Source organism: Orcinus orca, chromosome 1 (genome assembly GCF_937001465.1).
Source record: "Orcinus orca chromosome 1, mOrcOrc1.1, whole genome shotgun sequence".
Lineage (NCBI taxonomy): Eukaryota > Metazoa > Chordata > Mammalia > Artiodactyla > Delphinidae > Orcinus > Orcinus orca.
Window position 1 is genome coordinate 112,306,561 of NC_064559.1, and position 143,787 is coordinate 112,450,347.

The 143,787-nt window shown below is 48.5% G+C and overlaps 1 protein-coding gene across 5 annotated transcripts; it reads left to right on the plus strand.

The window, feature by feature from the left end:
- The first annotated feature begins 38,276 nt into the window (after window positions 1–38,276).
- On the plus strand, window positions 38,277–97,325 carry SYT6 (synaptotagmin 6). Of its 5 annotated transcripts, XR_007477631.1 has the most exons (8): window positions 38,277–38,553; window positions 49,223–49,488; window positions 51,285–51,840; window positions 84,421–84,541; window positions 89,014–89,185; window positions 90,395–90,545; window positions 94,092–94,159; window positions 95,789–97,325. XR_007477631.1 is itself a non-coding variant. In XM_033435935.2 (7 exons), the coding sequence occupies exons 1-7, from the start codon at window positions 38,391–38,393 to the stop codon at window positions 95,858–95,860; spliced, it is 1,584 nt and encodes a 527-aa protein (XP_033291826.1). In that variant the 5' UTR covers window positions 38,277–38,390; the 3' UTR covers window positions 95,861–97,325. The 5 variants fall into 5 exon arrangements, 4 of the variants coding, with proteins under 4 accessions (XP_033291826.1, XP_049566408.1, XP_049566412.1 ...); XM_033435935.2 differs by lacking the exon at window positions 94,092–94,159 and having other exon boundaries at window positions 49,140–49,488; XM_049710451.1 differs by lacking the exon at window positions 94,092–94,159.
- The last annotated feature ends 46,462 nt before the right edge of the window (window positions 97,326–143,787 follow it).

Sequence of the window (143,787 nt, forward strand, 5' to 3'; positions counted from 1 at the left end):
TGGCCTGTTTACCATCATAGGGTTCTATGCCTTCAAACTATTCTTTATCTCCATTCCATTTTCTTACGCTAGGTGTGGGAAAGCAATCTGATTAAACTCCAGAACGTTCACCACTGATTGGTGAGATTTTAATTAGTCATAAGCAATCTTTCCCTGCCAGCAGCATGAAGGGCTTTTGTGACAGCTGTGGTGACACTTTTATACTTTGTACAATGCCGGATATGACATTGCTGCATTATTTTGGAGTTTTTTTGGTGCATTGTTGAAAATAATCCTTTTTTTTTTGCGGCACACAGGCCTCTCACCGCTGTGGCCTCTCCCGTTGCGGAGCACAGGCTCCGGACGCGCAGGCTCAGCGGCCATGGCTCACGGGCCCAGCTGCTCCGCGGCATGTGGGATCCTCCCGGACTGGGGCACGAACTCGTGTCCCCTGCATCGGCAGGCGGACTCTCAACCACTGCGCCACCAGGGAAGCCCAAAAATAATCCTTTTTAAGACTACAACTGCAGCTTGCTTCTCACCACTCCTTCCCTTCCTCTCTCCTCTTCTTCCTATTTCTGAATGTTCCTTTTTTGAACTAAATTACTCCATGTAGATTTTTCTTTTGACCTTTATTCTGCCAGAGAAGTGATCACTGTCACTTTTGACTTCCAAAGGCTACTGGGATTTGATTCTGGGACCAATTACTGCCTCCCCACCCCTGCATTTTTTGCTTGTTTCAAATGACTGAACAGCTCAGCCCTAGTTTTCTCTTTCTTTTTAAAAAAACTTTAAAAAATTGTGTAGAAAATGCATAACATAAAATTTATCATCTCAACCCTTCAAAAATATACAGTTCAGTAGTGTCAACTATATTCACATTGTTGTGCAACAGCTCTCTAGAACCTTTTCATCTTGTAGCATTGAAACTCTGTATTCACTTAACTCCCCACCCTCCCCCTCCAGCCCCTGCAACTCTCATTCTACTTTCTGTTTGTTTGACCACTTTAAGATACCTCGTGTAAGTGGAATCATACAGTAATTGTCTTTCTGTGACAAAATACTAACACTTTCACTTTGTATAATGTCCTCAAGGACATTGAGAACATTACAGTGTAATGTGACATTACATGGACATTCCATCCATGTTGTAACATGTGTCAGAATTTCTTTCCTTTTTAAGGCTGAATAATATTCTGTTGTATATACACACAACATTTTCTTTATCCATTCATCTGTCATTGGACATTCGGGGTGTTTCTACCCCTTAGCTCTTGTGAATAATGCTGCAGTGAACAAGGGTGTGTGATCTGGTTCTCTCTTATACTATAAGTACATTAAAAACAGCCAGAAAGCAAAACAGAACTGAAAGGATAAAGCTCCACTTTGCCACAATGGCAAAAAGAAAAAAAAAAAATCTGCTGCCTACTTTGTCGCTCACTCTGGAAGCTGCTTGCTAGTGTGAACTTTATTTTGCATAAGATTATCTATTAACTCAAAGCTTTCACCTCTATTGAAAGCTCCACTTTAAAGTTTGATATTTTTTTTTTTTTAGCCCTTCAGAAGTTTTTATTACCTGAAAGTACTCAGAAATGTCTCCATTCTTCTGCGATCTCTAGAATACCTTATTCTAGTACAAGGGTATCCTATAATTCACTCTGATATGCCAGCAAATGTTAAGCAGTCTCCCTACCTAGCTTTAGCTTTTAAAACCAATATACCTTTACTTAGTAGAGTTGAAAGTAGGTATTGAGAAGGTATTTGTGGGCAGAAATCCTCCTTTAAATTGATAATTCCCAACCCTTTCTCCAGTAGGGCACACAAGCAAGAAAATCTCCCCGAACCAATGTCAGGGTGATGACGAGGTCATGCCTGCTTGCTTTAACATCACCTCTCTCCCGCTCAAGAAAGCATAAAATACAAGTGAATGCAATGGATGTTGTTATAGGGATAGCCTTGGATTTTCTCTGGTTTATTTTTTTAAGGGTAAATCATTTGCAAACTCCAGTATTTTAACTGTTAATAAAACAGATCATTTGCAAGGCACCTTATGAGTGAGTCACCACACCAGTGTGAACACGTTGTGGTTGAGAACTTTTGCCTTAAATGATGATGCCTGGCTTATTCTGCATACTACAGATTCAGCCTTGGAAGGGATAATGAGGCGTGTGCTTGTGGTTCCCTCGTTCTTTCCCTCCAACTGGGAAAAGGCAGAGGAATATGAACGGAGCAGAGCAAAAAGTTCCTTGAGGATCCAGGGGTCTTGAACTTACTGTCAGGCTGTCTGCAACATCAGTTATTTTGGGAGCCCTGAATGACAAGCCCCAAGTATTTGAGCTGAGATAATTTAGTTCCTGGGGATCCTGAAACAGTTTAGATAGTAGAGTTTAGTGGTTAAAACATCCATATTGGAGGCAGAAAAATGTGGCTTCAAGTCCAAGCTCCGCAACTTTCTAGTTTTGTGAACTTAGGTGAGTTATTTAACCAATCTGATCCTCAATTTTCTCATCTGCAAAATGGGTTTAAAAACAGTCTATTTGATATGTATTTATGTAATTAAATTAGGTACAATCGTATGTAGAGCCAAAAAAGAAATTACATTGCAATATCTATAGGATGTTAGTATTTATTTATGTGCAGCAAATTATATATTTCTAAGTTACATATATGTATTTAAAAAGCAAAGAAAACTGTAGGCGATACTAAGAAAATGATAACATTGATTTTATCTAGGATATTTTATTGAGATTTTTGCCCTAGACGTGTCTCTGAAGTTTAAACTGTTACTATAATTATGTATTCAGGTATAAGCTATATAATTAAAATAAATGTTTCTTTAAAATTACAACGTAAAAAAAAAAAAAACAGTGTATTTGAGGACATCTGATGTCTTCATCTGTCTAGAATCCCTTCTTTACCCACTTCTTTCCTGTAGGTAATCCATGCCCTGGGGTTCAAGTGGGGTTGGGCCTCACCCACTGCATCCTCCCAGTCACAGGGAAGGCATGTGACCCAGGTCTGTCCACTCAGAGAATTTCATCCCTCGGCCACAGAGTTTGATTCACAGAGTAGCATGTGACTTAAGCTGGTCAACCAGATTTTTCTGGTGGGGTTAGTGAGAAAGATAGATTTTTTTTTCTGCTGGAGCTGCTAACTGCGAAGGTGGAGTATGGGGTGTGGTCGGCAAACTATCCTACTATGTGGGAATATGCTGTCCAAAGAATGTAGCCAAGTAGAAAGAGCAGAGGTTAAAAAAGAGAGCCCTAATGAAATAGTTTAATTTCTGGTTCCAACTATTTCTGAAAGCAGCCCTCAGTTTCCTAGTTATCTGAGTCAGTAAATTCCCTTTTGTGTTTAAACTCGTCTGAGTTGGGTTTCTGACATCCATCACCAGAAGTCTTGACCAGTACACTACTTGAAGGGTGTTGTGGGAATAATGTCTGTAAAGGGATTTAAGGCTGGGTCATGGCATCCCATCTTCCTCGCCCAGAACAAGGCGAGGCAGCCTGGGCCTCAGTCATCAGCCCTCAGGCCTGTGGAAGCCAAAGGGTGTTCCTCCTTCTGTGTGTACACGGCAGGGCAGAGCCCACAGACTCTTTTCCCCTCTCGCTTTGCTTTGTGCATGTGACACCAGAAACAGCTGTTCTGGAGGGAAAAGTAACACTAAGTATAACTCTTTGAATGAACTTCTGAGCATTTGCTTCTGTAGCTCAGTAACAACTATGGCCTTCGCATACCTGTACTGGGTTGATTTGGTTGTAAGTTTTACTTGATTTTTACATTAAACTCCATTTATGGAACTATAGAATGTTAGAGCTGGGGGGTACCCTGCAGGAGGAAATGTCTGGACTGGATACCCCCTGTAAACAGAACAAGAAGCATTGGGTTGAAGCAGCCCCTTCCTCCAGCCAACTGGCCAAGGCAGGCCTACATCTAGTCTCCTGATCCCCAGTTCTCTGAAAGGATCCTGCCCTCAAAACTGAGCTGGGCCTCTTCTCAGCCACACATCCATCCCCGTCTTCCCTCTCACAGAGCGCCCATCTGGTGTTGCAACCCCCCGGGGTCTGCTTCACTCACAGGTAAGGTGGGGTGCGGCCCAGGCCCAGGGGTTCTGAGCAGGGCCGAGTCCCCACCTGCTCCTGCAGTGGACTCTCCTCCACCTCCCGGCTCCTCCAATCTCTCCCGCTCTGTCCTTTCTCCCCACAGTTCACTAGCTCAAGCCCTTGCCACCCGCCCTTGACTCCCATGCTCTCTCCCTCTCTCCTTTTTTTTCTCCCTCTCCCACTCTTCCCTCCTTCTCTCTACCAGCCCCCTCCTTCTTATCCTGTCTGGTTGGCCCATTATTCCTGGAAGGTTAAGTCCCAGATATGGACGCTACTGTTCTAAAGTCAGAATTTCCCAAAAAGCGATCCAATGACCAACAATTCCAACAACTGTTAATATGGACTTCATGTGTTCAAAAGATTTCTGTGGACAAATAGAGTTACCAAATTTAACGGTAAGAATTTAAATTCAAACTTGGCTGTGTAAGAACTGTTGTATGATCTCGTTTTTTTTTTTTTTTTTTGCGGTACGCGGGCCTCTCACTGCCGTGGCCTCTCCCGTTGCGGAGCACAGGCTCCGGACGCGCAGGCTCAGCGGCCATGGCTCACAGGCCCAGCCGCTCCGCGGCATGTGGGATCTTCCCAGAACAGGGCACGAACCCGTGTCCCCTGCATTGGCAGACGGACTGTCAACCACTGCGCCACCAGGGAAGCCCATGACCTCATTTTCTTAAAATCAGTTTGACACAACCTGAGCCTCTGACCCACCAGGCTAATGGAAAACTCGCCTCCTGATCCCACCCGCCCCCTCCAGGATTATGACAATGTCCTGGGGTTTGACACAGGGCAGGACCCTTGAGGCTCAGCGTGGCGTGGCATCATCAAAGGGCTCCTGGTGCAGGGCCCATGGCCACGTGATGGGGTGGCACCACTGCACCTGTGCCAGGCTTGGGCACAGAGAGCTTAGCTCAGGCTGGAGCCTCAGTGCCCGGAGTCCGGCTTCCCCACAGGCCCCCATCAGGTCCTGACAGCTCCCATCAGGCCTGGTGCCAGCTTCTCCCAGAAGCCCCCAACCTCTGCTTGCCTTTCATCTTAAAGAATTTCTAGCACCTCTCTCTGCTTTTGCCTCCCCACCCCATTCTCCACCAGGCAAAAGCACTTGCCTTTGAACTATTACATATAGAATGGGTAAACAAAAAATTCCTACTGTGTAGCACAGGGAACTATATTCAATACCCTGTGATAAACCATAATGGAAAAGAATATGAAAAAGAATATATATATATATATATATATATATATATATATATATATAAAAATTCGGTCACTTTGCTGTACAGCAGAAATTAACACAACATTGTAAATGAACTATACTTCAATAAAATAAAATTTTTAAAAAAGCACTTGCCTTTGTCTTCCCCTCTGGGAGGATCTAGGAAATTTCTCCCAAAGGCAGGAAAGGGTGTATCAGCAAGTGGCTACTGAGATCCTACAGAACGGATCTCCCCTCCATTGACAGGGAACAAAAGGCTGGTTACTTTCTCAGGGAGATGGGGTTGGTGGAGGAAAAATAGAGTGAGAACAAAATGAAAAATATTATCTCAATTAATTGCCCTGTCATGAAGAGAGACTGGTCACTTCCCAGAGAAACTCTCAGGAGGCAGATGGACAACCTCTCCTATGTGCATTTGACCTCTTCTCTGCCCAGAATCTCAAGGACTAGTCCATAGAACATGCCTCAGGAAATTCTGCATTAGGAGTTAGCTGTTCACGGTTCCTAACTCTGGCCTTTGCCTGCCAGCAGTTTATGACATTATCAGGTGGACACATGAAAGGACAGAGAGACACTGAAGTGCAGTGGCAATGCACTGGCTGAGGGTTCAAGTCCTGGCTCTGCCACTTTCACGCTCTCTCTGAAGCTCAGTTTTCCCATCTGTAAAATGGGATTAGTAATAATACCGACCTAGTGAGATGGGGTGAAGATCACATGACGTCATGTACATGAAGTATCCAGAATAGCTTCTGGAATGTAGCCGATAGTCAAAGTGTCCTTGTAAGCACTGTTGTCCGGCAGCCTGAATCTGAGAGGTCTGTGAGCAGCAGAGTGACCCATCCCAGTGGGCTTGGGAGAGGTCTACCTGGCAGAGCTGAGGAGTATGAAAGGGGGGCCAGAGCTGGAAGTCAGGAGAGCAGCTGGAGGAAGAATTAGGGAGAAGGGGGAGCAGTATCCCTTCCCAGCACAGCTCCTCAGTGTGGTGTCTTTTCCACAATTTGAAGAAGTATGTTAACAAGGCTGCTCTTAAGACTATGATAAAAACAACAACAACAGCAACAGAGACCTTGGAGTGCATGCAAGACTGAAACACTGGCCCATCAACTTAGAGCACAGGCCCCGGTCCCCACGTCTATCCTGCTGTTTAGAACATGGCTTCACCACTGTGAGAAGGCCATTGTGACCTCTAGGTGAGCATGTAAAAGGATCTGAATTCAGGCAGCATCAGGAGAAATGGGGGAGCAGGGAGAGCTGCCCCTGATCACACAGAATGAGCCTCCCCATCCACCACGGCGGGCGGGGTGTGCCACGGGCCTGGCCTCCTCCAGCTGGGCTTCGCGGGCAGGAACTGGACTGAGGTGTGGTTCAAGGCTGGTGTTCAGGGGGATGGGTGCCTGATTCATTTCGGTATCCCTTTCACTTAGCACAGGGCATGGCCCTTCTGTAGCTCCTTGGTGAGAGGGTACTAAAAGGAGAGAAGCACCCCCTTCTTCCTCATGGCTGCAGGGCTGGCAGGCAGGGCTCGGACAGGACAGGACAGGACGTGGGCACCTGCAAGACATGGCTCCCACTGTCCCCTTCACCCACTGCACAGCTGGCTAAGAAGCCCAGGCAGGGGCGAGGACACTGAGCAAGGTGCAGGGGCAGCTCCTGCCCTCCTCCCGCCCTCCCCTCTCTCCCCGCATTCTGTCTCTTCGATTTCTTTGCAGCCCAGATTAACAGTTGTCAGTATGAAGGGACTCTCGCTCCCAACACAAAGCCATTTTCACAGGCACAGCTGATGCTGTGCTTGGCCTCCTCCTAACGCTGCTTCAGGGGCAAAGTGATTTCTGCTGCGTGTTAGGGACAGGCTGTCGTGCAGTAACGGCACATTAATTTTGAGCGTGTGCAGAGGTACAAGTGGCACCTCTGAACGTAGATGTTTTATTCATATAGAATTAAGGCTGTGACAGCTTCCACCCACCATTAGTCTTCATTCACTTTGGTTTGTGGAGCACTGCAGGGTTGTCTTCAACAGCTTGGCTCCCGTGACAGGATCTATGAGATATAGGGCTCCGCATGGTGGGAAGGATGCCTCAGAATCGTCAGATCATAGACTGAGAAGGGGCCTTCGATATGGTCTAATCCCAGAGACTTGTTTTAGGGTGTGGCTGACCCTGAAGGCCAAAGAGGTAAAGGAGCTTGGGAAAGGACACAGGGTTTGTGCCAGAGCAAGGAGAGCCTAGGGCTTCTGTATCCCACCTGCACAGAATCCCTTCCGAGGACCTGGATGGTCTAGAACTCTTTGCCCTGAGCCATGTCTGCCGAGGGGACGGGATCCCAGTAAGTCAGCTCCACCTTGGGCTGGGCTGTCTTGAGTTTCCAGGAATCTGGGTCCAGGTAACTCAACTGCTCTGCAGCATCTTGGTACAGTCCTGTCCATAGGGCCCTACTCACTGGAGGGCAGGAGTACGTCTGTCCATTAACCCTGCTCTTTCTTCACCAGCCCCCTTCCATCTTCTCTACCTTTAAGAAAGCACACAGGGCTTCCCTGGTGGTGCAGTGGTTGGGAGTCCGCCTGCCGATGCAGGGGACACGGGTTCGTGCCCCGGTCCGGGAAGATCCCACATGCCGTGGAGCGGCTGGGCCCGTGAGCCATGGCCGCTGAGCCTGCGCGTCCGGAGCCTGTGCTCCACAACGGGAGAGGCCACAACAGTGAGAGGCCCGCGTACCGCAAAAAAAAAAAAAAAAAAAGAAAAGAAAGCACACAGCACTATGGAGAGCAGCGTGGAGGTTCCTCAAAAAACTAAAATTAGAACTACCATACGACCCAGCAATCCCACTCCTGGACATATATCCAGAAAAGACAAAAACTCTGATTCGAAAAGATACACACACCCCAATGTTCACAGCAGCACTGTTTACAATAGCGAAAACATGGAAGCAACCTAAATGGCCATCGATAGATGAATGGATAAAGAAGATGTGGTACATAAATATATACAATGGATTTTTACTCAGCCATAAAAAAGAATGAAATAATGCCATTTGCAGCAACATGGATGGCCCTAGAGATTGTCATACTGAGTGAAGTAAGTCAGAGAAAGACAAATATCATATGATATCACTTATATGTGAAATCTAAAAAAATGATACAAATGAACTTATTTACAAAACAGAAATAGACTCACAGAGTTAGAAAACAAACTTATGGTTACCAAAGTGGAAAGAGATGGGGGAGGGATAAATTAGGAGTTTGGGATTAATAGATACACACCATTATATATAAAATAGATAAACAGCAAGGACCTACTGTATAGCACAGGGAACTATACTCAATATCTTGTAATAACCTATAATGGAAAAGAATCTGAAAAAGATTATATATATATATATATATAACTGAATTATTTTGCTGTACACCTGAAACATTGTAAATCAACTATATTTCAATTAAAATAAAAGAAAAGAAAAAGAAAGCACACAGTTCTACCCCCAGTGGGCTGGACTGGGGCCCTGCCTCAGAGGCTCTCCCACTTAGAACTGGAGGGACCCTCAGAGCTCACCCAGTTCAGTGTCCCAGGAAGAAATTGGGGCCAGAGAGACCAGACTAAGGCCATACCTCTGAGGAGAAGCTGGCTGAGGTCAGAACCTAGGACTGTTTTTTTTTTTTTTTTTTTTTTTTTGCGGTACGCAGGCCTCTCACTGTTGTGGCCTCTCCCGTTGCGGAGCACAGGCTCCGGACGCGCAGGCTCAGCGGCCATGGCTCACGGGTCCATGTGGGATCTTCCCGGACCGGGGCACGAACCCGCGTCCCCTGCATTGGCAGGTGGACTCTCAACCACTGCGCCACCAGGGAAGCCCAAAACCTAGGACTCTTGACCCCAGTCTTAGTGCCCTTCCCTCCCAACCCGCGACTCGGGAGTGAAGACCCAGTATACTCTAAGTGGGGTTCCTCCAAGTGGAGCGTAAAGACCAATTGGCTTCAGAATCATCCCGGAAGCTTGCTTAAAATGCAGCTTTCTGAAGCTACCCCAGACCGACTAGATCAGAATCAGTGGGGCGGGGACCAGGAATCTCCTTTTGATGCACCGCATTCTTTGAGAGCCACTGAAGGCGGATGTTACCATCGGTTTTGAAGGGTGTTGCAAATAACTGGTTACTAATAATACTTAAAGCACTCAATTTGGCGGCGTTATTTCCTTTTTGAACAGAACAGATACAATAGCATGGCTCTCACACACTTGCATAATGATTAGCTTCCTTGACCAGCAGAGAAAGTTATGGAGCTCCAGATACCGCACGGGGGAGGCACGTGCCTTAGAGGCTGCGTTTTTCCACACCACGTGACCAGACCCTTTATTTGTGTTTGGGCCTCCCCTAAAAGGATATCTGGGGGGACAGACGAGTGCACCAGCTTTGGAGAGAGGCAGAGCTAGGTTCGAATCCAAGCTCTACCGTTCACCCGTTGTCCATCAGACCCCCTGACTTCTGTCAGTTTCCTCCTATGCAAATTGGGAATAGTAGTTCCTACCCCCAAGCGTTGCTGTGAAGATTAAACTAAAACATCCTAATGTATGTGTATTGGAACAAAATGCAGGCATGGGATGCACAGCTCCCCGCAGCCTGTAGCAGGGTCTCTGGGCATTGTCCCGCTACACCTGGCTTGTTCCCCTTACCCATTCAGAGGAGAAAGACCCTTGTGCTGGGATTCTTGAAGAACTGTACTCTGCAGGGGCTGTGCTCGTGTTGAGTAAGGCTCAACAAACGGGAGAGGCAGTGTAACCCCAGCCATGGCTATCTTTCCCCCTCTCGCCTTCCCTCTGTGGCTTTCTGTGACCATGGTTGAAGCTGGGGTCCTTGCCCTTCTCCTCTTCCATCCCGGAAGTTTTTGCCTAGCCCTGAATCCACTTTGGTGAGAACAGGGGTGGGCAGGGCATCTGGTGGGAGGCTGGCCTTGGAAGCATTAAAAGACACACCCCTGGCTCTTGAGACGCTTCCAGCAAAGGAGAGAAGGGATGCTAAGCCTAATCATTTCTTGCATCTTTGCTTTAATGCAATTCCACTTCACTCTCTGGTTCATTGCTCACTCCTGTCTGACAAGGAGACAGCAAAGGAGCGGCATGCTTGAGGATTCTGGTGAGCTGGCAAGTCTGACTCCCACACAAACTCTCCCCCATCCCTGCCTCTGCCCACACCTTACTCCAGAGTGTGCTCACCTCCTGATCTAAGCCGCTTAATGGGCTTCTCTGTTGCAGTTTAAATGTATCGACAGGCGAGCGTCCCCCAATAACGACATGCGGTATGAAACTAATTTTCTTATTCCTTGCACATTGGCTTCATTAAGGCCGCTAGTACATTTGACATCTCGAGAGGAAACAACCTTTTTCTCAGCGTGTCACCTTCTCATAAATAATGGGTGGAGGCCCCCTGGGGGCCACCGTTCCTACTAATATACTCCCCAGTTTCACTCACTGCCCAAGGAAGAAACATTCTAAGCAAGTGGAGAAATGGAATTAACGAGAGATCTCCATACTGGATTGATACTCCTCAGAGCAATTGAGAAGAGAGAGGTGACCGTGGCTCTGCGTGGACCAAGAGCTTCGGGAGTGGCCTGGTCAGATGAGAGCCCCGGCTTTGATTTCTGATGGCAGACCCCAGAGAGGAGTTTTATAAACAGTGGCTGCTCCCCCAACCTTGCAGACAGCACGTCCGAGGCCCTCTCTCCACCTGTCGGCAAAGAAGCTGATTAGCGCTTGGGAGGCTCACATCAAATGTGGCTCTCGTTCAAATTTGTAGGAATCAGGTTGCTTTAATTAGCCATGCCTTGGGGGCAGGGTCCTTAGGGCATGGACAATTTTTAAAACTGCGGTTTATCTGGACAGGACAGGATGGCTGTGGAAGGCCTGTGAGTTGATTAAAACAATTTGGGTGGTGGGAGCAATGTTGGGATAGTGTTAAAGAAGAGCTGGGTTTCTAAGCTGTCTTAGTTCGTTCATTATTTAATCCCTTAGATGCACATAGACTCAGAGGTAGAGGCAACCCAGAGCTACACTTGGTAACCTCAGGGGGCTGGACCTGGATGAAAATCTTACAAGTGATCTGTGCATCAGCGGGAGAGAGGCCCATCCTTCTTCCATGGTTGCACGAAGTCTTCACAGGGACTTAGACTGGACTGTGCCTTTTCTGTCGGCATTTCCCTTTCCCCAAACCCACTGTGCCTGAGTTGGCCCAGCCACGCCCCGCATATTCCAGGGGAGCCGAAGCTCCCCCCTCATCACCCCCACCTCCTCTAGGACATCTCACAGATGCCCCCTGGAAAACTCTGTGTTTTTGTCCTCTGCAGCCTCCATCAAGTCCCAGCTGCCCGACTCTAGGAAGTGGCCCTGACTGTGCCTCAAGCTTCTAAGTCAGTGTTAGCTACCTCTCCTCTGTGTTTCCTTGACACCCTGGGCTCACTTTTAGTGGCTATATTTTACAAACACTTACATAGCACTTGCTAGGCACTTTTAGGAATATTTACTCATTGAATCTTCGTAACAACCGAGAAGGTGTTTACTAATATGATGCCTCTTTTATAGATCAGAAAACAAAAGACACAGAAAGACAGCAATTTGCTCAAGGTCACCCAGCACGTAAGCGGCAGGGCTAGAATTCAAATGCAATCTGGTCGCAGAATTTGGGCTCTTAACCACTCTGTGAAACTACGTGCCACCAGATGCCTTGTAGAACAGTCCGTTTACAAGTCCTTTCTCCCTCACCCACCTGTGAATTCTGTGAGAGCTGGAATTCACTGCCAGGTACACAGTAGATGTTCCAAAAGCTTTGGGGAATAATATGCCCTGTGTACATACAGTCCTGCCTTGAGTCAAGCGGGAGCATATATCAGCCGGTAGTTTCTCCTGGCGCCAAGAAGGGGGCTCCAAAAACAGAGATAACGCTCCCTGCCCGTAAAGGACATGTGCTGGTTTTAACTGCTCATTCCCATCAGCACGTTGATTTCTTTTGGGGAAATTACCTGTTTCCTGCTGGGTATAGGATTGACAGGATTGTAAATGGAGGTGACCTGTCCTCCCCCAGCCAGGGAAGGCAAGGACCCCAAGTTAGGCCAGCTGGACTCTATTTTCCTGGACTTTGAATTTGGAGTAGAGTGGCACGTGAACGGAAACACCAGTGGATGGCAGGGTTGCCTGTTCCCTCTTGCCTTGTCTGAGCCCCATCTGGATGTTTGCACTCCGCGTCTGCCTTCCTCTCCCTGCCCGGTCATCACCTCTGCCCCTTGACCTTAGCTTACTTTGCACTGAGTCTATTTGGCCTGGCTAGACCTGACACCTTGGATTCCAATGAACTTGCACTGCTTTTTTCTATACAACTATCCTATCTGTACACTTGCTGTGGGTCATGCTGCTGCCACCTGGCCTGTTCTTGCTCTGGACCTTCTGTACCCAGCATCCTGTTCAGGCCCTCCCTGTGCTCTCCTCCAGCTAAAGTTTCCTGCTGTGTTCTCTGAGCTTCAGGGTACCACCCTAGGGGTGGGGTGGGGAGCAGAGGCCCAGCGAGAGGCTGAGTGGGAAATCTATTGGTGCCACTTTTATCTGTCTTATATATTCAAGTTCTACTTAAGACTGCAGTAAAAAAAAAAAAAAAACCTCCTCTACTTCAAAAAAAAAAGTTTGAAAACCATTATCTTAGATCTTTCTGAAGCTATCATTTTATTTCTGTATATCGCTCTAGCGTTTAAGCTTTCAGTTTGCTCAGAACTCAGTTAGCCATTCATTTGATATCTACTTAGTTCATACTCTGTGCCAGGCACTGTGCTGGGTGCTTGGGAAGCCAGGTGAGGAAACACAGCCTCTGTCCTCAAAACACTCATGAGCTAAAGTAATGCCCCTCAAATTTGATGTTCACACAAGTCACCTGGGGTCTTTCAAAATGCAGATTTTGATTCTGTAGATCTGAGTTAGGGTCTGAAATTCTGCCTTTCTAACAAGCTCTCCGATGATGGAATCAGGAGCCCAGTGCTCCGGCATGCCTTCTGGGATGCCTTTAAAACTCCTAATGTGTAGGCCATGATGAAATCAGCATCTGTAATTTTTAAATATTCTTAGTGATTCTAATATGTAGCTAAGTGGTTCGTAAACCACTGATCTGTAGGGAAAGACAGACTATTAATTTCCTATATCTGCTGTAACAAACTTCCACAAACGTAGTTATTTAAAGCAACACAAATTTCTTTTCTTACAGTTCTGGAGGTCAGGAATTTAAAATGGGTCTCACTAAATCAATCTCACTAAAATCAAGGTGTTGGTAGGTATTCCTTTCTGGAGACTCTAAGGGAGAACTTGTTTTCTTGTCTTTTCCAGCTTCTTCAGGCTGCCGCATTCCTTGGCACGTGGCTCCTCCCATCAGCTCTGATGTAGTCTTTCTCGCCTTGTATCACTCAGACTCTCCTGCCTTTCTCTCTGATTTATAAGGACCCTTGTGATTATATTCAATCCATGCAGATAATCCAGAATAAAATCGTCCCAGCTCAAGGCCAACTGTCAGTAATACAGCATAATTTATGAACAAATTCTGGGGACTAGGAAACGGACATCTTTGGGGGAGACGTTATTCTGCCTACTGCGCAGACACTGAATAAGGTGAAGTAGTGCAGTGTGGTTCCACCTTGAGGGAGATGTGCACAGGTGGGGTGGTCCTTACTCAACCTTGGAAAAGGGAGAGGAGAAGGAGGCAAGAAGGACTTTCTGGAGGAAAGTACTACAGTTGACTCAGACCGGCTCTTGAGAGCTGACTGTCAAATTTCCAGGAATGTTACCCAAAGCAACCATTGGTAGCTTGAAATCAGCCATGGGAGGAATATTTACACCATAGAAACTGGAAAATGCTACACATCAGGTGTCTTTTTTTCCCTCTTTTCCAGAGAGCCAGTTGTTAAACATTTACCAGCACACTACTGAGGAGGTACCCAGAGTCTTAAAAGAATAGACATCAGCCAGCCAGGTGCATAAGACACTTGCCTTTGAAGTATATCTGCTCTCATCAAATATAGTACAAGCTCCCACTGGACAGGTCCCAAATTTCAATGCCTCTAGAGCAGGGCTTCTCCAACCTTAATACGGCCACAAATTACCTGGGGATCTTGTTAGATCTAATTTAGGAGGTCTGGGGTGGGGCCTGAGATTCTGCTTTTCTAACAAACTCCCAGGAGATGTCCATAATGCTGGTCCCAAAACACACTTTGAGTAGCAGGACTCCAGAGTAGTGCTCTCCAAAAGTGATCACAAAACAATCCATTCAGGTCCAAAGAAGATGATCCTGGGATTTCTATTTCTCATATTTTATTTACCAAAGATGTCAGTGATTACCATTATTTTGTGTACTTTGGGGAAAAAAATTTTAATTTATTTTTAAAAGTCAAAGTATAGTTGATGTACAATGTTGTGTTAGTGAAAAATTTTTTTAAAGCTACCAATTAAACTATGACATGCTATCAGTTGTATGATGCATCCTAATTTCGGAGGTATTAAAATGTGAAAAAAATGTGTCTTTGAATCAATAAAATGCAGTGTTTGTATTTTATATTTTAAAAAAATAAGATATCACACTTAGCGTTATTTAATACTTTAATGACACCGGAGCCCTTACTTGGCCTACATGTTGAATGGTTCTGAACTGTGAATGGTCCAGAGACTCAGAAGCAAAAGTGGGGGCCAGAGGGGTTAATGTGGTGTTGTTTGTCAATGCACTTTTTTTTTTGTTTTTCCATAACCTTTAGTTTTTATGGAGTTAGAGATTATGTCACCTAATTTTAGCTAAAAGAGCTCTCATAAAATAGACAAATGGTTTAAAAGAATTCCTGTGGTTAGAAGTTAACACCGATAATAGAAGCCTGAATGAGCAATAAGAAAGAGGCAGAACTGACATTTCTGCTCCCAAAATGCATTCTGCATCTGCCACATTCCACAGTAAAACAATGATGATCTAATCAGATCTGACAAGGCATTGGCAAAAAAAAAAAAAAAAAAAAGGAAAGAAAGAAAGAAATGATCAGAAACACTTTTGAAATGTGGATTCACATTCATTTTTATTAGGGATGAATGTCACCCTTGGGACCTTGAGGTGTGTGTTAGTTATGGTGGTGCATGTGTATAATTCACACATACTAGGAAGAGCAGGTCTGCTCATTGCAGGAACCCAGGGACCCTTGCTGATGGAGCTGCCACCAGCTCAAGCTCTCCAGAGGCTTTCACACCAGCAGTTAAGTGCTCTGGTATGAAAGTGTCACATGTTTCTTTGGTTTCCAACTCACTGACCCAAACCAACCATGTGAGCCCAAACACAAGGAGAGCCGGAAGCACCATCCTGGCAAACAAGACTAATGACTGCCCTGACTCCTGATTTGTTTTTCTTCACCTGTTGTGCTATCTCCTGCCCATCTGGGGTCATGATCTTTTCAAAAAACAGATAAATCTGGACGCTCTATGCCAGAGAAAGCTGCCCAGATAAGTCTGTTTCGCTCAGAAAAAGTCCTGCCTGGGCTTTGAAAGGCATTTGAGTATGAAGATGTCTAATGTTTGGAGAAATTGCAAAGCTTCTGAACAGATGATACAGTCAAGCCATAAAGAAAAACCTACAAGACCTTGAAAACTTGCCTCTCTCCCAAGTCAGCCCTGTTCTGTGCTGGAAAATGACTGCATTCCCGCTTAGTTTTATGCCAGGAACTGAGCTAAGGAGATCTTTTCTTACCCTTCCCTTCCTGGCTTCAGTGGCATGAAGAGTAAATGAAGTTGGTCAATACGGCATTGAAGAATGAATTTAATCAGTGGAGAGGATCATGCCAAGGAGAATCTGGAAGCAAGAAAAAAAATCCCAGTGCAGATCATCTGTTCAAAGAGAATCCAGTTACAAGGAAATGTTTTCCACCTACAAGGATTATATATATATATATATTCTGATCTTTAAGAGCACCAGGTGGTAAAATAAGCATCACTGGAGAAATAACTTCTTGGCGACTCCATAGGAACGTGTCAGAGCTGAATCTTACAGGAAGCAAACTTCATTCACATTTAGTACTAAATAGATGAGTGGGAAACAAAAGGCAGTGTTTAATTAGGATGTAATTATTCATCCATAGTGGGATCCCAGCACCACTGTGTTCATTAGAGGAACATCATGTCTTCATTAGCAATTGGAGTTGTGTCCCAATTTTACCTGCCTGGGGGCCAGCGATGTTTGGAGGAAGCAGCAGCTGCTCCTTAGGGAGGAGATAGCACGATGGCTAAGGAAAAGTGCCTCTTGTAGCATTTACTGTGAGCCTGGGGTCTGGCAGCCTTGCGAGCAGATGAACAAGGGAGGCTCTGCTGTGAGGAGTTGTGTTGTGCCAAGAGTATGGCCAGTTTGGCCTATCGAATTAGTACCGAACCTGGGATTCAAAGACATCTATCTAAATATAAAACTTCTGAAGGACCTAGCAGTTTCTTCTGAAAACTCCTCATAATACCCATGACATACCCATGACATCACAGAACTAGAACAAATAATCCTAAAATTTATTTGGACCCAGAATTGCCAAAAGACCCAGAATTGCCAAAGCAATCAAGTGGGAAAAGAATAAAATGGGAGGCATAACCCTCCCAGACTTCAGACTATACTACAAAGCTACAGGAATCAAAACACTGTGGTATTGGCACAAAAACAGACATACAGATCAATGGAACAGAATAGAGAGCCCAGAAATAAAGCCACATACCTATGGACAATTAATCTTTGACAAAGGAGGCAAGGATATACAATGGGAAAAAAACAGTCTCTTCAGCAAGTGATGTTAGGAAATTTGGACAGCCACATGTAAATCAATGAAGCTAGAACACACCCTAATACCATACACAAAAATAAATTCAAAATGGCTTAAAGATTTAAATATAATACAAGACACCATAAAACTTCTAGAAGAGAACACAGGCAAAACATTCTCTTACATAAATTGTACAAATGTTTTCTTAGGTCAGTCTCCTAAGGCAATAGAAATAAAAGTAAAAATAAACAAATGGGACCTATTCAAACTTATAAGCTTTTGCACAGCAAAGGAAACCATAAGCAAAATGAAAAGACAACCTGAGGAATAGGAGAAAATATTTGCAAGTGATGCAATCAACAAGGTCTTAATTTCCAAAATATGCAAACAGCTCCCACAATTCAATAACAACAACAGCAAAAACAAACAACCCAATTGAAAAATGGGCAGCAGACTTAAATAGACATTTCTCCAAAGAAGACATACAGATGGCCAGTAGGCACATGAAAAGATGCTCATTATTATGACTTATTAGAGAAATGCAAATCAAAAGAACAATGAGGTACCACCGCACACCATTCAGAATGGCCATCCTTAAAATGTCTAAAAATAATAAATGCTGGAGAGGGTGTGGAAAAAAAGGAACCCTCTTACATTGTTGGTGGGAATGTAAATCAGTGCAGCCGTTATGGAAAACAGTATGGAGGTTCCTCAAAAAACTAAAAATAGAGCTGCCATAAGATCCATCAATCCTACTCCTAGGCGTATACCCAGACAAAACTATCATTGGAAAAGATAGCCCTATGTTCATAGCAGCAACTATTTACAATAGCCAAGACATGGAAACAACCTAAACGTCCATCAATAGATTATTGTATAAGAAGATGTAGTATATATATATATATATATATATATATATATATATACACACACATATATATATAATGGAATATTACTCAGCTATTAAAAATAATAAAATAATGCCATTTGCAGCAACATGGATGAACCTAGAGATGATCATACTAAGCAAAGTAGGTCAGAAAGAGAAGGACAAATACCATATGATATCACTTACATGTGGAATCTAAAACATGACACAAATGAACATATCTATGAAACAAAAGCAGACTCACAGGCATAGAGAACAGACTTGTGGTTGTGGAGGGGGCTGGGGGGCTGAGTGAGGGATAGATTGGGAGATGCAAATTATTACATAGAGGATGGTTAAACAGCAAGGTCCTGCTGTATAGCACAGGGAACTATATTCAATATCCTGTGATAAACCATAATGGAAAAGAATATGAAAAGAATATATGTATGTATAACTGAGTCATTTTGCTGTAGAGCAGTAAGTAATACAACATTGTAAATCAACTATACTTCAGTAAAATTTTTTTTTAAACATTTTTATTGGGGTATAATTGCTTTACAATGGTGTGTTAGTTTCTGCTTTATAACAAAGTGAATCAGTTATACATATACATATGTTCCCATATCTCTTCCCTCTTGCGTCTCCCTCCCTCCCACCCTCCCTATCCCACCCCTCCAGGCTGTCACAAAGCACCGAGCCAATATCCCTGTGCCATGCGGCTGCTTCCCACTAGCTATCTACCTTACTACATTTGTTAGTGTGTATATGCCCATGACTCTCTCTCGCCCTGTCACAGCTCACCCTTCCCCCTCCCCATATCCTCAAGTCCGTTCTCCAGTAGGTCTGCATCTTTATTCCTGTCTTACCCCTAGGTTCTTCATGACATTTTTTTCCCTTAAATTCCATATATATGTGTTAGCATATGGTATTTGTCTTTTTCTTTCTACTTCAGTAAAATTTGAAAAAATCAAAGTCTTCCTGGAAACACCCCAGACCAGGTTACGTGCCTTGCTGCTGTGCCTGCCACGTCCTTGTACCTATTATAGTGCTGCTGTTATAATAGCATAATTGTGTAAGCATGATTGCTTACTTGTTCTCTGCCTACTGGACTATGAACTCTCTGAGAATGGAGACTGCATCCTATTCAGTGCCATCCCCTGGGATGTGACACACGACACATACTTGATATATTTGATGGAAAGGATGGGTGGATGGGGTGACTCATTTCAAGTCCTCAACTGAAAACCCTTTTGAAATGCTGTGGAGGGCTGGGCTGTGTATGCTTTATTTAGAGCAGGAATCCTTAATCCGGAGTCTTTGTACCCCATGGGAGGGCGTGCGGTTCATGCATGGGAGGGGTGGGTAAGTTTGAAAAAATTGAATACAATATTTATGTGCATGTTCATTTTTCTGGAGAAGGTGCCCAGAGCTTTTTATCAGTTTTTCAAAGTGATACATGACCACAAAAAAGCATGAGAAATTCATGTGCTTATGTAATCTTTGGCCTTGACCCTCATGGAGGAGGAGGGATGGGAGCGAGTTCTGGCTTTGTAGGGCAACACCAGACATCTGCTGGAGATACTGAGTGGTAGACAGTCACTGGCAGGCCCTGAGCCTCTGCAGATCATGTGTCACTCTGCCCAGTGTTTCCTTAACACAGTGAGATAAACACATGTCTGAATTTGAGTTGCAATCTTAGAGTTTTACCATTTTGGATTTTAGAAGGCCACGGGCAGCAGAAGAGACCTTAGAAAATGGCAATCCCAAAGAGAAGTGATCAGAGATGTTGGACCCAAAGGAGATGGAAAGGTTGCCTTTTGATACATGAAGAATTGCTGTGTGTGGGAGGCTCTGGAAAATAGAATTGGGATCAACAGGTGAATGTGGCAGAAAGTCCATTTCTGCCCTTACAGAGGAAGAAACTTCTCCCAATTAATATTGCTTAAAAATGGAACAGTCTGTCTTCACAGGTAGTGAGTTCCTTATCACTAGAGAATTCAAGCAAAGGCTGAAGGAACAAATACCAGGGATATAATGGGAGGGGGTATTGCTTCTAAGGTTCTGAGTTTTCTTTTCATTCTCTGCTTCTCAAGTAATTCCATTCATTTTGAAAGACATTTCACTTTTCTTAATTTGATTCCTTAAGAGATTCTCTTTCACCAGCCTCACCCACAGTTTCTAAGCTTTTGTCTTCAAGTTGAAGTCAAGAGCTTGTGTCGGCAAGCTAACTCTAAATAAACTGATGAGATTCTGAGCAAATTCTCTCTGGAAAATGTACTGAAATATATTCTTCTAAACAATGAAACAGATAAGCAAAATAGCTTTTATTCTGACATACTGTTTTCTTGAACATCCTAGAAGCAACCACTCTTGAAGATGGAGCTGTTGGAGCCAAAGGCTCTGAAATTAATAGAATGCAATTTCCTGCTATTTCTGATAAATTTCTGGCCTTTCTATGCATATGAAAGTCATAGGGATGAGCAGAAGCAAAACTAGTAGCCAGGAGGTTATTTTGACAAGCTTCTTCCAGCCATCCCTCTATTGTCTTTTCATGATCACAGCTTTTTGTTTTGCACTGAATAACAATAAAATAAAAAATGAGAAAAAGTGAGAGAGAAGACCAACGACGCAATGTTCAGCCAACAATGCAAACAGAATAATAATGTTCTTCGATTTTAGGCAAAGATAGAAGAATTTGGTTAAGGGCAAAAAAAAAAAAGTGAAACTTTATAAAAAACGGGTATTGGGAATACTATAACTTTTCTGAGCCACACAGAGATTCATCAGGAATGTTCTTTTCAGTTCTAATACATCCTGAGGCATTGCGGACAAACAACTCCAGTTCAGGTCTTATTTCTTGGGGGCTCTGTTTGGCTAAGTTCCTCTCCCAGACTTGGAGCCCAACCCCCTAAGTCTGGAGGATCCTGACCTTTTCTGATCTTGTTTCAAGCATCATGCTTTTGAACTTGTCTTTACACTTGCTTTTCACTATTCCTGGGAATCTGATCCCCACAGGCAACTCACTGAGACCACCCTAACTGGAAAGCAGCTCTACCCCACTCCCAATGGCCAGACACCATCAGTAACATCACCATTTTCATTTCCATCATAACACTTCTCATTTTCTGACATTATCTTGTATATTTATTTATGCACTTGTATATTATCTGTCTTCCTCATTTGAAATATAATCTTCATAAAATCCATACCTGTCCGGTTCGCAGCATATTCCCAGCACCAGGAATCCAATATCACATACACCTCCCTGGACCCAGACCTAGGGTCGGTGCCCTCACTCCTCTTTGCCACTTTCAGATGATTTTCTCTCTTTCCTTCCTAGAACTCCTCAGCTGCTTAGGAGCACAGGTTGTCATGTCATACCACCCAGTATCTTCCCTTTTTGTAATTATCTACTGTCCCTCCTAAAGAATCCCCCATTCACTGACTACTTTATCACCTGCTTTACTTGCTCTCTCTACCTGTCATGATTCCTGGTGACTTCCACAGCCATATCAAAGTCCCTGGCCTTTCAGTTTCTTGGCTTGCTCACTGCCCCAGCCCTGCTCTCCTCCTTAGCCACTTGCTCCCATTCATCTTTACCTACAATGTCACTCTGACTTGATCACCCCTCACTCTCCATTCCCCAGCTCATGCCTGCCTTCCTCCTTATGTAGTTTAGATTCCCACATCCATCTGTGGAATCACCACCTGGCATCATTGTAATAAACTCTCTTGCCCCTGTCTCATTCTTGGTATTTGCCTGGCAAAATCCCAACCCTGATTAAATCCAACTCTGCCTACCCCTCACCTGCAATCATGGCTGAAAAAAAAACCCCCACACACCCATATTGATTTGTCTCATTTTAAATTCATGACCGCAAACCTCAAGTGGGCCCTCAGTGCTGCTAGGCAGTGCTCCTACATTTCGTCTAGTTGATTCACGCTCATATGCTCCAAGGGGACTTTTTCATACTTTCTCCATCTCCTCAAACCCCCTATACCCATGATGCCATCCTCACTCTCAGCTGATGACCTAGCATCACTGAAAGAATAGAAATTCCCACAGCTGTATCCATCTACCCACCTGCACGGTGAATGCATGAAGTCCACCTCCCTCCTGTTACCAGGAATGCAGTGTACATGCTGCCATCAAAGGCTAAGCCCTCTCTCTCAGTACTGGACCTCTCCCCTCCCACTCAAGGTCATCGCTTCTGCACAGACTCCTCTTTTTGCTGCATCATCACTTTCCCCTCCCTCCTTGGTCATACTTATCAGCATACAAATGTGCTGTAATATCTCTCATCTTAAAAATAAAGGTGTCCCTTGACACCACAATCTCCTTCAGCAGCTGCCTCCTTTCTCTGTGCCCCTTTATAGCAAAACTCCTTGAAAAACTTGACCATTCTTGTAATTTCCACAACTTCACCAACTGCTCTCTCTTGCATGCTCCCCAATCATGTTTTTCTCCCAACCACTCCACCCATAGAGTGATTGTCAAGGTCCCCACTAGTCTTAGCTTTAAAGGTTGCTACTTTAAAAATGCCATGGACTGCATGACTTAAAAGAAAACATTCATTTCTCAAAGTTCTAGAGGCTAGGAAGTCCAAGATTGAGGTGCTGGATGATTCAGTTCCTGGTGAAGGCTCTCTTCCTGGCTTGTAGACTGTGGCTTTCTTGCTGTATCCTCATATGGTGGAGAGAGAGAAAGAGAGAGAGAGTGAGCACATGCTCTGGTCTTTTTTTTTTATAAGGGCACTGATCTCATCTCAGGGGCCCCACCCCCATGACCTCATCTTAACCTAAGCGCTTACTTCTGGAAGTCCACGGGAGATGACTTAGCATTGGCAAAAAATACTTGTATAATGTGGAAGATCCTGTGGGAAATGCTGGGACCTCCACTGCAATCATTGAGTGCAGTGTGTGTGGGCAGGTCTGCAAAGTTTGACAAGGAGAGCAAAAAGTGATGCAAGAGAAGCTTTCCTGAAGAAGAGTGTGTGAGGGGCACGATATGACTGAAAGGATTTAGGCAGGGTCCCTAAGCCAGGAGAACACCTTGAGCAAGAACACTGAGGCCACAGACTAGACTGGAAGCCTTTCTCTCTCTTTATGTGTGAGACCTCACTGAACTAATGATCCACAGCTTCTCCTGGCCCATGCTAAGACAAACTTCTCAAAGTCAAACTCCAAGGTCCACTCTAATGAAGCTCTGACCTGTTTACAAAGCATTTTACAAACTGCCTGGTATTTCTTTAATGTTGCCTTCTGTTCTCTGCAGCCTGAATGCTTCCCTGTTGCATTTAACTTAAAATCACTCAGGACGAGGAACAGGTAGCCCCTTTGGGCCTTGGATCTAAGCTGTTTTCTCCAATTCAGCTTTACCTCTGATAAAGTAGATATTTGATCTCTTTCTGATTTCCATGTCTGCTTCTGATTTAAAATCTGCAGATTTGACTTATTGGCCCCTCAGAAACCACAGAAGCAGTTCAAAATGTGACCCCTTCTGGAAGTCTTCCCTGACTCCCAGTGGACTCAGTGGCTCCCTCTGGCTTCTGCTGCTCTTTGCACACACTTGCCAAGGGGCTTAAGACATTGTCTTGTGGCAAGCGCTTGTAGCACCCAGACTATGTCTTCTCCTTGTCTGTTCCCCCAGCTCTCAGCTCAGAACAGATGCCCATAACCATCCCTTAAATCCATGAGTGGAAGAGACAGCATAACTTCTGAGACAGGAGCAGCACAAAGGCTCTGGCAAAGCCCTTAGCCCAGTTTGTAGTGATCACATGAGACCTATCCCAGAGGATGGCTATTGTACTATGCCAAAGGGGTATCTCTGTTCCCAAGGCTCCGAGGCACACTCCCCAAATGCCCAAGCTTAAAACAATTTTCTGGGGCTCAGGCCTTGTCTTTGGAAAATGTAGATTGTTTTTCCCCATGTCCCCATCCCCACCCTACATTAATGACTACGAGATTTTTCTCTAGGTCATTCCATCGGGTCACCAACTTTGACTAAAAAGCCATTAAAAACCAACCACTTTATGTGTCACATATATACAATGGAATATTGCTCAGCCATAAAAAGAAACGAAATTGAGCTATTTGTAATGAGGTGGATAGACCTAGAGTCTGTCATACAGAGTGAAGTAAGTCAGAAAGAAAAAGACAAATACCGTATGCTAACACATATATACGGAATTTAAGAAGAAAAAAAAATGTCATGAAGAACCTAGGGGTAAGACAGGAATAAAGACACAGACCTACTGGAGAACGGACCTGAGGATATGGGGAGGGGGAAGGGTGAGCTGTGACAGCGCGAGAGAGAGTCATGGACATATACACACTAACAAACGTAAGGTAGATAGCTAGTGGGAAGCAGCCGCATGGCACAGGGATATTGGCTCGGTGCTTTGTGACCGCCTGGAGGGGTGGGATAGGGAGGGTGAGAGGGAGGGAGACACAAGAGGGAAGAGATATGGGAACATATGTATATGTATAGCTGATTCACTTTGTTATAAAGCAGAAACTAACACACCATTGTAAAGCAATAATACCCCAATAAAGATGTTAAAAAAAAACCAAAAACCAACCACTTTGAGGACTTCCCTAGTGGTGCAGTGGTTAAGAATCTGCCTGCCAGTGCAGGGGACATGGGTTCGATCCCTGGTCCGAGAAGATCCCACATACCGTGGAGCAACTTAGCCCATGTGCCCCAACTACTGAGCCTGCGCTCTAGAGCCCGTGAGCCACAACTACTGAGCCCGTGAACCACAACTACTGAAGCCCACGTGCCCTAGAGCCCACACGCTGCAACTATTATTGAAACCTGCACGCACGCTCTAGGCCTCGCGTGCCACAACTATTAAGCTTGCGTGCTGCAACTACAGAAGCTCGCTCACCTAGAGCCCGTGCTCCTCAACAAGAGAAGCCACCTCAGTGAGAAGTCCACGCACCTCAACAAAGAGTAGCCCCTGCTCGCCGCAACTAGAGAAAGCCCGAACACAGTCAAAAAAAAAAAACCAAAAAACCAACCACTTTGGATCCTAATTGAAACAAGGCAACTATAAAAAGACATTTTTTCAGACCACAGGGTAATTTGAATATGGACTGGGTAATATTATAGAATTATTATTTTGTTAGTTTTATTAAGTATGTATAATATATATGGTTTTTATTAGTTAGAAGCATATGCAGAAGAATTGGTTGACGAGTGAAATGATATAAAATCTGTAATTTGCTTTAAAATACTTTAGGAAAGTAAAGGGATGGGGGAAGAGATGAAACAAGATTGGGAGGATGTTGATAACTTTTCAAGCTAGGGGATAGGTATGTAGAATTTCATATTACTCTCTTACATATGTTTGAACTTTTCTATTAAAAAAAAAAAAAAGGTCAACATCTTGGTTCTTGCCTCTCAAGGCTGCAAACTAACAGAATCCCCCTCAGGTTCCAGAGGGTCATGGAGTGCCCTGAGCATTTTTTGTCTGAATGCATTTGTTTCTGTGTATCAGTTCAAGAACACATAGATCTATTAGTATCTCAGCTTCATTAATAACCCTCAGGTTCAACTTAAAAAAATAAAAAAAGAGCTGGCAATGATATCAAGCTTAAAAGAATGATAAGTTAATTCTGCAAAGGTCAAGGGATTAGAAAAGCCCAAAGGGGGACAGCCCCTGACCTAGGGTGTGACATTCATCACAGTGAGAGAATTTTCCTCCCACCAAAATAGCTACACGAACTAGAGTGGATGAAAGCAGAAGCTCGAGGCCATGGGCTTGCTGACTGTGAGAAGAACTTGCACCCTGGGGGCCTAGCACCAGAGCCTGGACCACCCAGCAGCAGGAGTAATTAAGCTAGGAAAGGTCACCCATTCATAATTTATGTCAAATGGCTCGATTTAACCAGCAGCCCCCTCCTCCACTAGTGCCCACCTCAGTGTTGAGGCAGAGGGGCCATCTGAAGATTTCCAGGCCCGCAAAGACCCTGCCTGTCTTATCTGGGGGCAGAGCACTCCTGCTGGACCTGAGGACAAACTGGGGCCGGGGCAGGGGCGGGGCATGACTGTCCCCATGTGGTTAAGGTGTTCAGTTGGGGGCCTAGGATAGGGGACTTTACCAAGGCCATCCCCTTGTACTTGAGGTCACTCAGTAATCACTTACCAAGTCCGAATCATCATTATTATTAATAAGTGTTTACTGTATGCTAAGTGTTTTTCAGGTATTACCACATTCGATCCTCCGGACAACTCAACAGGTGGTCATATTAGCCCCTTTTACAGATGACAAAAAGGAGGTTAAGTTGGGGGGGTGGTGTTTTATATACATTAAATGAATAGGATCCCCAGTATATATAATGATCTCTGCCTAACTCCAAGGCCCATGCTCTTAGCCTCTGCTGGGTCTTGCCCAATGACAGTTGTCTTGGGCTGAAAATGAAGGTCATCCAACTCTCTTGGTGACAGTTTACTGTGGTCCTATTTCATGTTTTGATCAGAGAGGTCAGTGTAGCGTGACCAGCTCATCTGAAGATTGGCAGTTGCTGGAAGGAAAGGAAGCTTTCTGATCAGCCCCAAACTCTCTCATCTTGCTCAATCCACACAGCCCTACTCACACCACAACCACTCCGTAAAGGCAAGTTGCGAACATTCACAAGTGTTTGTGACACTTGCCCTGGGGCCCAGCCTGCTTTGTGTTGACCCCATCCCTGCTGGCCTCTGACATTCTGGGTCTGCAGCAGGGATCTCAGCTCCTGCCCCTGGTTCTGGTAGCCTTTCGCTTTGGCCTCTATGCTATTGCACAAGCAACCAATGAGCTGCTGCTGCAGAGCTTACAGTGAATGTCAGGACTCCCTCGTTCCAACCATTTAGTTGGTGAGCCCTGAGAACCTAGCCCTACTGGCTCAACCTCACCAGGCCAGGACCCCAGTGAGGCACTGGTGACATGCACCTGCTCTTTCTGGCTTGAGTGTGGTGACTCTGATCATAGGCTCTGCTTTGGGAATCTAACTACCCAAAACTTTTTATATGATCTAAAATTCCTTCCTTAGTTGTTCTTGAGGTTCTTTTACAAACTGCCAACCTGTCATTGCACCCTGAGAAGACCCAAGGAAGAGAATTCTGTCTTCACTTGGGTGGGACCACTAAGGGATGGAGCAGCTCCTCCCGGAAGCAGAAGGTGGCAGCAGAAATCTGCAACAGCTCTCAGGTGAAACTGAGCAGAAGCAATGAGGCTCCTGGTCCAAGAAGAGGATTTCCAGGGTGTGGAGCCAGTCAGGCAGCACCTGCCCTGAGCTACATCTCTAGAGGCACCTAGCATTGGATCCTGGGAGATCAGAGAAGGAAGGGAAAGGTCTCCTCTGATGGTTGCCCCTGGCTCTGGTCCAGTTGACTGAGGTTCTGAGAAGGTCTCAAAGCTTTACCTGGCAGATCTTCAAAGCAGTTATTCTCACTGTGCAGCCGATTTTAGGAATTTCAGGTTGAGGACACGCCCCTCTCCCATCCTGTGGTCCACAAACCTATCCTTTGCCTTCAAACACTTCATGGCTATTCCCTTCTTGGCAAGAAAGAATTAATCAAATTAAAAACAACTCCCCTCATCACTACCACCAATGTTGAAACTCTTATCTCAGTTAATCCATCTGATTAAAATTGATTGAGCACCTACTAGGCAACAGACCCTAAGCGAGGACTGAGAAAACCAAAGTGAACAAAACAGATGCAGAACTTGCCCTCACCCGGCTGATGGTCTGGTCCTTATCTGGTCTAGGAGACAGATAATTAGGTAAGTCGTTCCCATGAAGTCTGAGGGCAGTTAAGGCAGCAGATATATAGGGTCTATAAAGGGTTCTCGGGGTCTAACCCAGATAGGAAGATGGGACCGTCCCCTCCTCCCAAAGCAGATCCTCAAAATGAGGAAAGGCTCAACGTTTGTGTCTCTGGGCCGTGTGGGGGAATGCGGAGGCAGTCAGAGCTGAGGGAGGTGCATGGGAATTGCTTTCTCGGCCAGGGAACTGTCTGAGCAGGGTTTGAGGGTAGCCAGAGGGAACTGAGGAAAGCAGAGCCCAAATTCCGCTCACAAACCCCACGGCAGCCTCCAGGCCAATCAAGACGGCTTTCAGGGAGAGCAACTGACTTCCTTTTGTTATACTGTTTGGCTCTAACAATTTAACGCAATGAATAGTGGAAAGCCCCCCGCCACCCTCCCTGCCACCTTCCACCCCAGGTGAGCACAGCTGTGAGGAAAGCGATTGGTTTTTGGCAGTTTTCACGTGCAAGAATCATGAGCGATTGGATATGAGACAAGCCAGGCTGTTGGCGCCTCCTGTAGGGGCTAGAGGCACTTACCTCACTCTCTGTGGCTTCCCCGAGCTATGGCGCTGTGGCCTGTCTGCCACCCCAATGCCTGCTGTATCTGGAAGTCTCCTCTGCATCCAGATCCCACTTCAGCCACCTCCTGTCCCTGATTCCTCCTCCTTAAGCCCTAGGCTTAACCGTTTCCTCCTCCTGCCTTGTTTCTTCCTCTCTGCCCACTGCCCCACCTCCCCGCTGCCCCCACGGTGCTAGGCTTGGGCTCCATCAGCCACTGTTGGTTTCCGCTGGCTGGGGCAGTTGGGGGCTCTCCAGCCCTCCCCCCACCCACTGTGAAGAAGCCCACTCAGGAACCGAGGCCTCAGTGGGCTCTGGGCCTCCCCTCCATGATTTTCTCAGCACTTTCAAAACTTGTCCCACTCCATCCTACAAAGACTGCTGAGATTTCCTAAAAGCTCAGTAGCCTCCCAGAGGGAGAGTAAGTCAGAGAAGCTGTCAGGTGCTTTCAGGAGCAGGGCTGAAAAACCCCCCTGGCGGCGTGTGTCTGACTGTGGCCCGTGTGTGTATGTCCCTGTGGCACGGGAGGTGCGTGTGCGCAGGGGAAAGAATTGGTCAGAATGAAGCAAAGCATGTTCCCGTCAGCATGTTCCCATGTTAGCTGCTGTCCTTACCAGCAGCCTGGACCACCCAGGTGAACAAAAATGCATCACCTGGGGCTTCCCTGGTGGTGCAGTGGTTGAGAGTCCGCCTGCCAATGCAGGGTACATGGGTTCGTGCCCCGGTCTGGGAAGATCCCACATGCCGCGGAGCGGCTGGGCCCGTGAGCCATGGCCGCTGAGCCTGCGCGTCCAGAGCCTGTGCTCCGCAACGGGAGAGGCCACAACAGTGAGAGGCCCGCGTACAGCAAAAAAAAAAAAAAAAAAGCATCACCTGGCTTCAGCACTGGGCCATCTCCACACTGCTGGGGCAAATCCCCCAATTTCCAAGGCGCTGGACAGGGTCCTGGGGGGCAAATAGCTGTCAGGTTGCTCCCCCAGGCTACAGGGCTCCTCCCTTTTTAACTTTACAGATGTTCTCATCCGAGGCCAGCCTCCACCTCCCCTTCATCCAATGCCCTTTGTTCTCTGCTCCCCTCCCAGCTCCAAGGGCACTTTGCTAATTTGGAAGGCCTGAGAGTCCCACCCTGGGCCCTCTCTTCTCCCACAGCCAGCTCAGCAGTTAGAGGGAGAGATGGGAGGAGAACGTGTGTGCAGGGGTAAGAAAGAGCAGAGATGGTAGAAAGGGAGGGAGGTGAGTGGGAGGTGGGGTGTGTACTCCGAATTCCCCTTAGCAGCGCTCATTGCACAGTAATGACTTGGTGTTATCATCAGAAACGTTTGCACGAAAACAGTGAGCTGTGCCAGCAGACACACACTTGCTTCCCAGAAATGGCTTGATACCTGGAAAAATGAGCAATTTCTTCTCATGAAGAAACTTTTCAGGACCCAGACTCTGGTGTGGTCACAGAGGACTTTGGAGCTGGTTCCCCCCCCAGCTTCCTGTAGCTTCATCATAAGCTCTCTGAGGGCAGGGTTTGGGTCTTCCTCAGCTGGCCTCCTGACTGGCTGGAACAAACTGGGCTCTTTGTAAAAATCCAGCCAAGTGAGATTGAGCTTCCTAGAGGTGAATCTGGGAATGCGTGAAGGCTGGTGGTTCTCTCTCCCACCTGTCCCTCACCTATGCTCCAGTCAAGAAAAGCTGCTCACTTCCCCTTCACATGGAGGGCTTATTTTTGCCTGAAAGCCTTACCCCAGGCTGTTCCTGCAGCCTGGAAGGAAGGTGTTCCCCCATTCCTTCCAGTCTCGCCTGCCTAAAAAACTCAAAACTCTACTCCCGCAGGAAGCCTTCCCTGATTTGGCCCATTTAATTGTATTCTGGGATTCTTCTGGCACTCACATCCTTGCTTTGCACTATATTACATTCACATATGTACCTGTCTTCAGAGCAGTAGTCACTCACTGAATGTGGATTAGGTGTGAGGCACTGAGGAGATGAAGATGAATGAGATCCAGACCCCAGCTCAAGGAGCTCATAGCCTAGTTAACCAAGTTAATGGTATGCTGTTGCAAAACTCTGTGAAAAAAAAGTGAGCATTGGGCTGACGAGAAAGGGGACATCTTGAGACAGCTTTGGAAGTCAGGGAAGGGGCTGTTCTGAGTGCTTCATGTATGTCAACTCATTTAAACCTCTTGGTAAACTGACGAGAGAGGTACTGCTATTATCGTCTCCATTTTATGAAGAGGAAAACTGAAGCACAGATAGGTTTAGCAACTTGCCCAAGGTCACACAGCTACTACACGGCAGATCTAAGATTTGAACCCAGACAGCCTGGCTCCAAAGCCCACAGTCCTTACCTCTGTACCCCTCTATGTCCTATAGGAACCAGCTGGGTGACGAGGAAAAGAGGAAAGGTGTTCAAGGCAGAGGGACAAGCAATTGCAAAGTTCCAGAATCTAGAGGGGCCATGGGTAAAGGAGAGAGGATGTGCGGGAACAGTCAGCAAAAGCAGGAGGTTGGGTGGGGTGGAAGGATGAGAGACAGGGATTATCACTCTGTGACCGCAGCACAGGCAGCCTCCAGGGATACCCGGAGTGTCTGGAGGGGAGGCTACATAAGTGGACGGAGGCCATGTCTGGAAGGGACTTGTATGCGATGCTAGAGAGTGTCAACCTCATCCTGAAGGCCCCGGAAAGTCTGTGAAGGGTTTCAAGTGAGAGGATGACATAATTACAGTATCCCGTTTCCATGATCCAGAAGAGGAAGTTTGAGTGTCTAAGCTGGGACAGTGACAGTGGTGCGGAGAACAGGGGCTAGATCATTTTAAATATAAAAACAAGAGGATTTGGTGACAGGCCGAATATGGGTAGAAAAGGAAGAGGCAAGAATCAAGGTTTTGGGTTTAGTTTGGTTTGCTTACGTCCTCCTTTAAGGAGGTACGGCAGGTTTGTGAAGGAAAATATGAATTCTACCTTGAACATATTAGATTCAGGAGGTCTGGGGTGAAAGTGTTCAGAAGAGGAATTTAGAAATGCATGTGTAGGACCAAGGAGAGACTGATGAGTCAGAGCAGAATTGGGAGTCCTTAGGAGCTAGGTTCTGGAGTGAGACTGCCTGGGTTCAAGTGCTGGTTCCATCACTCGATACCTATAAACTGCAGATAATAACAGGGTTGTTGTAGGAATTAAATGATGTAATCCATGTTAAGCAAGCAACATAGACCCTGAAACACAATAAGTCTTAATAAGTGTTTAGTACTATTACTATTCGTATTATTTAGTATTTAAAGCCCTAGGAGTAGATGAGATCAGTGGAAAGAATGTGCAGAGACAGAAGAAGGGATGAGAGTTGAACCCTGGAGAAAATGGAAGGGCTGGGAGGAGTCAGAGGAGAGAGTGAGAGAATCAGGAGAAAAGAGCGATCCAGAGAGAGTCATGTCACAGGAGCGAATTTCACAGTCGATGTGGGCATGGGCAACTCTGCAGCAAAGAGGTCGGAGAACTCATCTTAAACCAATTTCATGTGTGGTCTCTCTCTGCAACCGATTATGCGCACTCCCCCAGGACAAAGGCCGTATGCTTAGGACTCTGCACACTGTGTGTGATGGAGGACTAGTGCTTATGGGAAACAACACAGGTCTGTTCTTATGTGCCTGGTCCAGAACTGGGACTTAGTAGGACCTCAATAAATGCTGAATGAATGAATGACGTAAAAAGACAGGCTCAGGTTCTGGCTCTGTCACTTGCTAGCTGTGATCCCAAGTCAGTTATTTTTAGCCTCTCTTGAGACCTCACCAGTAAAAGGAGGATAATAATATTCACTTCCTAGGGCTGTTGCAAGTATGAAATGAGACAACATACGTGAGACCGTTGTATAAACGGTCTGTTTAAAGCTGTTCCACTTTACAAATGTACAGGAGTAGTAATGAAGGTGGGGGCTGAGCCAATAAAACCACTCACTGTACCTCTAGCAAACAGCAGACACAGAGATGATGCTTGGGGGCTGGGATGGAAAAGGATTTTTATCCTACTGAATGGATGGAGGCTAAAATTTAGGGAACAGATTTGTTCTTTCCAGGGGTTCCAGCCCTTCATTGCACAGGGGGCAGTAGGCCCCTGACCCAATGCACACTCTGTTGATTCTTCCTGCTTGGGTTCTGTTGAAATCCAGTATTAAGACTTCCTAGTTTTGACAGGGCCTTTTTTGGATTTGTCACTTTAATTAGTTTTGGTTTTTTTTTTTTTTTTTGCGGGTTTTTTTTTTTTTGCAGTATGCGGGCCTCTCACTGTTGTGGCCTCTCCCGTTGGGGAGCACAGGCTCCAGACGTGCAGGCTCAGTGGCCACGGCCCATGGGCCCAGCCGCTCTGCAGCATGCGGGACCCTCCCAGACTGGGGCACGAACCTGCGTCCCCTGCATCGGCAGGCGGACTCCCAACCACTGCGCCACCAGGGAAGCCTAGTTTTGGCATTTTATCCGGTTTCTTTTCATTAGTGGAACAGCCAGAGTCCTGAGACTAGAAACTCTCTCCAGGCTCCTTGGGGATAATTCCAGTCCTTGGGGTCCTGGTCGTACAAGAATCTTGGCTTGGACCTTTCCTGGAAGCTGTGCTATGACCACAGGACACAACCCAGCTGTAGCAGAGACTCCCTAAGCTGTCCTCTGAGGAGTCCTATCTCTGTCGAGTGAAGCAGCCAAGCATGTCCTGAGCCATGAAGCTGTCTGGTCCCAGCCCTGTGTTTCATCAATGACACTGTCTTTTCTCAAGACCAGCAACTGGGTCCAAGGGGTAATTGGATGGCTAAGGTCAGAGGGCCAAGACCTTTGCAAAGAGACACAGGAGTGAATCTTTCAGTACTCTGTAATTTCTTTCCAAATACTTTTTATTTATTATGAAGTCAATTTGAAAATACTATAACCTTTTTTTGTAAAAGAAAAAAGTTATTCATACCCTCACCATCCTCCCCAGTAGAAGGAAGAGACACTCACAGAAGGCTTAGATTCCAGTTATCTGCTACATCCTAGCTTGTATGACCAGGGACCAGTCACTTAACTTCCTCATTTACCAAATGGACTACTAGCACCCACCCATTCTGCCTCTTAGGGTTGTTATAAAATTAAATGAGGCAGATTTGCTCTTGGCAATCTTCAGGGTATGGTTAACCTTTAGACGATGCTCCTGCTGGCTTTCCCTCTATGATCTGAGAGAAGGAAGAAAGGGATAGGAACTGTCATTTGTTTGAACACCTGCCATGAATCAGCCATAATATAGTAAGCATTTAACTCCAGGTATTTAATCCTTGTACACTATAAAGCAGGCCTTATATGTCCCAATTTACAGATGAAAAGTTGAGGTTCAGAGAGCTAAGTGCCTCAAGCGATACAGCTACTAAGTGACAGAGCCAGGATTTGAACACAGGTCTGTCTGACTCCAAAACCGATGCTCTTTCTTCTATCCAAGATCAGTGTGAAGAAGAGTACAAATGGCTTCCTTCCCAGCCCTTCCCCTCCAATATCCTTCTCACTTCTCAAGTAATGCAGAGAAAGCCCTGGACCCAACATTGTTAGGTCCATGTCTAAAACTGTTTTAGGGAGGATGTTGCCTTCTGACCTTGAACCTGTATCTGCTTTTCTGGTCCCCAGCCTGCTTTAGCCCACAAAGCCAGGCTGGAAGCAGCAAACTCTGTCCAGTCTTCCCAAGTCTGATCTGGAACTCTGTATGCTTGAGCAGAAAGCACAACAGAAATGGGGCCTCTGAAATGGGGAAGAAATGAGACAGGGGCAAATATACCCTCGGCTCAGGAGGTTTGAATTGTCAAGGACCTTTCCTAGAATAAAAGCAAGACTGGACTCTCAAAAATACCTGGGCATCGACTCAGGGCTCTGCAATGTCTTCTGCATCTTTCAGGCAAGGAGGAATTCCTGAAAACTCTTATAATGGCTTGGAAGGGCATGGTTTGCAGAAGTCACCCAGCTTTGGCTAGAGTTGCTATGTTGGTGTGAGGTTGGGGGCATAGGGTGACATCTGCTGGAAACACCAATAAAGCTGTTTTGGCAGAAACCCCATGGGGATTCCATAGAAGAGCGTGTTCCAAAAAATGGGATAAAGTTACTCCCACTCCCCAATTCACGACGTCAACTGAATTCTCCACCAGCAGTAGAACAGGTTCAGCTGATGTCTGTTTTCTTTAAGTTAAAAACCTTCGCAGAAAGTGGCCAGATGCCTCAGTAAGCAGGAAATGGGAGAGGTGGAGACAGGCGGTCAGTGGTCCTCAAGGTTGGGTCACAGTCCCCTTGGCTCCAATCTGCTCGGCAAAGCAGTGGGTCTGCTTGTGTCTATTTCTCTGTATCTCTCCCTGAGCGTCAGACAATCCACCTATGAATACCAGACTGATTCCTTCACATCTCTGCTGGGGGTTTGGAGGGGAGGAGGGAATGGGGAAAGGGTTCCCTATTTAGAAATTGCATTGAGATGGAAAGACAATATGACACATCGGCTCATGTCAAAAGAGCTCATTCTTCCCACCTACAGCATTAGCAATTTCCTACTGAGGTTTAATTTCTTTTTTGAAATTATTATTTTGTTTTAATTTATTTTATTTTTCGTATAACTCAACAGGACATTGCTGCTCAGAACAGGTTGGGAAGCTTCCAAGGGCAGTCAGGCCACTGCCTAAGAGACTTGGGGTGGGGGGCGAAGGGGAAGTGTACTTTGGCTATTTCTGATCAGAGGACAGACAGCAAAGCAGTGAGAGGCTGCTGGTTTTTGCCTCAGGCCTCTTCTCGTTCTTCCTCTCGCCTCACCCCCAACCCCCTCTCCTGCTTCTGAGCAGTCTGGCCTCGGGGGCTCCAGGCTCAGGATGCTCCAGCCATGACTGTACAGGAGATGAGGGTAATGAGGGAGGAGAAGCCCAAAGTGGGTCTGAACATCTGTGACACACTCTTTTCTTGAGAGCCAGAAAAACCTGCTCCTCACTCCCTCCTTCCTTTCCCTGCTCAGCTTCCTCCTTTCCCCTCCTGTAAAATCCTAGAGTGTGGTTGCTGGACGGAGACTCAAAGAGCTCCTTATCCCACTTCATTGTCTTGCCAGTAAGGAAACCTAGGCCCTGGCAGGGGAGGTGACTGCCCCGGGGCTGGTTTGGTGCACCAGTCGTGGAACCCAGCCTCCTGTGCCTTTGTTTGCCTGTGCCATGCTGGCTGTCTCCACCCCTCCTTCGCTTCCCCACCCCTAAATAAAACTCAGAATGGTCTTCCTGTGAGAGGTAGCATTGAGGGGCAACAATTTCACTTCTTCCCTCTCCTTCCCTCCCCAGGTCTGAGTAGGACGGACTCTGGGAGCCTGAATTTGGTCTCTTCACATGGGAAGAAGCATAGATGTGTTTTGGGAGTGGGCTTGTAAGGGAAAGGGGTTCTAGAGAGGAAAGGGTCCCATCTTTACATGAGGATATTTTTTCTGCTTTGTGTCTGGTTATGTGACCACAAGTATCAGCAATTAACTGTGGGGGAGAGGGCAGGAAAATGACTACTAAGGCAAAGCTTTGTTCTTAATGTAAGAAAAACCACCTTTCTCTTTTATCTTTCTTTCTGAATGAGTGTCCCTTTATACATCCCTTTACATGCATGCCAGTTCTGTCTCTCTCTGCTCTCTGAATCTATCTCTTCTATTTGTCTCTTTGTATGTCTCTCTCCTTCTCTGCCTCTCCAGGTGTCTCTGTCTCTTATCTCTATCTCGGTCTCTGTCTCTCTTGTTTCTCTCTCTCATTCACAGGCACACAGTCACTTGCACAATCCAGATTCAATGGTTATTGACTGGGGAGCCCCAGCCCCTTTCCGCAGCCCTGTCAGAGCAGAACCTTTTTCTCCCCGTTAGGATGAGAAATGCCAGGTCCGGAGCTGCTGCCGGGGCACCAGAGACGCTGCAGAACCGCCTGCCGAGTGTGGAGGCAGAATCCTGGAACAATGAGAAATTATCTGTTAATTCTCAGTTCCTACCACCTGCTCTGCTCCGAACAGGCTCCTTTGCCTTCAGTTTAGATGCAAATTCCCCCACTCGTTGTAAAGCAAAATATTGATTTCCCTGCATCAGGGGCCTGGGCCCTTGGAACAGACCTGTGTTTTTTCATTTTCTGCAAAGGCAACACAAGGCGCTTTGTTCTGCAAATTTCCCCGGGAATTTGAGAGGGGGAGGGAGAAATCGCCGCGGAGTGAGAGTTGCCATAAACATGGGCAGAGAGCGGTTCTTCTCCATTTGTTGTTTTACATAAACACAAACCAACCCCCTCGGAAACTGCTAATGAGCGTGTGACAAGGGGCCTCTGAGCTCCAGTCTCTCCCAGCTACTGAGCTCTGCATCGGGTGGTGGAGGGAAAAGTGATGGGGCCTCTGGGCCCCTCAGGTGAGTTCTAAGAGCACTGGGAGGAGAATGGGGACTCCACAGCCTCACCTGTTCTTGGAACAGCAGCTGAGCACCTCCCACAGGAAGGCAGCCTGGATTGCATTGTGTGGCTGGGATCATGCCTGCTCAGTCCCTCCTGCCTGAGTTCCTAGCCCTCCCCTGTCGCAAGTTCCTGAAGTCAGGGTGGAAGCTTCGAACCCACCGCAATTGCCCGCCCCACCCCCCCTCCCTAACGGGGTGCCCACGCGACGGTCGCACCAACTGGGCCTTCAGCACCATGGACAGAGCTAGGAAGCACATGGGGGAGAGGAAAAACCGCCCAGTTAGGCCACGGTCCTCTTAGGCCTTGGCTTGACCCTCTGTACCCAGGGCATGCCCAGGGCAGTCAAGTGTCGGCTAGTGCGGCTGGTGCAGATGGAGCACGATGGACACCGCCAGGAGCTGGGGCTCCGAATCTCCTGCCTCCGGAACGCGAGTCACCTCCCGAGCCACTTCCAATTAGCGTGTTAATTAGGAGGAAAGACCCTCCTCCTCCATCCGCCACCCAGGTACACACCAGCCCCGTGGCTTCCAGAGGCTCCAGCTAAAGTTTCCTTCCCAGCTCCGGGAAGGCAAAGGGACCTGAGCCTGGGGTTTCAGGTGAACCGCACAGAGGAAGAGGCCCACCCGCCGACCAGCTGATGACGCAAGACTTTTGTGACAGGGCCCCCTCAGGGCCGCGACCCGGTGGCTCTCCACAGACATCCAGGCTGAGTGAGGCGCCTAGGAGCCCCTCAGTCAATCTGCTCCTGGACCTCACGCCACGATTCCTGGAGGGAATTGTTCTGCCCTATCTAGCCTCAATCCTCCCGTTTAGTTTTCGGTCTTCCTGGACCTTGTTACGCTTAATAGCAAGCGTAACATCAGTGGTGTTGCACGGATGCGGAGAGATGGGTCTGGCGGGAACTGAGAGCCCTCTTGAAACACCCCCCATTCCGATTCGCCAGAAACTTTCCCTTCCCGTTGCCATGGAGAGAGACGGCCGCTGCCTCCCGTCGCCATAGCAACGTGCGGGTACCGCGGACCTCAGGATTGCGGGGCTCAGAAAGTCTTTTTGCAGTTCGCATCGCCCCGCAGTCTTACGGTTTTCTGTCTTCGAAGCTGCGACTTGGGCCAAGTCTGACTAATTTCTCCCATCAGGAACCTTGGCCAAGGTCCTCCCACCCCCAGCGGGGTCATCCTTCTTTCTGTAATAGGTTTGTCTATTTCGTTTCCGCTTGTGTGGCATGTGGCAATTTACCAAGTGTTTTCACAAACACTATCTTTATATCCCCAGGCAACCCGTGAAACACTCGTAATTATTATACCCCTTATAGAGAGAGGAAAAATTGAGGCTCAGAGAGGCCCAAGGTCACACCAGGCCGTGAATGTGGAGCTAGATCCCAGGCTCTTTTCCGAGTGTTGCACCCTCCAGGATGCAGAACAACCTGGCTCCCCCGCCTTGAACCGCCCGGACTCAGACTGGTCGCTGAGTGTAGAGGGGGCGGCCGTGAGGCGCCAGACTTGCCAGCTGCTGCGGGATGCCACGTGAGGGGCGGAGACCCTGCGGGGAAGTGATTAAAAGCCGAACGGAGCCCGAGGGGGCCGCTGCGGGGAGGGTCTTTTTGGGGACGGCTTGCCCCGCCCCAGTCCGGCCGCGGCGCGGTTTCGGGCGGCTGCTTGGAGGGCTGGGGTATCCAGGGCATGAGCGGGGTGTGGGAAACCGGGGAGCCTCGGTGCCAGGCGGCGCTCGCGGTCCTGGCCTCGCTGTGCCGGGCTCGGCCGCCCCCTCTCGGGCTGGACGTGGAGACTTGTCGGAGCTTCGAGCTAGAGCCCCCAGAGCGGAGTCCGAGCGCTGCCGACGCAGGTAACAGAAAAGCCGAGGCCCCCTCCCTTCCTGGATTCTCGCCCTGGCTGTCCCCGCTCCCCAAAGCCCCAACCCCGGGAACCCCGGAACCTAGATGGAGAACTCCGGCGCAGGATTCTGGATTCGGATCCAGCCTCGGCCAGTGCCCTGGCCCGTCGCCTGCAGGGCAAGCAGAGAGACGTGAAGGGGACCCGGGAGGGAGAGAATCCCACTGCCCCCTCCTGTGTGACTCTGCGGGGCCCCCGCGGAAAGCCGGGCTCCCGGGACGCGGCGCCCCAAGGGGCCTCAGTTTCCCTCCTGTCTCTCTGCTCGCTCTGCGGGCGATCTGCCAGTGGAGGGGTCTATAGAGCGAGCAGGAGACCAGGGACATCCCGGCTGAGGAAGTAACTCGTCTCTTCGGGGGTGTCGACGTCCCTGGGTGCGTCTGTCGGTCTGTCCGTTAGTTTATCTGTTCTCTCGGGGAACGCGGTTCGAGCCCCCTGGGTCTCTCAGGGAGAAACTTGGATCTGCGGCTGGCACGAGGTCTTTGTGTCCGGGTGTCTCCGGCTGCGAGTGGCTTTCTGCGTCTCCGCTGGGGGGCGGGGGGCGGGGTGGGGGAGGGTGTCTCAGCACCCTACCCCCCTACCCCCCGCCCCTATAACTTGCTCCCTTGGTCTCTCTCTGACTCACTCGGACTCGGGGCCGGTGCGCGACTGAGCCGGTGCCTCTTTCCGACTTTGCCAAGCGGGCGCCTCCTGCCCGAACGGCGCGGACCCGGCGCCGGACGCAGTCCAGGCGGTCGCCGAGCCCAGGCGGGAGCCCGCGCCGGTCGAGCTCGCCGGAGCCGGTGAGTCTGGAGCCCGAGCCCCGCGGGGCCCGGGCCCGGCGCACAGCTGCGGCGTCTCCCGGGAGTCGCGACAGCGGGAATGGCGTGTCGCGCCCTGGCGGCCGGAGCCGCGGGTGGGTGGGCAGCTCGGCCGGCCGGTGGCGGGTATTTACCTGCCTCACCGGCGCCGCGCGGCCGCGCTCTCCCGCTACAGCCGGGCTTCTTTGTCCGGATCCCGACGTCTGGAGGGTCCTGGGCGGAAGGGAGTACCGGGTCGCGTTCCCTCTGCGCGGGGAGAGGCTGGGAGCAGTGCGAAGCCTCGAGAGAATGCGGAGTGGGGGTGGGGAGATCCTGCAGGGACCAAGGCGCCGGGGTTCCTTTGGCTCCGCAGACTGCACCCCTCCTTGTACCCCGGCCCTGACCCCAGTGGCACTGGGCCTAGAGATACGCTGGGGTCGCCCCGCGGCTGCGCACCACCCGCGCGGGAAAGCGAGGAGGGGGCCTCGAGAGGCGGGAATTTCGTCTCCACACGCTTCTCCTGGGACCGGAAGCCGCGGTTCTTGGAGGGAGGTACAGGTGGGGTAAGCTCCCCAGAGGCCGCAGGTTCCAGGGCCCTGTTTTCACTTGAGGTTAGAGATCGGAGATACAGATAGGTCCTAGGTTAGGAACAGTGCCGCTGGGGGATGGGGGAGAGAGAAGAGGGTGGTGGGCCAGGGGAGGCTTGTGTGCGTGAGGTGGAGCTGTGTCCAGTCTCGGGGCGCGTGGAGCCCACCTCGGCCCTGTGTGGGTTGTAGGGGGGCGCTGCTCCCTCTCTCTCTCTCTCCCCGGCCCTGGCAATGTTTAATCAATGGGTCGATTACTGCAGCAGAAGGGACTGAGGTTAGACATGCAGAAGAACTTTTAGAGGGTGGTACAGTGATGGAGGTTGAAGAGGTTGATTCTTCTTGAAGAATCTCTGAGCAAATTAGGCCCAGCTAGTATTATCAGACTTTGGTTCTCCGTGCCCTCACCATCTACACCACCCAGCTCCCTATATCCAACAGACACACAATTTTCCCCAAGTCAGGGTGTCTCTTCCTTCCTGGTTCCCCAGCTCCTTCCATCCTTTCCTCCAGTGATCCATCTCCAGTGGGGCCCTTAATGCTGGTTCTGACCCCTCTGATCCTAAAGGGGCTAATTCAAGGTGAGAACTCACCTGTCGAGTTCAGTCGGGTATGGAGACTGTTTCTCCTGTCTGTTTAGGGCAGAAATTCTAAGAGCGGAGGGGGGGGGGGGCGGCTGGCATATGTGTGTAGCACATCCTGATACAGGGAGGCACTGGTGTTCTGACTCCAGAGGGACACCCCATAGTCTGGAATGATAGGTACCTGGGTGGCCAGGCTGCGGGTGAGAGAAGGCTGAGGGGTGAGAGCCAGCAGGCCCAGATGAATCAGTATGCCTTTCCTGCAGGCTGCTTCAGAAAGCGAGGTTGAGTTGTCAGCCTTGGGGAACTTTAACTTTGGCTGCTGAACCACAAGTCTCAGTAAGCCCTGGGGCCAAGCTGGGGCGGGGGAGGGCTGAAAGGGATGGGGAAGGCCGAAGGACACCCTTGATCATAGCAGAAGAAAGAAAATGATTGAGCATGGCTTTGGGATCTTGGGGGTTTAGGGGAGCGTGGCGTCTGGGGAGATGCTGTGGTATTCGGGACCAGGGCCCACAGGTATCACATCTCCCAGCCTACTCCCTGCATCCCAGAGCCACTGTCTGGGTCCAGATTCTCCAGTCAGAGAAATGCTGCATCTTTTCCTTTGCAGTTTTATGAAAAATGCAAGTGACAAGAGCATGCCCAGTTCCCTTTATCATTGTATGTTTTCACCTGCCTTCACTCCTTCTCTAAGTCTCTAGCTCATGGGATTTCTAGTAACACCCTGAGATTCAACAACAGAGATTCAGACTCTGTTATCATTTACTGGGACACTCCTATATGCCAAGGTCTGTGCTAGGAACTGCACAGGAAATCTCAATCAGACCCTGACTGGGAAACATCTCTACACAAACTGTCCAAGCTGAAAGCAAGTCCCATCTTTTTTTTATAAAAAAAAAACTCTAAAGGTAAAGGGTCTGCTCTCCTTCTTAATGTCCACCCCCACAACCCCACCCCAGGGGAAATTGGCAGGCAGTTTGTCACCTTTCTTTATGTCATTTGCCTTATGGAGGTGAATAAACTTTTTCCATGAGCCAAGTTGCAGAGAGTTAAGTGTGGGTAGCATGGGTCCTGCGTTGTATGGTTCTCAAGGTAGTGAGCAGAAGTACAGAGTTGTTCCGGAAAATGCAGGAATCTGTTGAGAGAGCCTGAGCTGCCCTGCCCCTCCCAGACTGGTAGGCAGGAATGGTTATTCTCCGGCTTACCTATGGCCATGAGATGTATGTGATGTTTGTTCACTTTTCTAATGACTATGGAGATGTTCTGTAATTCAGCCACCTGGCTTTAAAGTTGGCCTTTTGCAGCACAGGTATTTTTCCTGCTTGTGATGCCAAATTAAATGCACAGCATTTCATCAGAATACAAAAGTCCTGTTTCTATAACTGAGTGAGTCACTCCCTCACTCCTTGATGGAAGGAAGGAATTCTGCAGATTTCGCCTTCTTTGGGGAAAGGTGCAGTGCACAATCCTTTAGAACCCATGGTGATGCTATTCGGACACTATGGTGTGTCTTGGGCTTTACAATTCTAGAACCAGGGTCCAGTATCTAGGGGTTGTAGAGCCCTTGGATGTACAGGTCTAGAAGTTCTCTTCTCTCTGTGTGGAAACTTCAAGAGTGGGGATGGTAGATCCAGAATGCTGCATCCCTCCAAGCTCTGTACAAAAGATGTGTTCTCTTCTAACTGTCCTAATGTTACTCTGTCCTCCCTGTCCACAGAGTTGGGATATGATGTATGACTGAAAATAAGGAGGAGTAAGACTGAGGCATGTGGATCAGGCCAGGTTTCCTTGGTCTCTGTAGGGCTGTCTGGAGCGGGGCACAGCAGGCTAAGAGAAAGTCCTGACCCAGCTAAGTGGCACCCCTGCTGGTCCAGCTTAGGAAAAGAAGCCTCTAAAAATGGAAGGACTCAGCCACACTTGAACTGAAGGCAGAGGGGCTGAAAGTAGATGTGAGCAGGGCATCCAGCCCTGAATGCTCCAGGTGTCTGACACTACCTCATCCCTCCCTTCTCTCTGTGCGGGGCGCTGAACTGTTTTTCTCGCTCCACGAGGACCCAGGCAGACCTCTCTTCTCACTAGTTGCAGGTATAAACAGGGAGAGGGGAGTAGAGGGAAAAGAATGAAGCTTTCTGTCTGCCTCTCCCCACATCACCCCAGGCTTGATTGCCCCATTCAGAGGGGCTACATGCCCTGACCAATCAGGCAGAAAGGCACAGTTATACCATCTGCCAAAATACTAATAATTGCTAAATTAACGCCAATGCTCTGTTAGCTCTAACACTCCACATTAGTCTCTGATTTATCCCTGAATCCCCTAATGATGGTGGAAACAGGCTCCCGGTCATAAAGCTTGGTGCGGCCGTAATTAACCCAGCATTGTCTCTCCTCATCACAGCTTTTCCAAGAGCATTAATTCCTTCTCTGTCTGGACTCTGCTAATTATCCCCATTGGTAGTTCGGCCTGGATCTCGGAGAGGAAGCCAAGGCTTTCTGCTCCCCCCCCTCAACCCTACATTTTAATTATACTACGTTCTCCTAATACATTTACAAGCCACAGCAGAGCTTATTATTAATGGAGAACGTCTGTGAGCCTCAGAACAGAATAGCCGCTGTTGCCCCAACACATACACACACGCTCAGGTATTTCTCAGGTACATCTCTGAATGGGACTTTTCCAGGGGCCATTGGTTATTTGCCTGGTGGCTGTAGTGTCTGCATCTTCCAGGGAAGGAGAAAGAAATGGAGGATGGGGAGGCTGGTCATAATCCTAGTCCCCGGGGCTCTGCCCCGGTTCAGAGGGTCAGGCCAAAAAGTAGATTATGCAACCCACCCTCTCCTGATTATAGTGAAGAAATACCTCTTTAGCTTCTCTGCCCAGGCTTCTCCTCTGTAGTTCTTCAGCTCAGCCTTCAGACCCCTCAAGGGCCTGGCTCAGGAACCTGGGCTTTGGCATCAGAAAGTCCGGGTTCAAATACCAGCTCTTCCACTTAACTGAGGTACACTTGAACAAGTTATTTTGTTAACATCTCTAAATGTAGTTAATTTATCTTTGAGAAGTGAATTTCTTAGGGAGGATGTGAAGGTTAAATGAGATCACTGAGGGCCACAGTGCTTACCATGTAGAAATGAATAACAAATACTATTACTAGTATTCGTAGTAATGTTTCTGCCCAGAGTCTTTTCCCTTCCCAGACTACCCGCCGCTCCTTCCAGGCTTTAGGGCCTCTGAGTTTCTTGCTGGTTGGTCTCTGGGTTGTGCTGGTCTATCTCTCCATCTGTGTCTGAATGGCAGCTCCTTGGCCAAGGCAGCTCCTGCTCTGCAGAGCCTGGCATTGCCCGTTTCCGAGGGTCCATCAGCAGCCCCAGACCCTGAAGCCAGCCTTCTCCAGCTTTGAGGGGAGCAGGGAAAATGGTCCTTTCTTTTCACTTCCTCTCCCCAGTTTATCTTTTCAATTACAATCTGTTAGCGAGAATGCCTGTTACTATTACAAAATGGATCTTCCTGACATGGAGGTCTATTAGAAAAATGGAAACAATAGCAAGCGATGAGGACTGCTGATAAATCCTAACACTGGGTGGAGAGAAGAGGAGGGGGCACCGGGGCACCAGGGCTCTGTCTCTGGAGAAAGAAGTGTCATTGGGGTGATAAGAAAGCCCTGGGTTGCTAATTAATAGCTTGCCATTTTCCAGAAAGAGAGGGAGGCCATGAGCCATCACCCCTGTCAGACAATCTCACTTAAGGTGACCAGCAGGTCCTGCCTTGATGGCATTCAGGGGACCTTAGCTTCCCAGGAAAGAAGGAGCCTGAGGTCTCTCAGGTGCTCTGCCCTCTGGTCCTGGGTCCCCTTCCCTGCCTCGATGGCCAAGCTTTGGGTCCCTCCTGTACCCAGTAAACTATTATCCTCCACCAGACAAACAAACAACAGACAAACACAAACAAAACAAAACAGGAAGAAGTAATAGCAGCTTACTTTTTGGGAGCATTCACCATGTATTGGGCACTGTGCTCAAAGCCTTAGTTTATTTAATATTCACAGTGATTCTGTGAAGTAGGGATAATTAGAATCCCCATTAAATAAAAGAGGAGACCAATGTTTGGAGAAGTTAAGTAACTTGCTCAAGGTCACGCAATTAGAAATGTGGGCGGGTGTGCTCTGTGGTCATTCTGGCACTGGTGCTCAGCTGAGATGTCTGCCTGGTGTCTGAGCACCCAGTGATGCCCACTTCCCCAGCCCAGGCCAGAAGCCACGTGCCCTGCACAGCGCCAGGTCACTGGGTGTGTTTCTGAAGCCGAATTCCACAGCTATTTGCTCTCCCAGAGGCTGCTGGGTGACTGGCCAATAGGGTTTCCCAAACCAGAGACCCATGGAATACTGGTCTCCTCTGATACCTCCATGAAGATGTTTTGCACCTGATACTGAGTAATGGACTTCTTTCCCCCAGTTTCCAAGAAGACTTTGCAAAAGCGTAGCATGTTCTCGGTTGAACATTTTTCTTCCATGAATTTCTTCTCATCGCTTTGGAGCTTGCTCCTGTTCACCAGCTGGCTGGTGACAGTAATGACAAAACAACTGAACAAGTAGCAAGCAAATGAGTGTTGACAGAAAAACTTGGAGATGTGAGATCTTTGATATATTATGTATTATGCCTTGAGATACAGAGACACCTAGCTATATATGAAATAGTTATATTATTTCTACTAGTAAGGCGGTTCCTAGTTTGTAATGATAAAGTTCAAGCTATCTCTGTTTATTAGTGTTCATGGTTTGCACGTGTTCTGCCCACTAAACGAATTTCAGAACTAGGAGATGTCCAAAATCATATTGGGCAGAGCTAGATAATTCTAATAAAAATAGCAAATATTTATGATATGGCTTACTACATTCTAGGCACTGTCCTGAGCAATTTTGATGCACTTGATCTCGTTTAAATCTCACAATGACCCTATGAGGTAGATACTACTACTGTACCCATTTTACAGATGAGGAAACAGAGGCTGGGAGAGATTAAAACCAGTAGAGATGGACATTGAATGAGCCCAGTCTGACTTTAGAGCAGTGCTTCTTTCTCTCCAGCCTGAAGGGGAAATAAAGAAGGAAAAAGGCAGGGAGGAAGAATACAAATAAATATGAAGAGCACTGGGTCAGGACTCAAAAGGTGGCTGAATTGCCCGTCAAAATTCTATCTGCCTCATAAGGTTGAGGTTCAAACAAGACATGAGTGGGAAGAAGGCTTTGAAGGCTGCTATGCACCTGTGATTTCCTAGAGGGCAACACATCCTGGTGGGTTGGTCCCAGCAGGCCTAGGGTAGGAAGGCACATATCTTAGGTCATCTGGGCCTTTGCACAGCCCTTGGGCCATTATGTACCTTCAGCCAGGCTACACGGGCTGGCTGAGTTCAAGGCCACATGTAGTGATGTTAAAGGGGCTAAATCCTATACAATCATACCCATCCTGGCCTAATTCTGGTCTTACCAGCCTTGCTCACCACCTTGTTCCCCTGTGTGGGTGAACCCACTCAGCATCAGGACCTAATTCTCCTTGCATTGCCTGCCTGCGAGATATCCCGGAAGAAGATTCTCCAGGCAGAGGAAGGGCCTCCTGGTCTTACATAACCAGTATTGAGCGCGGGGTGCCAATTTCCAATAATCCATACCTCTGCCTTCCCTAATCACATCTCCGAGGGAATAACAGCCAGGGCGGGGGTCACGTGGAGACGCATTCAAAATAGCAACCACACGGAGGAAAAATTGATTCCTCCACCTCTCTTTTCATTTATGAATTCAGTTTTTTTGTCAGGCTGAACATTTAAATGCACTCTACGCTCTCTGGATTTCCCCCATTCTCCCCCTTTCTCATTAAAATTCTAATTATTACCAGAGCAAGCAAGATGTATGATCAAAGGAAAGCAAAACCCTAGAAATACCTTTTGTTTTAAGGTGACCCATATTGCAGAGACTGCACCCGGAACAGCTGTAACAGAGAACAGATGTGGAGGGCCCAGAGATGGCCAGATGCTTAGAATAAGGGCACCCATACCTGTGGTAGCGTTCCTGGTGAACCCCAAGGGGATCCAGGCCTAAAACACAGTCCTCAAACCATTTAGATCATGAACTCATAACAGCAAAAATTATTTTGATTTAATACCTCCAATATGTGTTTTTTGTTCCCACGTTCTATACACACGTACAGAGGGGGTATTGTAGAGCTGAACTGTCTGGGTTGTATCTCAGTCCAAACACTTACCAGCTGTGTGACCCTGGGCAATCTATTCAACCCTCTGTGCCTCAGTTTTCTCATCTGCAAAGTGAGGATAATAACCTTTACCTATTTCACTGGAGAGTATTAAATGAGTGAATACATAAAAAGCGCTCTGTACCTTGGACATAGTAATGTTCAATAACTTGACTAAATCCAACAATAAAATGGTATCATTCCTATTACTGTTAACCTGTATATTACAATTTTGCTTTCTTATTTTTAAGATAATAAATAAATATTATAATAATAAATAAATATTTATTTATTTATTATAATAAATAAATATTAAGCAATCTGATATTTTTTCTCTTGTGCTCCCAGGATGCATGCACACCATAATTGCAGATCTTCAGTCTAGAAGTTAAATAGGAATCAGTTTTTCTGGTCCCTGGCGGTCTCTGGTGGACTAACCTCAGTTCCTGTATTGGGGAAAGACTCCGCTGTCTCCATGCAGGGACCTGGGGGCTGGAGTAGGTTGCTAAGGACTTGAGGATCCTGTGCTCTCATCCCTTATTCCTGAAGGTGGTAGCTGGTCAAGGCCAGTACCCTCCAACCAGGGAGCTGGGAGGCAGTGCTAACTCCCCAGAGAGGGTGGCTGATGTTCTGGCCTCCTTCTCAGGTGCCTTTGGATGGGGGACAGCTTTCACGGGGGCCCATGTGCCGTGAGAGTACTCTTGATCCCCCAAGGAGGGACTGGGCATCTCTATACTCCCAGTCTAGCTTAGCACCTGGAACATGGCAAGTGCTCAGTAAATGTTGGCTGAGAGATAATGACAGCTGTTTTATTTGCCATTGATTGACTCATTCATTCTCATGTGTCAGTTTCTATGCTGAGCCCTGAGTCAGACAAATATAAAAAACACAGGGCTATAGTAGCCTATAGTTTAATCAGGGACAAAGAGTCTGGGACAGTGGAATGAGCCCCAGGCTGGGCAGTGGACATCTGGACCCTGGTCCAGGCTCTGTGTCTGACCTGTGACCCCAGGCAAGTCCCTTCTCTGGACCACTGCTCCCATCTGCAAAAGCACAGCCTCACTTGTAGGGTCATTTCTCATCTTAAATCCCAAGATTCTTAAGGCATGGGGACAGGATAATCCAGAGACTACAAGATCACAGGCCTGCAGGGGCCAGGCAGGTAACAGGGAGAGCAGCTGGTGAGCACGCAGCCTTCCGAAGGGCATCGCCAGTTCCCACCATGCGGGAGCATAGGTCTAGTTAGCAAGTCCTCAGGCCTTTTCCAGAGAAGCCAGAAATCTGGTGTGATGATGATGATAGTGATGATGGAATTGCTCAATGTTTCAATCATCATGTAAGCCAGGCGAGCCTCCTCTGCTGGCCTGTCTACAAGTGACCTTTGTGCAAACCCATCATTGGTTCAAGGCCTCTGACATCTCAGAGTAAGAAGAGGCCTTGGGCTCAAAGGTTCATTCCTAAAGGTGGGGTGGGAAGCCTGCTTACTAATTTCTCCCAGAGGGAGGCATCCTTCACAGCTCTCCCGGGGTATTGGGCATCCTACTGGGGGCAGAGGTGGGCTGGGTGTGGGACCGTGAATGCCTGCCTCTGAACGAATCATGACATTCAGTTTTACAGCAAAGCTCTCACATAGCCACAGGAATGGGGGGAAAGGACAGCTATCGGAATCATCTGTATTTAGCTTTGAAGTCAACTGTGTGGATCAGATTCCGACTTAATACAAGTATTTACTGAGCCTACTATGTGCAGAGTTCCGGGAGTACGGCAGAAGCATTAGACCTAATCCCCCTCCTCGAGGAGATTATGCCCAATCTCATTCACTTCAAGTCAACCTACTAACTATACATCAGCTCCTGCTGTGGGCTTGGCAGGCGCCGGGTAAGGGAAGGGAATGAGGGTCCCCGAGGCCCCACAGCCTGTGGAGGAAGAGAGCTGTCTGCAAAACCAACCCTGCTGTAAATCTGGCCATAGTAACAGCTCTAATAGAAATTCAAACAGCATCCAAATGTGAATGCTTCACGAATTTGCACATTTGCTTAGGCTGCTATTTAAATTACGTTCCCTTCCCCATACACGTGCCCATGGGGAGGGGAGGCAACCCAGGTGCTCCCCAAGCTGGCGGTGGGGGGAGGGGCAAAGCTGGAGAAATCAGACCGAGGTGAACCCGAGGCTGCAGATATTTCACAAGGTGGATACGGAGCATCAACCCTACAACCATCCCTCCTCTACCTGGGCAGCCTTCTCATGACCACTCTTCTCTCTTCTTCCGTCTCTGTCCCTTCTGTGTGGCCCCTCTTTGAACACCCTTCCCTGCTTCTCCCCTCCTATGTCTGTCCCTGTCGCTCCCCGCCTGGCTGAGGGCAGGCACCTCTGTCAGCCTCCTCACAGTGGTAGTTATTGTGTGTGGCGTGGCCCTGGTGGCAGTTTTTCTCTTTCTCTTTTGGAAGCTGTGCTGGATGCCCTGGAGGAACAAGGAGGCCTCCAGCCCCTCCTCTGCTAACCCCTCCCCGGAGGCCCTCCAGAGCCCCAGCTCCAGAGGCAACATGGCGGACAAGCTGAAAGACCCCAACACCCTGGGCTTCCTAGAGGCAGCCGTGAAGATCAGCCACACGTCCCCAGATATCCCTGCCGAGGTGCAGAGGTCGGTCAAAGAGCACATCATGCGTCACACACGGCTGCAGCGACAGACCACAGAGCCAGCGTCATCCACCAGGTGAGGGGTGGACCCCTCCCTTCCCTACCTCCACATTCCTGGATCCAATACATTAATGAGATTCCGGCCTGTGAGGATCAGAGACCAGAAATAATCATGTGCATATTCTGGTTGGAGAATATGTCCGATGATGTGCTCCTTGGTGGGTGGTCAACTCGGAGGTGGGCGCGAGGAGAGGGGAACCTTTGAGGTGGGGTGCTGTGCAGGTGGTAAGCCCTGGGATGTGTGTGGGTGCAAGGTGTTGGCTTATCCGGAGGGAAGGAAAGACTTCAGGCTGAGGGAAGAGAATATGCAAAGGCGCAGAGGCAGAGAAGTTCATGACGTGTCTACGTCAATGCAGCCTCCTAGATGGAGGCTGCAGTGCATGGGAGATAAAGCAAGAGATTCCTAACACTTTGAGAATGAGGATAGCTTTTGACAGCGTTCCCCGTATGACAGCAATTGTATACATGGCATTCTTTAACTGAAAAAACAAAATGACAACAAAAAACAACCACCACATAATGACGAAAACCTACTCCAAATTCAGAAACACTTTTCAATGATGTGGTACGTGCAGGTATAAGGCACTGTATTTGTTAAAAACTTGGGGCAACGCAAGAGGGAAGAGATATGGGAACATATGTATATGTATAGCTGATTCACTTTGTTATAAAGCAGAAACCAACACACCGTTGTAAAGCAATTATACCCCAATAAAGATGTTAAAAAAAAAAACAAAAAAAACCTTGGGGCTCTTGTGGATTCCTGGGTCCAGGCCCCCAGGGGACCAGCCAAAGGGAAGCAGTCCTGGTCTTCAGATTGAAAGCCAGAAATGATGAAAGTGCTGGGTCACGTTTATAGAGTTTGTTGTTTGACTTCAGGCAAGTTGCTCACCTTTCCTGAGCCTCACTTTTCCCAACTGTAAAATAGGGCTAATGACTCTCATAAGGGTATCCATGAGGAGCCAGTGAAAGAATCCATGTGATAATAAGAGCTTAGTATAGGGCTTCCCTGGTGGCACGGTGGTTGAGAGTCCACCTGCCGATGCAGGGGACACGGGTTCGTGCCCCGGTCCGGGAAGACCCCACATGCCGCGGAGCGGCTGGACCCGTGAGCCATGGCCGCTGAGCCTGCGCGTCCGGTGCCTGTGCTCCGCAACGGGAGAGGCCACAACAGTGAGAGGCCCGCGTACCGGTGCGGGAAGCTTAGTATATACCTGGCCCTGTTCTAAGCACTTCATTGTATTTATTCATTTCACCCCCACAGCAATCCTATGCAATTGCTACTTTTATTATTCTCATTTTATTAACACAGAGAGGTTAAATAACTTGCCCCAGGTCATACAGCTAGAACGTGGCAGAGCCGAAATGAACCTATGCAGTCTGACTCCAAAGCACAATAAATGTTAACTATGGTGGTGGGGATGGTAGTGGTGGGGATGAAGGAATGCCACGTGGAGGGTGGGAAAGGATGGTCCTTCTCAGTCAGGGAGCTTATGGTTTAATGGGGGAACCAGAGTCATGCCTACCAGGAAAGAAACCTAGAAAGCAGGTAGCAGAAAAGCAGGAAAAATGATAATGATCACGATGGCTAACACTTACTGAAGCTTGTTATGTACCAGGCTCCATTCCAACTACTTTTCATATACTAAGTCATGCACACCGAGTGTGTGCAGAGAGAAAGGGGGTCAACGGGCAGGAGGAAAAGGGGGCCTCACAAGGGGTAGGATGAGCCAGGGCCCCGAGCCATGCCTGCCGGCATTCCCCCACTCCTTCCCCCACCTCACTCTCTCACCCCCTCCTGCCCTCCGCCAGGCACACGTCCTTCAAGCGCCACCTGCCACGGCAGATGCATGTCTCCAGCGTGGACTACGGCAATGAGCTGCCCCCTGCGGCAGAGCAGCCCACCAGCATTGGCCGCATCAAGCCCGAGCTCTACAAGCAGAAGTCAGTGGAGGGGGACGATGCCAAAACAGAGGCCAAGACCTGTGGGAAGATCAACTTCAGCCTGCGCTACGACTACGAGAACGAGACCTTGATCGTGCGCATCCTGAAGGCCTTCGACCTCCCCGCCAAGGACTTCTGTGGCAGCTCTGACCCTTACGTCAAGATCTACCTCTTGCCTGATCGCAAATGCAAGCTGCAGACACGGGTGCACCGCAAGACCCTGAACCCCACCTTCGATGAGAACTTTCACTTCCCCGTGCCCTACGAGGAGCTGGCTGACCGCAAGCTGCATCTCAGTGTCTTCGACTTTGACCGCTTCTCCCGCCATGACATGATCGGGGAGGTCATCCTGGACAACCTCTTTGAGGCCTCTGACCTGTCCCAGGAAACCTCCATCTGGAAGGACATCCAGTACGCAACCAGTGTGAGTACCGCCCTGCTCCCTGGGCTTCTTGAGGAGTTGCAGTCCTGGATTTGACTGGGATGTGTCCCGCATCCTCCTCACCCCTAGAGACGAATGGGCCTCTGCCCTTCAGGGTACGAAGGGGACTCTGACTAATAGCCCAGCCCACTCTGGGGAAGTCCTTGCCCTGGGGCCCACGTTGCGGGGGGCGGGGAGCAGAGCTCCCATGTGGGTGGGAAGGGAAGGGAACATATCTATGGCTTCTGATCGCATGTTCTGAAGTGGTTCTCTCTACCTGCCAGGCCTCAGGTCTACCACCTATAAAATAATATATGTCTTTTATCATGGGTAAGGATCGGGCCAGGCCCGTAGCCTGACTCAGACAGCAGTGTGAGCCAAGGGCCTCGGTGTGTGCTGGAAGCCCGGCACGAGCAATCAGGAACAGGCTGTGTTAATTGGGATAAACCAGGTTATGCCGTAGCCACAAACCATCCTAGGATTTGGTAGCTTAAAGTAGCCAAAGTTTGGTTCTCATTCATGTTACATGTGCTTTGCAGCTTGGCCATTCTTCCTTGTTACTTAGGGATCCAAGCCAACAGAGGCTCCGTTTTGACCTGTGCCCCTATAGTTACCACCTGAGGAGGAAGAAGATGTGGCAAATCATGTGCTCGTTCTTAAGGCCTCCATGCAGAAGTGGCACATGTCACTTTCACTCAACATTTCATTAGCCAAAGCAAGACACATGCAACTCCTACTATCAAGGGGGCCGGGCAAAGCAATCCTACCACGGTCCAGAAGGGGGACTGGAAGTACTTAACGACCAGCACTAGTGACTACCATGCAGCAGAGCCCCTGCTCTTAGGCCCTGCCTGCCTGGGCCAGTCCGGGAGTTGGAGTGGGGCGGGGGGGGCTTGAAGGGAGACCTGGTTAATCCACACATGCGGGAAGGGGATGCTTGGCTGTTCATGATCAACTGGAATTAACCATGACGGTGTCAAGGAGCTGGGGCTCAAGTTGGCTTTTAAGAGGGAGGACAGGTTTGGCACAGAGAGTTAAGAGGGCATCTCCAGAGCCCTTTGGTCCAGTGTAGACAGTGTTCTCCAGTCCCTTGGGTGGCTGTTGAGGAAGCTGGGTAATTGCATCCCACAGATGTAGGTGGCATGCCTCTCTCTAAGCCCAGCCAGACAGCTGAGAGCCCTGCAGGGGTGTTGCCACCAAACACCAATGGCCTTGTGTCTGGTGTCTTGAACTCTAACTGATTGAGTGTCTCCTGGGATATTTCTTGCACTATTTCCCTGAGTGCAGACCCTCCCTCTGGACAATCAATACTCAATATCTATGGGCTGAACTTGTAAGGAGAGAGGCTGGGAGAATCAGCCCCACTCTGGTGGGAAAAGGATAAGAATCGATTTGTTCAAAGAGAGAAAGCTTGGTGGGCTCCGTTTCTGCTCGAGAGAAGGTCTCTGGGACAGCCCATTCTCCTAGCTGCTGCTGACTTTGACCAGCCCTGTCCGATGTCTCAGTGCCTCCCCTACTTTTGCTCTCCCGAAATGTCATCCGCAAGAACAGCACAAGCAGCGGGGCTGGCAGACAGGGCGGGCAGACGGGGCGGGCTGGAACAGCAGCTGTGTGCCCGCCTGAAGCCCAAGAGCTCCGCTTTATAAATCACTCTGAAGTTTACATCTGGTGCAGCTCTTCCCTTGTGGTCTCGTAAGGCAGCAGCTTCATTATCGTGACTATACGGGTAGAGAAAAGCGGCTCAGTCCCCCCCATACTGAGGCTGAGGCCCAAGTGCTCAGAGAGAGGTAGGTGTGAGGGCCAGGGGCTGTGGGAAGCAGGGCTCAACTCAGCCCCCTGAAGAGCCTCCCTTCTCCTCTCCAGAGGCCTCCCTTTCCTGTAACTTGAGCTCCAGGCACGATGAAAGCCCTAGTCCTGGAGCATGCGGTCCATGCCCAAGGGTGCCCCTCACCTGAATGCTAACTTCCTACATCCTAGAATTCCGTGGCTGTCCCTGCACTCATCCCACACCCCTTCCTCAGCCCAGCTTCAGAAAAAGGCAGGTCGTCCAAAAGGAGCTGGACAAATCATTGCCACCCTCATCATCCTCAGTCAGTACCACTCTAACCCTCCTCCATCTCTTTCTAAGCAGGACTGTGCCAGGAACTCAGGAGCAAGGGGGGCTGGGACAGAAGACAGCCTCTTTGAGCCACGGAACTTTAATGCAGTAGCTAGTGATGCAAAGTAGCAAATACTGCGAGGCTGTAAGATCTGAGAGTTAGGACAGCCAGGGAAGGTTTCCTGGGTGGGGAAGGAGAATTCAGGTGGGTAGGGAGGGACTGGTATATATAACTTGATAGTCAAAAGCAGGAGGAGTCTGGGCCCAGGAGTTTCTGGAGCAGAAGATCGGGTCATTTGCTCACACTCTCTGTCTTGCTCGCAGTTTGTCTGCACTGAATGTTCTGCGTGGTGAGGCCCCTGGGGCCCTCCCATCCACAGCCTCTCCAGCAGGCCAGCTCTCAGGGGTGGGCTCTTTATGCTGAGGGGTGAGGAATCAGACAAAGGAAAGGAAAAGGTAATAAAAGGCTGGTGCTTTTACCTGGGCTTACTCTAAAATTGGCATTATTTTGAGGCCAGAGAGGCCCAAGCCCTAGTAACGGGCAATGATTGAGCACTCAGTGTACGTGAAATCCTGCAGCCAGCATCGTGGGGCGCGGTGCACATGAGCACAGCCGGCTCCCATCTTTTCTGCATGCCAGATTCCTGCCAGATTTCATTCCTAGAGCTGCATTTTGGCCCCCAGCTCCTCCGGCCTGCAGGCTTGTCGCTGAACACGTCCAGCATTTCTGCCTCTTGCCTTTGCTCCCAAGGTTTTCTTTGGCAGACAGGCTTTCCCCCCACCTCTCTGCGTGGCCCAAACCAATCCACCTTTCAAAGCTTCCCTGAAGTCCTTCCACTCTCACAGCAATCACTCCTCTGCATTTATTTTCTGGGTCCCTCATTTATACACTGAGTCATCTTATGCCTTGCAGAGTCCCCAGTGGCTCAGGAATGGCTTGTGTCCCACATTTGACTGTCTCTTGTATTTTCCCTCAGGGCTGAGTGTGTCATTTTATGCAAACGTAAGAACTCAGCACGTTCTTGTTGAATGACAGATGGCTTAGTTAATTCAAACAAAACTACGTATTGGTGCACAAGGAAAGGATTATTAAAGAAGAAATGGAATTTGGGTGCAGTTAACCTGGGAAGGCTTCCTGGAGGAGAAAGTCAAGTAGTATTTTGAAAGTGAGTAGAGCCAGGCGTGGTGGGGAGAGACCTGGGCTGTGCATTCCTACAGAGAGATGGTTTGGGTAGATGGTTTATGTCTGGAGTAGCAAAGAGATTAACCAGCCTGGACTGAAGTGGAGGGTCAGGGACCCACAGTCTGGACTGAAGTGGAAGGTCAGTGACCAAGAGTCTGGGTAGAAGGAGAGGCCCTGTGAGAAGTGGGTTCGGGAGGCTGCTCTGCTGTCACAGGAGTCCATGAATGCTGCCGCCCTGGTACTCCTCACACTTGTATGGGAGAATCAGGTGCAGCCCTGGCAGGTGGAACCAGGCAGGTTCCTTGTTTTGGCCCCCGCCCCAGTGCCCAAGGTGGTCTGAAGTAGCAAAGCCTGGAGCATTTGTGCTGTTTTCTTACAACCACTGAACATGGAGCTTCAAGGCTCGTGAAGGGGAGGTGTTCATCTGGGGAGGCTAGCCCTTTGTTAATTGCAAATCTTCAGCCCCAAGGGCCGCTCCCCCCTGCATCCCCAGGTTGTTCTGGATGGAAGCCTAGGCTGTCATGGAGCTAACATACACCCCACCAGAGGGTGAGCAACAGGCAAACAAGATGTGCTAGGACAGTCAGAGGTCTCTGCTGCTCCCTGGAATCCAGAAGCTCAGGCATGGGCAGGTCTGCCACTGAGGCTTCCACCTCTCGCCTGGCTTGACTAAGGTCCTCTGCTGGTCTCCTGGGCATTCCCGTGGTTTGTCATTTTCTCTCCACACAGAACTTCGATTGGCTGAAATCGTTCTCTTCTTCCCTTCCCCCCTCTCCAGCCCCCAGTCTCATTATTTCTATATGAAGCTGTAGATTTATCATTAAAATAGAGCCGCCATCACCAGGGCTTGGTAACATCTCTGTATTCTTGTAGTTATTGTTACAGAGGCCTCAGACCCCAGTGCACACAGGTATTCCTGTTGCCATTCCGGCTCCTTCATGGAGGCTGTCACTGGGGCCATAAACATGTGTTGTGCTTGGTGGCATTAATGGACTCGGCCAACTTCCTGCCTTACCAGGTCCCCGCCAGGTCAGAATGAGTGTGTGTGTGTTTGTGTGTGTGTGTGTGTACAGGTATGTGTGTGTTTTGGGGGTGATGGAGTGCTCTGTATAATTCCAGGGAGCCTGGACTCGGAGTCTGCAGGGAGGAGGGGGGGGCCTTATATGGTAGAACAGTCTCTTTTCTAGCCTGGGAACGAGCAGAGTTGTGTACAAAGAGCTCAGGCTTTGATACCAGACCAACCTGTGTTGCATTCTAGCTTCTGTACTTTCTAGCTTTGAGACCTTGGGGATATTGTCTAAACCATGCCTCAGTTTCTACATCAGTAAAATGGGGATAATGATGGTACATACCTCACAGCGGTATTCTATGTAGTAAATGAAATAAAATGCACAAGATGCCTAGGGCAGCACTGTCACAGCGCAGCCTCCTGAGCCCCATTCTTGCAGTGCCTTTCCTTCTAACTCGGCCTGTGGGTCACTATTTGTACCACTCCCAGGCCTGATCCCCCACTTTTTTCCAGATCACCTATTCCGACAGGTTGTTGGTTGTTATTATTCCTGTTTTATTTATTTCTCTCTTTTACTTCTTGTCCTATCATGTGTTCTCTGTGTGACCTTGGAAAAGTGATTTGCCCTCTCTGAGCTGTGGTTTCCTCAAAACTAGTTTCCAAATTGTGAGATTCTGAGATTCTCAGCTTCCCCTATAGAGAAGTGGTTGGCTCTCTTGCTTTCAGAGCAGGGATACCCAGTCCCTGGAAGTGTGGTCTCCCTAGTAGAGGCCTAAACCCCAGGCTGACAGGCCACAGGGCAGGACTTCCAGACACACCCTCCTCCTTTCAATGTCAGTGAGAATCAGTCCTCTCTTTAAGCCCCTTGGAAATGTCCTCCGGGGGGTTCCTGCCACAAGCAAGTCCCCACCAGCAAGCTTCCTTCCTCCTTTTCCCATGAGGCACAGTCCTGCAAACAGGCTCAGCGCCCTCCCCACCTTTCAGGCCCCCCATTTACTGGTTATTAATACGCAGGTTATTATTTGAGCTCCTACTGGGAGCCAAGAGCACAACCAACTTTATCCCATTTCATCCTCACCATAAGCCTTATTATTGTGCCCTGTATGTAAGTAAAGAAACGAAGGTTCCAGGTTCAGTGACATCCAGTGTCACCCAGACAGAAGGTGCTAGAGAGCCAAGACTCAAGTCCAGGTCTTCAACAGAGCCCACATCCTTGCATGGCTAGAGGGGAGTGAGTGTGATTACATTGCTCCTTGGACAGAAGATAGACCCTGAAACTGTGCACCTCGTCAGGGGATCCAGAAGAGTGACTGGTTTGATTTTCTCTTTGTGGCCTGGATCCTTCCTCTCGTTTCAGGGGGCAGCTTTTGTGCTGACACTTGGATTCCGTTACCATCTCCCCAGTGTTCTTCCTGCGGCACTGAGTTTGACATTCATTCCTCTTTCATTCAACAAACATTATTGAGTGTCAGCTATGTGCTCTCAGTTTGATCACTGAGCATGTGTTGGATACAGAAGCTGGGCTGGGCTGTGGAAAGGATGGCAAAGAAAAAGCCCCACCTCTGACCAAGCTACTGGGAAGTGTGGAGCATGCCCAGTGACCCCCAAACCCCTCAACCCCCTTGCACACAGGGCACATACTTGGGGACAGAGCAATTCAGGAAGCTCACAACCAAATCATGCAAGCCGCGGCACTGCAAGCCATGTGCAGAAGTGTTGAGGCGAGATGGAGAAAAGAAATCAGAGCCAGATGAGACTGGTCTGGGAAAGCTTCTAGAAAAGGAAAGTTTTAGGCCAGGCTTTGATGGCAGTGAAGGAAGAGAGTGTTGAAAGAGGGAAGGGAGTGTGTTTCTCTATTTTCTTTGGATTGGGGGAAGGATCTAGAAAGAACTTCTCTCGAATACAATGGGTTTCTTTGCTTTGTGCAGTAACTACTTGTGGTGTAATTACCGTGTACCAGGCACCAGGCTAGCACAGGGGATACCATAACTTCAACTCAGTCCAGTCCTCAAAGCCTCACAGTCCTATGGGGAGTCAGGAAAGCACCTCCACCATCCCAGGGGACACACAGGTCCCAGCATGCTGATGGAAGTCTGGCCTCCTGGAATGAAATTGCCTTCCTTGCCAGAAAAGAGTTAGTTGCATTCTTTTCTCACACCCACATACTCAAGTCTAGTGTGATCCAAGGGTAGCTTACAAGAGGCCTTTTCGAGTAGAACCAAAGAATCGGCACAATTGATTCGCTGTGACTCAGTCAGTCACCTGGGATGAAGCCTCCCAGACGCTCACTGACCAGCAGCTTGATGCAATGCCGTCAAAGTACCCACCTTGGATCTTAGGATCCCAGTTCTATCCTGGCTAGGAGCCGGGCAGGAGAAGGAGGGAAGCATCATGAACCTTCATCCACTCAACATGTCTTCAGTGATCTCTTAAAGAACTTATTCGGGTCCAAGAACACTGGGTATTGAAGGACAAATATAGTCCTTGCTTTTAAGGAGCTTACAGTTGGCTGGAGCTTTCGGAGCAAGTAAAAATGTAATCCAAAGGACACGATTATTTAAGTTGCACGAAATGGGAGAAGGGGAAAATAGAGGTGATTGCTGAAGCTGGGAGAGTAAGGGAGTGGAATGGGAGATGCAGATGGAAGAAGGAGAATTTGAGAACAAGAACTGAGTTTGGGGAACACCCAGAGTCAAGAAGAAGGAGGACAGGGGCCAGAAAAGGGTACCAAGCAGGGGGAGATCCAAGAGAAAAGAAGAGAACTGAGGAAGGCAAAGGAGGAATAGTTCGGGAACTAGGCAACCAGAAGTGATGTGTTCCAGCATCTGTGGGGTACCAAGCACCGTCTTAGACACTGCGGATGCAGTGGTAAATGAAGCTTACAGTCGTGTGGGGGAGACCATGAGGATGTGAGATAAATAGTGTGGCTGAGGGTGGTAAGTGGCCTGGAGAAAGTAAAGCCGGGAAGCAGCGGGGTGGGAGGGGGGTGGCATTGGGGTCGGGAGGGTGGCTGGAGGAGAGGATCGCAGGGTAAAACAGGGTAGGCAGGGAGACATCCCCAAGAGGAGGCCATCTGAGTAGGCCTGAAAGGCAAGAGGGAGAGAACCATGCATATATGTGGAAGAAGAGAGGTCCAGGTGAGAGAATGGTAAATGGAAAGACACTGAGGTGGGAGGATGCCTGGCTTGTTCAAAGAACCGTAAGGGTCCAGTGTGGCTGAAGCAGAAATGGGACTGGGGAGGAGAGAGAATAAAAGATGAAGTGGGAGAGGTAAAGGGGCAGGAAAGGTTCATGGAGTTCCACAGTCAAAAGTTTAAAAGCACCACTAGAGTTGATGGGTTGGGAACAGACTCTACAACAAGGGCAAAGACAGGGAAGTCCGTTGGGAGGCTATTGCCATGAAAAAGAGACAATGGTGGCTTGGACAAGGATGGGGGGTAGAAATGTAAGATGTGCTTCATTCTGGATGCATTTTGAAAGTAGAACTAGCAGTATTTGTTGACAGATTGGGTGCACGGTCTAGGGTGTAGGGAAAGAAAAAATCAAGGTTGTCAGCCTGAGTAACTCAGGAGGGAGTCGCCATTGACTGAGTTGGGGAATGCTGGAGGAAGAACCCATATGGAGAGGAAAGTCAGGAGCTCGGGTTTGAACATGTTGTAGTTGAGATACCGTTGGGACATCCAACTGGAGATGTTGGATAGAAACTTGGATACAGAGTGTGGAATCCAGGGATTTCCCTGGTGGTCCAGTGGTTAAGAATCTGCACTTCCACTGCAGAGGGCACGGGTTTGATCATCCCTGGTCGGGGAACTAAGATCCCGTATGCTGCGTGGCCAGAAAAAGAGTGTAGAGTCCAAAAGAGAAGCCTCGGCTAACCAACTGAATTGAGGGGATGTCAGCATATAGATGGTGTTAAAAGCCATGAGACTAGTTGAGATCCCACATTTAGAGAAAAGACCTAAGACTGAGCTTTGGGACACTCTAAGGTTTAGATGTGGGGACCATGAGGAAGTAAAAGAGACTGATAACCCCCAGCCAGTGAAATAGGAGGAAAACCAGGAAAGTACAGTGTCCTAGGAAACAAGGACAGTGTGTCCAGGACGAGAGAGGGAAGGATCAAGTGTATCAGACGCTACAGCGGATCAAGTAAGGTGCAGACCGAGACGTGACCACTTCGTTCAGCATCTGTCTTGCCAAGAGCTGTTTGGTGGAGCCCATTGGAGATGAGGTCATTTGCGGAATATTGGGACATGGGTTGTGTCATTTGGGGGAACTCTTTTTTATCATTTATGTATCATTTAGGGAGACAAGATTTCAAGGCCTAGGAAGGCTGGCTTTGCAGTGTGCCAGCAGGCTAGCTCCATGTATGGGCCATACTTGGGGAAAAGGTGGGGTGGGGATGGGGGAAAGTGGGTGAGCAGCCCCAGTTCACGCAGAGGAGATCAGGCCAAGAGAGCATGTTGCATCAGGAATTTGCAGCAAGTCTAGGTATCCCTAGAATTCTGCCTTGAATTCCCGAGTGTCTGGACTCTTGCAAGCAGAACCAAGCCAGGATAGAAGCAGCGAGAGAGAACCTTCTAAAAGAGATCAGATCAGAGTCACATGGAAGCTCCAGGAGGTGCAAAAGAAGCAAGGCTGGGCCCGGGCTGCCCGCCAAACCCATGAAGACTGTTCCCCAAGCCCTCCAGCCGGAGCTGCTCTGAATCACGTATGAAGCCGGCCAGCCCCGCCCACTCTCTGAGCGGCCTGGCCCCCCGCGAGCCCTGGCTGTGCCCTCCCGGCAGCCTGACCCCACTGCCCGGGTCAGAAGCCCTGGGTCACTCCAGGGCTGCAGGCCTCGCTTGTTTACTTTCTGCTCAGCTGGAGCTCCTTGTCTCTGCTAATGTTCATTTACCCACACACTCCCTGGGGCCTGGCCTCCTTATACTCATCATTCTCTGGAATGCTGAGCTCTCCTCCTGCACCCACACCCTCAGGCTGGGGGAAGGTCAACAATGTCCAGTCCCTGCCCCCACGCAGTTTATTCCTTCAGCCCCTGCCAGTGCAGAGGGCAGCTGGCTGGGCTCTTTCCTCTGCTCTCCTCCCTGAAGAGGGGAGGAGGGGAAGGGCCTGGTTGGTTGCCTCCTGCAAGGATGCCATGTGACGTTAGGGATGTCGAAGCCAGGAGCAGCTTTTCCTGCTCCAGAATAAGACCTGCAGCCCCGCCCTCCAAGCTCATGTCCTATAATGACCAGGAGGAAGTTGGAAGGGGATGCGCCAGGGGTCCCTCCATGCTTCAAGCTCAGGTACTGAGAACGTGACTCCACCCGCTAGGCCCCGGGTTCTGCAGCCAATGTGACCTTGACTTTTCTGGGAAATACTCAAAGGGCCAAGGCTCCTCTAGCAAAGGGTTGCTGAAAATCTATCAAGAACCCAGAAAGGGGGAGAGGCGGGGTGTAGGGTCCGAGCTCCGTTCCACAGGCAGTGTGTCTGTTCAGGAGAGAGAGGGGATAGAATCCCAGAATGACAACACAGTCCCTGCACCACAGGGGAAAGCTCCAGGCCTGCAGGTTGTCCCTTCAGCAGAGGTGACGGATGTGCACCTTCCACACCCTCTCACTTGGGCCAAGTGTGGCCAGTAGCCGTTCTTGGGTACATGGGGTTAAAGGTTTCCCATGCAGGGCTGGAAAACATAGTTCATCGTTCCACGCAGGGCTCTGACCCGGCTGTAAATAACGGCTCCACTGGCTTCTTTTAAGTTGTTTCTAAAATCAGCCTTTCACAATAGGTCCTTCCCTGCAGCTTCGGAAGAAGTGGGCTTAAGAGACTGCCAGAGGCTCAGAACAGTGGAGACAGTTCCCTTCTCACCCTTGATAAATTCCTAGCTTCCGGACAGTCCCACCGCCCACTCTGGCCAGCTGCCTGCAGAACCCAGCTCCCACTGACAACCAGACCGCAGCCCTGTTCTGCCTCCCTCCTCTGCCAGCAGCTTGCCATAGCTCCGTGCTGGCTGGGCCAGCCAGCACTGCCCTGCCCCGGCCCCACGTGCCCTTCATTAGTATGCTGTGCATCTCAATGGTATAAATATCCAATCTTTCCCTTATAAGAGAATGAACGGGAAATCAGTAGGCAACAAGCTCACGCATCAACAAAAATCTGTTCCTCAACACTGGTGCATTTCATGCTCCCCCCACCTTGCCGTGCAGAGCACGCACTTGTCTTACGGCTTCTACCACCTGATGACTCACAGGGACATTTTTCTCCTGGAGAGAGATTATTTGGTCACAAGGGAAGCAACAGCCAGACATCCCTTCTGGACACTAACAAGGACATTCAAACTGCAGGATTCATTTGGGAGGAAGGGATTGCAATGGGTTCCCTACATCAGCAGCAATCCAGAGAGACTGGGGCCACTGGGTATAACTACGACCAGAATGGCAACTGACTTGGAAGAACTGGGGCAGTCCCTGAGGGGTTTCTAATTTCTGCGGATCCCGGTGTCATAACTCTGCTTTCTCGTGGACTCAGGGAAGGTCAGAGCTGGAAAGGGCCTCGGAGATGATCTGGCCCAACGTCCTCCTGCCACAGATGAGCAAGTTAAGACCAGAGAAATTGCACAACTTGTCTGGGGTGGCTCAGTGAGTCTGTGTGAATCTGGACCCCAACCCCGGTCTCATGAGACCCAGCCCCGTGCTCTTCCGACTGACTTCCTTACCTCTAGGCTTTTATAGGGAATTCTCTTGCCCTGGTTATTTTATTCCCTCCTTCCTCCCTTCCCTTCCCAGGCCTCTGCCCACTCCCTGTGTTCATTCTGTGCCTGTGAACCTCTCTATCCTGTAGGGAAGAGGGCCAAGACTTGGAGTCCAAGGCATGAGGTGTCAAAGGGCACAGAGCAAAGACGACATTCTCTCTGTTGCAATTAGTCTCTTCCACGCAAGAGACGTCTAGTCTCTACTGGGAGTGGAAATAGGCAAACCAACAGGCAACGCCAGCAAGGAAACCAAGGAGGGAAGAGAAACTACATATCAAAGTGCCTCGGACCCTAAGCCAACTAGCCCCCACCTCCAAGCCTCCCACTGAGCACACATATTTACTCCTTGGAGGAAGAAGGAGACAAAGCTAGCTGTGGAGTCTGGGTCAGCCTTGTCCAAGTGCTAGCATATCTTTATGATGTTTCCGTGTCAGCAACAATGAAGAAAGATGTGGCCTCTTCAGCAGGCAGCTCCCATCCCCACCGCACTCCCTTGCCAACCCCGTGCCCAACCGGTCCTCATTCATCCTCATCAGTCGTCCCCTGTAGCCACGTTTTCTTTGCAGGTCTGAAATGACACCTACTCATTCTCCATGAATGTTTAATGCCTTCCTCTCTGGACAAAGTCTCTGAGACCTTGAGGGTTTCTCTAGGGCTGCAGTGAAACTTGGGATGGAGGGTTTTCCATGGAATCCACTTGGCCTTGGGAATTAGAGTGGGGGAGACAGCCCCCCCTAGGATGGGAGGGGCTGAGGCAGGATGTTTAAACCCTCACCCCTCTCTGGCTAGTGCAGGCTGACATTGCCCTCGGTCTTGATGGCCGAGAAGTACCAATGATTGCTTCAGAAGACTGCCTGTCTTCCTGCTAATAGTCTGGACTTGGCACGGCTTGGAGTTCAGGGAGGGCGCCAACATCCTTGACATTGGGACCAGTTTCTCCAGGAGCTGTTTTCTATTGTGATAAGAAATCGTGTGTCTGAGCACGTACGTGGTGGGAAGCAGTTGAGGTGAGATGGGAACCGATCAGAGAACAAGATTGAGATCGCCGTCTGTGCACACAATTCCGACTGCAGGCATGAGGGGGGCATCAGCTGGGGCCTCTCTCCCTCCACGTGCCAGGCTCTGTGCGCTTACCTTTAACCCTCACTACCACCCTGCAGAGCGGGTACTGTTGTGATCCACTGCTCACAAAGCCAGTGGGAAGCAGAGCCCGGAGTCACACCAGGTGCGTGGGCTCCACTGTATGTGCCCCTAACTCTCTCTGCTGCCTCAAAAGCTGGCTCGGGGGGCTGTCCCCGAGAGCCGCCTCTTCCTAGGATGGATGGGGACAGCAGATGTTCTCCGGGTCCCTCTCTGGTGCTAATTGTCTGTCTCTTCTGAAGGGTCCCCTTCTCAGCCTTTTCTTTCACTGACCCAGTCACGGAATGCAAGCCCAGCTCCACCCCACCCCAAGCAACACAAAGTGAGTAGCAGAGCTCGATTGGAGGTTTGTTCTCGTGGGAATCGGGTATCTCTGCCCCTCTGCCCAGTGAACAGCCTCGAGCGGCAGGGGAGGCTGCGGGAGGCACCTGCTCCCAGAGGTTCTTGCTGCCCTGCCTCCCCTAGAATGCCTGCTCCCCTCAGCCTAATGGCTCCTCTCCACCTTCTCCAGGCTCTCTGCCTGAATCACAAACAAACTATGCCCCTCTTTAAATTGCCCTGGGAAATTTTGTTCTTGCCAGCCCTTAAGCCCGGGCTCAGTTCCAGCCCCATCTGCAAACATTCAGAACCCAAGAAAGTATTCAACTGAATGACGGGCCCTCTTGCCCAGGAGCGGTGGAACCCTGAGACTCTTATATTGCCTTTGCTGGCTTCACCCTCCATAGAAGGCAATTGTGGTTTCACATAGCATTTGTTTTCTCTTTTTACCCAAGAACTGCTGTGGCCACTGGCGTTCCTTGAGCCCACAAAGGGGCATGTAGGGCCGCCCCTGTATAGGCAGGAGAGGCCCCTCTTTAGGGGGACAGGTGAAATTGCTGCCTGAGATAGGAAGGGGGACCCACTTTCCAACTCAGCTCTCCCAGTTCTGCCAGGAGGCTGAGAATGAAACAGCCCCGCCCACCAAAATGAGGCCTAAGTGGGAGGCCCCAGGTGGTAGGATTGGATGAGGTTTCAGCCAGGAAGGATACAGGCTGTTAGGAGACCACAGATGAATGTCCGGAAAAGAGAGGGTGCCACTCCCCAGAAATGGGCAGAGAGCTTCCGGGGAGGGGCCTGTGAAGCTGTCCCAGCCCTTTGGGCCTGGAGCCCAGTGGTGAAAGGCTTCGAAGGCGCCCTGTCTGTGTGCCATTGTGTTTTCTGTGGTTACTTCTTTGGTTCACCCTCAGCATTTGGAGTTCTTTTTCACATTGCAGGGCTATTTCAGGGATGCCGTGGGAACCAGGAGTAGACCAGGTATGGGTGTCCACTTGGGTTGGAGCTTTAAACAGAGTGCAGAAGGTGCTAGGGCAGATAGAACTGAAGAGAAGACCCCAAAGGGAAGATGGGGCAGCTCAGGGTCGGGGGAGAAGGGAGGTACCGCTTCAGCCCTTCCCCCCAAGGCTAGCCTTCTCCAGAGCCCTTGTGGGGAGGGATGGCGGGCGGGGTTCTCCCAGCCCAGCCCTAGAACAGCACTGGCATGGGACTCCTTCCCCGCGGGGCTGATTCCACTTCTGGAGAGCCTTCAGTTGACTCACAACCCTGTAGTGACACATTGGACCATGTGCTCGGAACAGTCCAGCTTCCAGAGAGAAAAACAGCTCTGGTGGTGTGTCATGAAAACACAATAAGCACGTCCCTTCTTAAGGAGTTGGGGACAGGCTGGCTTTGTGACTGGCGGCACCTGCTTGAAAATGCTTTAAGGGGGAAAACATGGGACCAAACTTCTTGCTTCTGGGCTGTTTTGGTAGGCCTGGGGAGAAAAAGGGGCCAGGGAAAAAAGGCAGGCAGCGAGGGCCTTTGTAATTCCAATTCCTGCTGACAGGGGTTTTTTTTGTTTTGGTTTGGTTTGGTTTGGTTTGGTTTTAGTAAATCCTATCCAAGGCTGGGCAGACGCCCAGCTCACTTTCGGGAGTGACTGCACCCTAAGGAAAACTATTCCCCCAGCCCAATTTGGGCAATGTTTACCAGAGAAACTCTGGTTGAGCAACTATTCCTCTTGCGTGAGAAAGGAAGGGAGGACTCAGCAGGGTCCCCTGACCACCTTGGGTCTGGCCAGCTGGAGGCAGCCTGGGCCTCCCTGGGCCAGACCTCGGGCAGCCCTGTACGCACGCGCGTGTACACACACACCTGCACGCACGCTCCGTCCATCAGACACTGGGGACCCAGCAAGAGGCTTCTTCCCATTCAATCTTGCTTAATTGGCTCTCTGGGACTCCAGTCCCCCAGAGAGAGACACCTTTTGGTTGCCCCGAGAAACTGCATTTGGAAAAGAAGAATTTCAGGAAGACCTTGCGTCCTGAAGATTATGCAGCTTGTGACATACCCATATGGGTGACGATAGTAAGCCCACAACTGCTTCCACAGGCTGTCCCCCACATGTTGAGAAGGGAGGATAAGGATTATCTCTTCACTCTTGGGGAAGCTGAGGCACGGATAAGGGAGCAGGACTGTTCAAGGCCACACGGCCAGCTCTGGTCTGTCAGTCAGGATCCAAGAGGCCTCCGCAAGGCATTAGGCAAACACAGTGCCATCCCCCAAGAACCTGCAGGTCAGCAGGACTGGGAGTCAGGAGACCAGAGCGAGAATCCTGCCTCTGCTGTGTGGCCTTAGACAAATCACATCACCTCTCTGTTTCCTCATTAGAAAAATGTGGGAAATAACCTGTATTTCACAAGTTTGAGGTGAAATGCCAATGAGAAAGGGCCTCCAGAGGTTCTTGCCGCAGTTGATTGTTCCCGGGACTAACAACAATAACACCTAACGTGTTTATAAAGCATGTTCCAAGTACATTATCTCATTTAACACTCTCAGCACAGTAAGAAATCAGCATTTCAATTTTGTAGATGAGGCAAACTGAGGAGATTCTCTGGAGTCAAGTTTTAAAGCAATAGAACAGAGAACCAAAAGTGAGATCATTTTCTTTAAAAGCTGTAAGACTGTAATATATTTTACCCTTCCTTGCCTCAAGGCAAAGCATTATATTCTTGTTGTAGATATTCTGGAAAATACAGAAAGCCACAAAAAAAGAAATGCAACGCACCATAAGCCCATTATCCCGAGATAACCTCCATTAACATTTTGATGAAATCCAGAATCTTCCTCTTAGAAAAATCACCTGAAGGTAGTGAGGGGCAGGAATGCACTGGAGACCGAGAGAGGGTTGAAGCATTGTCTAGGTTAGGCCTGGAAGTTCCTGGGATTAAGCGATTCTGGAAGAATGCTAGCATGAAGGGAAGGATGCGGTGTGGAGAACAGGAGGGGGAGACTGTTAGGCGAGCAGGGCCGAGGCTCAGAGGTGGGGTTGTGAAGACCAGGCTCAGGAACCTGGGCCCCCCAGGCCTGCCTTCTCACCATGGACCATGGCCATTGCTCATCTTTATCAGTGAACCCCTGAGTTCCTAGGGATGTGAGGAGTGGTCTCCTCTTCCCAGCTGAATGAGGTTGGGACATCCTGGAAGACCCTCTGGGGAGCCCTACAGCCTCACAGTGAATGCTTGACCTTCTTCTGGGGCCCGGGGGTGGCCCTGGGGATATTACCTCTCCCTCTTCAGCCAGCTGGCTTCCTAGTGGGCAGAGCCCCAGGGACAGCCTCCAGGTATGGGCAGTGTGGTGTGGTACAGCTCTAACCCCACCACGGCAGCATTTGGGCCACTCTGAGAAACCCATCAGCAACTCTGGGTATCTTCCCAACATGCAGGACTGGGTCGCAGCCGACCAGGCCCTCCTCACCAATCCCTGGGTCCAGACCGCTCATGGGGCACGTGCCCCAAGGGCCCGGACCCCATCTTGCTATTAGTAACAATATTACAAGTCCACCTGGCCCTTACATAGCACTATTGAATTTACAGGACCCTTTTACACACATTGCCTCATTCGGTCCTCAGCAAGTCTTCGCAGGGACATTATTCTAATTCTGCAGATAGAGAAAATTAAGCTGAGGCAAGACAGAGTGAATTGTCTGAAGGTTGCACAGCAAGTACTAAAAACTTTCATTTATTTGGGTCTGTCACTTTGTGTTGCTCTAAAAAGGATTTAGCTAGCTCACAAGACCTATAATATGATGACAAATAAACTTAAGACAACATACAAATGTGGCAAAAGAATAAATGAAAGAAAGTCAAATGGAGTCCAGAGAGGCCACCACCCAGTACATGTGCCCCACCATCCGAACGCTGTCCAGAGCAGACTCACACTTGCCTGGAAGCATTCTAGCAGCTATGTGAGAGGGAAGCCTAGTCACAGGGTTCTGTGTCCATGAAATAAGTATAAACCAGATGCTTGGGGAAAACAAAGCTACCCCCTGCTCCTGGGACCAGAGGGAATAATGAACAACATCACGGGGCCAGTTCAGAGCCTGGTCTTTGAACTCCAAAACGTTATGAACACCTCTAAGCTTCAGTTTCTTCAAAGGGGGTGGAGGTAATCATAAGACCTAGTTCATGAATTTGCTATGACATGTAAATGAGGTTCTTAAAGGCACAGACCTACTAGAGAATGGACTTGAGGATATGGGGAGGGGGAAAGGTAAGCTGGGACGAAGTGAGAGCGTGGCATGGACGTATATACACTACTAAACGTAGAATAGATAGCTAGTGGGAAGCAGCCGCATAGCACAGGGAGATCAGCTCCGTGCTTTGTGACCACCTAGAGGGGTGGGATAGTGAGAGTGGGAGGGAGGGAGACGCAAGAGGGAAGAGATATGGGGATATATGTATATGTGTAGCTGATTCACTTTGTTATAAAGCAGAAACTAACACACCATTGTAAAGCAATTATGCTCCAATAAAGATGTTAAAAAAAAAGATTTATAAGAACAAGTAACTGAGATAACAGACGTAAAGCACTGACACACACTGCTTCACCAGGGCTCCAGAAGCATTAGAGGAAACCAGAACACTGGCTAGTGAGGGTAGCGGATATGACCCCCAAGGACAACCTTTCAGAAAACCAAGCTGGTTTGGCACGGTGGTTGAGCGGGTGGCCCTGTGGTCCGGCTGCGTGGGTTTGAGCCACATCTCCCTCCTCTTTAGCAAAGTGGGCTGGTTAATATCTTTGTGAATATCTCTGTGCTTGCGTCCTCATCTGTAAAATATGGCCAAGAGTAACCCCTAATCTATAAACACAGAGCTCTTAGCCACGTGCCCAGCACACCGCGAGTGCTTGATGAGTGTGAGCTACGAGTGGGACCTTGAAGGCTCTTCCCTTGTGATCATCCTCACCGTGGTGGAGGTTAGCAGTCTCTAGAGTTCAGGGCTCTCGACTTTCCACTGCTGCCCCTCGGGGTCTTGTTTATTTGCATGTCCCCTGTAGCCCTTAACCCTGGCCTTCACCTGTAGGTGCTCAATTCATACATGTGGAATGAAACTGGAAAGTGAAAGAAGGGGATTCCAAAGTGGTTTAGGGGTTAAAAAACTCCATCTAGCATCAACTGGGCCGCCCAGGCTTTCAAAGCCTCTGTTTTCTGATCTGTAAAACGAGAAGGGATCTTTGTAATATCCAAAGACCCTTGAGCTATTATACTGATTATCACAGAGAGGTCTTTACTCTCAAACTGCTAATTGCGGTAGTTGCAGAAGGTGCTTGGCTGGGAATTCTATAAAGAGACCCACTTCCCACCCTAGTCTCTAAGAAGGGCGTGGGCCAAAACAGAGTGGCGGGTGCTCTGCAGAGCCGTGGGGTGCATGGTTGGCGGTGAACGCAGGTCCCGGAATCTGTGATTTCGCATTGCCTGGCCTGGCAGGAAGGGGCCCGGATCAGCCTGAGAAAGGCCTACCTCCTTGAGGACAGGTGGCCTCACTGCTGCAGACAGGAGATGGTGCTGTCTGGCGTGAGAGCAGAGGCAGGTGGAGGTGGGGTGAGAGGAGGAGCTGAGAGAGGACGGCAAGGAAAGCCGGGCTGCAACTTGCGTAAGGAGCCTGAGAGGTGGGCCTGAGAGATGGGGGTGTCCGGGGAGCAGCAGGCCCCCGGTCAGCAGCAGTCGCCACAACAGGAGTAGCGGGAACCCTGGGGATGCCCAGCATGAGGGGCTGAGGCTGGGCCGGGCCAGGAGTACGGCTGTGGGGCATGGCCTTGCCTTAATGCCAGGCTGGCCTCTTCCTGAACCTGGGGGCTGTCCAGGCTCATTCAGTGCCAAGAGGCAGTCCCTCCGGAAGAGGGAAGGAAGGATTTGAAAGAACGTCCGCTCTGGAGCTCAGGCAGCACTAGCCGTGGCTCTGGTACCGGACAGTCAGGAACACTGCACGAAACCTCTCTTCCCCACCCCCGGGGCTGCCTCCCAGCCCGAGCCTCACTCTTTGTTTCTGCCACTCTGCACTTGGTGCCTGGAAGAGAGGAAATAACCATTAGTGTCACCTGCTCCCCAGTGGGAGACATTAGCTGGCTCTGGCAGAGGACGTGGCCTATAATTTTTGGAGGAGTTACAATAACGGAGCTAATTTGGTGTTTCATCATCATGCTTCTGGGTGAGCAGAGGGGGAAGGGAGGCCCTGGGCCTGGTGCAGAACAATCTCCCGGCACAGAGATCTGTACTTCCTCGGGCAGCTTTAGGGGTCCTGGAGCCACGCTCCCTCCTCCCTTGCCCTCCTCTTCCACCAGCAGCTTCTCCTTCCAGAGGTGGATTGTCAGAACGCAGCTTGGAGACTCCTGAGGCCAAGCCCAGCCCGAGGCAGCGCCACAGCAGGACAGAGCAGCAAGGGGCCTGGGCGTTTGAGGAAGTGTGTGAAGAGCCTGCTCTGCACTAGACCCCCCGTGCGAGCGGTTTAAGTGCACACATTCGTTCATCTTCACGGTTAAGCCCATTTTACAGATGAGAAGGTGAGGCCATCTGGTACAACGCTTTCATTTTACAGCTGAGGAAACCGCAGCTCAGGGAAGCCCAATGACGCACCCTAGATCCCTCGGCCAACCGTCAGCAGAGCTGGGATTTGAACCTAGGCCTCCTGGCTCTAAGTTCAGTGTTACCCCTAAGTTTATCCTGTTGCTGGGGACACCTGAGCTGGTGCCTGGAGCCCAAGAAGACCCACAGGTGTCCTTCCCTAACCCCACTTATTGAAGATGCTTCTGGGTGGGGAAGCCCAGGGCTGGGAGGAAAGAATGAGGCAGGCTGCTAGCCAGCACAGCTTCCCATGGGCCTTGAAGTCAGGAGCTGTGGCCTCTGAAACCCAGGCCAGAAGATGTCCTCGTTCCCACCCTCTACCCAGGGACGTGCCCAGGGCAGCTGCCCCTCTTCCTCTTCCTGACTCAGATGTCCACAGAGCACACCTGGCCCCTCAGCCCACCAGGTGGGCTTCGGATAGCACATCCATTGGGTGCAGGGCCACCGCCTGCCCCAATGTGGCAGGAGAATGATTGTATGCTCGCTGCACATAAATTTTGATTTTTCTACTAGCAGCTGGCAGTCCTCCCTGTGGTTTCCTCCTATGCCTCCAAATCAGGGGCTTAGAGCAGCTGCCCAGTAGGGAACCACCTTGAGGCTGGCTGATGCTCCTTGTCAGAGAGGGTTAGACAAGTTCAATGGTGTTCACGGTTATGCAGCTGGAATGGAGTAGAGTAGGGATTTGAACCCTGGGTTCTGCCCCAAACCCCATGCATCCCCCACTGGGGCTGTTTTGTAGCAGAACTGTGATGCCCTCCCCTCTGGTTGGATGAAGAGCCGAGACCTCAGCTTCCCACCAACCCCCCAGCTGAGAGTTCTTTGTTGATGACTATTGTGGGTCTGGATGAGGGCCACTGAAATGCCTGGAAACTTGAGAAGGCCAAGGACACTGGACTTCCCAGCTTTGGAGAAGGGAAGGCAGTCAAAACGGATACTGTCTTCAAGACTGTGAAGGCATAATGTCTGCGTTATGATGAAACAGCAGGTGGGAACTAGGAGGGAAGGGTGTAAGTAACCTGGGAGGCACTGGGTTGCACGTCAAGGAGAACTTCCTGAGTTCCAGGTTGATGGAACACTGCGAAAGGTGTGAGTGAGATGTCTTTTAAAAAGGCCTCATTTGTTGAGTTTAATGTGGTCCTGCTTGGAAGCTAGGATTGGATGAGTCGACCAGTCACTCGTGGTCTCTTGCTGCCTAGTGGCATGTAGAGCTGTCTTGCTCTGATCCACAAAGATCCCACCCCAGGGGAGTAAATCCCAAGATATGATGCTTGCAACTCTCCCAGGACGCCCACAGGGACTGCAGACCATCCCCTCGCCCCACCTTAAGACCTGAGGAAGCCGGAAAACAAAAGTGAGGAAAGTAACTCCAACTCTGCGGGACACAGAGGGAAACACTTTACCTGCCCAAAATTTCTTCATGAAGGGTTTCCTCCTCCCAGACCTGGTGTCTGCACCCCAGAGAAGTTCAGGTGGGAAGATCCGTGTAGAGAGAGCACAGGGTCCTTCCACTGCTGGCCTGGCTTCCTCCTCTCCCAATCTTCTTGCGTAAGGCAGTGTCCACTGGAGCAACTGAGCACTGGGTGAGATGATGACATATAGGTGCATTTCATGAGGAACGGCTGACTGAGGATGCCGGCACTGGCTGGTTGAAGTGAGCAGGAGATGGGTCCCCTCACATCACACACTGGTCCCCTTTCAAGAGGAAGCAGACTGGGGCAGCCAGAGAGAAGCAATGACTCTGAGTCTCAGAGCCTTCCTCTTTAGGGCTTCTTGCTTCCAGAATACTGAAAAATTTTGCTTTCAAAACCCAGAGGGACTTCCCTGGTGGTGCAGTGGTTAAGAATCCCCCTGCCAATGCAGGGCACACGGGTTCAAGCCCTGGTCCGGGAAGATCTCACATGCCACGGAGCAGCTGGGCCCATGCACCACAACTACAGGGCCTGCGCTCTAGAGCCTGTGAGCCACAACTACGGAGGCCACATGCCACAACTACTGAAGCCCGTGCGCCTAGAGCCCGTGCTCCTCAACAAGAGAAGCCACCGAGATGAGAAGTCCGCGCACCGCAACACAGTAGCCCCTGCTCGCCGCAACTAGAGAAAGCCTGCACGCAGCAACAACGACCCAACGCAGCCAAAAATAAACAAATAAATTTATTAAAGAAAAAAAAAACCCGCACGTGTCCTTAGCCCACCTGATCCTCAATAACCAGGAGCAGAAGGTAGGTGGAGTGGAGCACAGTTCCAGAGGAGGCTGGGTGGCATGAAGGAGGAGAACAAGGCCTCAGAGTCAGCAGACGGGAGTCCAGATCCAGACCTGGTCGATCACTCTGAGACCCTAGGTGATTACTTAACTTCTGTGATCCTCAATATGGCAATAATTGTGGGTTCCTGCCAGGAATGTTGTATGAACGAAATGAATTAAGTACAGTATGATAAGTACCCAGCATGGTCTCTACAAACAAGCAGATGCTTCATATCTGTCAGTCCCCTTGTCTCTTGACTTTGGCTTTGATCACGAAAATAAGGAGACAAAGTGGAAGCAACGTCAAAATCCCGGCCAGAGTGTGCGTGGTCAATTGGTTCTTCTAACTCCGCAAGGCAATGGTTCTCAGCCCCTAAGACTTCCCTACAGGGCTTGTTAATATATGGAGTGCCAGGTCCCACCCCCTGTGAGGGTGGGCCCAATAATTTGCATTTCTGGCAAGTTCCAAGTTCTGCTGCTGTGTCAGACCTTTCTAGAGCGCCATCCAGTTTTCTTAAACCACCTAGATTTGGGTGAGGCCCCTTCTTGCTAAAACTCAGCTCTGCGGCGTGCCTGAGGCGCGTAGGGAAGAAGTGGAGGGTGACGGTGAGCAAGCGCTCCAGGTGGGTCAGCGTGGCTTTGATCCATCGGAACTTTGCACCTAAAAAAGGAGAAGAGGCCCTTCTATGATCCTAACTTTTGCTTGGCAACACTGATATTGAAGGACTTTCGTCATACTCCACGTCACAGAGGCTCTAATAGGGTCTTGTCCAGGGCAGCCTCGGAATCTCCTCGTTGGCCTTACGTTACAAACCGAGCATATAGAAGAATCACCTGGGAAGCTTGTCAATCACTCGCACACGTAGGTCCCACCCTCAGAGATCCTGACTCTGTAGACCTGGGGCGCAGCTCAAGAGTCAAGTCCCCACCTCCCCAAGTGAGTCCAACTCAGGAGACCTCCAGACCACACCCTGAGCAACAACTTAGGAGGCTCCACCCCGAGCTGTCACCCACATGGACACTGCCGGCCAGACCCAAGGCCGAGGTTATGCAAGGGCCCACACCTGTCCTTTTCACCGCCTTCTAACCAGGTGCACCTCACGAAGCTGAGTTGCTCATTAATTCAACAAATATCGGTGAGCCTGTGTTATTTATTTACCAGGCACTGTGCTCAGTCCCGGGAATATCGTGGTGAGTAAGATACGGGACAGGGACCAGGGTACGGTAAGCAAGGCACCGAGAGGGCAGAATGTATGGAAGCATTCGCTCTTGGAGGCATGCGTGAGTGAAGCTAAGAGTGAGGGCCTCCACCGCCTTTGCTTTTGCACCCTGGGCACTTTGGTTTACTCTGCCCTAGTCCTGGACCTGCTAAAACAGATCCAGTCCCTGTCCTTTGGGAACACACAGTCTAGAGCAGGGGCTGTGGCTTTGGAGGAAGCGGCCTGAAGGATGAGAGGACACCGGCCATGTGAAGAGTTGTGAAAAGAATGATCAAGCAGAGGGAGATGAATGTGCAAAGTCCCGGGGGCACAGTTGAGGAGCTGAAAGAGCCTGAGGGGCTAATGCGTAGTGAGGAGGGCTGAGGCAGGGGGAGGGGGAAGTGTTGGGCCCTGATCATGTAGGGCCCTGTAGGTCTTGGGAAGGGTTTTTGGCTTTTATTCTACCACAGGGGGAAGCCACTGGAGGGTTTCAAACAGAGGAGTGACGTGGTCCATCTTACAGTTTTGGAAGTGCTTTCTGGCTGCTGTACGGAAAGTGGGGCAGGAGAACAAAGGGAAGCAGGGGGCCTGTTAGGAGGCTGTGGCATGTGAGCAAATGAGAGGGGATTTTGCCCTCTGTGTGGCACTGGAGGTGGAGAGAGGTGGGTAGACTCAAGATTGAATTGAGTGTTGAACTAAATGCAAAGGAGCAAGGCGGGCAGGCATCAATGACGAGGTCTTGTTTCTGCCTGGAGAAACTGGATGGATGGAGGTCCCATTTCCTGAGTTGGAGAAAACGAGAGGAAAATGTAAACAGAAGCAGCTCAGAGTTCACCCTGAGCATCTGAGAAGTTTGAATTTCTGTGAGATGTCCAGGATGGGATGTCATGTTGGACATACGAGGCTGGAGTCTAGAGGAGAGGTCGGTGAAGGCGCCATAAATTCGGGGGTCACGAGCATGGAGATGGGTGTTAACGTTGTGGGTGAGTGAGGAGAGAATGAGCGTTTAGAACCCACTGCTTAGCGGTAGGGACGGGAGGAGGATCCAGCAGGGACTGGAAGGTAGCTGCAGAGGTGGGAGTAGAACTGAACGAAGAGAATGCTTTAAGAGCAGCGTGGGCAACTCCATGAAAGGCTACAAAGAGGGTCTTCGGAGAACTGCCTCATCACAGCAAGACCCAGAGGTCTGGAGCATCTGGAGACAGGTGGAAACCTAAACCTTCAGGTCAGCAAAGATATGAAGAAGCTAAAGCCCCCATCACTGGTGGTTCAAGCACGTGCCCTCGTCTGGCACCAAAGCCCTGCCTGTTGGCATCCCCGGGGCCCCTGTTTGCAGAAATGTTCCTCCGCTGTCCCAGGAGACTTGCCCCACTGGGACCAGGGCAGCTTCCCTCCTGCTGAGAGCCCTGTGGCCACAGCCCTGCTCGGGCAGAGAGCAGATCACTCGTCGCTGAGCTGCCCGCCCTTTCCGGAGGAAACTGACACAGTTGTTTGACAGCCACGCAGCAGGACGACTTGAGGCAAGAAATGAAGACAGATTCTCATCATTAAGTTCATTAACGTGCCATTAACTCCTCTCTGTCATTAGTGAAGATGCCCGTGGATGGACCAGAGAGGAGACGAAGTCCTCAACCCTGGCCTCTCACAGACAAGCACCCATGGTGCAGACTTTTCCACTTGACCAGGCATTGCCTCCATCTCTTCTAGAACTTCCCCAAACTCTGCTCTCCTCAGACTCCTTCCAGCCCCTCATAGCTCCTCTCCCTCTCTACCCACTTTTTTTTTAAAGTCATTAGGAAGAGATCTGCACCTCCCAGTGTGTGATTCTGACTCATGGATATTTGCCCAAAAGTAATGGTGCGTGTGAAATGCTAAACCTCTTTTCAAGGGCAGGTTCACAAAGGAGAGGCTGTGAAAAAGTTTCCTAAATAAAACCATCTGTTTCCCTGAAGATGTTCAGAGAGAGAAACATTTGTCTCCCACTGATGTGCTGTAGTGTCTCAAGGGGTCCCCCGGGACCAAACCCCACCGCGAGGGTCTCCCTCACCTCCCCGCTCCCTGTGAGCCGGAGGGCCTCCTTCTCCATGGGCCGGGCCGGGTCCCAGACTTTCAGTGTCCACAACACAGGCTGCAGCCGGAGTGTATGGAGTTCGTTTAAGGCGCCTCCATTCCGCTAGATCATTTATTGATAACGCTGCAATGCCCTTGGGGCAGAAAACACTTGAGAGAAAAAGCAGGCATGGAAGTCAGAAGAAATAGAAGCTGCCCCAGCTCCCAGCAGGGAGCCCAGGCAGCACAGCAAACACAGCCCACCCTTCTACCCCGGCCACCCCCAGCACTGGGCATTCTCCCCAGCCCTGCAAGCCCAGGCCCGAGGGGGAGCAGGGAACAGTCCGGGGCTCACAGCCGGAGCCCTCTTCTGGCACCCGGGGAGAAGCACCCCCCCCTCCGCTCCCCTCCCCCAGCAGAGAGTTGATTCAGCCATGCGGGCACGGGGCAGCCGGGGTGCCAGTCTCTGCCCTCCTCCACTGCATCCCCTTCGGCCAGTGGGTCACCAGATCCTGCTGATTTCTTCCCAGATGTGCCTTGCCGGGCTTCAAGGCGTTTGTAACTCCTGTCCCCTAGGCCATTAGACCCAGGGGCCATGGGAGACACCCCAAGTCTGACCAGAGGAGTGAGAGGAGGTGACCCAAGAGGAGGGAACAGGACAGCTGGGCTGGAAAGAGTTGTGTTGTCCAGGACAGTCAGAGGGAGGGAGAGGTTATTTCAGGCAGTGGAAAGAACAGGGTGAAGACACGAAGGTACAAAAGAACCTGGAGGGTTTGGGAGGGGCAGTTATAGAGAGGCAAGATGCTGTAGTGCCTGAAACTGGGGGCTCTCGAGCCTGGCTGCCTGGGGTCACATCCCAGCTCTGCCATGGAGTAGCTGTGGGCTGGGCCAGAGGCACAGCCTCACTGCACATCAGGGTCCCCGTGGAGAAAATGCAGATAACCATAGGCTTTTGTGAAATTTATATGGCTCGGTACGTACGAGCACTTAGGACAGGACAGCCCATCATAGGGCACCTGGACCAGAATGGTTGGCAAGAAAGGCAAGGGCCAAATCATGAAGAAACCTGAGTGCCACGTGATGCCGTGGGTAAGGGGTTTTCAAGCTGACTCCTGGAAGCTCCAGGGAGGGGTTGAAGGTAGGAGCTCTGGGTGCTTTGTCTCTAAGCCACTTTTCATCCGTTGTATATATTTGGACTTCTAACAATGTTTCATCTGAAGAAGGGTTTTCCAGTTACAAAACAGGTATGGAATGGGGAGCCACTGAAGGATTCTGAGCAGGAGAATGACCCCCTGTTTATAGCAAGGAGGATAGATCAGAGGGGTCGGGGGGAGGGAGTCAGAAAGCTGGGAGGTCCAGGCAAGAGTTGGTGCAGGTCAGAGCTGAGGCAGTGCAGGCGGGAGGGGAAGAGAGGGCCACGGAGTCTGCGGACCCTTAGGTGGCAGAACAGCATGGCGGAGTAACTGACTGGGTGTGGAGGCTGCAGGAGGGCAAGGAAGCTGGGATCCTTCTGGCATCCACTCTTCCCCCGGCCATTCATTTTCTGCAAGCCTGCTGAAGTCCTGCTTTTCAGAGGGGAGAAAATGCAAACATCTTTCAGGGCCTCTGAAACCTGGGCCTGTCTCCCTAACCCGGGGCTCCCCAGCACAGTGCCTGTCAGCCACTCCCGTGGTGGTCCTCACTGTTCCCTCCTGGCAGGCCACCTCCCCACCCCCTCAGGTCAGACCGGCTTCCCGACCCCTCTGTCTAAACTGCCCCACCCCCACCCCGCCATTCGCTACCCTCTGTCCCAGCCCTGGTTCACCCAGCGCCTTTGGATACTCTCTTGCTTACTTTATTTTTGTCTCCCTCCTCCAGAATATAAGATCCTGGAGGGCTGGGACTCCGTCTGTCTCACCACTACTGTCTCCCCATATTTGGGAACCTTTAGCAAGCGGGTGACGAATGAATGCCACACGTGAAGATGGTCTCTGGTGTGGTGGTCTGGGTGGAGTGTGGTGTGGCGGGCTGAGAGGGAAATGGGGCAGAAGATACCTGCAGGGTCAAGGGCAAGCTGCTAGGTGTGGGCCCTGAGGCAGACACGGTGGGCCCTGCCCCGTTCACAGCCTTGTCTGGGCTCCTGTTGCCCACCCTGCGTCCACGTTGCCCTCTAGCCACGTGGGACCTCCGCGCCTGCCCCCTGTGTGTTTATGCACCCGCTGACCCCCTGCCTGGAATGTGCTTGCTTGTTTCTGCTGCCGTCAGCTCCTTTCACTCACCTCTCCGCATCCTACCAAGCATCACCCCCTCTGGGAAGCCTACCCTGAAATCCCCCTTAGAGTTTACTCTTCCCTCCTCTACCTCCTACATCTGTCCACACTTCTCTTACAGTGCTCACTGATCAAGCCAGATACCACTGCTTACCCACGTGCCTTTCTCTCCCCTGCCCCTGCACCAAGACTGTGAACTCTTGATAACAATAGTCATTATAGTTATAATAATTATAATAGCAGCTAATGCTTCCTGAGTGCTTACTCTGTGCCAGGCGCTATGCTAAGCGCTTTACACAAATTACCTCATTTAATCTTAACAGTCCTAAGAGGTAGATACTGTTATTAGCCCCATTTCACAGATTAGAAAACCAAGACCGTGAGAGGATTAAAGTAAGCCGCACTCCTCATAAATGTCAGAGCTGGAACCTGGACCCAGATCGGCCTGACCCCAAATCCATAGGTTCAACCATTCCTTCATCAAGCCAGTATTTCCTGAGCTCTTACTGTGAATCAGGCCCTGGGCTAGACGTGGGGGTTGATGATGAGTAACACCAAACCCTATGCCTGCTCCCAAAGAACCCACCATCTAATGAGGACACAGCATTCATCATATAACCCCACAATCAAGGTAAAGGTTACGGTCGTGGTGTGGGCTCTGAAGAGGTCTGGGGGGCTGTGGGAGCAGTCCCGGCATCCAGCCTCCACATCTGATTCACCTCTAACCTCGCTTCCAAGCCCCAGGCCTACACAGAGGCTCACTGGCCATTTCTTTACCCACTGGAGGCACACTTGCTTCCACCCCATCTCTCTTCCAGCCCCCAGCCCCAGGGTAACTTAACAGCACTTTCTGCCTAGTGCTTCAGAGATCCTTTTACTCTCCTGTGGCTTTTCTGAAAGTGTAGCGGATGCTTCTCTGCTGTTGATGGGAAATTCAGGCAAGCCACTTAATGATTAAGAGACTAGAAGTGTTCTCTAAGAGATGGGGAAGCATCGTTCTTGTTTCGCTCAGCCTGGATTCCCAAGAGGGATGCTGAGACATTGACGCCGCTCATTGCCTATGTAGGAGGAGGAAGGCTAGCCCTGGAGAAGAACAAAAAACACTTGGGGGGCATTAGGAACGGAAGGAATGAGTGTCTTTGAATTTCAAAACAAAGTTGCTAGATACCTTGAGGTGGGTAATAAACAGACACCAGTTAAGCATCCTTGGGCCATCTCAATTGATGCCTGACAATGGATTTTCCAGTTTGAATGCTTGGTTTTTATGGCTGGCAGGGACCTTAAGCCTACAACATCTAGTGCAACGCCCTCATTTTTACAGACCGAAGCCCAGAGATGTGAAATGATGAGCCCGACATCTCTGGGCTAGTGAGTGGTGGAGGGACTAACGCCTCCACAAGCAGTGACTTGCGGTTCACTGCTCTTTCCGGGACAGTCCACGGATAGGATTTTTTTTTTCTATGCCTACGGCTGTGTGAGTGCATCAAGGAGAGAGGAGTGCTTTAATGAGCTGTTGCAGACGGGCAGCTGGGGACAGCAAGGGCAGTGTGGTGCAATAGATGGGCCTTTACAAATCTTCCTGCCCAGGCGCCTGGATACTGCAGCCAGGGGAGAGTGCTACCATAATGGGCGACAATGTAGCTGGACAGGCTGTATGCACGTAAGGACAGACTGCTCCAGGAGCCGACATCCTGGCTGAAGGCCTTCCCTGCAAGCATTAGCCAAGACGCTTACCAGCTGCTACTGGGCTCAGACCCACGCTGTCAGCCCCTGGGTTAGCAGTCGAGAGGGGCAACTTGGATTCTGCTGCTTTCTGGACAGCAGTGACCTCCCCAGCACCAGGGAGCTCATTACCAGCCAGGGGCCCTATGGCGGCCTCCCCTGACAGAGGGTGAAGATGAAAGCAATAAGACGCTGGCTGTTCTGCGGCCCCTGGTCACCCCTGGTTTTATTAAAGCCAAAGTCGCAAACATCCCTAATGAGGATAAAAGGCTGGCAAGGTGCACAGAATCTGGGGCTGAAACCTCCTGAGAAAGGGGGTGGTGCTGAGAGAGCCCAGGAAGGCCGCCCATGGGGCCAAGCTGGGCCTGGCTTTGCAGAGAGGAAGGTGGCGACCAGGAGATGCTGACTCTGTTTGCTCAGCTCCATCTATTTACTCGAAAGTAACCCATTTATTTTCCTTTATCAAATAACCCGTCCTCTGCTGCCTACGTGTGCAGGGGAATTACACTCCCCTTGATCCACGGAGCCAAGAGCAGCTATCTTGGCATCAGGTCCAGCGAGGCCCAGTCACCCACAGCAGAAGGTCCTGGACTGGGCTTCGGGCCCCCCGGCCCCAGTTTCCTCTCTGCGTCCAAGTCGTAGGGGGATATTGGCTCACTCCCTTTGCCTGTCCGGGCCCAACGATGGAGGGTGGAGCTCACTATTCAGTGCAGGGACCAGGATGGGGGTGGGGGTTCCAAACCTGGCTGCAGACTCAGCACCACGAGTGCCCCCCAGCTGCCACAGTTCTACCACAAAAGGAGGGGGCCCGCTGGGTCGGTGCTCTCCCTAGAGGGAGCCATCCTTGAGGGCAGCCCATAGCACCCCCGATGATTCCGTTCACCCCGAGGGATCTCCCACATCCCCAGGCAAGTCTTCCGAGCTCACAAACCAATCAGCTCAGACTCCTGCGACAAGACAGCCTTCGAAGCCTCCAGAGTAGCCGTGTGGGGAAAGGGTGACAGCAGCCTTTTGTTCACCCCCCTCACAGGGGGGCCCTAGGAGCTTCCAGATTCCTCACCAGGGCCCTACGTGATCCAGGCGTGTGTGTAGCTCCTCTTATACTATCGGGCACCCCTGAAGCCCAGCAGGTGTAAAGCAAAGCCCCTGCCCCTAAGGGGCCTCCAGTCCCTGGACGGCATGGGAGGGCCCAGCTGCAGCGAGGCAGGGACTCCGTAACACCTGTGAGCAGCTCAGGGACAGAAAGTGCTGCAGGGGTGTAGGGGAGATATGCTCTGTGTGGGCTGGACCCTGGGCGAGGAACCCTGTGAGGGGCATGGCCCTGGGCCCTACAAGAGGCATGGGATTGTCCAAGCAAAGATAAGAGGAGGAGGCATTTTGGCCAAAGGGACCAAAGATATACCAGCCAGCTGGAGCAGAGGGTTGGCATAGAGGAACAGAGAGAAATAATCAGGTGAGGAGGGAAGACAGGACCCGGTTGCTGAGGGTTCGGAATGCAAGCTGGGAAGATGGGCCTTGATTCCAGGAGCCGAACAAGGGGAGACACTGAGAGCGTGCAAGCAGCCGCGCTGGCCTAGGAAAGGCTTAACTTCACCAAATAGTCATTTCCTCCTGTGTGCAGTAGGGATACTAAGATCACCTACCTCACGGGGCTGTGGTGCGACTCGACGGAGATAATTTAGTAAAGGATTTGGCGCCTGGTACGCATGCAATAACCTTGGTTCTTATTCCTGTTATTGAGTCTGAAAGGGTTTCTCTGAGTCTGGGCAGGATTGGAGAGTTACAAGGAAATAAAGGGAGCTGGGGGCCTCCTTGTACCTCGGTGCCCCCGCCAGAGATGGAACATTCAGCCAGGTGCACTGCTGACCCGACCCCTGCTGCGTGAGGGGACAGTCATACACCCACAGCACCTGTCATGGGCCACTTCCTGTGTCTCCCTGAGGGAGAGGGAGATCCTGGTGCCTTCTTTTAATTGGTTACACCCCACTAAACATGGTGCCTCTAGCAGGTTCTCGGCAAATACAAACAGAAGAACAGGTGAAGTTGTGGTCTAAGGTCTAGAGGAGCCAGGGTTACCTTGAGGTGCTCCCTAGGTGGGCTGGGAGGGCGTTGCTCTCCTAAGGGTCGGAGTCCAGCTGTGTCTCCCACCAGCCACGCAAGCCTGGTCAGGACTTTACACCCAAGTTTAAACACTGAATTCTTCTCTGTGAGATGGAGGGAATAATGCCAATGCACCCTGCCTTGCACAGTGGCTGTGAGCCTCAGAGGTGGAGCTGCCCGTCACAGAAGAGCTTCGTGGGGCACAGGAGCTCGTGGGTGATGGTCTTGGCTCTTGTGCTGGGGTGGGGGGGTGGGGGTAGCTCTCTCTACGCTGTGTCCAGCTCTGCCCCAGCCAGACACCACCCTTCCACCCCTCACATCCACCCCCAATACCCCCGCCCCCTCCACCTCTTCACCCAGGGAGCCGGGAGGATTCACCTGCTACTCCTGGGATTTGATTCACCAGAGGGTTAAAAAAGGACAAATCCTGGGCTAGGGAAAGGGTGGGTATCAGTGCCACCTAGGGGAGAGCATTGAGACCACAGGCTCTGGAAGGGGTGGTGGGTTATTCTCCAGGTGAGGCCAAGTATCAGGGGTCTCTTGGAGTCCCCAGTAGAGGGTGTTTCTTTGTGAGGAGAAGGGACAAGAACCTTGGAGCCACCCTTGACTGCACTCTTTCTCAAAAGTCACCTCCTCCAGGAGGCCTCCCCAGCTACCCTGTCTAAAATTTCAACAACTATAGCCTCACTCATGAGCATTTCATATCCTGTTTCCCTGCCTTATTTTTTTCTCCTTGATCCTTTTTACCAACTTACTTACCACCTTTCTTGTCCTTTGTCCTATTAAAATGTAAGCTCTGTTAGAGCAGCGATTTTTGTCTGTTTTGTTCTTTTCCATATCTCCATACCCAGAGCAACACCTGGCACATAGCAGGTGCTCAATTACTACTTGTTGACTGACTGAATGAGTGAACAAATGGATATCTGCATCTGAAATCAGAGCCAGCCCAAACCCCGGCCTCCTCTTCTTCTACCCTGGGTCTGGGAGATTTAAGAGGGGAAACACCTCCATGTCTTGGAGCCCCACGGCAGCCTCAGAGCCCGAGGGAGAGGTTTTGCAGTGACAGCACCCTCCTCCACCAGGCGTGGCACAGGAAGAGAAGGCAGTCCAGCGGGGTGCTGTTTAATTCAACAGCTGGACATGCTCACCATCTTTGACATTTTCCTATTCCCTGTTGCTCAGAATCTTCCTAGGATTGGGATCCCTGGTCATGACGATTCTAGGGGCAGGAGAGGCAGCAGAGTGTGTGCTCCATGCTGGGTTCACTTCTGAAGCATGACCACATTTAAGGACAAAGCGGATCCAAGACCTGGCACAAACTTGGAATGACGCGTGTACGTCTTCTTGGTCAGCACCATATCCTGGGCAGGTCCTGATTCCCTGTGCTTCCACACTGAAGCCTGGAAGTTGGAGTGCTAGATGTGTTTCAGGAGAGGCAAGGAAGCTGCCAAAGCAGAGGGACTCACAAAGAATGACTGAGCTGAGAGCTAGAACCAGATATGTGGGGAGAGGGGACCCCTGATGGCCAGAGTGGGTCTTGTACAGAATACTGTCATGACCCCAGGCCAGGCAGGGTGGGGAGTCAAGGGGTCCAGTGACTGAGAAGGGTAAGTTGGAGAATAGGGCTGGGCCCCAAAAGGCCTGGTGGTCTGGAGGCTGCAGCCAAAGGGCATAGGTAGGGCAGGTGAGGCCAAAGCAGGAGGGGGAGGACAAGGACCAGAGTCTGATCAGAGCTCAGAAGGAATACTGAAGGGGACAAATTCTGCTGAAGACCCAGCGTTGTTATCATTGCCTTTTATACCCAGTTACTCTCAGCATAGAGGCCAGAACGTCAGGCCTTAAAGGCATAGCACTCTCCCTCAGAGAGCCTTCTCCTGGGCTCCGGAGCGGCCCTGCAGCTGCACTGGAGCTGTGTGCCCCTCATCTGCCCTCTTGTCTGCTTCTTTGCAGGAAAGCGTGGATTTGGGAGAGATCATGTTCTCCCTCTGCTACCTGCCCACAGCAGGCAGGCTCACCCTCACTGTGATCAAATGTCGGAACCTCAAGGCGATGGACATCACAGGCTACTCAGGTACCTCTCCTACCCGAGTGCTCGCCAAGTGGCCTGCCAGCAGCCTAGATATTAGGATGTGGAAAGATGTTCAGAGAGAAGGGGGAAGAATTGTCAGTATTCTTCAAACAGGAGCACGGCCCTGCAGGCAAATGGTCTGGCTTTGAATTCCAGTTCTGCCGCTTCCTTGTGGTGTAATGCTTTGGTTTCCTGATCTGGAAAAAAAAAAAAAAAAAAAACTTAACAGGTTGCTTTAAGGATAAACGAGTTAATTCAAGTAAATGCTTAGAAATGTGCCAGATACATAATAAGCAGTCAGTAGATATTGGCTATTACTATCATTCTTTCTCTTTGAGGATGGAGAGAAGAAGAAGCAAATAAATAGGTGAAAAAAATTAAGGAACATCTTTCTAGTTTGTGTGAGGCCTCAGGACTTCCAAGGGTTATGTCAAGTTTGAGTGTCTTAAGTTTTTGTAGGTCCACGCAGCGATGGCAGCCCTGCAGACTGAGTCAAAGGAACAGAGGCGCTGAAAAGCAGAGTGCGCTTTTATTTGAGGTTTTCCTGCAGGGCTCTGGGCCTCTGTCTCAGCACCAGGAGAGCTGCTAGGTACAGCAGGAGAAAGAAGTCCTGTTCTAGTAACCGAGGAGATGCTGGTTTGGATGCAGCCTCAGAGCCTGCAGGCTGGACCCGGCGTCAGAGGTTTGATCCTTTTCCACGATTCTGCAAGTCATTGTCAGAGAAGGTTTTTGAGTTTTGATATAACAGAGGAGTCCCAGGAGCCTCCTTCCCCGTGTCGGCTCAAGTTAGCCCAAGGGATGGGGTAGAGCATCCCGGAGAGCAGGCACGTAGAACCGCCTGGGCTGCACTTAGTAGCAAATGCAGGGAAAGGCTTGGTTTGTTTCCCTAGACCCCTACCCAAGAGGCTCTTCTGGAGATCCCAGTTAGCGATATAAATCCACTCCACAGGTGCCTCTGAACTTGGCTGGCAGTATATGGAAGAGGTTTCCTTTTACTCATTAATTATTTCCTTAGTGTAATCACAGTTGCCATAAAGAGGTGACCGGTCTAGCTGAAAACATCTGGGCCCAGGCCCAACCTAGTGCATTTGGAAGAAGATGAGATATTAGGCCTTGAAATATGAGGTTTCAGGGAAGGGTGGTCAAGAAACGCTGAAGTAAGGTGTATCTGTGGTGGCTTTGAATCCCTCAGAGCCTCTGCTCCCAGCCCGCACTGTCTCTCTGCAACACTCATACCTTCCAGGCCAAAAGCTGCCCCAGATAGCGCCTGACCCAATGCCTCTAGCACCTGCCCTGACGCCTCTCCTTCCACTGAAGCTACCACCACACATCAGGATGTGGTGAGGAGCTTAAAGAACCTCTTCCGACACGTGCAAAGCTCTTAGGCAGAGCAAGCTGGCTTCCTCCAAAAATACAACCAACGTAGATTGCATTTTAATATCAAAATAAGTGTGTGCAGGGACAGAAATTCACTGAGGACGCTCAAGACTGCTGAAGGAAATAGGATTTTGCTACCCAAGTCCCCACACTATCTTCTCTGGTGTAATTAAATTGATGTGCTAGAGAGAGAGCTTACAGCGAAGCCGCCAAGGCAATCGTAAAGGCTGTTCCACATCAGAGGGTTGGGGGTGAGAGACTTTTCTCACGCTAAGTTCTAACCTCCCTCTCATGATTGCCTCTCTTTTCTACCTGGGTTTGGAATCTGGTATTAAATCTCAGCTTGATTCTGAAAATTCAGGGGTTCTCTTTTTGCTAGGGATTTCTATTTTGTTCATTGAGGTAAGCAAGTGTCTGAGACAGTTCATGGAACACACTAAGCATTGAATAAGTATGTATTGAAGGATGAATGAATGAATGAATTTATAGGCTAAAGAACTTTGTGGGGACACACCTGCCAGGGGCTTCTCAAACTAGATCTCCTGTTTTGGAGGATAAGTTTGAGGTTGCCTTCAGCCCGGACTGCTTTGATGTTGGACTAAACTAGGGAGTGGATGTTCTTGATTTATATGACTTTGACCTCTAAAACCAAGGATCTTCCTATTCTCCTCGATCTAAACTAGTCGTGAATCAATTCTTTAAACCTATCCACTAGAACCATGACAATAAAAAATAATACAAAATAATAATAAGGATCAGTATACCCCAAAGGGATGGTGAGTGAGTGAACACACCCATCTCTGCCACATCTGGTCCTACTGCTTTGAGTCTAATGGTTACAAATGTAAACTTTGGAGTCAGAGCTAAGTTGAAATCTTAGGCAAGTTTCTTAATCTCTCAAACCTCAATTTCCCTATGTAGAAGAGGGGGATGATGAATATTTTATAGGGTTGACATGAAGTTTAACTGACATGATATGTGTAAATCTCTTAGCGTGGTGCCTGACACATACTGCATGCTGAATTATGATGGCCCTCATGACAAGGAGGCTGAAGCACACGGCTGGTCGTTGTGCCCCCTCCCTCAGCTGCATAAACATCATTGGCTGCAGGAGAGGAAAGGGCCTCAGAGGTCGTCTGGAGCCAGCATTCCATTAGAAGCACAGGCTTCTGCCCTAGAGCAAAAACCCTAAGGAAGAGTCCTCTCTCTGCTTAGCCTCTTGTTGATGGTGAGAGTATGGGTTCCTTCAAGGGAAACACCCACTGAATTTTATAAATTAGATACGCCTCATACGAGTGAATAGAGGTGGGGAAGGAAGCTGAGAATCTCCCAGCTAGTCATCAGGCATTTGCCTAGTGGCCCATGGGACAGGTGGCTCTGTCACATCTTTCCAAGCCTGGCGACATGGAGGTTTGCTCCGCTGTGGGTGTGTATGGAAATAGGCATGGCAGGGGATGAGGCAGGACTTGGGCAGCCTCAAGCCTGAAGACGCTTTCCAAGGCAATGTTCACACTTCAGGAGCATAGAGGTTGCCAAGTTAACAACAGGCCTCGGAGGTAGCTACCCCACCCATCTGCTTGGACCTCAACACGGTCCGGGGCGTATCCATAGGGAATGGAGCCTGCGGACACGAGAAAGCTATCTCACAGTAGTTCTAGGAACTCCTCCTTCCTTTTTACTGAACGTCCTCCTGAGAGAGAACCCTTGCAAATGGGTCGTCAGAGACAGCAGGGTGATTAAACACCTCATGGTCTCCCCAGGTACCCCATAAACCCAAGTGCCCCCATGGCTAAGGCACAGCTGCTGCTGTCACGTTGGTGAGTCCGTAGCACATGTGGGCATCTACAGAACTGCCTTTAAGGCTTGAGTTTCTGATCCCATGTCACAGGTCTCTGTAGCTTCCCCAAAGCTGTGCACCTCTTCTGCCACCTGAACAATTCCCCAGGGAGCATGAGCGCCTCGTTGGGTACTTGGGTGCCCAGGAGATAGAGCCATACGCCTGTGAATGAGGAGCTGGGAGCGGCTGCTTGGTCCGCACCTCCTGACAGAGTCACAGGAGCCCTGGCTTCTGGGCAAGCAGGTGTCTCAGCACATCAGTGTCTCAAAAGCTGTTATTACCTGTGTGTTGCCCTCCCGTTTCTTGAGTTGTGCAGCATAAATAACAGTTATGACGGTGACTGAGACACCTGAGCGATGAGATACGATCGGTGTCACTTCACTTGGACGAGTAGAAAATTTCAGGGTAGGAAACTGACCATGAAATACCCATTCAGAAAACTAAAGAAGAGACAAGGATGGGAGGCGCGTGGGAGGTCAGTAAAAAGACATCTCCTCGAGGGCTGGAGAGATTCCAAGATCCCACTGAGAGATGAAATGGCAGCCGGCCACCCTGAGTCCCGGGAGGCTGCCTCACTCAGTCCCCCGGCCACGGCCCCCTCCTCCTCCACTGCCCAGAGTGGGCAGGAAACAGCTTCCGGGGAGGCAGAGAGCAGGGCTCCTACCCCCTCCCTGATGCCAGATGGAAATGAGCTTGATGGGACAATGAAACCCACAATCCTGTCCTCAGGTAGGGAGGACCGGACAAGCATCGTGACTGTCGCTGTTCATTTACTCTGTCTCATTGCTACTCCTTGGGTGTCATCGATTCTATTTCTACCCACTTTATGCTTTGGTTAATAATGCTGACAAGACCCCCCAGAGAAAAGGCTGCAAGTAGGTGAAAGGAACAGAGTGCCTTTGTTTAGCTTCCCCACCCTTTGGAGCCGGCCAGCCAACCATAGAGTTGAGATTTAGTGAACTGCATACCCACGGGCGAGTATCCTGTCTGATGTGGGGCCAGCTTCCCCAGTAGTGGAAGTCCGTTAAGCACTCTGCTAAGAAGCCTGAGGTCACCAAAGACTCTGTGTTTATTAAGCACAGAGCATCTGCAGAGACAGGTGTGCTACCTAAATACAAGGTGGTTTAATTATTTTAACAACCCACTGATACCATCTGAGAATAACAGTAGGTCTGGGGCTTCCATCCTTCTGCTGCACAGGATGTTTAAGGACATCTGTTTAACAGGCTCCCTTCCCTTCTCACTGCCCCCATTGGCACAGATCCATACGTCAAAGTGTCCCTGCTTTGTGACGGGCGGAGACTGAAGAAGAAGAAAACCACCATAAAGAAGAACACCCTCAACCCCGTCTACAACGAGGCCATCATCTTTGACATTCCCCCGGAGAATATGGATCAAGTCAGTCTGCTCATCTCGGTCATGGATTATGATAGGTAGGTACAGGTCCCTGAGGGCCACGATTCCCTGCCCCTCGTCCCCACCTCAGTGCAGCACAGGGCTCTCGGACCTTGGACCTTGTGGTTCATGGCTCAGACACTCATTGGTCTCAAATCTGGCCCCACCCAAGGAGGGTACAGGAGTTTGAGGAAAAGCATGGCTTCCCCGCCAAAGTAGAAGCTCAAGCTTCACTTCCCAATGGGCTCATTTCCATCAGGGGCTGCCCCACCCATCAGTTTCCCTGAATTCACCCCCGACTATTCCCATTCCTCCATCTGGCATCTGTCCTCTAGAATCCCGCCCACCCCCCTCCCCCCGTCCTCTCCATTTCCACTGCTGCTACCACTCCCACTCGGGGATGTCTGTGCAGCCCTCCTAGCTGACCCCTGCCTCCATCACTTCCTGCCTCAACCCAGCCAACATACCAAGGCACACCTTCCTAAAAGACCACTTTGTTCCTGGGCCTGCCCCTCTCAAGAACCATCAGTAGCTCCTGCTGTCTGGACAAGCTCTTCCCCTGGACTCTCGAGACCTTCCAGATCTGGACCCAGCATATCCATCCAACTTGATTTCCCCCACCTTGTATGTGTTTCTTCTCCACCACTTTCCAAATCCTGCCTCCCCGTCAAGGCTGGCTCAAACACATTCTCCAACTACGTCAGCCACTGTGACTCCTTCTCTCCAGGTGTCACTTTCACCGAAGGAGAAAAAAACATGCAGTAAAGCCTCAATCCAGGATCTTTAGCACAAGTTCCCAGACATAGTAGATGCTGGGTGAACAAATATGAGTGACGATTGATGTTCTTACTGAGCGAATAAATCACATCACAGCCGCTAGGTATGGAGAAATGGTACTCAGAGCAGGTTGATTTATTTCCCAATAGCGCTAATGTCTCAAGTGCTCGCTGAGTCAAATAAAGGAAGAGACTTAAACTCTCCCACTCCCCAGAGTCAGGCCATCTGCCCACCATTCCTGAGATTCCAAACAAGTTGAGAACCTTTTGCTCATCTGTCTGTGTCCAATGTCCGCCCAAGGAGGCTGGGCAGTATTTCACTGCCGCTGGCACCCTGAGGGCCTGCCAAGCATCTGTTTACAGAGCTCAGTATTCTGAGTTAGACCTGGGGGGCTGAGACCGAGACCGCGGGACTCCCCTTTCTGAGAGCATGTCTGGTCACCGATGCCGGGCCCTTTGTTTCTCCCTTAGAGTGGGCCACAACGAGATCATAGGAGTCTGTCGTGTGGGGATCAGTGCCGAAGGCCTGGGCAGGGACCACTGGAACGAGATGCTGGCATACCCGCGGAAGCCCATCGCACACTGGCACTCCTTGGTGGAGGTAAAGAAATCCTTCAGAGAGGTGGGTGAGGTCACGCTTGGCCCTTGGCATGTTTGCTGCATGGCAGCGTGGGCTGGAGAATGGCAGTTGGCTGCCGTGAGACCTCGCCTTTGTGGGTCCTTGGGGGGCACTGGGTGGGGGGGGCATACACGCTTCTCACCCAGGGTGTAACAGGCAGAAAGGAAACGGGGGAAGATGGTGGGAAACTGCTTGACAAAAAGCCTTTGATGTTGAGTATATTGAAAGTGACACTGAGTTCAAAACAGAAAAGAAAAACTTGGAGGAAGCCTTCCCGGCAGCTCACTGTGCCAGGCCCGGAATGCTTCCACGAAGTCCCTGAGCCAAGTCAGTCCTTTCAGAGAGAGCCCCAAGAGGGTGAGATCAGAACTTGGCAAGAAATTCTACCCCTGTCGAAGCAGTAAGTTCCCTGAGGCTCTAGCCAGACAGTCCTGGGGCAGTTCTCGCCACGTGGATGGAGCTGGCCAGAGAGAGGATCCTACCCTCGTGAACGTTGCTTCTCCCCGTTGTTGGAGAAGAGAGTGTGGCTTCAAGGTGGCTCAGTTTCCAGCCGGATCCTAACAGAGACGTAATGGACACAGCACTGCCTGGGAGTCCCGAGACTTGGGCTCCAGCCCTGGACCTTTCCAACTTGCAGCATAATCTTGAGCTAGTTATTGATCTCTCAGCTGCAAAGAAAATGTTCCTTCCAGTGACACAAGCCTGCCCCACCTCCACCAAACAGCACCAATTTAAGATCCTGCCGTTCATCACCTTGGTGGTCCTTCGGCCGGCTTTTTCTTAAATGGTTTGGGACATGGGGGTAGCCGAGCAAGTTTTAAACCTCATCTTATTACTTCCACCCATATCCTAGAAAGCCAGGTGATCATTCACTCATTTTAATAGGTTTCCAGCCAGGGAGTCTAGAGAGTTGTATAAAAATTGGAAAATCTACTAATAAAAAAATAAGCCACATGGCCCCTCAGCTTAAAAGCAGCGTAACCCCTTCCCCGTGTTCTATGACACAGAAAAGGTGTGGGCAGCAAACCCAGAGGATCCGCCGTCTCCTCTTCCCTCTCAGGGTGGTCAAGCCTGCTGGCCAGCAGCGCGAGGCTTCACATTTCTGTCTGGTGTTTGCCTTGATTTTACCACAGCTGTGGAGCTTTAATGAGTGAGGCCAGTCCCTCAGCTCCTGGGCTGCCCTTTCTTCCAGAAGGCCCTCTCTGCAGGGTGTGGGTGAGGTACACACAACCAGCCTGCACCTACACAGGAGGCAGCCAGTGGGCATCCAGCACCTCACCGACTGCAGGGCTGATTCAGTCTAGAGAGGGGGTGTGGCACCCCTCCTTTTAAAATCCTTTGCAGATATTTAAGGATAGAATAAGTATACTAAAACGTTCAGGATGGCGTGGGGCAGGGGCAAGGAATGGGAGCTGAGAGGCCTCTGATGGGCTGCAGGGCCTCAGGCACCTCACTGCCCCACCTGGTCTTCAGTTTCCTGGTTGGTAAAATGAGGGGGGTGGGCTCCTCCCATCTCAGCTTTTCTAGGAAACTCTGGCCCAAAATGACAGGACGACAGGTGGCAGGTGAGCCCACATCTTGCATCGCCTTTCTGACCTTGAAGCTGCAATAATCCATTGCTGTTACCTGGTTAGTCTGGCCACACAGACTGGAGTAACCAGCCAACAGTGGCTGGAGATGGGGCTGAGGTGCAGGGTAGCACAGAGGGGCTGGGGCTCAGCCCCAGCATCACTCTCCATGACGAATACCACCTAATTAAGCCAAATAATTGATTTCAAGTCCTGTTGCTTTGAGAACTCCAACTCACTGGTCCAGACTACAAAAGAAAGATAAAGTAGAACCAAGCCCTTGAAAATGAATATTTGATAAGACAGAAAAGGGAAAGTAACAGTATATGGAAAACGGAAAGAGAATAAATTGATTCATATACTTTGGGTTTACTTTTTTCTTGACCTCGCACACCGAGTTCCCGAGACTTTCCCTTCCCCCACTCCCTGGCCTTCCATGTTCTGCTCAGCTGATCATTTCTCTGTGTGAAGAAGCTGAAAATGACATTCATCTTGGCAACTTAGGGTTTCTTCAGTACAAATTTGTAAAAATGTGTACCTACACTTTTTAGCATCCATAGTTTAAGTACCTTTATAGAGATGCCTCTAAAAACCACTAGGGTAATATTAAGTACACCCTCTTTGTGTTCATGCGATGCATTGTACTTGAACATTTATCATCTCAATCATCCTTAGAGCTCCTGCCTTCTTTTTGGTCCTGTTCTGGACACTGAGCAAGAGCCTTGCTCTTGGAGCTTGTTTCTCCCGTTTGTATAATACATACAAAACTCTTATTCTCCCCCTCCTGGGAAGATAAATGGCATCATATCTAGAAAGCACTATATTTATATTCCACCTTTCTTAGAGGAGTTTCAAGTGCTGTGATCATTTCTTTTTTTTTTTTTTTCTTTTGCGGTACGCGGGCCTCTCACTGTTCTCGCCTCTCCCGTTGTGGAGCACAGGCTCCGGACACACAGGCTCAGCGGCCATGGCTCACAGGCCCAGCCACTCCGCGGCATGTGGGATCCTCCCGGACCGGGGCATGAACCCGTGTCCCCTGCATCGGCAGGCGGACTCTCAACCACTGCGCCACCAGGGAAGCCCTCATTTCTTTTTTATTAACGGGAACAGAGGGCACCATACTGGCTTGTTTGTTTGGAGTTTTAAAATTAGGTTGAAGGAACAAATTAACTGAAAAGGTATTTTTCCCTGCTGGGGTTTTTTCATGAATAAAAATTGATTAAGCCACAGTGAGCATCCTTCCCCAGCAGAGGCTGTGGCCTCTTTCCTCTCAGCACTCCTGCCCAATGCTACGTGCTGTCTCTGTCACCACACACACAGCCCACGTTGACCAGCGATCTTCTCCAAGGCGGTTTACTATGAAGGGTCAAATTCAGATCATCTGCCAGAGATTTTATATCTCTGTTGGAATGTCACACATTTCAGAACAATAAAAGATCTCACTGGACCACAGCCGCCCTTGAATAATCATCCTCATTGGTGTCCCGGAGACCAACTCATGCTATTTCAGAGCCACCATGATAAGCCTGCAGGAACCATTCATCTTCCCATTGTCCAGGAACCCCATCTCTTCCCTCTGTTTATCTTCACAGGAAAAATCAGGGGCTGGCAGGGGAGCCAGTGTGCCTTCTTCATGTGTCCTGGATAAACAATTATGCTCCGTGTGACTTCTCTTTGAGCTATTATATAAAGGAAGAAAGATGTACTCTGTGTAGCCCTTTCTTTTTCTCCTCCTCTGAGCTGGCCTATCAGTCGGGTTGTTTAAGAGGCATGCTTACCCAGGGGAGAAGCCCGTAATTACAATGTACCTTTCACCGACATTAAAGGTTGTAACAGAAAAAGCAGAAGCTCTAAAATGAAGATCTGTTAAATGAAAGCATTAGTAATCATCTTATGTCACCTTCTGGTTAAGAAACACTTGAGTCAGAAGTCACAGTGGGCTCAAAAACCAGGCATTTATTTATGTAAAATATTTCACCAGGGAAACCCTCGGTTGTGATTTCACTCACGTGGATGCTGCAATCAGAGAGACTGCCACCGGAGTTAGGAGTAAGTACCTGGTATGGCACCAAAGAGGTTAGGTTTCTTATTCCATTGTGTGTCTCCTTCTTCTCCTGATGTGGCCAGGTGCAAAGGTGGCCACAGGATGGAGCGGAGGGAACACTGAGTGTGGACGGAGTTAGGAGACCTGGCCTCAGATCCTGGCTCTGCTCCTAACGAGCTGTGCGTTGACTCCTCTGTGTCTTGGTTTTCTTATCTGCAAGAACAAAAGAGCTAGCCTCGATGATCCCCCAGGCCTGCCTCCGGGTTTCGCATGCTAAGATTGCTCAGGCCCAGGTCACGCTATGGTGGTCATCAATACCTGCCTGTCCAGCCTTTGATTACTTGTAAAGATCTTCAGGTTGGCCTGCCCAGTGGGTACTAAGGGACCATGAAGGACCGAGCCTGGGGACAGGTGACAGAGGCTTTCCTAAGAGCCAGGAACATGAAAGCAATCAGCAGGTCTGGGTCTCTCCTCTGCGTTGTGGGTTCCCACAGGAGATGCTGGAAGGGATGGTCTAATTCTTAAGTGGCTCGGCTCTGTCTAGAAAGGGCTGTGTTGTGAGGTGTGGGGTGGAGAAGGGACCGCGTCCTTCCCCATCCTACCCCTACACATAACACAGAGGTGTAGTCCACTTCTCCTCAGCCCCATCCCTCCACATGGAGACCCCAAAAACCCATGAGAAGCAAAAGGGGCTGCACTTCAGGTTCAGAAAGGCCATCTCACCCACGTACCTAACTTCTCTCCCTGGAGCCTTGTCCCGCAGGCACCTAGGAGAGTATGGCGTCTGCTCTGCTCACAGAAAGGATGGAGTGAGCAGTGGACACTGACTTGCTTTGAAGTTATACAGTCACCAGACGGCTCTGGAATATTCACAGGGTCAGATCCTTGTCCAGAAAACATGGCTCCAGCTCTGCCTGGCTTTTCAATGTAGAGAAGGGTTCGATGGCCCAAGCGTGGGTCATCCACCCTCAGCCCTGTCCTCACTCCATTACACCTCATTACATCACCATCTTCACAGAGGGCTTAGAGTCGGGCTGAGGGGGTGGCAGCCTGTGAGACAGGAGAGGGAGGAAAAGAAAGGTGGAGGCACCCGAAAGGGCAGGGGGCTGCCATCTCCTCCTACCTCTTCACAAGTTGAGTGTGAAGGCCCCCGGGAAGCGCTCAGACTGAAGAGGAGAGCCCAGCGCTGAAGCGAGATCAGGGCGTTAGCTGTACGAACAGCTCCCAGACAAATTGCTAAGAATTCATGATTGCAGGATCTTGGCCGTAAGGGCATACTCTGCAGACGGCCTCTTTCGCTGCTAACAAAATCCGATTTTCAGCGTGAAAAATGGCTGAAGCATTCAGAAATGGTCCAGTCATAGCACCTCATTAACACACCTGCACGCATGCATTCCACACGCTAGAGAAAGCTTTCATTATCTCTGCAGCAGGTCTTTTCTAAAAATCAGGCCTTCCAAACTAGAAGCTCGAAAGCTGGTCTCCTTACGTTTTTGCATGGCTAACAGCAAAATTCACGAAAGCTTATGAAAAGCTGGGAAAAGGTGAATTCAGTGCATGGGCCGGATGAGCTTCAAAAGTTGAAATGTACATTCCCTTGGCAACGGGTAAGTGGCTTTTTCTCCTCTCCCCAGTGGCAGGGCCGAGCCGCCAGCTTCGACAGCGAGAGCTCGTGCCCGTCTCCGAGACCACCTCCGACACCCTGAGCTGCACGCGGGCCGGGCCACACCAACGAGACTCAGCAGGGTTCTTTTTGCACTTGTTCAACCGTCTAAACACAGTGTTGTGCAGCAGCGGCGGTAGGGGCAGTGCCTCTCACTCCAGAGTCTTAGCTGCCCCGTGTAGGTCAAGGCCGAGACAATTGTCGTGTGGTCAGATCTGTCTTAGTCTTTTCTGTCTCCCAAGGTGATGTTTTTCTGGTTCTTTCACTTTTTATGGATCTGCTGTCAGGAAGAAAAGAAGAGAAAAAAAAAAAAAAAAGAGGGGAGAGCCCTGACATTTGTTCTATTAAATACAGTGTAACATAGTCGTCTTTGAGGGGGAGGTGGTTTGAGTTTCTGAAATTTTGTGTCTCCACTGAACTCCCTAACCCCAGAGGCGAGGGAAGTGGGATGGGCAATGGCTACTTTGTTCAGTGGGCTTCAGCGAAGAGCCTTTACAAAGGCTACTGCTTACGACTCTTAGAAGCTCTTTGCTGATGTGACATAAACTGAGATGTGGACTCCTGGCCCCATGTTGAAATTGGGAGAATTCCGAGCTATCTGTGAACCTTCAGCTGGTCGTGCAGGGCTCCTCTCTCCAATCCTCGTGAATTGAACATGTCTTGATTCCTCATGGGAACTGAGTCACTTCCTTTAGGAATAATTCTGTTGAAACGAACATGCCCTATGTTTTCTGGCACGCCACAGTTAATGACCATATTTGTTTGAAAACAAGATCTTTGTTCTCAAAAATAACCTTCTTGTAAAAAAAAAAAAAAAAGGAAGCACATATGTTCTGGAATGATTTCTGGGTTATGCCTAGCTTTATAGTTCCATGAAGTATCAAGCAACTGTTTAAAATGCCTAAAGAGATCAAAGAAAAAACTACATAAAATGTTCTTTTCTGAATGGGAAGTTTTGAAATCCAAGGAATAGGTGTAGTCGTTTTATGAACAGTACCTTCTTGATTAAAACCAAGTCAGCTTAAGTCTATTTCAGCCCCCTAGATGCTAGGACAATGTTCATCTTAAACTTTAGTTCTATAGATTATAAAGGACTTTAGTGTTTGTTTCAGTGGTAGTGAAGGATTTTTTTTTTTTCCTTTAGATCTCTACCGTAGGTCAAATTCAGTTTAGGAAAAAAGAATGTTTGAACTATTCTGTATTGTAATCGTCCATTTCTGTTGAGTTAATAGTGGCCTTCCCACCAACCCCCTAGAACTAGATTGATTTGCTCCATCTCAGTCTGTATAGCCCTGGTAGATGTGTGGGTGGGTTTTCACTTCAGTTTGTGGCTGTGAAATGCCAATTTCCAGAGCTGTGTGTGGGACTGCTGCTGAAGTCTGCTGAAGAAGCGCTTCCTTCAACAATGGCAGGTCAAGAACTGTTCACACACCTTGTGTCTCACTCTTTACATATGTCACATGCTTTAGGAGCAGCGATTCAATAAAGTAACCCTTGTTTTAAGCCAAGTTATCAGGTTTCTGTGATGATATAACTTTGGGTAGTGTCTCCTAAGTCCTAAAAATGACCAGATTGGGCAGGAGGTAACAGGATATCGTGGCAAAAGAAGTTTGCCTCTTAAAACAATGTAGATAAACTGAGAATTCACCCTGTACTGAGCTTTAGGCTAGGGGCTAATGTGTCATTGGTGTAAAGATAAGTCTTGTGACTGACAGGCCTTCCCAGTCAAGGGGACTTGCGGCTGGATGTTCTCTTGAGAGAAGAAGAAACTCAAGGTCATGACAAGACTTCCAACAGGCCATGAACTTCATTCTGTTTCTTGACTCTAGAATGACCCCATCGAGATGGCCATCTCAATCATTGGGCAGGTGCTGGGGGTCCTGTAACTATGAAGGGGGCATTGACTTTCCAGCCTCATAGGGAGCCCAGAAATTAGTGCGAGGGGTTCCTTCCAGAAGTGAGCTTGAAACGCATGTCCAGCTGTCATCTTCAAACCTGTAGGCAGATGGGGAGGACTGAGAAGGGAATAGGATCAGTGTGAATCATGGAAGAGTCACTGCTCTGAGGCATTCCTTTCATGTCCAAGCAGCCACCTCACACGAGTGAGCCTCCCAGTGGCTGTGAAAAATCATTTCCTGAGCAGATTATGGTTAGCCTCCACACCACCCTGACCGACTGCTACCAGTCCCGCTACGGCAGTTTTAGTAAACATCTACAGGCTGGGGAGCCCACGCCAGGGAGGCTCTCAGCTCCTGGACCCCCGCCTCCAGCATCCTCAGGCGAGACTAGTCCTCAACCCAAAGCATGAATGGAACCTGAATTTCTGCCCATTTCGTTGTCTACCCTGATCTCTCTCCCTCAAAGATGAGCATAAAATGGTTACAAGTTGCGGAATAAAATGAAATACAAGGTTGATTCATTTGTCAGCTTCCTCTGCCACGAGTAACCTCTTTCTTGGGTTGGTGATATGGGCTTCGCTGAAGTCATGATAACCAGGGCCTTTTGTACATCGATGTGTTTTTGAAAGTGCAAAGTTCCCTTTATGGAGCAGTGTTTCTAGGCTGAAGAATGCTTCTCCCCTCCCCTTCCCTCCCCTTACACTCAGGATGCAATTAATTGCATCGTCATTTAAAAAAGTATGCTGTTAATTACTGCTTTGTGTCGTCCCACCCTTGTCACAGCCTGGAGTTTTTATTCAATTAAATCTCCTCTTGCCCGTTTCTCTTATCATCGTACATTCCTGAGGTTTAGCAGTCAGCACACACACAGGACACTGGAAAGCTTTTATTTTTAATCTGTGTTTCACATAGATAACCACTTCCCTTCAATCAAGGTACAGTGGAAGGGCTTGTTCATATTTTATTCTGCCCAAGGAATACCTGTGTACCCCGGAAGGCTGGAATCCACCTGTTTTGTCAGGTTTGTAGCTCACAGGGCATTTGGTACACGGGGCTCTGCTGTTTTCTCAGCTGTTGAGCTCAACAAGCAGCCACTCCAGATGCTGAAGCTTCTCTAGGGAAGGGGTCACACACTCATACTGGGAAAGTGCAATGCTTTCGCCTACCGGGAGAGGAATCCTGCTAATTCTCATAAAACACAACTTGAGAAAATCCTATTGCAGACTCGAAAATTAAAAGAAAAACAAAACCAAAAACATTCTAACTTAATAGAATATCCTCTCTGCTCAGCCCCAGCTTTTAATTAATTTAGAAAGCAACCCATAGAGTAGAGAGTGGAAGGTACTCTCTCTTCCTGCACATCTGCATCTGAATTACTGGCACTCCACAGTGAGAAGACACCAAGGGAGCCAAACTGCTGAGACAAGCACTCTGCTGCCCAAAGATGCAGCTTCCTCTTGCTTCTGACTTCCCATCAGGTCACCCACCAGCCACCAGGATCTGCCAATGTGCTAGTCACATCTAGAGCAGATCAGCCATCAGGGTAAATGCGTCTGGCTGGCTGGGCTGGGTTATACAGCAGTAACAACATTCAGATTTCAGCGACTGAAAACAACAAAGGCTTATTTCTTATTCATGCTATATGTTCATCACAGGTCGGCAAGGCGGGGCTCTGCTCATCGGGTTGATTCAGGGGAACTCAGGATGACAGAGCAGCCAACATCTCAGACATTGCCAGTTGCCACGCCCGAGGGTAAGAGCACTCGGAAGGGTCTCATCCCGGCCTCAGTGCTCTGGCCCAGAAGGAATATATGTCACTTTCCTTCACAGTTCATTGCCCAGAACTACTCATGTGGCCTCCAAAACATAAGGGGTTCAAGCTCCCAGAGGAAGAGGAAGTAGAAATATTTGGTCATCAGGACTTGGTAGGACCACAGTGAACTTCACAGACCCGTGAAGGGTGCCAGCCACTGAAGGGCTGATTCCGAGAAACCGATAAAGGGAAACTGTGGTCTATTCATTTTTGAATGAAATCAAGGACTGTACGTTGAGTCACACGGCTATATGTTGGGCCACCTGTGCTAGCCTCAGGCTTGAATCTTGCCCACAAAAAGCTTTCTAGTCTAGTAACTTGGTAACATAAGTAACTCTAGTCCAAGGTAGAAAGTGGTAAATGCAGGAAGGGAGGTGAAATAAAAGGCTACAGAAGTCCAAGAAAGAATACCACAGCTCTGCAGATGGAGTGACAGCTCAAGGAAGATCTAGACCTTTTAAGGATGGGTAGGCGTTGGGGATGTGGAAGTTGTGAGGAGGGGGCACATTCCAGGCTGAGGGGTCCATACACGTGAAGACCCAGAGCTGAGGAATTCCGAGGGCTGCCAAGCCACCTGCATCCAGGGGAGACAAAGGAGCCCCCTGAACCACTGCCCCCTTGCTTGCACTGCTCTTCCCAGACAGAATGCTGGACTTCTGCCCGAGAAGCGCTCCCTTCCCCTACCCTGGTCCCCGCGTACTTCTTGCCAGCTGCCTCCACTGGGAAACAGACTTGCTGCCCACCTCCCATTGGAGGCTAGGCTTCTGCTCCCAAAAGGGCTGATCACCTGGAACTTCAAAACTTGCCTGCATCTGAGACTTAGCCCAGCTGCCACACCTCATCCACTTACCCAGTCTTACCTCCTCAGGCTATTTCTCAGCGACAAGCCACTCGGGACTTTATGATTTGTCCTGTCCTGCTCTGCTCCTCTTTGAAGTAAGCCCTATCCTCAGGTCTGATCTTCTAGCTCAGGGAACAGGACTGGCCTCTCCCTGGCTTTCCTCTGGCTGGGTCACAGCTGCACCCCCCACACAGCTATGGCAAGCCCATTGGGAGAGACTGGAGACGAAGAGACCAGCAAGCAGTTGCAGTGGTCCAGTCAAGAATGGACCAAGGGCTGGGCTAGCATAGGCAGTGCACAGGGAAACAAGGGCACATGCACAGGATGTGGTGATCCCAGGTGGAAAACACCACAGAGCTGACAGCTGAGCAAATCTGGAAGAAGGGAGAGGGAAACGGGATGCAAAGCTGTTGGCTTTACACTTGAGGCACCAGAAGAATGATGGTGCCTTCCGAGGGAACCAGAAACTCAGCAGAACAAGAAAGAAACTGATGAGTCCAGTTTGGGCCCAGCTGAGTTTGAGATGCTGGAAGGATGTCTAGCAGGCAGCTGCAGTCCAACATGCTACTTGGCTGAGAGGTCAGGCATGAGATGTTAATTTATAGAAAGCTTACACACCAAAATGAGATGTGAAGACAGGAGGCTGATGCTGCCACGCCAATACAAGGAGAGTCTCAAAGAGATGTTCTTCAGGACCTATAAACATTGAGAGGTCAAGGAGAACAGAAGTGATGTGAATAATAATGGAGGTGTCCCCAAGTGAAGCTAATCGATGAAAATGCTAATGAACAAAAACATCAATCAAGGGCTTCATAAAATACTTCTTCATAACAAGTTAATCCAAAGTGCTTAAACGTAACTTGACTCACTAGTCTATTTTCACCCACATTTGCAGGGACCCACCTCTTTTTTTGCCACTTCAGCTATGCTCTTGCCTTTTTTTTTTTTAATTGTAGTAAAATATACATATCATAAAATTTACCATTTTAACCATCTTTAAGTGTACAGCTCAGTGACTTTAAATGTATTCACATTTTTGTGCAACTATCGCTGCCATCCATCCACAGAACTTTTCTCATCTTGCAAAACTGAAATTCTACACCCATTATTTAGCAGCCCCACCACTCCCTCTCTCCAGCTGCTGGCAGCCATAATTCCGTTTTCTGTCTGTAAATTTGACTACTCTAGGTACCTCATAAGAGTGGAATCATATGCTGTTTATTCTTTTTTATTTTATTTATTTTTTGGCTGCACCACACAGCTTGCACAATCTTAGTTCCCTGACCAGGGATTGAATCTGTGCCCCCTGCAGTGGAAGTGTGGGACCCTAACCACTGGACTGCCAGGGAATTCCCATGACGTTTATTCTTCATCCTGGATTATTTCGCTTAGCATAATGTCCTGAAGGTTCATCCATGTTATAATACGTGTCAGAATTTCCTTCCTTTAAGGCTGAGTAATAGTCCATTATATGTATGTACCATATTTTGCTTTCTATTCATCCACAGTGGACATTTCACCTTTTGGCTATTGGAATAATGCTGCTATGAACGTAGGTGCACAAGTGTCTCTTCGTGTCCTTGATTTGATTTCAATTTTGAGGGGGCATATACCCAGAAGTGGAATTGCTGTATCACGGTAATTCCATTTTTAATACTTTGAGGAACCATCATACTATTTTCCATAGCAGCTGCACCATTTTACATTCCCACAAGCAGTGTACAAAGATTCTAATTTCTCTATATCCTCACCAATAATTGTTATTGTTTGATTTTTTGATGGTAGGCATCCTAATAGGTATGAAGTGGTATCTTGTTGTGGTTTTGATTTGCATTTTCCTAATGATTAGTAACACTGAATATCTTTTCATGTGCTTATTGGCCCTCTGTATATCTTCATTGGAAAAATGTCTATTCAAGTCCTTTGCTTATTTTTGAATTTTTGCTGTTGTCCTTATTAAATTTTAAGAGTTCTTTATGTATTCTAGATATTAACCCCTTATCAGATTTATGATTTGCAAATATTGTCTCCCATTTTGTGGGCTGCCATTTTACCCTGTTGATCATGTCCTTTGATGAACAAAAGTTTTTAATTTTGATGTCATCCAGCTTTTCTAGTTTTTCTTTTGTTACCTGTGCTTTTGGTGTCATACTCAATAAATCATTGCCAAATCCAATACCATGATGATTTCCCCCAGTGCTTTCTTCTAAGAGTTTTATAGTTTTACCTCTCATACTTAGGTCTTTGATCCATTTTCAGTTAAATTTTGTATAGGCTGTGAGGTAAGGGTTCAAATTCATTCTTTTATCATGTGGCTATCCAGTTTTTTCCTACATCATTTGTTGCCAAGACTGTCTTTTCCCCATTGAATGATCTTGGCACCCTGTTGAAAATCATTTGACAATATATGTGTGGATTTATTTCTGGGCTCTCTATTCTGTTTCATTGGTCTATAGGTCTGTCTTTATGTGAGTACCACACTGTTTTGATTACTATAGCTTTGTAGTAAGTTTTGAAATCAGGCAGTGTAAATTCTCCAACTGTGTCCTTTTTCAAAATTATTTCTGGCTCTTTGGGGTCCCTTGAGATTCCATGAATTTTAGGATGAATCTATTTCCAAAAAAAAAAAAATCATTGGGACTTTGATGGGGATTACATTGAATCTGTAGATTGCTTTGGGTAGTATTGGTAGAGATCCAACTATTAAGGACACTGTGATTACCCACAAATGCCATTTGCTGACAATCTGTCCACAAATTCATCCTCACCTCTGGGGTTCCTACTTCTAAACACATGTTGTGATCCTTGGTGCAGGACCAAGTCATGGAGTTCAAACCAGCTAACTAGACCTTTTACACTAAACTCAACTCTTGCCAAGTTTCTGTAGAAGTCACCTCTCACAACTGCAAATGTCCTGGCACAACTCCCAACCTGCTGACCAAACTCAACCCTATAGCCCAGTCTCTCTTTCCTGCCCACTCAGTTCCAGAACACTCAAGAACTTCAGTTGGACTCATTCCCATGAGTGAAGAAGGCTCATCTGCTTCTGCATGCACATAGGTATTCACTCAACAAACATGTGTTGAGCAGCTAGTATATATCAGGTAACATGCTAGGGCTGAGGGCACACAAATTAATAATAACTAATGAACACAAAACATTTCCTATATGCCAGACACTGTTTTAAGTTCTTTACATCCATTATATCACTTAATTCTTCCTCTAGCCCTAAGAGGTTAAGAAACTTGCCCAAGGTCACACAGCTGAACCCAGATATCTAAATCCCAGAGCTCACATGCTTAAGCATGATGCCAAGCTGTCTTCTAACAAAACATAGCTCTTCAAGGAGCTCACAATTCAGAGGAGGAGATAGACACAAAAATAGAAAATTATTCTACAATATGGTAAGGGCAATGCTAGAGATATACTAGAGATTTAAGGCATCCTAGAGAAGGATTTCCTACCCCAGCCATCTATGCATATCCCCTTCATGGCGCATCCCAAATGTACCCTCTGAGAGCCCAGCCTCATCCCTTCCTGGAGACAGCCCTACAATGACCTCTTTGTGAACCCTCAGTCACGCATACTAACTTGATTCCCTACATCAGTTACTCCTCTAGGAACAGCTAAAGACTTGGGGAGTCTGCCCATCACACCCAGCCCCAGCCAGTCAGCCCATAAATGTGTTCTATGTTGGACAATACAAGGAAGAGTGAAGGCTGTAATTCAGCATCTCTACTGGAAAGCAGTGTTGAGCACAGTCAAGGGCTCATCACTCTACCATGTGCAGCTCCGAACAAAGCCTGTGCCATTAGACGGGATGAAAAGGGAAACTGATGATGAGCTGCCATGGGAGAGGACAGACAGAAGAATTCAGAGGGTTCAGAGGAAGCCTGGAAACTCAGGAATGCACACAGGCTAGCTCTGCCTTCTTGTATCTCTTTCCTTTCAGAACCAGAGTGGTGAGTCTCCTCCTACAGGGATCTCAGCTGAGGACGAGTAACTCACGGTAAATTAGTCCTCGGGGTAGGAGTGGGGAGGTATGTGACTCCTTTCCCCAGGTGGCTCTTTTTTCTGCACAGATTGGGGAAGTTTGGTGACACATCAGGAATTATCCAGAGAGACACAGAGCACCAACGTGGGCAGGAGCCTCAGGCATACTGAGACACGTAGCAGTTCTTTTCTCTGTGGCTTCACCTTGCAATCTGTGCCTGAGTCAGGTTTGTGAGGCCCCTTCAGTCTGGAGCAATAAGGAATGAAAACTCGTGGCTAGAAATTCTAAGTGTTTTTGGAAACGTGAGTCCCTGAGATGACAGAGGACTTGCTAATCATGGTGGAAAGGGCTATGGCCCTTTATACCATGGTGTTTCATCTCCCTGGAGAAATTACTGACAATGACACACTGTAGTTAAAATGGATTGTGAAATCAAAGGGCCAGACGAGCTTCAGACACTGTCATCCTTCAATTACCAGGAACTTTCTTTCCCAAATGATCCAAATATACGTGACTTGCTATGCAGAGAAGTTCTTCCTGTAACCCCTGGTCTCGAACCTGGAGCTGCCCTTATGCTCCCAGGGGCTCTCTCCCTGGCAATGAAGCAGGGGGTAGAACTATATTCTCCAGTCTCTCAATCCCAGCAGCTACCTGTTTCCTGCCAGATTTGCCTTGTGAGGGTGGATTCAACTCTCTGACCCCAGTATATCTGGAAAACTCAAGAACCTAGAACCAGAAGATGTGGGTTAAGTCCTGCCTTCTCAAGCTTCTCCAGGCTACCCTGGGCGGATCACGTAACCTCTCTGAGCCTCATTTCCTTCATCTGTAAAACAGGGGTGTAGTTGCTTTGATGGCAGTGGTCAGGCTCCACCTCGATCTGCATCCTGAGAGCTTACTGCAGCACAGCGGCCTGGACCCTCTCCTTTTCCCTTGAAGACCTGTCACTTTCACAACTGAGTAACCTGAGAACAAAGGGGATAAGCCAATGTACTGCTCTTAAGCTTGGAGAGGGTGGGAGGGAACAGGGAGGGGGAATGTAAGGAATAAATCAAGTGGCTATGTAATTAATTTAGAATAACTTAAGCACTGAACGTTGAAAATTTCAGAAACAAAAGTGGTGACCTTTAGTTAATGTGTCAGTCAATACCTCACTCATTGCAGCTGTCTTTTTAAATGTCAAATCTCTCACAATCCCTTTTCCTTGCAGCTGGAAGGCTCGTGCTAACAACCACCACCAATTCTGGTTGATACCCAGTAGGTCAGCACGGGCACATAATTTCAGAAGTGGGAGGTCCTAGAGGCTGCAGGAACAGTAGACAATGCCTGTCACCCCCAGAGAGCTGGGCACCGCAGCTGTTTTCCCAGGGTCCCCCACTGATCCATTCTCCTGGCCCTTCACCCATCCGTGGCCGTCAACCCCAAAAAGCACACAGGGTGTCCACACCAAGAGAAGACAGTCAGTGTGTTGTCATGTCCATCCTCCATTTGTGCCTCCTCAAACTTCTCAGAACTTGAAAGTTTTCAAGAGAAAACCTTAGCTGAACTCCAGGGAGAGAGAAAGCCAAGAGCCGGTTGCTCCAGAGAACTCCAGGCTCAGGAATTTCCATTCCGAGCTGATTGGCCCTTGGTTCGGTCCTCTATAAATACCGGATACAGCTTCAGAAGCAAACCAGGGAGAACGAGCCAGCTGGGTTTTCACTTTGGGGAGAAAAACGTGAAGCCAAGTGGCACGGATCAGTTTTCATCCCCAACTCCATGCCTGCCCCCCGGAGTGAGCTTCCCCACATTCAGCCACAGCTGAGCGGCCAGTCTCTTCGACCTCACCGGCTGCCGCCGAGGTGCAAGGAGGAGGGGCAACTCAAACCCAAACGGAAAACCAGCTGGTGTTCAACCAATTTGGAAGTTTAAGTGGCCTAGGCGGACGAGAAAGTTCCAGCAAGTCCAGCTCATTTAGCAGAGTGCAGTTTCTGGCTCGAGGAGCAGAGGAGGGCCATGGTGTTCTAGACTGCCTGGGGAGCAGGGCATGGGAAGCCAGCACGGGGCAAGCGGTTAACAGCTCAGCCTTGGCCAAGCCCAGTTGCACAGGGAGGACACGGTGACATGTCAGAGGAGGGGCTCCCCTTCTACTGCCCTGTTGCAGCCCGCTTGTGCGAGAGTCCATGCCAGCCCCTCAGGGAAGCCAAACGCACAGGTGCTCCACCGCCCAAGTGTACCCCACTTAGAGCAGAGCCAAAGCTCGTGAACACTCGCCTCCACTGTCTCCTCGCCAGTACGCAGAGCCAATGGCTTGTTAAAGCAAGTGTTCCCACTCCATCTCTGTGGCTCCCGGATGGAGTGCCTCCTGCACCGTCAGCTCTCCCTCCTTGAGGTTCTCCCCTTACCTGACTCTGGTCTCCTTCATAGGATCCTGTTTTGCATCCATCCCAACTCTTATACCGACATCCCTAGAAGTGAGAAGGCCCCCAGGCCCAATGCTTGGCATCTCTCCACCTCTCCACCCTCTCCCTGGACAATTTCACCCACCGCCAACTCCACGTCACCTACCACCTCCGTGCCGATGCTGGTCCACATCCCAGAGCCCATGACCCTTGGAGCACCAGACCCAAACTGCCACCTGCCACAGACAAGGCCCTCCTGCTGCAGCATAAACCCAGGATTTCCCAAAGCAAACTTCTCCCTCGGCTGTCTGTGAACTTCAGCATTATCCTGCTGGTTTGATCCTCGACTCCCAGCTCTCCCCACATCAGTGAACACGATCGGACCCTTTTTCTTGTCCAGCTCCCCCTGCTGCCCTGCACGTCCAGGCGCCCCATCATGGTGGGCCTGCAAGAGAGGAAGCACCTACGGCCAGAAGCTAGAAGACACACGAGCCTAGACCAGAGTCAAGTACCCAGATTCAGAACACAAGCGTGTGGTTCAGGGAACAGTTTCTAGAAAACCAAGCGTCATGGTAATACGGATGGTCTCCAGCAGTGGCTCTCAAACATTACTGTGCATTCGAGCCACCTGGAAGCCTTGCTAAAAATGTAAATCATTATCACAGGGATTCTGATGCACCAGACCTGGGGTGGAGCCTAGGAATCTGTATTCCAACAAGCTGGCAGATGATCCTGATGCTGGTAAAGTCCGAGCCCGTGCACGGAGGACCGTTTGGTCCCAGAATTAGAGATTGGCTTTACCTGGCGTGGGACAGCTGTTCCTAATCAAGAAGACCCTGACCCAGACCCACCTCATAGGGTGATTGTGCTCTGAATTCCTGAATTCCACGCAGTGGGCAGTCACAGAGGGCCACATTCATGGGAAATCTTGGGGTGGGATTATGCTCCCCACCAGGTATCTGTCTGGCAGCCCCAAGGGCAGCACACTGTCAACCTGAACAGGAAGGGGTGTTAGCAGCAAAAGTACCCACTCTGGAAACTCTGCCCAGTGCCCCCACCACCGATATTGCAATTCAGTCCCGAGTACAGCAGGGCAAGCCATCTGCTTCCTATTCCACACCCTTGCTCTGTCACCACAGAGCAAAAGCAGAGACAGAGAGGTTGATCATGACTGAGAGCATCTGCTTTAAATCAGGCTGACCACAGGCTGGGCACGGACACAGGAGGTGGTGGCAGAGTGCCATCCAGAGCCCCTCCGTCCACCCTGCTTCCTAACCCAATCTTTGCCTTCTGATAGTCAACAAGCATTGCCTAGGCTCCAAGGGACAGATACAGGAGAATTTTAGGAAGTAGACTCTATGTGATCAGGGATTGATTGGAGCATACGTTAAAAGATAAGGTGGAATATTTCAAAAAGAGTCATGTAGCACAATGTTCACTGCAGCTCTATTTACAATAGCCAGGACATGGAAGCAACCTAAGTGTCCATCATAGGATGAATGGATAAAGAAGATGTGGCACATATATACAGTGGAATATTACCCAGCCACAAAAAGAAACGAAATTGAGTTATTTGTAGTGAGGTGGATGGATCTAGAGTCTGTCACACAGAGTGGAGTAAGTCAGAAAGAGAAAAACAAATACCATATGCTAACACATATATATGGAATCTAAAAAAAAACAAAAGGTTCTGAAGAACCTAGGGGCAGGACAGTAATAAAGATGCAGATGTAGAGAATGGACCTGAGGACACGGGGAGGGGGAAGGGTAAGCTGGGACGAAGTGAGAGAGTGGCATGGACATATATACACTACCAAATGTAAAATAGATAGCTAGTGGGAAGCAGCCGCATAGCACAGGGAGATCAGCTCGGTGCTTTGTGACCACCTAGAAGGGTGGGATAGGGAGGGTGGGAGGGAGACGCAAGAGGGAGGAGATATGGGGATATATGTATACGTATAGCTGATTCACTTTGTTATACAGCAGAAACTAACACAACAACGTAAATCAATTATACTCCAGTGAAGATGTTAAAAAAAAAAGGTAAGGTGGAGGCCTAGGATCGCTAGTCCCACCTGCTGATCCCATGCATTGAGCCTGAGGATAGAAGGTCAACAGAGCCCCAGTTTTTCTGCCCATGAGAAAATGTCTTGAGATGCCCCCCAAGCTCCCAACCTCCTGCTGGAGAACTCCACGTGGATGACTGTAGGCCCCTCAAACTCTGTATCCCACTCTCTGCTGACTCCTCCCTTGGAGTCTGCCCCCCTCCCTTGGTGAATGCACCACTGATGGTCTCATCCCCAGGCCCAGGGCCTCTGAATCACCTTCCTTCTTTTCCTCCCTCTCCTCTGCCCCACTCCCTCACAGGTCCTGTCCATTGCACCCACAGACTGTCTCCCACCTATCCCTGCCTTTTGGAAAGCACAGCCCTGCCTAAGCTCAGTCCCCCAACTTTGGCCCAGGAGACTGTGGGCATTTACTAAGGGGTCTGCAGATCTCTGCTCTTTGACCTCTCTCGATGCCCTTGGTCCCCAACCCGGCACTTTCAGATTATCTATGGATCTTCAATATTTAAAGGAACTACTAGAAACTGTACATTTACCTCAGTACAGCCTCACAGATGTTAATAAATAGAATCTGTTAAATGGCTCAAATCAAACTGTGAGATCTATGGAGGTAAATTAAGGAAAGGGGTTTCCTCGTGGTGAAATGTTGGGAGCAAACCTACCTTCACACAGTCCCAGTTAGCTATCTCTCTGAAACAAAGATCTGATGTCACGTCTCTTCGGCCACCCACTCCCATTCCTTCAGACTCCCTACCGGAGCATTCAAGTCCAGTGCCATGTTCCCCTCTCTCCACACAGGCTGCATTTCCCAAACAACTATGGATCTCCACTTCGCCATGACTTTGCTAATGCTGTTCCCTCATCCTGGAGTGTTCTTCCCTTCCTCCTTCACCTTGAAACCTTTTTTTTTTTTTTTTTTTGTGGTACGCGGGCCTCTCACTGTCGTGGCCTCTCCCATTGCGGAGTACAGGCTCCGGATGCGCAGGCTCAGTGGCCATGGCTCACGGACCCAGCCGCTCCGCGGCATGCGGGATCCTCCCGGACCGGGGCACGAACCCGCATCCCCTGCATCGGCAGGCGGACTCTCAACCACTGCGCCACCAGGGAAGCCCCTTTGAAACCTTTTTTGTCCTTCATGTTGTTGCTCAAATGTCCTTTCCTCCGCCATCCCTGAGTTCTGCACCTCCCAGGTCAAAATTAACAGCTTCTTTTTCTCTGTGCCTCTAAGTCCAACTTTTGTATCTCCTTCCTAGAATACGTTTCATTCTGATGTATGTCATAGTTAGGGTCTTCCCATCAGAGTAGAGCCTGCTTGAGAGCTGATGTCCCCACTGCACCTTGCATAGTAGATGCTTGATAAATGTCTGTTGGCTAAGTTGGCATGTGAATGAATGAGTAGATAACCTCTCCTACACACTAGAATCAACGTCATCACCATGACTCAGAATTATCCTACACCATCCACAGAACACAGGATAATTTCTGGGAGAAACAGGCTAAAGAGAATACATCTGTGGAAGGTTCTCTAAGTATCCCCACTGCCCCGTGGTCCAGAATGGCCACTGAGGACCACATGGCCACTACCTTCCAACAATACTAATACTAATGCTAGCAGCTATTACCTGTTAAATAGTTATGATGTGCCAGTCACCATGCCAGTTTCTTTACTTGCATTACCTGATTAATTCTGACATCAATACAGGGAGGTAGGTACAATTAGTATTATCTCATTATACAGATGAGGAAACAAGTAAGAGATGTCAAGTCACTTGTCTAAGGCCAAGGGGAAGAGCTGAGAGTAAAATCTGGAAAAGTCTGACCCTAACTACTCTGTCCTGCTTCTAGTGGGCGGGGGCACCGTCACAGCCTGCACCGCTGCGTCATCAGCATGGACAACAGGTTTGTCTCTTGCCGGGGAGGCTGTGAGCTCCACAAGGCAAATTGGGCCCAAGCCATGAAGGACAGGCTACTGGCTGCTTGCCCAAAGTGCTGGCTCCTCCACAGGTCCCCAAACACCGCCCAGGAAGCATCTTCTTTTCTGCCCTAGAAACCTGGACCCGTGCCACCGAGTGTCACCAGACAAAGCGCTGCTCCTCTCCCACGCCAGCCTTCTTTCCTCTGCAAAGTGGTACCTGGAATCTATGTCTCTGATGATAGATGCTTTCAATACTTTGGCCATTCCCACTAAGAGGCTTTGAATATAAACTGGGCCAGCAGGAAAAGGTAATTAGGCAACACCTTCCTGATGAGCCGGGAGGATCAGCAGGTGTAAGATCAGGGATCTGAGTCCTGGGGTGCATTTAATTAAGCATCGCTGTTCTGTTTACACATTGGATGGCAAAGCTTGAAAAGATCCCAACCAACCTCTTTCCTCATAATTTCAGGCAGAGGTAGAGGAAGGAGGCCAAGGGTGCCAAAAAAAAAAAAAAAAAAAAATCAACGAAACAAAACCAAAACACAAGACAGAACACCCAGAGTCTCAAACCTTCTTCTTCTACATGCTCAGTCCTTGATTATGAAAAAGAATAACCAAAAGGCAACAGAGAAAACCCCGGGGAGACAGCGCTCTTGACAACCCCAGGGCACACAAAAGGGTTGTAGGAAGGGGAGGGAATGCTTAAAATCAGTAAGGCCAAAGCTGGGAGTCTTTCCATTTAAATTCTAACAAGGCGAGTATTCAGAGATAACAAAGGCCATGGTGTTTAATTAAGGGTATAAATGGTAGAAATGTGAGACAGGAGCTTTATGAACTGTTAATGAGGGGGATGGGAAACCTCTAAAAATAAACCAGGGCAAGTTGAAAGGGTAATTAGGGGTGCAAAAATAAACAGAGGGTGTCAATTTGAGAGAAGTTCCCTGCAAGGCTCCTCCAACCCATCCTCAGTAGGTAGGGCAGGCCAAAGAGAGGGCCCCCAAGGGGTCAGGGCCAGCAGCAAGGGCCCAAGTGTCCTCTTATCTTGCCTTGTCTCCTTCCTAGACTTTTTTTTCTTTTTTTTTTACTTATTAGGATTTTATTAAAACATATAATAAGTATGCATTGAAAGGTTTTATAATGAGCAGTTTCAAAAACAGAATTCATGAGATCACAAACATCATGGTGAAAATATAATTTTAGTAGAAAGTAGCTATTGGAAAAAATGATATAATAAGCCAACTTTGATAAGAATGATAATGAGCTCTCCCACCCTGCCCTGCCCCGTTCCAACCAACTGGAGACACACACACACACACACACACACACACACACACACACACACACACACCCACCCCACCATGTGAGGCAGGCTGTGCCTTATTTAACAGGGAGTCCTCAAAGCTCAAAGGGACCTGAGCAAATATTAGGAGATGAAAGACCTTAAGGGCTAAGTGATAAAAATCAATCTGGTTCCTGCCTTTGAGCTGATGGCCAGGAATTCTGTCTGCTTGCGTGGGTGCATAGACACAAATACACACTTGCTAAACACACACACACACACACACACACACACACACACACACACACACACACACACACACACACACACACACACACACACACTTATCAGTCGGGAGAGTTCCCGTCCAGGCCAGTAGCTTGCAAATAGAGAGGGGTGGTTGCTTACCCAGGAGGTGTGTTTGAGCCTCCGGCCTCCCACCTCCGCAGTATCTCTCCCTCCCCCATCAGAACACAACCACATTCGGAAGCGTTCTGGGGTCAAGTAGGTTTAGGAAATTCTTTCCATAATATGCTCCTTGGGGAGATGCACATTAACACATCTAACGTTCTGAGAAGTGTGGTAAAGAAATCTCTATGTTTATTCAACTCAGCATTTCCCAAACTAACCCTCTGTCCCAAAAATACCATTTACCATCTCCCCCCACTACCCACCCCAACTAGTAAAATTTGGGGGCATTAAACACATCTCAGAGGGACTGGGAATTGACCTTGGGAGGGATAGGTTTGTCATTTTTTTGTGTGTGTGGGATCTTACTTCCTCGACCAGGGAGCCAACCCGTGCCCCCTGCAGTGGGAGCACACAGTCTTAACCACTGGCCCGCCAGGGAAGTCCCAGGGAGGGATAACTCCGGAGCACAGGTCCCTCCCTGCTGCGATGATGGGGCATCAGTGGTCTTCCTTAAAGGCTCTGGAGACCAGCAGGCTCATCATGGGGATCATGACGTCCCTCATTTCATTTACTCCCTTGACAAGTTCTCTGCAACTAGCAGGCAATGCTGGTTCTTAGAGTTACAAAGTGGTGTCCACCTCAAGGGGAGAACGATGCCCCCAGATTCCCACCCAGAACAAATAGCTTGGCTCTGTGGATCCCTATCTGTTCCTATCGGGGGATTAAAAATGGATCAGTCAGAAGACAGGGCCCATCGCTGCTATTGCTACAGGCTGTGTGACCTGGGCAAAGTGATTCAACCCTCATTATAACCTTTCCTTATTTGTAAAAATAGGTTAATAATAATGGCTACTTCACAGAGTTATTTAGACGGGAAAGTAAAATCATATACACAAGGACTTAGTGTCTTTTAAAGCATGTAAAGTATTTAAAATGATCAAAAAAGCAACATTTTCTGTTTCCCTCTATACCTTCCTTAGGTGATTTCATCTACTCGCAGGGTCTTGATTCCATGGAAATGTGGATGGACCCCAAAACCATATCTCCACCCAGATCTCTCTCCTGAACTCTAGATTTCTGCTACAGTTTGGGATTTAAAGTAAGCAGAAGTCCAATGAACTCCAATGACAGAAAATAAAACACTGCCAGATATGAGAGGATCTGGAATTGAAATCAGGAGAAACCCATTAGGAACAGAAGCAGCAATTCTGTCTCCCCACCCTCCAGGGTCTGCTCTGCTATCATCTCACACCCCATCACCTTCTTCTGCCTACTCATTAACCCCCAAGTGCATAGGACCCAACTCCAGAGCCCACTCCAAATGGCAATAGATTCCATGAATCCTTGTGCAAGTGTTGGAAGAAAGAGTCTGCTTGGACGATTCTATCCACTCAATCCAGACAACAGAAGTCATAGGATTGGATGCCCGGGGTTAGGTGTCCATCACGGGTCCAAGAGCTGTGACACGATAGAGGGAGGCAATCATGCAATAGATAGAGTTGTCCCTCTAGCATCACTGGACAGGACAAGTAATAAAGTCCTATCAATTTCATTCTTCTGCTTCCCTGCCTGGCACACAGAACTTTTCCCTCTTCAAACATTTCCAAAGACACTCTCACCTAACTTGATCACATTTACAGCTACAAATCATACACCTCCCCAACAGAAACACCAGGAAGTCACAGTCACATTCTGCTCCTCATCCAGAGTTGGTGAGTATCCTAAGGCCATCTCAAAGATTGCTTGCTTGCCCCAGAGTCCACAACATTCAGTCTCTGTCTATTCCTCTTCTATTTCTGTGAGACCCTGTCCAAATATGACTGCTCGCTTTCTTGCAATCTGTGAGCTAAATGGTAAATGCAACCTCTGCCATTCCCCTGGTATCCAACAATGGAGAAAAAAACAGGATGACAGCAGGGGGGAAAATCATTCACTTTGACAAATAGAGGAAAGAAAGAAATCTCTAGGACAAGAATCATACAGTGGCTCCTGGTCCAAGCATATATCAGATCCCAAAGCAACAGGGAACCCCTAGCTGGCACAGAAAGGCCAATGTCCTTGGGAGACTGCCTATCCTTCACAGCCCAAATGAATCCTGAGGACCAGGTCCACAGATCTGTTGATTAGAACCCAGGATTAGCTTCTTCAATCTGACTGTCCTTCCCTTAATGGCTGATGCCACATGGTACAGAAGGGATGTGGCTGAAAAACCCTTGGTTCGTCTTTCCTAAACTGTCTTTCCTTATCCAAATTCCAACTCTGACTGTGAGACTTGCCTCTCGGTGGGAGGGTTCTTCTCGGGGAAGGCAGAGTGAGAAATACCTAGGAGGAGCTTGTGGGGTGTGTCATCTTCTCCAGCAACCCTTTCTCCTCCCAAATAATTGTTTCCCCGTGGCCTGAACATCCATCTTTGTCTATCAGAGTTTTTAACTTTGGCACTAGAAACTCAATGAGACAGAAAATTAGGACCAGACCAAACTTTGGCAGGGCCCACTGGTTTTTGGACTTGGTTCTAAGTAATCAGACAGCTCCAGCTACAGGCAAAATGGGCTTCCTGCACCAGAATTACATAATCACCCTGTTTTTCTTATTTGCTCATAGACAGGTATTCTGGACAGAAACGTGTCTCTTTGCTGTTGGCCCTTATCTAAGGTTTCAAGCAATAAGTAATCTACTTCATTATCCTTACGTTCAGGCCTCAAGCCTCCCAAAGTTTCACCTTTGGTGTGCCTATGGTCTGGGTCTCAAGGGATAGCAGGTGACAACTTAATTAGTGTTTTTCCACCAAAAATCACAGACTGCAAACTTCCTATCCTATAATGAAAGTTTTTTATTATGTCTCATTCCAATGATACCATAGCTGGTCTCAAGTCTTAAGGCTCTAGCACTTGAAATCCCACTCCTGGTACCAATTTCCATCCTAATTACAACTTTTCTGGTTGCACACTTTTAAAAGAACTAAAGTAAAAAATTTTGAATATGTTTATGTAACACTTAAACATATATATGTATATATGCATGTGTATGTATGTGTGGGTACATGTATGTGTGGATATATATGAGTGTGTGTATGTATGTGTGTATATATATCCATATCTATATATATATATATATATATATAGAGAGAGAGAGAGAGAGAGAGAGAGAGATTAAGGGATAGAAAGAACAAGGACAGCCAGGCTCAAGGAAACTGGAAGTAAAAATTAGAAAATAAACCAGTCATCTTCTCTTTCTCTGTCTCTGTCTTTCTCTCTCAGAAGTGGTGACATGGTCACCCAGTTGTTCATCAGTCTGTGTCTATTCCATCCTCCTCTCTTTTCAGGCCTTTCAGGAAGACAATGGGGGACCAACTTGCTGCCCTCTCAGCCACATACTTATGGCCCCAGTGACTGCTACCACAGCCCCTGATTCTATAAGACCTTCCAACACCAATGTCCATTAATGACTGGCAGTATTCAGTGGCTTCGTTGAAACTCTCCAGAGACGGAATCTAATTGGCATCACTCATTTGTTTGAGCCAGACCACACACAAACAGTTGCTGGTCAGCCAGTGTCTGCCATCAGTTCTATGTCGAGCCAGCATCGGCAGTCACGTAAGAACGATGTACTCTGTAATTCTGTCCCTTCCTGCAGTTATGAGCAGCCAAGCATCATGAAATAAATATCAGAATAGCCAAATACTATGTCTGTCTCTACATGGACTCCCTAAGCCCTGAAAATGAGTCACAGCCCAAACTGAAATTATCATCTTTCTCTATGGCCACCCTTCTCCTTCCATGATCTTGAGCTGAGTAAATGACACGACCACCCATACAGTTCGTCAAGCTGGAAATAAGGGTGTTACCCGTCGCTATCTCTTCTACTCCAAGCCTCATATCTAATTAAACATCAAATTTTATTGATTTTTACCTCCCAAATATCTCTTGAATCCATCTACTTCTTTTCAACCCTCCAGCATTAGCTTAGAGAATGCTACTGTAATCTCTTAACTAGTTTATCCCTGTAGCCTTTTAACTGATCTTCCCCATTCAGTCTTCCCTCTTTCCAAAATATTCCTCATGTGGCTTTTAGACATATCTGAGTGTCACTCTTAAAACCTTTCAGTAGTGCCTCAATGTTCCAACCCCCCCCGCACCCCATAATCTAGTTCTGCCTGTCTCTTCAGCCTTACCTCTGGACTTCACTCTTAGAGCCATACTGAACAACTTACAGTCCCCAGAGGCCTCCGTCTTCCAGTCTCTCTTTTGGCTCAGCTTTGCTCATGCCCCACACCTCTTCCAGGAGGTCTTCTCGGAGGTCTCTTAGTCTAGGGTAGATGTGTTTTCTGTGCACTCCCATACGGGACTTAGTATTACCATAGTTCTTATCTCTCTGAATTGTAAGCATCTGTTTTCTTGTCTGTCCATAACACAAGACTTTAAGTTCCTAATGCAGGGACTGTGTCTTATTGATCACAGTACTTGGCACATACTCAATACAGTGTGTTGAATAAAAGAGACACGCTTAGCTATTGCTGTATATATACCTCCCACCTCCTAGAGACGCTTCTTGGTTATTACAATGACTGCTAACTTTCATGCAGCGTCTTATGTTTTGTAAAGGATATTCACAAGTTGTGTCTCATTGGATAATCCCAGCACCCCCCCCCACGCCCCCAGCCCTGGCACAATGCCAAGAAAGAAGGACGGGAGGAATGTTACTCTTATTTACCTGAGAAGGATATATGATTCACATATACTAAGTGACTTGCCTGATGGCAAGTGGTTAGGGAAGGTTCCTACTGGAGAAATCCATAAGTGACAGCTGGGGAGCAGTTGCCAAACTCTGGTAGCAGAGAAAGCACATGAATGAGCATGTTCTAAAGAAAACTATGCTGGGACTTCCCCGGTGGCACAGTGGTTAAGAATCCTGCCAATGCAGGGGACACAGGTTTGAGCCCTGGTCCGGGAAGATCCCACATGCCATAGAGCAACTAAGCCCATGTGCCACAACTACTGAGCCTGCACTCTAGAGCCTGCGAGCCACAACTGCTGAGCCCACGTGCCACAGCTACTGAAGCCCACGTCCCTAGAGCCTGTGCTCCACGACAAGAGAAGCCACCGCAATGAGAAGCCCGCGCACCACATCAAAGAGAAAGCCCATGCGCAGCAACGAAGACCCAACTCAGCCAAAAATTTAAAATAATTAATTAATTTATTTAAAAAAATAAAGAAAACTATGCTATGAGGAGTGAGATTTGAGACCCCAACTCAGAAGACACTGTATTTGTTAAGAAGGCAATGACGGACCTATTCCAAGAGCTTACAACTGCTGCTTGGACACAAGGGAGAGGGCAACCTTGTGTTCTAACCATTAGAGTGGATATTATGGTCCTTAAGCGATGATTTGTAGTGTTCTCTAATGGCAGCGCACATGGCTAGGCTGAGCAAGGATTAGATACAGCACAACAAGCCCAATAAGTGGCTAAAAGTCATGGACCAGGGGAAAGTTAGGTACAGGGTGACCTGATTTTCTAGAGAACAACATGACAGGGTAGGCCGAGCAGACGCAGGATCAGGGAGGATGACAGAATACAAAACAGGCAAGGCAGCAGCCACCTATGAGGGATGAGGTCTGCTCGTCTCACACAGCGCTGTCCCAACTGCATTCCAAGCACCATTCAGAGCCTCCAGTCTTGACGAGCAATAAAAGCACTGTGTGTGTGTGTGTGTGTGTGTGTGTGTGTGTGTATGTTTTGTGTTTTAGTGCCAGGACATCAGAGCACTTTAGCGACAACAACAACCAAAAAATGCTTTACACATAGGGAAAAAAACTCGGGCAGAAAAAGACCTGGCTCCATTAGACAAGATTATATCCAGAAAATCCAAACCATTGATAGATCCACAGTGACAGACGCACATCTCCATTTGTCTTACCAGCTGTACAGAAGGGAAAAAGAAAATGGTGACACCAAAAACAAAGAGCTACCAACAAATAGCTTTGCCTCTGAACAGATCACAGGCAGTCAGGAGTCCCTTCACTGGCACCAGTACTTAGCTCCCTAAATGCTGACACAGTGGTTCTAGCGGCGAAACGGGTGTTTGCACAGTTGATCTCACCAAGAGTAAATTTGAGGTCTGTGTTTCTGGGTTCCACTGCTGAAATGCATTATGGAGTGGCCTAGTATGGAAAAAACCATTTCATCCAGGAGAAGATAAACCAAGGATTTTCCCGGAAGTTTAGGACCACAACTTCTAATGGGAAGTGATTTCTTCCAATTACCTTGTAGAATTACAGAATTTGCAGCTGTTCCAAACTTTTCAGCCAGTCTTCCAGTTCTCCCTGCCTCTTTGCTAGCTCCCTACAGTTGTACTGCTAACTTGGGCTCAGCCCAGCCCCAAAGCCAAGAACATAAAATTGACCTGTGACATGAGTAATCAGAAGAGCCTTAGTTCCCCATTTCTCCATCCCCAATCTAGTGGGGATTAGTTTGAGAATGAAAGACCTGGGGTGGAAAAACGAGCTCCCGCATCGTCCCCAGTGTCACTTTCTTATTAGTCTTACCCAGGCTGCTACCTATCCTTCACATCCAACTTGCAAGCTCTGTTGGGTCTATCTGTGAAATCTCTATCTTTATTCCCATCTCTACCCCAACCCTACCACGCTACTCTAAGCCACCATCACCTCTCTCCTCTTTTGGGATGACTGCCAAGGCCTCCTGATTGGTCTCTTTGCTTCCACTCTTGTCCCCTGCAATCCATTCTCCACACAACAGCCAAATTCTTTTCTTTGTAACTTTTAATATGCATTTCCCCCCAATTTTTTTGAGGTATAGTTGGTTTACAATGTTTCAGGTATACAGCAAAGTGATTCAGAGATGTATGTATATTCTGTTTCAGATTCTCTTCCATCATAGGTTATTACAAGATATTGAATATAGTTCCCTGTGCTATACGGTAGGACCTTTTTTACATATTTTATATATAGTAGTCTGTATCTGTTAATCCCAAATCCCTAATTTGTCCCTGCCCCCTTCCCCTTTGGTAACCATAAATTTGTTTTCTATGTCTGTGAGTCTGTTTTGTAAATAAGTTCCTTTGTATCAGTTCTTTAGATTCCACATTTAAGTTATATCATATGCATTTTTTAAAAGATACCTAAGTAGAGGGGCTTCCCTGGTGGCTCAGTTGTTGGGAGTCTGCCTGCCAGTGCAGGGGATGCAGGTTTGAGCCCTGGTCTGGGAGGATCCCACATGCCGCGGAGCAACAAAGCCTGTGCGCCACAACTACTGAGCCCGCACACCACAACTACTGAAGCCCGCACACCTAAAGCCGATGCTCTGCAACAAGAGAAGCCACCACAATGAGAAGCCCACTCACCACAACGAAGAGTAGCCCTCACTCGCCGCAACTAGAGAAAGCCCGCGCAGTAATGAAGACCCAATGCAGTCAAAAATAAATAAATTAAATAAATTTTTTTTAAATTCTAAAAAAAAAAGATACCTAAGTAGAGAACATAGTATAATAAAGCCCCAGTTTTCTGTTGTTTTGTTTGTGAGTTTGTGTGTGTGTGTGTGTGTAATATGTCAAAGCAAATCTTAGATATCATGGCATATCACCCATAAACACCTGTGTATTATGCGTCTCAAACTAATACAGAATTTCTTTTAAGAATCATGCTATTATCCCACCTAACAAAACTAACAATAATTAATTAATATCATCTGACACCAAGTCTGTATTCAAATTTCCTAGGTTGCCTCAAAGATCTCTTTTCACAATCTGTTTAGATAAGGATTCAAAGCAGGTCTATACATTGTGTTTCATTATGTCTTTAAGGTTCTTTTCTTCTATAATAGTTCCCTCTCCTTCTTTCTTTCTGTGTCATTGATTGATCTGTTTAAAATATAAATCAGATCAGGTCATTTCCTGCTCAAAACCCTCCAACAACTTCCCCATGCAGTTAGAACAAATCCAAAACCCTCACCAAGCCCACGGTCCTGCATGATCCAGTCCCTGCCCGCCTCTCCAATGTACTCTCATCACTTGTTCCATTCAATCCAGCCTGTGGCCTTCCTTGATCACACCGTACCTGTTCCCCCCGGGATTCTGTTACTGCTGTTCCCACTGCCTGAAATGCTTTATCCTCCCTCACCCCCGACACACCAGCAGAACTGGCTGATCTTGGCAGAACTGGTTCCTTGTCTTTCAGGTCACAGCTCAGGTTGCCGCGTCCTCCAAGATAGATGCCTTCCCAGATCACATTTTCTAAATTAGCTCTTCTTCCCCTCAGGCCACCTCTGTCACATCATCCCATTTCCATTTCTTCATGCAGCTTATTAAAATCTGAAATTATCTTCTCTTTGTTTACCTGTGTAATAGGACATTGAAATGGAAGTTTCCACCAAAACACCAAAGAACAATAGATGTGAAATTTCAAAGCTAGATAACCGTATACAAAATCTACAAAGAAAATGGTCAAGAATGTTTCCATGATTGTTGGTCCCCTCAGCCAGTTCACATATATAAAAAGAGAGGTAAGAAAAGAAGAAGGGATTTATAGAGGATTTTTTTGGAAGGAGTTGTCGCTGTCCTGAGAGAGCCAACTCCTTCACCCAAGCCTGGAGAGAGGGCATTAGAGGACCACTTGGAGGGCTTACTGTGTGTTCTCTCAGGTTGGCAAGAGAGGAGGAGAGTTAGATATTGGACTTGTGCCCCACTCCCCTCGAGAAAACCAAAGTGGTCAGCCTGGGAAAACAGGGTGGAGGGTGCTGTACTGGGTTCAGTCTGTGCTTCCAGAGCCTGTTGGAATATGAGATGCTTGAGTATTTCCTTTGGACCAATGTGAACACGTGAGAAAAATCAAAGAAGGTTCGTCCTGGGTTCTTCCGCCCAGTGAGGCCCCCAGAGGATGCAGTAATCCCAGCAGCAAGAAGCTGGAAGAGAAGACCAGGTTTCTAGGGACCAAGGAAGAAAAGCAAATAACCCCTCACAATGAAGATGCATCTACCTGGGCCAAAGAAACTGCAGTGACTGTAATCTCCAAAGAAAGGGTCAGCTTTAAACATCTGCCTGACCCAAAGAACACAGAATCTCCCAGTCTAGTAAGAACTGCCCCATCCCCTTAACACACACTCCCTCTCCCCCTCACATACACAGTCTCCACCCTGAAAGGAGCAAAATACTGGCCAGGAAGAGGGGAGAAGGTGAGGTGGGGAAGATGATGTAATAAGAGGAAGCAGAAGCTGGCCACATCCCTCCTTTTTCCTAGAGTCAAGAAGCCAGATTTGGATGAAATTGGAGCATTTAATCATTATCTTGCACCAGACATTCTGGTTTCCAGATTGAGGCTGTTTTTACAACTTAAAGTGACCAAAGGATTGTCTACAACCCAGGTGTGAGCAGACCAATCCTCAGATCTGCCCACATTTCCACTGCAGAAAAGATCACCACCACTGAATTTATTTTGCTCCTATAAGTCACGCACTTAACGTGCCCACTTGTTACCTGTCTCCCTCCGCTGGTGTTTAAACCTCACAAGACTGTGGACTTTGTCATCCTAACATTGGATCTCCAGTTGGAGATACAGCTACCACCACTGTCACAGTAGCCACCTGAAAGGCTGACAAAAGCCTGTCTTGCTTGCATAAATAAGTCCTCTTCCCAGCAGAATGGTGCCCAGGTGATGACCGCAGCCAGACATCTGGGCTGAACTAATCCCAGACTCACCTCTCTGGTGCTTGTTACTTACTCCAGCTTCCCCTCCGGGTTTTTCCTATTTAGAAACCCTGCTATTTCATTAGGGGTCTCAGACTGAATGTCTGCCTGCTATATCAGTAAAGGTGTCCACTCATTCTGTAGGGCTAGAAAGGCCACATTCTCCGCCCACAGCTGGGTCAGCTGCCAGGTGCTAGTTTCAACTAGTAAAGGCCCCCCACTCTGACCCGCCCTGCTGTGAGTAAACCCAAGCCTCCGAGAGCCCTGAAATACCTCCTTCACTTTACAGAAGAAGAACTTGGACCTGGCACTTGACTTGCCCAAGGTCATAGCTGGTCAGAGGCACAGCTGGAATCAGATCCCGGACCCTCATCCACTCTTTTTGTTTGTTTCCTCGATTAATTTATTACCTGATCTTCTGACTTAGAGCTCACACTGCAGTTGGTGAATAAGAACTTTTTTAAAAATTATATTTTATTGAAGTATAGTTGATTTACAAAGTGTTAATTTCTGATGTGCAGTAAAATGATTCAGTTATACATATAGATGCATTCTTTTTCATATTCTTTTCCCTTATGACTTATCCAGGATATTGAATATAGTTCCCTATGCTATACAGTAGGACCTTGTTGTTTATCCCCCGTCCACTCTTTCCATCACACCACACACCTTCAAATCTTCACCTCTACTCAATCCCCAAATCACCTACTATTCTACCCAAACTGAGCTTTCCTTATCCCCATGTCATGGAAGCCTTTCCACATCTTCTACCTCAGCTGCACCTCCTTCACTTGACTCCCAAGTCACACCTTCCCCAGGAAGCCTACTCCTTCCTGCTAGTCTGCTACCTGACCCATCCTTTCTCCTCAGGTCCCATTTGGAAGTTTTTTTCTATGCGGAATGTTGAAATCAAAAGGGGCCTTAATGACTGAGTTTACTGCCCCATCTTCCTGCCCTCCTACCTCACAGATGAGGAAACTAAAGCCTGAAGGGCTGAAATGACCCACCTGAGATCATACTGCTGGTTGTGGCCATTTGAAGAAGGAGGCACTGCATACACACATCTTCAGACCCTCTTGGCCTTACCGCTCTCTCTTTATGCAGTAGTCGGGCCTCTGTGGGCTAGGACCACCTGCATGCTGTTAAGCCTGGCAGTCACTATTGCTTGCTCCCCAGCCAGGACTTCTCAGCTACAAGGAGGGGAAACTAAAAGAGCTGGGGAGTCAACACTTGGCCAGTTGGTAGAGGGACAAACCTCTGACCAGAGAGGGATGGGAACGCATGGAGAAATGCTTTCTCTTTCTTCCCTTCAGACAGGCGTTCTCAGACAGTCCCACACAATCAGGCAACCAGGAAGTAGCCCACCTGATAACGCATCTTTGAATTAGCTCTCTCCGTCCCTGCTTCATGCCCTCTGAGTCCCACGCATGCTCTCTTGTTCCCACTAGCCGATAAAATCTCACATTTAAGGCTTTGTCTCCGGCTCTTCTTTCCGGCGATCCCAGGCTCAGACAGAGACAGGAAAGGTGACCCCAAGGAAAGGTGGCTCAGAGACAGGAAAGGTGACTCGCCTGGCTGCACAAGTGGGTTCCGTGAGAGGGCACTGATCTTGGTTAATTCACCGATCTCCATGTCTTGTCCTCAGCCTTCTCGGCTCAGAAATTTGGTTTTTCCATAATCAAATAGAGGATCTCTCCCAGGGGAAGCTTATGTCACCCAACCTCACCAGGAGAGAATACCCACCAATTTAATTACCATACAAAACACAACTGTCAAACAGGCCAGAGACTGAAGTGAACCTAACCAGTGCCTCTTCTCTCCGTGGATGAGAAACATGAGAGGCCACATGACCAGAAAGTCCTTGGTGAGCAGTGAATCCCTAGCAGTTCGGAGATCCCATCCCCTTGGGGCATATCACTCAGCTAAGTAGCTTGAGGACCTCTCAAGACATCAGAAGTAGCCTTGTCCAGAAGATCTTAGCAGTTTGTCTACTTGGGCAAGAGCTCCTTTCCCGAAACAGTGCTTAGATTGGCACCATCGATAATTGCTTCTGTTACATTCCTGTTTCTATGCATCTGTATCGTTATTATTGTTATGAGGAAGATGGTGAAGTCAGTGTTTTGAAAAATTATTGATGTGCTTTTCTCTTTTGCCTTTCAGAGTTTATGACTTTCCCTTTACTTAGCCCCAAGCATCATGTGCCTGGAGAGATTGAATTTGCAGAAGAACGCAAAAAGAAATAAAGAATTAATATTCTGCTATGGACATTTAAAATGAGGTTTCTCAGCAAGACACTGATCTTTCGATCCAGGCTATTATCTTGAAAGAGTTAGAATTGCCAATTGGCTAAAATGACAGACTCGGAGGCATAATATCTGTATTCAGATCTAGGTTCTACCATTTGCCAGTTGTGTGACGTTAAGAAAGTTACTGAATTTCTCTATGACTCGGTCTCCTTATCTGTAAAATGGGAGTAATTATGGTACCTTCCTCAGAAGTTTGTTATAAGAATTTAACAAGCTAATACACATAAAGCACACATTCAACAAACTGGATTCCTTTTAGATAACAAACTCTGAAATACATGGAAGTAGTTAGAAAGTGTCTGGAATACAATGAGTATTCAATAAACATAGGGTATCACTTTCAAAATTCCTTTATCTTCCCCTTTAGTGTATCAGGAACCAGCTCTTAGAGTGCCAGTGAAGCTGTGAAGCTCTCTCTATGGTAGATGAGGGACATGACATAGAGAAAGTGATGAAAACCTTTCCTTTCAGTCCTGAGGGATTATGGGGAGAGGAGGTGAGAAAGTGAGAAAGAAAGGAGATAACTTCCTCCCTCTCATCACACACACATACCGCCACACATATACACACATCACACACCACACACACACACACACACACACACCACTGTTGGGACTGACCTTCTCAGACACCCAGAAAGTGAAAAGCACTAAGGACATAAAGACCTCATGAGTCAAAGCATAGACAATGAGGACCGAGTAGCCATGTCAGGCAGAATGAGGGTCTAGAAAAGACTATGAAGAGACCACCAGTGTAGGGGAGCCAGGTGAGGGACATGATGGAAACTCAGAGGAACCTCCTCCCAGCCAGGAACCCTTAGGGAGGCTGAGTTAGCCAGGGAGTAATGTAGGGCTCTGCCTAGGCTAAGAGGGACCAAATCACAAATCCCTCTAGCTGCCGGCTTTAGCAGAGCGAACAGTGACCAGGACCAGGGAAAGAGATAGAGCCCTGGAGACTCAGGAAGCAGGGACACCACCACATGATTCCAAGGGGGCAGTAGGGTGGGGGTGAGTGGACAAAAGACTCCAGAAACTGGGAGACTGAGCATTTTCATAGAGAGATTCTTCCCCAGAGGTATTGTTTACATTGTTGCCTGGATTGAACTGAATCTACACATTTCTTCCAGCTACACAAAGGCTGGAGACAAAATAAAGATTCCAATTCCCTCTGGATGTCCAAGATATGGTATAAGTCTCATGACCCTAATCCAGTATTCATTGTCAGTATTGTTATTTAGTGGATGCTATTGTCCGCGGAGCCCCACTTCTGTGGGAACTGCCGTCCACATCCACAGGGCGGACAAACGAAACATCTTCCCATAAAGAGGTCCTGCTCCCCCTCCCCCCACCCCCAATTCCAACCTCATGGATAACTGGTCCAGGATGGACACCGGGCTCAAGCTGGCTCAATCTGGGTCAATTGCAATCTCTGCCTTGGGATTTGGAGATTTTGATCTGAGGAAGATGAGTGAGCTGTTAGTTGCTGGAAATCATGGTAGATTTCCAGAGCAGTGACTCCCAAAATACGTGGCGAGCCTCAAACCTTCCCAAAATGCAAGGCCTTGCTTCTATTCTTCTGTGCAAATGACATTTCTATATAATGCCATACATTTTATATATAATGAGTGACTATTTTCTAATACTCTACTGAACGGGTCATTGTGGATCACTAAAATGTAGGGTCCACAAACTAAAGTGACTGTTATAAAAGAGAACTCTAAATTGATGTTCTGCTGAGGAAGCTGTCTGCCGGGCCAAGCTGGCAATGAGGAGATGCTCTCACAGCACAGGCGCACAGAGAGCTGGAATTCCTGGCATGTGGGATAATGACACTTCATTGTCAGTGCCTCATCAGTGTTATTTAGAATTGACTGTGGGTTTTGATAGCTTAATTATATTGATCATTAATTATAAATTGCATTCATTATAAATTACTGTAGATTTGGCTTGTTGATTGTTTAGCGTTATAAATATCAGTTTAGTTTATTGTGGTTGTTGTGTAGTGATCTTTTAGACCTATCATTTTTCAATAATTAGGCCTTAAAACTATGCATATTATTCGATTAACATTGTCATGCCCCTATATATGCATATGCATGCATTTTTTCCCCCCTGCAATTTTATTAGTGCAGTAATCATTCATGTAATACTTTTATCCTCTTGAAATTGGGAATAATTGAAAGGTTTCATGGTTTTTCTCCTCTTCAGTGAGTCACAGTGGAGGAAGAACCACAAATATCTGACGTTAAGCCCCTGGAGCTGCCCTTTTTCTTACCTCTTCAGGAACCTCATGAGTCAACTCCTCTTTTGATTCCATGAATGTATGTAATAAGTTCTCCTTTTGACTTAAACTGGCTTGAGTTGGTTTTGGTTACTTTTATCCAAAAAACCTTAATTAAGAAAGTCATCATATTTTAGATAAGGACACAAATATTAGTGAATTCACAATCATTCCTCCTCCCTCTACATTCTAAGGAAAATTCCTCTACCTTTTTTTAGGGTATGGGTGGAATGGAGAAGGTAAAAACTAATCAGATTTATGTTACAAGAGGCATGGCACCAGGAAAAAAAAAAGAGAGAGAGATTCAGAAGACAAGAGGAAGGGAGTTGGAAAAGAGAAGAATTAAGGAGAAGCCAGATGGGTTGGAAAGTTCTGGAAGGAGAGTGAGAAGAGCTTTGCCAAGGACAGCTGCCATAATGAGTGAGGAGATAGGAGGATTTTTAGGAAGTTTTGCTGTGCGCAGAGACCACCCAAAAGTGGCCAGCGGTATTCAGGTTTGAGCCTGACCAATCCCCTTCAGTGTACACAGATTTTTCTTAAAATAGGTGCAATGATTAGAACCTCATCACTGGATTACTATCCACTAAGTTACTGTCACATTTTAATCCTATTTCCCTGGGATTCCTCCCGTAACACCCTGAGTGGAGTTTAGGGTGTTCCCAAATTCTTCATTCCCACATTATAGACAGCCTCTTGGTTTATTCCCACAGACATACAATCATATCCACTGATAAGGGATTCTTTTTTCTCTTTCCAGTCCTCTTCCCTCCAGAACAATTCAATCCAAAGCCATTAGATGGGCCAGAAAAATTGGGCATCTGCCCTAGAGGAGGCGAAGTAGTGGTGTCTCAGAGTGGGATGTCAGAGCCTAACTGAGGTGAAGTTGTCTACACTGGGTAGGAAGTGGGCGTCCAGTGCAGAGTATAAGGGCCTGAGTGGGGTGAGGAGAACATCTGCAAGGGAGGGTGAGTAACACAGGATAATGGAGCCTGATCAGGGTAAGGAAGGAGGTGTCCATGCAGGAGAGAGTGTCAGAGTCCAAGAGGGTGAGGATGGCAAGCATGTGGGGTATGACCCAGTACAGGGTGTCAAAACCTGAGCAGGATAAAGGACGCTTTTGCATAAGAAGGTGACCTGGGGCAGAGTGTTCGAGCTGAGAAGAGTGAGAAGGATATTCACATAGGGGTGGGGCCATCCCAGCAAGAGTATTTGAGCTTGAGAGGAATGAGGAGGGTTTGGATATAGGGGGTGGCCCAGTGTGCAGTTTGGGAGCCCAGGAAGGCTGAAGAGGGCATCCGCACAGGGGGCAGTTGCAGTGACTCAGCACCAGTATCAGAGCTCAGAAAGGGTGAGGAAGGGATACTTGCTGTGGAGGGGGAAGCAACAGGAGACTGGCTACATATAAGGAAATCGACCAAATAAGCAACTTAATATTAAGCATAATGGACCTAGGTTTCTTACTATTGGAGGTGGAAAGGGAGAAAACTAGAGTAAACACTGTGGTTTGAGAATTGAAATGGAGGTATTGGTGTGAATGCATGGTTTTCAATATAAATAGAGAAATAAATACATACGTAAATTTGTGTACACACACACACATACACGTGCATGTGAGCTCATATGTGTATTTTCCAGCCCTGTGTCCTGAGAGAACAGTGACACCACCAGTGTAATGAGCACCTGTAGCACCCAGATGGTAACTTCTAAATACCACTCTCAAGTGAGAGAACTAGAGCTTCTTAGAGCAACAGCTAATTCCATGATCTCTTAGTCTCCCTGGGCTGCCATAACAAAATATCACACACTGGGTGGCTTAAACAACAGAAGTGTATTTTCTTACAGTTCTGGAGGCTAGAAGTCCAAGATCAAGTTGCAGCTGTTTCGGTTCCTGGTGAAGTCTCTTTTCTTGATTTGCAGAAGGCTGTCTTCTCACTGTGTCCTCACATGGCACACACAGAGAAAGGAAGCTCTCTGGTGTCTCTTCTCGTAAGAACACTGATCATATCAGATCAAGACCCCACTTTGATGATCTCATTTAACCTTAATTACTTCCTCATAGACCCTATCTCCAAATATAGTCACTTTCAGGCTTAGGCCTTCAACATATGAATTTGGGGACACAATTCAATCTGTAGCACAGAACTGGAACAGGGAAACTATAAGTTGAGCCTAGAACATCTTGTTTTTCCAAAAAGTAAGGAAGTGCTCAAGGAATGATGGAGATGTGCCCCAAAAAGTTAGAGAAGTCAGTTTAAAGGGGATCACAATGACAAAATCTGGGGGAAAATATCATCATAGTAACACATTATAACCCTTTGAATAACATAGAAAACAATGAGTCACTACTGATATAAAAATAAATTGACAGTTTGATAAGGAAGAAGATATTTACATAGTCTCTGGGTACCTCCTCACAAAAGATTAGTTACAAAAGTAATAAAGAATAACTGTATAGTGGAGAGGACTGGTAAACATCACCTTAAATTAAGTGATCAAAGTTAATGCCATAGCAGTGGAACAAATAGAACTCCTGTGCCACCTGGTAAGATGCAATGAAAATAAAGAACATCACTCCTGTGTTCTATGTACCAAAGGTTCATAACCTAAATACAATCATGAAGAAACAGCAGACAAACCCAGTTGAAGAACGGTCTACAAAATAACGGGCCTGTGATCTTCAAAAGTGCTAAGATCATGAAAATCAAGGAAAGATTGAGGAAAGTCTTCCAGATTTAAAAGAGACTAAAGAGACATGACAAATAACACAACATGTGACCCTCAGTTGAATCCTTTTCCTCTAATAAACACTAATGGAACAATCAGTGAAACTGGAATAGGGTCTAAGAATTAGATGGTAGTAATGTATCTGCCTGCATTTCTCTGTTTTGAAGGTTACGTCTTGGTTATGTGGGAGAATATTCTTTTTTGTAGGAAATACGCAGTAAAGGATTTGAGGGTAATGAGGTACCATGTTGGCAACTTCCTCTCAAATGAATCAGAAAAAAAGTTTGTCAAACTTTGCTTGCAAATCTCCTGTAAGTGTGAAATTGTTTCAAAATAAAAAAGAAAATTTTAAAAAAGAACCCGGGAACCGTAACATGACACATGTGTACTCCACGCCCTGCGTCACCACTTTTCTCTCTCCTTTCAGCAACCACCTTACTCCCTCCTCAAGGGAGAGTCGTGACTGACTTCCTCCACCCCCCGCACAAGAGCCCGGCAACGTACCTTCCTTCCCATCCATCCTCGCTGCCTTCCCTCTGGGTCAGTGAAAGTGACCTCCCTCCCCCATCCAGGCCAGCCCTGCCGCTTCCACCTCAGGTCCCACTTCTCTTTCCTCCTCCCCCTCAAAAACATCATTCCATCAGGCAGTCCTCAGCCCTTTATCTTCAGCCTCCTCTCCATACTGCTTCTGTCCCTTCAACAACAAACCGTGCTTATGCATCTTCCACTGCTATATTTTTTCAAAGCTCTCTCCCTTCCTCCATGATTACTACTTCAGACCTTCGGCATTTTCCTCAAGCCCGCTGTTTCATCAAGGATTCTTTGGGTAGCAGAACCCACCCTAGTAGTTAACTAGAAAAAAATATTATCAGATATGATTAGGTAACTCATACTATCTTGGGAGCACCGGAAAGTCAGATCCAAAGGTGTGTGACTTCGAAACAACTCCTGTGAGCCTCTCTTACCAGCCCCCTCCTTCACTTCACGACCAAACTTTTGGCGAAACAGGTCTACCTTGACTGCCTCTACTGCTTTCCTCCCCTTGACCCTCTGCCCTCACATTCCACTGAAATTCTCTTTGCCCAAATCTCCTGCAACATCCTAGTTGCTAAGTACGTGGACTCTTTTCCATTCTTATCCTGCCTGAAACCTTTCCAGCATCTGAGGCTGCTGTCTTGCCAGATACTTTCTCCTCACTTGATCTCCCTAATCCCTCCACCCCCCTCACCTGCCACTGGTTTTCCTCCCACCTCTATGGCTGGCGCTTCTTATTCTCCTCCACAGGTTCTACTTACTCACCCAGCTCATAAGTGCTGGTGTTCCTCAGACTCACTCTGTCACTTTTTTCTCCTGTCACTGTGTCATTCTTCCTGGGTGCACCCCCTTCCTAGGTGCACGTCCACTTCACTGGCTTCAACTCCTACCCATATGCCGTTGGCACCTAAGTCTTTGTCTCTAGCTCAGATTGTCCTGAGTTTCTGACCCATGTATGTTATCCAGTTGACACCCAACACTTCCACCAAGATGGCCCCTGAAAAAGTTGGTGTCAATGCTACAAGTGAAAGAAAATCCAAAATGCTTTAAATGGAAAGGAAATTAATTGCAACAGCCATAATGCATGTGTGTTATTTTAAGCTGCTGAGTTTTTGGTAATTTCTTACTCATCATTAGAAAACCAATACAGGGATTCTCTGGTGGCGCAGTGGTTGAGAGTCTGCCTGCCGATGCAGGGGACATGGGTTCGTGCCCCGGTCCAGGAGGATCCCACGTGCCGCGGAGCGGCTGGGCCCGTGAGCCATGGCCGCTGAGCCTGCGCGTCCAGAACCTGTGCTCCGCAACGGGAGGGGCCACAACAGTGAGAGGCCTGTGTACCGCAAAAAAAAAAAAAAAAGAAAAGAAAACCAATACAGCCTCTCTGAGGCAGGCAGATTATTCTGCAAGAAAGCTAAGCCACGCAAGTGGAATAACTCACAACTCAGATCCCTGAGAGAGGCCAGGACTGTTCATCTAATGAAGGTGCCACCACATGGAAACACGAAACCAATGAGAAGGAAAACTTTCCCCTCCCTCCCCCACCCCCACCGACCCCTGTCTCAATAGGAAAAAGAGTGGAAAGAGAGAGAACTGTTAGGAGGCTACAACCATAGTCCAGGCAAGCGATGATGGTGGCCAGGATGGGGAGAATTATAGGATCTGAGACATATTTGGAAAATATGTAAATTGCTAGAATTGCTAATTGCCTGGTTACAGAAGATGAGAGAGAGGAGAATTGGGATGACTTCTAGGTTTCTGGCTTGAACAGCTGGGGCCACTAACCAAGTAGGAAATGCTGGAAGAGGGACAGTTTGAGGGAAAAAGTGGAAATCTAAGAGTTTCATTCTGGACATGTTAAGTGTGAGTGCCTGTGAGGCATCCAAGTAGAGACGTCAGTTAGAGGGCTGGGTATGCCAGTCTGGAACTCAGAAGAGAAGTCGGGACTGGAGATATAAATGCATGAGTCATCAGCATAAAGATGTTATTTAAAGCCACGGAAAGGGATAGAACCACCAGGGGAGGGAATGTAGAATCCTGCCCTTCCAGTCTCTCCTCCGTCCTGCCCTCATACTCGTCTTTCTAAAATGCAAATCGGATTTTGTTGTTCTGCTTAAAATTATGCAATGGCAGTCAAAGGGGGTTTTTTTCGTTTCAATTTTACGAAAAGGTTGTTTAAACTGTAAAAGGAAAGTTATATTAACACGTTGTACGTTGACCTACTTTCACAAAAGAAATTATATAGCACTGATGAAAAGCCAGTACAATATTTGGAAAGTGGAGGAGAAACAGAGAACCGGAAGAAACTATAATGAAGGCAAGCAACTAATTAAATTACAGCAAATGTGTCACTTTTTTTTTTTTTTTGAAGATGTTGGGGGTAGGAGTTTATTAATTAATTTATTTATTTTTGCTGTGTTGGGTCTTCATTTCTGTGCGAGGGCTTTCTCCAGTTGTGGCAAGTGGGGGCCCCTCTTCATCGCGGTACGCGGGCCTCTCACTATCGCGGCCTCTCTTGTTGAGGAGCACAGGCTCCAGATATGCAGGCTCAGTAGTTGTGGCTCACGGGCCTAGTTGCTTCGCGGCATGTGGGATCCTCCCAGACCAGGGCTCAAACCCATGTCCCCTGCATTAGCAGGCAGATTCTCAAACACTGCGCCACCAGGGAAGCCCAAATGTGTCACTTTTAATATTATTTTCTCAGAGTAACTATGATCATTTATATACCCAGCCAAAGATTTTAATTGCTTAAAAAACTACTCGCTAGTTGTGTGACCTTGTAAACTGCTTTAACCTTTCTATGTCTCCTTTTGCTTTTTCTATCAGGCGGGAATAATGATGCTTGCACAACTTTGCTGGAAAGGTTGCTGAGAGGGCCAAGTGAGATCACGGAAATAAAAACACTGAAAAGTTTACAGAAGGAAGAGGAGGTCATAAGCTCCTCAAGTTCAAGGACTGTGACATATTATATTTGTATTCTCCCTGCCTAGCAGAGTGCCTAGGGTTCATCACAGGATTACTATCAGAAAAGAAAAAACTGCATCGAGGGCTCCCTATTGCCTTCAGAATAAATCTCAGTTGGGTTCTCTTAGAACAGAATCGAAGATTGAGGCTTGGGTGCAGATAGTGTATAAAATTGTCCAGAAAGAAGGAATGAGGGAGCAGGAAGAAAGAGAAAAAAGGAACAAACCAATGTGTGCTATGATAGGGACATCACTGCTGAAGCCTACGGGACTCAGTTCTGCAGAGATCCCTGAGCTGCTTACTGGGTCGCTCCCAGAATTATTCACCTAAAAGACAGGAGGCTAGAACACTTATCCACCTGGGCTCTAGCCCCTCCACTGCATGAGGTTGTCCCGAAGTGTATTCACCACCCATCCCTCCCCAAGTGGAGCAGCTCCTGTGGCCTCAGAAATACTCAGAGGCAGCAGGTGGAGCGGGCCTGGGTGGAACCTATCAGGGAGCTGTGAACCTGAGCTTGCACAGAACTGATAGGAATAGAGTAGGATAATGAAATAGTCAGTTTAGAAATCCCACTAGGGGATTGAGGACAGGAAGGGAATTTTAAGGAAGTTTGGGAGACTGTTGTAAGCTAATGAAGACTCAAGAAAAGAATCCAGTAACCTAGCAACAATCTACACTACCTTGAAGGAAGGCCAGGTGCATCCAAGTGCCGGACACACTCAAGCCACAAACCCTGAGAGTTAAAACACAAGACAATAGATATGGGGTCTGAATCTTGTTACATGAAGTCAGGGAGTTCATAGTCCCTGAAGAGCAGCATTTCTGCGCATAGCCAAGACAGAAATGGGAAAGAAACTAGGTGAAAGGGGACATTATAGGGAAACCTGAGATGAATTACCATATTTTAGTATATGTTACCACCCTTTTGCTAATATACATACGATTTAAATAGTCCCATGATCGTCTGAGTTAAACCACATAGGGCCAAAGGAGGAATTGATGATGTAAGCCTTGACGTCTGCCCAAGAATGAGGAAGAAGGTGGTCTTCTCCCCTCCCCACTTCTTCTTTGATTATAAAAATGTAGCGCTCTTTGTTCTTGGGGCTGCTGCACTCCCTTGCCAGCCCACTTGTATCTCTCCTAAGCGTCCTATGCTAATAAACTCTCTGCCTGCCACTTTGCCTCTCGCTGAATTCTTTCTGTGCTGAGGCAAAAGGACTTGAGCTTCAGTAAGTCCTGACGCCAGTAAGTCCTGAGCAGTTTCAATTGAAAGACAGTGGGTTCAAGTCCCCTCCTAAGTCAGGGATTGTGAGTTCAAGTCCCAATCTGAGGTACAGGTGGGTTTAAGTCCCACCCAAGAAGGAGTTTTGTTTCAGAACCACCCACCCCTGCAGCAACTGAAATCAGAAGTGGCCCAAGGGGACGTGATGCAAGGCACAAAACGCTGTCTGCTACAAGATCCAAAACCTTTCCCCTGACATCGGTCCTCCGAGTTTTCCTGCCATCGGACTCTGGGGGCTCTTTTGTGCTTCACAACTCTGCCTGCCTCCCTGTGCCCCAGCTGACTGGACAGTGAACAGACACCCCTCCTGTCTTAGTCAACTCAGGCTCTTATAACAAAGTACCATAGAATGGGTGGCTTGAAAAATAAAAATGTATTTCTCATACTTCTTGAAGCTAGGAAGTCCAAGATCAAGGTACCAGCTGACTCAGTTCCTAATGAGATCTCTCTGCCTGGCTTTCAGATGGCCACCTTTTCACTATATCCTCACATAGAAGAGAGAGAGGTTATTTTCCCTGGGATTCCCCGAAACCACCACACCCTCAGTTCCATGGCTCTCAGACCCCTCCTACCCTTAGATGGTCCCACAGGGGAGTCAGTCCTCATCCCGGGGATTGGTCTGCCCTTCGTGTTTTGTTGGATGGCAGACTAAGCTACTTAGCTTTAACTCAAGAATATCCTTTTTGATACCTCTTCTACATGTGATGGAATTTGTGGTCTCTTCCAGAACCTTCTTCCAAATCTCCGCACTCACTCTGGGCACCTTGAGCTGTTCTGCTTGTAAACTCTGCAGCTGCCCATGTTGGCACTTGTGGACTGTGCCCTGATCCCTGGACACCAGGAAAAGAAGGCCGAACCACACCCACAGATATTTTCTCCCCTCGTTTTGGGGTGTCCTACACAGACCTGAGGGTCACAGCACCATCATCACTTGCTTGGAAAACTTCAGTAGCCCCCTAACTGGTCTCCCTCCAAACTACCCTCCACACCATCACTAGAGTGACCTTGCTAAGTACAGATCTGACCTCCCTGCTCCTTTTCTGGAGATGCTTCCAAGTCTCTTCATGGCCCCAGAATCAAGTCCACACTCTGACAAAGTCTACAAGACCATTCATGATATTGCTTTGACTCAGCTTTCCTGACATCAGCTTTCAACCAGAGACTACTAGGCTGTCCAAGTTCTGTCTCACCTGTGGACCTTGACATGTGCTGTTTACTCCATCTGGGAAGTTCGCCTCCCCTGCCTCTGCCCCCACCTCACCCCACCCTGCGCCCCAGGCCTGCCTCACTCCTGCCCACCTTCAGGTGTCAGCTTGAATACTACCTCTTCGAGAGCATATGCTTCAAGCTCCCACTTTTCACACTCAGTTGAATTTTGCTTGTTTGTCCATCTGTACTGTTAAAACCTTGAAGGCAGAAACCAGGTCCTGAATCTTTACCGCCGACCACAGTTCCTGGCTCATAGCACTTGCTCAATGAACATTTCGGATTGAATGAATCAATGAACAGAGGCCCCTCACTGCTCTCCTCCGGGCGTCTGTGGCTCTGGTCTCTGGAAGGCCTGCCTCCTTGGCCCTGGCCTGTTCCTGCCACACGCAGCTGCCTGTAGAGCGCTGACTTAGTACATAGACAGATGGGTGCTAAGGTGAGCTCAGCTCTCCTGTGACCTCTGCTGCCCTGGGCCACTATCTCAGCTGTCCCATGAGCTGCCATGTGATGTGGCGGACCAGCATCACCATCACCAGCTTAGGTCTGGCCCTGTAATCCATGCAACAGGTCCCTCCAAATCTCCAAGTGGCAGGGGGACTACCTGCCATCTTGTCATCCTCTCTGCCTGCATCATCAGAGCTGTGGTGTCGGATGACCGCTGAGTATGGACTCTCCTTTTCCTGGCCAGTCTTTGCCGGGCTGTAGAGCCACATTTCTGATGGCAGTTGAAGCAGTTCTTTACCAAAGGCATCCGAGCCTGGGAAGACCCCAAGCACGGGGGTTGCATCCGTTTTGCTTCCATCTCCTTGTACAGGTTCAGTGCGGGGTTTGAGAGCTGAGGTCCAGGCTCTCACAGCCCAAGATGCATCCTACTCCTACCACTTGCTGGTGGAATGACCCTAGGCAAGTCATCCCTGGATTTTGTCCTTTATGCCTGTGCCATTCACAAGACAATCTTGAGGTAATGCTTAACCTTCAGTTCTAACTCCAGATCCTTCCACAGCTGAGCAACACAGCCCTCGCCACATGCCCGCTGAGATCCTTGCTTTCCATCTATTGTATTCTAATGCTACAATCTCTACATTTCCTAAACAACAACAAATATGATTCCTTCCAGGGGAAGAGAAGGCCCACCCCTAGCCTCCAAGAGTTAATCCCACCTAAATCTTAAGCCCCACACTTCCGGAGGCTGCCAATATACCAGGCGCCCATAATGGGTGCTCCCTCCACCCCAATTTTCTAAGTCTGCTGGGCAGCAAGAGCCATTAAATCCAGAAACTAATTTGTCAGGAAAACAAAGAAGAGTAATCGTCTCTCTGTAGGATTCCAGTGGAAGTTCCCCCTGGACTGGTGCTCTGGAAAGAACAGAGAAGGGCACCTGAAGAGAAATGCCTATTAACGTTCAAAAGCCCCCTAGTGGAATGGAAGTTGACCTGCTGGAAAATGGAAATCTGCCCCGGCCCACGGGAGCCCGCCCTCGGAATAACATTATTTATCCTGCAAACGGAGTCGCTTAAGAGGAAGAAGCAATCTCAGGGCCGTTCCTGCAGCTCAGGGGCACCCGGCAGAGCCGTCCCCAGGACGAGTGTCTGGGTGCTTTGGAGCTGTGCTATTTGGAAAATAAGAAAAGGAAAAATAAAGTGGGGAACTGGGAGGGGGAGAAAAAGCCGGAAAAGCTGAAAAGCGTTAGAGGCGGGAAGAGGGGGCAGTCTGGGAGTCTTTGCGGGGTCCCTGCAGGGACAGCCAACCTCGCCGGCAGGGAAACACGGCTTTGGTCTTCTGTTGCTCATGGCTGGGGGCCGGAGACTCGGAGATGTGCAGAGAGAGATTCACCTTGAGTTATCCCGTGAGTCAGAGGCAGGAGGCAGAAATAGATCTTATGACCCGCTGTTCCTTGTCACAGACATCTTGGAGGATCTTTAACCAGGACTCCTGAGTGGGGATGAATTTGGCTGCTTCTTGCAGCCAGGTTGGTTCATTGGATGAGATGCCTGTCCTCTCTCATGCCAAAGGCAAGTGATTTAAAGTCAAGAAGGACCAGGAGCTTCAAACAGACGTCCGTGGCCAAAGCTGCATTTCCCCTCACGTCAGGTACACCTGTTTACCGTCACGGCCAGGGGTGACTCATCTGCTTTGTTTCTCCTTCGCCTCTACCACCTGCTCACTTCCACACACCACACACGCCAAGTCTTCTAGGACCCCCAGCTCTCACTGGAAGCTTGTGCGCTCAGAATGCCTTCCTTGATTAGTTCCACCCAATTTTTATCTTTTCTCTTGCTTGTATTCTCACAGGGCTTGTGACAGAAAGTGTGGATGGCCTACCCAACAGCCAGGGCCCCCCCAGTTGCCCTTCATCAGAACTCAGATTTCGTTCTGATACTCACCCTCCCCAGGTACTCAAGGAAGGTGTTCCTTCCCCAGCCCCTTCATGTTTTGAACTCATCATGTGAGGACGTTATTGTTTTTAAAATGTGAGTTTTATTATTTTTCAGGTATGGTGAAGCCAATAGACCAGGAGTCGATTGCCACCGATAATTACAGCTTCCAAGAGGAGGGAGCATGCCACACCACACCGGGACAGGGGGTGAGAGATGGGGGGATACATAGTGAAGCACTGGGGCAAATCTGGGGGGAGAAGGAGCTGGGGGAAATGTGGGCAAGAGAGTTTACTGCAGTTTCTACAGGCAGAACAAGTGAGGTAGGGTAAGCAGGCTTAGGATTGGCTAGGTGAATAATTTCTGTCTCTGGGGCATTGGGTATGTTCCTATTTGCCTGGTACCTGACCCTGGGATGATTAGGGCAGGTGGCCCAGAGAGTGAGAGCCCTGTGAGAGCCTGATAAAGAAGGTGGTTGAGGTATGAGATATGGGATCTGGATCGGTTGGTTTGCATATGAAAGGAGGCCAGCAGTTTACTATCTCTAGGAAATTAGCCAGCCCTGGGAGGGGCAGTTTCTCTCCGGTCAGCAAGAGTCCAAGAGGTCAATGCATCAAAAATACAAAAAATGGAAGGGCGTGATTATACAGTTAGACTTGAAGCTGTGGCAGACATCTTGTGAGCAGAGGAAGAAGCCAGCCGGATCCCAGAGAAGCCACTTCAAGCCCCCTGACCTTGTTGAACTACTGAGTTAAGCAACCCTGAATTGCCTTGTTCTGATGTTCTCATTATGGGAGATAAATCCCTTACTGCTTCAACCACTTTGAGCTATCATGTTACTTGCAGCCGAAAGCATCCTAACTCATATGGCATTTAAGCCATCACTTTACTGTAAAGGTAAAAATTCTAACTCCAACTATTTTGTTACACTAGAATTGTTTTTTAAAGAATGAGTTGCTTGAAATAACATCATTTCCGAGTTGCAGGAAGTCTAGATGAAGTCATAATTACCTATTACATTTGTTTAGAGTTTTATATATTACAGCCTCTCAGTTGCTGCTTACCCTCCCCAGAGTCAAACAGGGAGTGAAAAATAAGTGTTCTGAATCCAGCTGGAAAAGGAAGGAGGTATCTTTTCCCTCTTCTGATTCCCAGATCTTCTTGTGTGATGTTTCCTCTCAGAGAGAGGTTTGGACTTTAGGTAGGTGGTTGGTTGGAGGGGGAGACTTGATTAGGAAGGGGCGAAGGCAGTGAAATTCGATTGCCATTTGACCGCAGGATCAAATAAGTATAATGGGAGAAATGTTATCTTAGAAGGGAGAAAACAAGCTTCCCAGAATCAGCCTGACTGCTGTCCAGATATGTGCCCTCTGCCAATCACATCACATTTCTAGGCGTGGGTTTCCTCAATGACAAAATGAAGGATTTGGACTAAGTTATTCCTGGTCACTTCAAACTCCAAAAATGCCATGATTCTAAGTACAGATAGATCATCTCAACTCTCTGTTAAAATGCCAGTCACATACCACCAAGTTCTCTATCAGAGACCAAGACTATTCCGTGAATTGAAAGAATTGGTTGTAAGTGTTTCTGTCTGGCAGGGCCCACTACCCAGATAAGGAAATAACTTATCAGTGGTGTTATTAAGACTACTGTTATGGGCTGAATTGTGTCCCTCTCCCCAGCCCAGAGCACCTCAGAATGTAACCTTACTTGAAAGTAAGGTCCTTGCAGATGTGATTAGTTAAGATGAGATTGTATTAAAGAAGGGTATAAGCCCTTAGTCCAATGACTGGTGTCTGCATAAGAAGAGGAGAGAGAGACCCACAGAGGGAACACTGTATGGAGACACAGAGACACACAGGAAGAAGACAGCCAGTGAAAACAGAGGCAGAGTCTGGAGCAATGCGTCTACCGGCCAAGGATCTCCGGCAAACACTAGAAGCTAGAAAGGGGCAAGGAAGGATTCCCCCCTACAGGTTTCAGAGGGAGCGTAGCCCTGATGATACCTCAATTTCAGACTTCTAGCCTCCAGAACTGTGAGATAATAAATTTCTGTTGTTTGAAGCCACGCAGTTGGTGGTACCTTGTTTTGACAGCCCTAGAAACTAATGCAATTACCAATAGCAACTATTTATTGAATGCTTACCACATACCAAGAGCCGTGCTCTATGTGCAGAATCTCTTTTAATCTTCTCCACAGCTTTGTGAAGTTGATGCTATATTTAATCCATGTTTTACAGGTGGGGACAATAAGGTTTTAGGAGTTAAGTACGCAGACGCAATCATTAGGTAAATGGTGCGTTTGGAGCTTTGAGGATCCTTTGTTGTAGGATCTTAAGTGTTAGGGATTTTATATATCCGAGGCCTCTTGTGAATAACAAGCTTCTATACTACTTGAATTGTTTTGCCTGTGTATGTTTGTCCAACCAAGTCGTAGAGTAAAGCACCTCAAAGTGAACATGTCCAAAATGATACTCATTGTCTTCCCCTCCAAACTTCTCCTTCAATGTCCCACTAAAACATCTCCTTCCCACGCTTCCCCAGTCTTAGTGGGGGCTCTGTGCTCAGGCCAAAGTCCTGAGTCATCCTCAATTCTTCCACTCATCCCCAATAAAGGAACCTCCAGCAAGTCCTGTCCCCACTCGTCTCACTGTCCCCACCGCCCACCACCCCGGTCCTAACCACCAACATCCCCCCTCTGAGCTCACCACTCTGGCCTAACTAGTCTCCCTACTAGTAGCTTCCATTCCTGCTCTCCTGGAGTCCACTCTCCACAAAATGGCCTTTCACAGTTTAAAACAAATCAGATCATATTACTCTTCTGATTAAAACCCTCCAAAGCCTTCTCATTCCACCTAGAATAAAATCCAAATCACGGGCTTCCCTGGTGGCGCAGTGGTTGAGAGTCTGCCTGCTGATGCAGGGGACACGGGTTCGTGCCCTGGTCCGGGAAGATCCCACATGCTGCAGAGTGGCTGGACCCGTGAACCATGGCCGCTGAGCCTGCATGTCCGGAGCCTGTGCTCCGCAATGAGAGAGACCACAACCGTGAGAGGCCCGCATATCGCAAAAAAAAAAAATCCAACTCTTTCTGTGGTCTGTGAGGCTCAGATGATCTGGCCTTTGGCCACTCTGTAGCCCCAACAATTATCACATTTCTAGCTGTGCTGCTCGTTTTTGTGGTCCTCAAATATTCCTTGGCTTTGTTGTTTTCTTCACCTAAAATGCTCTCCCTGGGCTTCAGTTGACTGCTTGCTTCCTTCTCATTATTCAGGCCCCAGAGACTTCCCTGACCACTGTATTTAAAATTGTCTCTTTGCCCAATCCCACTTCATCCCATTACCCTGTTTTATTTCCTTTGGTTTCTGAAAATTAACATATGTATTTATTTTTCATTAACTTTCTTTCTTGTTTTCGTCTCTCTTCAGTAGAATTTAAACTCCATGGGACCAGGGACCTCATCTCCTCAGGTTCACTATCTTATTCCAATGCCTTGAATGTGTCTAGGTGCTTCATAAATGCTGCATGACTGCATGAATGAAATGCTAAGGTTCTCAAAGTATGATATGTGCTTCTGGTGACTCTCTTATGTCTTTTGCTGCTCCCAGTTCAGTTTTGTGGCCCAAGTGTTACTGAACCAAACTTGGGTCTGCTCACCCATGCACAGTAAAGCCAATCTACTGAGGCTGCAGTTGCGGTGAAGGAAAGTGCAGCATTTATTATAAAGGCGCCAATACAAGGAGGATGGGTTGCTCGTGCTCTAAAATCCCGAACTCCCTGATGGGTTTCAGCAAAGCATTTTTAAAGGCCAGGTGAGGGAAGGGCATCCCAGGGTATGTGATCAGCCTGTGCACAGTTCTCTGATTGGTTGATGGTGAGGTAACAGGGTGGAGTCACAGGGTTAACATTATCAACCTTTAGGCTTCAGTAGGCCTGGGGGCTATGTGCTCATGGACATCAAGCAGTTAATTTCTTCCATTTGGTGGGGGTTTTAGCATCTGTAAAACAACTCAGGACATGTGCATCAGACACTATTATCTAGGTACTTAGAGGAGCTAAAGCAGAGGATATGGGGGAGGGGTCTGTCCTGAGAAGGCCCCATAAGGTCCTGCTGGTTTACAAAAGCAGGTGTCCACCAAATGCTTGCTGGTTGGATGAGCAGAGAAACTTTTCTTCTAGAATTTCTGATCTCAAATAATAGAGCATTCTCTGGGTGGTACCAGGATTTCCCATTCAGAAACCCATCACTCAGTGTGCCTAGACAAGACTCAGAAAATTGTCCTCAATTTTTTCCCTAGAGGAAGTCTCTGTTCAGTGAGACAGATTCATCCTCCACACACAGAGAGGCTTGACCTGCCCCAAACTTGGGACATTGCTGTTCTAACTAGGCTCACATATGTAAATATTTTCTGGATTTTTAATTACTTCCAACACAGAGGACACATCATTTGGAGGCCCTTGCCAGTCATTCTGCATCTCTTACCCTCCAAACTGCTTGGAGGAATGAGTTTTTCCGTCATGGGGGACATAGAAGAAAACTAAGGACTTTTTTTTTTTAATTAAGTCCATATTTGGTGCTCTTCTCAGGTACATTGCATCTGTTTGTAACAAATGGAAGTGGAAATTGATTTCTCCATTCCCCTTAGTACTCTGTATTTGCTGGCTCGCTGACTTTAAAGCCCCTCGCAAAGCTGTTCTGAACTCCAAATCTACTGTGCAGAGGTGGGGTAGTGGTGGAGGGGTGGCCAGGTCCAGCAGCTAGAACTGTGGCAGCAAGTTCCCTGAGACCCTTGAAAAGTCTGCAGGAAGCAGAGTCTGATGAGGGAAACTCTGAGCTTTAGACGATGAGTCCTGGGCAGTTGCTGCTCTTCCGAGAACACGAGATCACACAGGACAGGAAGTCTCCAGTACAGCTGTTTGTATCCTGTCCCTGCCCCCTGTCACCATATTCATCCATTCCCATTCCAGCCTAATGACTCCAGGCCAGGAAGGAGGAAGAAGAAAATGATTTAAAGCAAGTTAAGTAGGCTTGGCATTAGCCTCAAAGAAGGAAGCAGCTGTGTCTATTTTGGGCAATATCATTTCTCAACAAAATTATCCAAATCCCTCTACCTTTTGCAAAAGGTCTTGGGAAACCAAGCTGACTAAGCAATGTATTTTGGTTAAGGCTCTTCTGGTTGCAAATAACAAATACCCATTTGAGCTAGCTTAAATAAAATAGGAAAATGGATCGTATGGGTACAAGAGGATCTCACAGAACCGAGGACCAGGGAGTGGATGTGGGTCTCAGAACACATCTAAAGTAGGAGCTGGAAAGTCCACGGGAAACTAATTGGCCATTTTCTGTTTTTCTTTTACTTTAGGGTCACATAGACACTCATCTCTGCTTCTCTCTGTACCTCTGTTTGATTCTTCTCTGTCTCTGTAGACTGTTTTTTTCTGCTTCTCTCTACCTGAGAGCCATCATTCAACTCTCAAGTTTATAAGTTCTCAGTTCAAGCCACACACAGGAACTCACTGTCCATGAATCACAGCTCCAGGTTCTCAGGAGAAAGAGTCTGATTAGCTCAGCCGAGTCGAGTACTCAATCCTGATCCAACCCAATGTCAGCCAAGGGGACATAAACTAACACATACTGGGAAACCATCCCACAAGTGGACGGGGCCCCTGAGGGCTAGGCAGCAATCCCCCAAATACCTATGCTGTATTATTACCCTGCAGGGACAGAGAGCTACTTTTTCATTGTTGCCATTCTGTTCCTTTAATTCCAGCAACCTTGAAGTATTAAAAATGACGATAATCTGACTCTTCATTTATTGCTTTTTTATCTGAGAGAGGATCGTTGGTTATTAGAATTTTCTAATGAATCCTAAGACCATTTTTTTCCCCGAGTAGTTTTTTCCTTCTTTTTGAATGTCTGAACAACGGTTTTCAAACCCCTAGCTCACAATTAGTCATTCAAACACTGGGAACTAAGGTAGCGGTACTGGGACCATGTTAGTTAAG

Coding starts and splice junctions, on each gene's coding strand:
- SYT6 (XM_033435935.2), top strand. CDS start 38,391: ATGAGCGGGGTGTGGGAAACCGGGGAGCCTCGGTGCCAGGCGGCGCTC. Junction 51,841..84,420: donor ACATCCAGTACGCAACCAGT/GTGAGTACCGCC, acceptor GCTTCTTTGCAG/GAAAGCGTGGATTTGGGAGA. Junction 89,186..90,394: donor TCGGTCATGGATTATGATAG/GTAGGTACAGGT, acceptor TTTCTCCCTTAG/AGTGGGCCACAACGAGATCA.